General features: G+C 44.1%; 1 protein-coding gene, 1 non-coding gene and 2 pseudogenes across 5 annotated transcripts; 3 read left to right on the plus strand and 1 right to left on the minus strand.

The window, feature by feature from the left end:
- Window positions 1–5,862: 5,862 nt before the first annotated feature.
- On the minus strand, window positions 5,863–50,150 carry ANAPC5 (anaphase promoting complex subunit 5). 2 transcript variants are annotated; one of them, XM_032242174.1, is made up of 17 exons: window positions 49,828–50,150; window positions 44,427–44,506; window positions 43,523–43,632; window positions 42,464–42,656; window positions 37,711–37,777; window positions 33,032–33,133; window positions 31,401–31,591; window positions 27,919–28,000; window positions 27,148–27,237; window positions 24,894–25,075; window positions 23,651–23,786; window positions 17,138–17,212; window positions 16,421–16,542; window positions 15,561–15,668; window positions 15,337–15,484; window positions 6,929–7,091; window positions 5,863–6,198 (listed from the first exon to the last, which is right to left on the minus strand). In XM_032242174.1, exons 1-17 carry the CDS (start codon window positions 50,032–50,034, stop codon window positions 5,987–5,989), a joined length of 2,268 nt encoding a protein of 755 aa, XP_032098065.1. In that variant the 5' UTR covers window positions 50,035–50,150; the 3' UTR covers window positions 5,863–5,986. The 2 variants fall into 2 exon arrangements, with proteins under 2 accessions (XP_032098065.1, XP_032098071.1); XM_032242180.1 differs by having other exon boundaries at window positions 24,894–25,036; window positions 49,828–50,105.
- Window positions 50,151–67,828: 17,678 nt separating this feature from the next.
- LOC116525969 lies at window positions 67,829–69,632 on the plus strand (annotated as a pseudogene). Its single transcript, XR_004257896.1, has one exon. The product of XR_004257896.1 is annotated as a myc-associated zinc finger protein pseudogene (transcript).
- Window positions 69,633–73,179: 3,547 nt separating this feature from the next.
- LOC116528096 lies at window positions 73,180–73,305 on the plus strand. The gene has a single exon (XR_004258854.1). It is a non-coding gene; the product is annotated as a U4atac minor spliceosomal RNA (small nuclear RNA).
- Window positions 73,306–94,156: 20,851 nt separating this feature from the next.
- LOC116525977 lies at window positions 94,157–95,161 on the plus strand (annotated as a pseudogene). The gene has a single exon (XR_004257900.1). The product of XR_004257900.1 is annotated as a ran-specific GTPase-activating protein pseudogene (transcript).
- Window positions 95,162–103,728: the final 8,567 nt, after the last annotated feature.

The following is a 103,728-nucleotide window of genomic DNA, read 5'->3' on the forward strand; positions in this document are numbered from 1 at the left end:
CACCTGAGGTCGGGAGTTCAAAACCAGCCTGACCAACATGGAGAAACCCCATCTCTACTGAAAATACAAAAAATTAGCGGGCCATGGTGGCACCAGCCTGTAATCCCAGCTACTCAGGAGGCTGTGGCAGGAGAATTGCTTAAACCCAGGATGCAGAGGTTGCGGTGAGCTGAAATCTCATCATTGCACTCCAACCTGGGCAACAAGAGTGAAACTCCGTCTCAAAATATTTTTTTAAAAAATGTTTTAATTAAAAAATAATAATATAATAAAAACCAGGTGCAGTGGCTCACGCCTGTAATCCCAGCACTTTAGGAGGCTAAGGCAAGTGGATCACCTGAGATTGGGAGTTCAAGGCTAAGGCAGGAGAATCACTTGAACCCAGGAGGCAGAGATTGCAGTCAGGCAAGATCGCACCACTGCACTCCAGCCTGGGCAACAGGGGCAAACTCCATCTCAAAAAATAACAATAATAACAAAAAATAAAAGTGGTGCATTAGATCTGTGCTAACATAAGGAAATCCCAAAAACATAATGTTGAGTAAAAGAGGAAGTTGCAGAATACAGCACGATGCACAATTTATGTGTATCTTACAGTCCCACACAGTAGATACTGTTCATGGACACATGCTTACATACAAGTTTTTTTAAAGTCAAAGGGAAGAATATACATTAAGTTCATGACAGTCTACCACAAGAAGAAAGTAGGCACAGAACAGGAGAGGGAGCATAAGGCATGTTGTCAAGTTTTATCCCTTTTAGTACTAATAAATTGCTGTGAGGCAAATGGCAAATTGTTAGCAGCAGTCAGTTCTGAATGAGGGATGCAGAGTCCTGTACTTTTCTATATTACTGTATTTTCCCCTCCCCACCTCCCCAAATATGTATCAGAGCTGGTGGAGATTATCTGGGGCGTTTATGACGGTAAGGCAGGGGTCAACAGACTTTGTTAAAAGGCCAGATAGTAAATATTTCAGGCTTTGCAAGCGATAGGCCCTCCAATGTGGCTACTCAACCCTGCCATCCTAGCAGCCACAGTAAATAGTAAATGAATGCATGTGGCAGTGTTTCAATAAAACTTTATTTACAGACACTGAAAGCTGAATTTCATAAAATATTCATAAGTCACAAAATATTACGGTTTGGGTTTTTAACCGTTGAAAAATGTGAAAGGCCAGGGGTGGTGGCTCACCCCTGCATGTGTGATTACAATCTTAGCACTTTGGGAGGCCAAGATGGGATGATCACTTGAGCCTATAAGTTCAAGACCAGCCTGTACAACATAGGAAGACCCATCTTGACAAAAAGAAAAATGTAAAAACTATTCTTAGCAGGCCATAAAAAACAGGTGGCATGACAGATTTGGCCCATGAGCAATAAATAGTTTGGCAACGCTGCTTTACTAAGGTGACCAACGTGGGTTTGCGTGTCCTTTCCTGTTACTGGATGTCTTTTCCTGCTACTCGTCAAACAGTTCTGTATGTTTACATCATGTTACTAAACTGCCTGTGTTTTAGTAGGACACTGTAGCTCACAAAGGCAGAAACGTACATACACATACAGCTGTGTAAACTTGAAAGTTTTTTAAAAACTTAAAAAAAAAAATTTTTTTTAACATTTAATTTTATACACAGCTGTGTAAAATTAAGTAAGAGCCGGGCGCGGTGGCTCAAGCCTGTAATCCCAGCACTTTGGGAGGCCGAGGCGGGTGGATCACGAGGTCAAGAGATCGAGATCATCCTGGTCAACATGGTGAAACCCCGTCTCTACTAAAAATACAAAACATTAGCTGGGCATGGTGACGCATGCCTGTAATCCCAGCTACTCAGGAGGTTGAGGCAGGAGAATTGCCTGAACCCAGGAGGCGGAGGTTGCGGTGAGCCGAGATCACGCCATTGCACTCCAGTAACAAGAGTGAAACTCCGTCTCAAAAAAAAAAAAAAAAAATTAAGTAAGAAAGGTTAGGAAGTGTCCCTACAAATCCAAACCCTAGCTCAAGAGCTGCTTCTTCCTGATACAGTTTCCTGAAATGCTGTGAGCCAGGCCCTCCCTGCCCTCTCCTCTCTCTGATGTCTTAAAGCAAGGGCTGTACCATATATGTGATGCACAGCCACGTTCCTTCCTTCTTTATTCCTTCCTTTTTCACTCTTGTATTTTGACTTGCCAAATCGACCTATATGTTGTTTCTGGCATCTAGGCAGGTACCCTATCTGAAACATTTGTATATGCTCTGCATTGTGGGTGAAAGCAAAGACCCTGAAGTCAGACAGATTTGGTTCAAATCCCAGTTTCACTAGTTACCAGCTGTGCAAATGACTTGATCTCTCCCGATTTGGTTTCATCAGCTGTCAAATGGGGATAATAATAGCATCTAGCTCACAGGTTTCCCATGAGGTTTAAATGTAATGATGCATGCATGTAAAGATACTAGCCCTGTGCTTGGTACGAAAGTCCTCAGTGACGCTAACTTGGCACAGAGCTAAAACCCCCATCAATGTGCATGCCTTTATTATTAAAGTGAATTAGAACAAGGTAGAAACATCACAGTTGCATTTTTTTTTTTTTTTTTTTCTTGAGATGGAGTTTCGCTCTTGTCCAGGCTGGAGTGGAATGGTGCTATCTCGCCTCACTGCAACTTCCACCTCCCGAGTTCAAGCGATTCTCCTGCCTCAGCCTCCCAAGTAGTTGAGATTACAGGCAGGCACCACCATGCCCAGCTAATTTTTTGTATTTTTAGGAGAAATGGGGTTTCCCCATGTTGGCCAAGCTGGTCTTGAACTCCTGACCTCAGTTGATCCGCCGCCTCGGCCTCCCAAAGTGCTGAGATTACAGGCTTGAGCCACGGCACCTAGTCTCACGGTTGCGATTCTTATAAGAATCATCTCACTTAAGGAAACCATTTTCTTCTTAGAAATATGAAAATAAGAATTTGTTGTTTTTTGGATTTTCTCCTCCAGGAACACCAGAAAGTACTATTCTAGGCAAACAGATCTTGTTGTCCTGACAACAGATTGCCAAGAAAATAAGTAAACAAAGCATCTGAATCTTATTTTTACAGAAAACTTGAGCAGTATACAAGGGAGGGGCTGAAAGTAAGGGTTTAAAATTACCTCATCCCCCAGGATGGCACTGTTCTCTCCTGCGGAGGCTTCATCCTTCCTTTCTGAGCCATGTGCCGCTCATGTTGCTCACTGGAATGTTCCACCTCCCCAACCTTGAACACCCAAATGCAGACAGCAGCATTCATCACACCAAGGTACTGTGAAAGGAAAGAAATCTTGGGACCCCAAACTCATTAAGCCAAAGGGAAAAGTCAAGCTGGAAACTGGGTCATGCAAACCTGCCTCTCATTTTGGTTTCTAAGGTGGCTACAAAGATGAAAAGCTTCACCGGGCGTGGTGGCTCACGCCTGTAATCCTAGCACTTTGGGAGGCTGAGGTGGGTGGATCACCTGAGGTCAGGAGTTCAAGACTAGCCTGACCAATATGGTGAAACCCCGTCTTTAAAGAAGAAAGAAAGAAAAGCTTCACACCTCCCTCACATTTTGCCCACAAGAAAATTCCTGGTAGGCTCCAAGATCTTGACCCTAAAGCAGTTCTGTTGAAGTTCTCCGAGGCAATGTAAATTGATAGCTTATCTTCACAGGTGCAGAGGACATGGGACAGAACGCAAAGTCATCCTTCTACTCACCAGAGATAAATATGTATCTGATTCCTTCCTTGCCCTATCTTCTGTTATCTTTTTTTTTTTTTTTTTTTGAGACGGAGTCTCGCTCTGTTGCCCAGGCTGGAGTGCAGTGGCACAACCTCGGCTCACTGCAACCTCCACCTACCTCCCAGGTTCAAGCAATTCTTCTGCCTCAGCCTCCCAAGTACCTGGGATTACAAGCATGCACCACCACACCTGGCTAATTTTGTATTTTTAGTAAAGATGGGGTGCACCCCAGGAGTTGCATAGCTGGTCCTAGTCAGGTGTGATGATGTCAAGCTTTCATGTTGATATCTGTGGGGTCACCTGAACAACCTGACCCCATTTCTTCAACCTTCTGATAGGCAGAGTAGCTAAGGCCACTTCTTAAACTGAAAGGCTCTTGCTTTCAATACATTGATTAAAAAATGACATCAGATGAAAAAATATATTTGAAAGAATAAAAAGGAACTGATAACAGTTACTTTCTACGGGGAAGTATTACTTTTTTTTTTTTCTTGAGACGGAGTTTCACTCGTCACCCATGCTGGAATGCAATGGCCCAATCTCAGCTCACTGCAACCTCCGCCTCCTAGGTACAAGCGATTCTCCTGCCTCAGCCTCCCAAGTAGCTGGGATTACAGGCACCTGCCACCCTGCCCAGCTAATTTTTGTATTTTTAGTAGAGATGCGGTTTTACCATGTTGGCCAGGCTGGTCTTGAACTTCTAACCTCAGGTGAGCCACCCACCTTGGCCACCGAAAGTGCTAGGATTACAGGTGGAAAAATTCCTTTTTACTACATAGCCTTGAATGTTACTCAGTGTTTACCATCTGTATATATAGCCTTTCAAATGAATTATCAAAGGAAAGATTTTCGATCAACATACCAATTAATCTCCATCTCTCCACCAAGTCTTCTGTTTCCAGAGCAGCTGTCTTTGGCCAGTAAATGTACCTGGCCAGCAAATGTACCCTAATGGATACAACTGTTTTACACTGCTTCAAAGAGCTCTGGAAATAAATTACTTCCCATCAGAAAGTTTATATTTAACAAAGAACCAATAACAGGAGCTGCAAAATTTAGTTGGATCCCTGTCGCTTTATCAAGACTATTTGGGCTGGGTGCGGTGGTTCACGCCTGTAATTCCAGCACTTTGGGAGGCCAAGGCAGGTATCTGAGGTCAGGAGTTTGAGACCAACTCGGTCAACATGGTAAAACCCCATCTCTATCAAAAATGCAAAAATTAGCCAGGCATGCATGGTGGTGCACGCCTGTAGTCCCAGCTACTTGGGAGGTAGAGGCAGGAGAATCCCTTAGACACAGGAGGTGGAGGTTGCAGTGAGCCAAAATCATGCCACTGCATTCCAGCCTGGGCAGCAGAGCAAGACTCCATCTTGGAAAAAGAAAACCATAACAATATTTGGGTACAGCTGCTGCTTTGGACTTGAAACAATGGCATTTTTCTGTGAACACTCAAGGATAAGAAATTCATAAACAGAATAAGCCGTTAACTGGCTTCTGCTTAACTGCAGGGTTAAGAAATGTAAATTGTAATACACTGTATATTTGGTGATAGCATCTCACACCTCTGAGCTTTGGACTCTTCCTTAATTTATGATCACCTTACTCTTGATAAATTCCTGGACTTAATTTTTCATTATCCCTCCTTTATAGGGTTAAATATAGAAAGAAAAAGAAAAACTTATCCATGTAGAGTATATAAGAGAGCCAACACCTAGAAAGGGACTGAAAAATGTTTCTGGTCATTGGTCCAAAAACCATGAAAAAATCTTTTCCTTCTTAATCTCAAGAACCAACAAGTCCTCGTGAGCACCCATGGGCACCGCAAGCCCTGGTTCAGTCCAACAAAGCAGGGAGGCCTCAGAAGAAAGTCCAAGCCTCATAATACCTGCACTGACCACCCTGGGGAGATCTATCAATTCTAAGAAGCTCTTATCTGAGAATATGTGCTAAAGGAATTTACATAATGATGGAGTGTATATACAATTTCTAATAAAGATACTGGCAATTTTGCCCAGAGGGAACATAATCTGAGATGCTTGCACTAACTTGCTGGCAAAATACCTGTTTATTAACAAAAAGTTGGCATCCTTTGCTACCAAAAGGCAAGAAAAGGGGAATAAAACAAATACATAGTTACTAGCAACAGAGTAAGACAAACTAATCAGAATGCGGTTTATTGACATGATAAAATACATCATTTATCGGGTGTGAGGGGACAGGAACAAGTCCAAAATCTTATACTCTGCACAGCAGCCCAGCAGGGATGCCCTCTCTAGAGATGGTTTATCAGGGGTACCCCATGAGCAGGCAGCTCCTGATGCAGCTGCCGGAAGAGCATCGCACACCGGTTCCTCTCCTGGGTCTTCCCCAGGCTGTGGTAGAGTCTGGCCTGGAAGTAAAGGACGTCCCTTATTCGCTCTTTGCAGTCAACCTTTGCAAAGTAGTTCTTGGCTTCATTGAGGTTCTCAATGGCAGCCTCCAGAGCTGATGGAAAGCGGAGAAAATAACACACATTTAACTCAACGTTCCACAGTTAGTTTTCAAAGCTTTGATATTTAGTTTTATTTGTTCCACATGTACCAGAAGATGCTTTTATATTCTCTATTCTTTGAGAAAGAAAAAACAAACCATTAGGGTGAGGTTTTCAAAAAGGTCTTTAAGGCTGGGTGTGGTGGCTCATGCCTGTAATCCCAGTACTTTGGGAGGCCAAGGTGGGTGGATCACCTGATGTCAGGAGTTCAAGACCAGCCTGAGCAACATGGTGAAAACTCATCTCTGCTAGAAATACAAAAATTAGCTGGGCATGGTGGCAGGTGCCTATAATCCTATAATACTCAGGAGGTTGAGTCAGGAGAACTGCTTGAACTCGGGAGGCGGAGGTTGCAGTGAGCTGAGATCGTACCACTACATTCCAGCCTGAGTGACAGAGGGAGATTCTTGTCCAAAAAAAAAAAAAAAAAAATGTCTTAAAGTCCTAACTTCTAGCCTGGTACTTGGCTCTACAGGGTTAATATAATCATTCACTTGTCCTCAATCTTCCTGCCAAGCATGCATGTGAAAGCACTTTAAATGCTGCATGAAATTTTAATATATATTTGTGAACACTCAGAACTTAAATACTGTCCTAAATTTAATGTCTTTTCTTCTTCTGGGTCCTAAACTTTTAAAGCTTTCTGGAATAGCATTGCCTTACGATCTTTGTACAGCTGCCTACCTTCTGCTTTCTTCGGCTGATCATAGGAAGCTGCTGACGCCACCTGGCACTTGGCCACTAAGAACATGGCACGGCCTTTGTCCAGGATAGCCCCGTCAGCCAAGATGGGCTCAATGGCCATGTGGAGAAGACTTAAGGCCTGTTCTGGGATTCCAAGAATGAGCTGAAAAAGAAACATCATAGCACTGTACATACCCAAACCCACTGCCCTTCCACTAGGAAGTGCTTCGTTTCTGGCAGTTCTCTCCTGAATGGCTATCTCTGGCTTATCTTTAATCTGACGTGTACTACATTAAAACAGGAACCACACTCCTAGAAAATACAACTTTGGCCGGGCGCGGTGGCTCAAGCCTGTAATCCCAGCACTTTGGGAGGCCGAGGCGGGTGGATCACGAGGTCAAGAGATCGAGACCATCCTGGTCAACATGGTGAAACCCCGTCTCTACTAAAACTACAAAAAATTAGCTGGGCATGGTGGTGCATGCCTGTAATCCCAGCTACTCAGGAGGCTGAGGCAGGAGAATTGCCTGAACCCAGGAGGCGGAGGTTGCGGTGAGCCGAGATCGCGCCATTGCACTCCAGCCTGGGTAACATGAGTGAAACTCCGTCTCAAAAAAAAAAAAAAAAAAAAAAAAAAAATACAACTTTGACAATCTGATTTCAGACTATGACAAATATAGCAGGGAGTCGTTATTCACATTACGGAAAGGTTCCTGTCTTTACAAAAAGATCCAGCATTAATATCCTTAAGTTTGGTGATTCTGAGGGGTTGAACTAGGTGGAAGGAGGATAACAATTCAGAAAATAACTCAAAAGAGTAGAGCAAAACACCCAAGAGATTCCGGTTGGTGTTAGTATGTTTAAAAAAAAAGAGAGAGAAATAAAATGGTACACTTGAGCTGGGCACAGTGGCTCATGCCTATAATCCCGATACTTTGGGAGCATGAGGTAGGAAGATCACTTGAGGCCATGAGTTCAAGACCAGCCTGGGCAACACAGCAAGACCCTGTCTCAAAAACAAATTTAAAACAATTAGCTGGGCATGGCCTGTAGTCTCAGTTACTCAGGAGGCTAAGGCAGGAGAATCACTTGAGCTAAGGAGGTCAAGACTGCAGTGAGCCACAGTCATGCCACTGCACTCCAGCCTGGGCAACAGAGCAAGACTTCGTTTCAAAATAAAACTAGAAAACATCTATTTAACAGACAAGAAAGCAGTAAGAGAGGAATTGAGGGACAAAAAAGATATGACATATAGAAAACAAGGCGGGCATGGTGGCTCATGTCTATAATCCCAGCACTTTGGGAGGTGCAGTTGGGCAGATCACTTGAGGTCGGGAGTTCGAGACCAGCCTGGTCAACATGGTAAAACCCCATCTCTACAAAAATTACAAATATTAGCCAGGCATGGTGGCGCACACCTGTAATCCCAGCAACTTGGGTGGCTGAGGCATGAGAATCACTTGAACCTAGGAAATGGAGGATGCAGTAAGCAGAGATCACACCACTGCTGTATTCCAGCCTGGGTGACAGAGTGAGACTCCATCTCAAAGAAAAAAAAAAAAAAAAAAGAAAAAGAAAAATCAAATTAGAATTAATGACATTAAATGTAAATGAGTTAAATTCTCTAATTAAAAGGCAGAAATTGTCAGAATAATTTTTTTTTAAGTATCCACTGTATGCTGTCTACAAGAGGCTCTCTTTAGATTTAAAGACACAAATAGTATTTAAAAAATTTTCCACTTGCTGGAGTGCAAAAAAAAAAAATTAGGCATAGGCTGGGCACAGTGGCTCACATCTGTAATCTCAGCACTTTGGGAGGCCAAGGCAGGTAGATCGAGACCAGCCTGGCCAATATAGTGAAACCCCATCTCTACTAAAAATACAAAAATTAGCCAGGCGTGGTGGCGCACATCTATAGTCCCAGCTACTCAGGAGGCTGAGGCAGAGAACTGCTTGAGCCTGGGAGGCGGAGGATGCAGTGAGCCGAGATTCTGCCACTGTACTCCAGCCTGAGTGGCAGAGCAAGACTCTGTCTCAAAAAAAAAAAAAAAAATTAGTTAGGCATGACGGTGCTCGCCTGTAGTCCCAGCTGCTTGGGAGGCTGAGGTGGGACAATCCCATCAGCCCAGGAGTCCAAAGTTACAGTGAGCTATGACTGCAGCACTGCACTCCAGCCTGGGTGACTGAGTGAGACCCTGTCTAACATAAAGACACAAATAAGCTGCAAGTAAGAGGATAGAAAAATATTCTGTGCGAGCAATAATCAAAAGAAAGCTGGAGTGCCTATGTGAGTATCATACAAAATAGAGTTTAAATTAAAAACTGTTACAAGAGACAAGGAAAAAGGAGAACATTATATACTCATAAAACAGTCAATTCATCAAGACATAACAATTATAAACAAGCAAAACAACAGCGCTCCAAAATATATGAAGCAAAATCTGACAGAATTGAAGGGAGAAATGGACAATTCAACAATAATAGGCCAGGCACAATGGCTCATGCCTGTTATCCCAGCACTTTGGGAAGCTGACGCAGGCGCACCTCTTGAGTCCAGGAGTCTGAGACGAACCTGGCTAACATGGCAAAACCCTGTCTCTACAAAAATACAACAAAGTAACTGGTTATGGTAGGGGACACCTATAATCCCAGATACTCAGGAGGCTGAGGTGGGAGGATCACTTGAGCTTGGGAGGTTGAGGCTGCAGTGAGCCATGATTGCACCATGGCATTCCAGCCTGGGCAACAGAGTGAGACTCTGTCTCAAACAAAACAAAACAAAACAAAACAAAAACCACAATAGTTGGGGAGCTCAACGTCCCATCTTTCAATCATGGACAGAAAAATTAGACAGAAGATCACCAAGGAAAGAGAAGACTTGAGTGACACTAGAATTAAACTGGCCCTAACAGATATATATAAAGCATGCCATCCAATATACATCAGAATACAAATTAGTCTCAAGTGCATGTGGAACATTTTCCACGACAGACTGTGTTGGGCCACAAAAGAACACTCAATAAATTTAAGAAGAATGAAATCATACAAGGAATCTTCTCTGACCCCATGAAATCAAAAATCAGTAACAGAAGGAAATTTAAAAATTCACAAATATGTAGGAATTAACATACTCCTAAATAACCAATGGGTCAAAGAATAAATCACAAGGGAAATTGGAAAATGCAATGATATGTGCAAAAATACCACAGATTCTGGCCGAGCGCAGCAGCTCATGTCTATAATCGCAGCACTTTGGGAGGCCGAGGCAGGTGGATCACTGGAGGGCAGGAATTCGAGACCAGCCTGGCCAACATAGGAAAACCCCATCTCTACTAAAAATACAAAAATAACCCAGGTAGCAGGATATGGTGACTCATGCCTGTAATCTCAGCAGTTTGGAAGGGTGAGGAAGGCAGATCATGAGGTCAGGAGACGGGAGACCATTCTGGCTAACACGATGAAACCCCATCTCTACTAAAAATAAAAAAAATTAGCCAGGCATGGTAGCATGAGTCTGTAGTCCCAGCTACTTGGGAGGCTGAGGCAGAAGAATCACTTGAACCTGGGAGGTGGAGGTTGCAGTGAGACGAGATCGTACCACTGCACTCCAGCCTGGGCGACTGAGCGAAACTCCGTCTCAAAAAAATAAAAAAGGCTGGGCGTGGTGACTCATGCCTGTAATCTCAGCACTTTGGGAGGCTGAGGCTGGCAGATCACAAGGTCAGATTGAGACCATCCTGGCCAACATAGTGAAAACCTGTCTCTACTAAAAATACAAAAAAATTAGCTGGGCATGGTTTCGCACACCTGTAGTCCCAGCTACTTGGGAGGCTGAGACAGAAGAATCACTTGAACCCAGGAAGTAGGGGTTGCAGTATGCCAAGATTGCACTACTGCACTCCAGCCTGGGCGGCAGAGCAAGACCCTGCCACAACAAAACAAAACAAAACAAAACAGACTCCAATTTATGAAATTTGTGGGATAAAGTAAAAATTTATGAAGTATAGTTCTCAGGGAAATTTATAACTATAAAGGCCTACATTTCAAAAGAAGGGAGATCTCAAATCAATAAGCAAATCTTCCACCTTAAGAAACTAGAGAAAGAATCCAGGTGCGGTGATTCGCACCTGTAATCTTAGCACTTTGGAAGGCTTAAGCAAGTGGATCACCTGAGGTCGGGAGTTCGAGACCTGGCCAACATGGCGAAAGCCCAACTCTACTGAAATTCAAAAATTAGCTGGGCGTGTTGGTGTGTGCCTGTAATCCCAGCTATTCAGGAGGCTGAGGTAGAAGAAATGCTTGAATCCAGGAGCCGGAAGTTGCAGTGAGTTGAGATGGCACCATTACACTCCAGCCTGGGTGACAAGAGCTAAACCCATCTAAAAAAAAAAGAAAAAGAGAGAAAAAGGAAGGGAGGGAGGGAGGAAGGAAGGAAGGAAGGAAAAAAAAACAAAAAGCAAATAAGACCTAAAGCTTAAACAGAACCAAGGAAAAAATAAGGATTAATGTGGAGATAAACAAAATGGAGACTAAGAGAACAACAGAATTAATAAAACTAAAAGTTGGTTCTTTGAAGAGATCAACAAAATTGACAAACTTATACTAACCAAGAAAAAATGAGAAGACTCAAATGACTGAAGTCAGAGATGACAGTGGGGACTTTACTAACAACCTTACAAAAGTAAGATGGATGATACAAGAATACCATGAACAATTATATGCAAGAAATTAGATAAACTACATGAAATGAACAAATTCCTAGAAAGACCAAACTACTAAAACTGACTCAAGAAGAAACAGGAAATCTGAATAGACCTATAACAACTAAAAAGACTGAATTGGTAACCAAAAAAACTTCCAACAAAGAAAAGCCCAGGGCCAGATTGCTTCACTGGTGAATTTTTGTCAAGCTTTTAAAGAATTAACACCAATCCTTCTCAAATTCTTCCCAAAAAAAAGAATAGGAGAGAAAACTTTCTAACTTATTTTGTGGGGCCACTATTACCCTAATACTAAAGCCAAAGAAAGACATCACAAGAAAACTACAGATGAATATCCTTTATGAATACAGATGCAAAAGTTCTGAATAAAATACTTGCAAACCAAATCCAACGGCACGTTAAAAGGATCATACACTATGACCATGTGAAATATAGTCCAGGAATGCAAGGTAGTTCCATACACAAATATAACATATGAATAAAATGAAAGAAAAAATTGGGCTGGGCATTGTGGCTCATGCTTGTAATCCCAGCACTTTGGGAGGCAGAGGTGGGTGGATCATTTGAGGCCAGGAGTTTGAGACCAGCCTGGCCAACATGGCAAAACCCTGTCTTCTAGTAAAATAAAAAATTAGCCAGCTGTGGTGGCACACGCCTGTAATCCCAGCTACCTGGGAGGCTGAGGCAGGAAAATTGCTTGAACCTGGGAGGCAGAAGTTGCAGTGAGCCAAGATTGCATCACTGCACTCCAGCCTGGGCAACACAGTGACACTCTGTCTCAAAAACAAAAACAAAAACTCATATAAAATTAACCAATGCAGAAAAAAATATTTGACAAAATCCAATACCTTTTCATAAAAAAAAAAAACACTAAATAAACTAGGAATAGAGGGAACTTCCTCAACCTCTATAAAAAACACATAGCTAGCATGATACTTAATGATGAAAGACTAAAAGTTTTCCCCTTGCAGGAACAAAATAAGGACACACCCTCTTTTTTTTTTTTTTTTGGGAAAACTTTTAGTCTTTCAAGACAGAGTCTCACTCTGTTGCCCAAGCTGTAGTGCAGTGGCAAAATCTCAGCTCACTGCAACCTCTGCCTCCTGGGTTCAAGAGATTCTCACACCTCAGCCTACCTAGCAGCTAGGATTACAGGCATGCACCACCATACCCAGATAATTTTTGTATTTTTAGTAGAGACGGGGTTTTGCCATGTTGGCCAGACTGGTCTCAAACTCCTGGCCTTAAGTGATCTGCCTTGGCCTCTCAAAGTGCTGGGATTACAGGTGTGAGCCACCAAGCCCAGCCAAGACACATACTCTTGCCACATTTATTCAACATGTATTGGAAGTTTTACTCAAAGCAATTAAGCAAGAAAAAGTAACAAAGGGGATCTAAGTGGGAATGGATGAACTAAAACTAACTCTATTTGTAGATGATCTTATACATACAAAACCATAAAAAAAATCTCCAAAACAGCCGGGTGCAGTGGCTCACACCTGTTCATCCCAGCACTTTGGAAGGCCGAGATGGGTGGATCATGAGGTCAGGAGTTTGAGACCAGCCTGGCCAATGTGGTGAAACCCCGTCACTACTAAAAATACAAAAAAGTAGCTGGGCGTGGTGGCAGGCGCCTGTAATCCCAGCTGCTCAGGAGGCTGGGGAAGGAGAATCGCTTGAAGCCAGGAGGCGGAGGTTGCAGTTGGCCAAGATGGTGCCATTGCACTCCAGCCTGGGTGACATAGAAAGACTCTATCTTGAAGAAAAAAAAAAAAAAAAAAAAAAAAAAATATATATATATATATATATATATGGATAATTTTTACAAGTGAACATCAAAAAGACAACTCAGTTAAAAAACAGGCAAAGGATCTGAATAGACGTTTCTCCAAAGTACATATACAAATGGCCAATAAGCACATGAAAAGGTACTCAACATCATTAGTCATTAGAGAAATGCGTATCAAAACCACAATGAGACACCACTTCATACCCACTCGGAAGGGTATAATAATCACAAATGGAAAATAAGAAGAGTTGGCAAGATTGTAGGGAAACTGGAACGCTTATACATTGCTTGTTGAAACAAAATGGTGCAGCCACTGTGATAATTCCTTAAGAAGTTAAACACAAAATTATGACTCAGCAATTCCATTCTGGCAACAAATAAAAACAGGTATTCAAACAAAAACTTGTACAGAAATGTTAACAGCTGCTATTCATAATAGCCAAAAGGCGGAAACAATTCAAAGTCCATCAGCTGTTGAATGGATAAGCAAAACGTGATCTATCCATACAGTGAAATACTATTCAGCCATGAAAAAGGATGAAGCACTGATACCTATTCCATGGATAAAATCTGAAAACATCAAGCTAAGTAAAAGAAGCCAGTCAAAAAAGGCCACATGTTATATGATTCCAATTATGTGAACTGTCCAGAATAGGCAAACTCACAGAGGCAGAAAGTGTTAGAAGTTACCAGAGGCTGGGGGAAGGGAGGATTGGGGAATGACTGCTTAATGGGTACACTTTCCTTTTCTGTGTCATGAAAATATTGTGAAATTAGACAGCAGTAACGGTTGCATAATGTTGTCAATATTCTCAAAATCACTGAATTGTATACTTTAAAATGGTCAAAATGGTACATATCTCATGTTATGTACCTTTTTTTTTTTTTTTTTTTGAGACAGAGCCTCGCTCTGTTGCCAAGCTGGAGTGCAGCGGCATGATCCCAGCTCACTGCAACCTCTGCCTCCTGGGGTCAAGCAATTCTCCTGCCTGAGCCTCCTGAGTAGCTGAGATTACAGGCATGTACCACCATGCCTGACTAATTTTTCTATTTTTAGTACAGATGGGGTTTCACTATGCTGGCCAGGCTGGTTTTGAACTCCTGACCTAGTGATCTGCCCGCCTCAACCTCCCAATGTGCTGGGATTACTGTGTGAGCCACCACACCCAGCCATGTACATTTTATCTGAAGGAAAAAAAAAGAATGACTGAGGAAGGTGGTAAGGAACAGATTCCTTAGCTCCACCCCTAGAGATTCTGACTCCGCAGGTCTGAGGCAAGGCCTCAGGTATAAAGATATTTTTAAGTCTCCACAATAATTCTAAAGAACAGCCAGTTTGGAGAACCTCCACTTTAATTAATAAAGTCTTCCAGTGAGTTTAACCTTCACGCATCATTGATTAATATTTATTGAAAGCCTTCTATGTGTAGGTCCTATAAGGTGCCAGGGAATATAAATGAAAATGAAGAGTCAGTTCCTTTGTGGCTTTTACTGAGGGAGAAAGAAAACAGACATAAAATACAATTTGATTTCCAAAAGCTTTCAATGAACGAACATCTGTGTTCCTCACTTCTTTATTCACATCCCCTTGTTGCTAAATCAAGCATCACTCTGTGTCAGCTAATCATTAATATGATGCAGGTGTCCTCACTGAAGAGGCAAGTCCTCCTTACTGAATACACAGCTCAGGAATGCCGGTGCCACTGTGAGTTGTCAGCTTGTCACCAGGTTCACACCTCCACAGGCTTCCTTGGAGGGCTTGTACATGAAGACTACCTTTCCAGACTTCAATATGAACAAATGAAAACTCCTTATTACCCTTTCAATACTCAAAAGTAGTCAGAGACTCACCAGCTCTTGAGCACAAATATGTGCTATAAAAACAGAGATGGGCTTACCTGTGCAAAAGCCAAGTTCAGCACCGTTTCAGAGGCCAAGTACTGTAACCGGTACTCCTTGGAGAGGGCCAGAGCCTGCAGGAGCATGGGCAGCGCGATGGTAGGGGAGGAAGATCGCCAGTACAGCTCTGCCACGGACAGCAGGACACTGACCGTAAAGAAGAAAACAAAGGATGAGAATATCCACCACCACATCTCCGTGAGATGCACAAGAGGCCCCTTACCTGATCACCATTTCCGTGTTCTTCAGTTTCTGACAATAAACCAACAATTTTTGTAAAAGTTTATGTGCCTCTGACATTTGGTTCTGAGCTTGTAATACAACCGCTTTCCTGAAACAGGATCAAAATGAACACAAGTGTTTTAACTAGTCACTTTGGGGGTAAGAATCGCTATTTATTCAATTAGACTATAAACCTCTCAAAAGGAAAAACTGAGCCTGATTTAATTTTTGTTGAAAGAAAAAAGTGTATGTGTGTATGAATGTGTAAGAGCATGTTTGAGAGCATGCCGTGTATACACACACTCATATATGCATGCAGGAAAAATCCTGGAATTATAGATAATAGCATGTTAATGATTATCTCCGGGACATACTTATTTTCTTCATTTTGCTTATCTATTTTTCTTTTTTGGGAGACGGAGTCTCACTCTGTTGCCCAGGCTGGAGTGCAGTGGCATGATCTCGGCTCACTGCAACCTCCACCTCATGAATTCAAGCGATTCTCCTGCCTCAGCCTCCTGAGTAGCTGCGATTACAGGCGCCTGCCACCACGCCTGGCTAATTTATTGTAATTTTAGTAGAGATGGGGCTTCACCATGTCGGCCAAGCTGGTCTTGAACTCCTGACCTCAAGTGATCTGCCCACCTCAGCCTCCCAAAGTGCTGGGATTACAGGTGTGAGCCACCGCGCCCCGCTGCTTATCTGTATTTTCTCATTCTCAGTAATAAATAAATAAATAAAGTTTTTTTTCCTAAGCTAAAACAAATAAGTTAATGCACATATAGAACAAAAACAAAACCATTTAACAATTATTTTATTCTGGGGTTAGATTTTTCAAGGTTTTTTTTTTTTTTTTTTTACCTATAAACACCCTCTATGCCATTGAGAGCTGTGATTCCTGTAACAAGTGAATCAGCCAAATGATATTTGCCATCATTCATTGCTCTGTCAAACTGTATTTTTTGATCACACAGCATCCATAACTAATAAGAAAAAAAAAACACACAATTAAGTACAAACTGGCAAATGTTCACCTTATTCAATGAGTATATCAAAGTATTTTGGATTGCTTAACAAATATCCTTACAATAATTCACACACATTCTTTTTTGGGGGTATTTTAAAAATGTTTTAAATATCTCAAGTATGTGAGAATATACACATACACAGAAAATACAATAGCAAACAGATGTATGCCAACCATCAACTTTGTCAACTTACATTTTGCTTTATCTGCTTCATATACTATTAGATACTAATGAAGTCCTTTGCAAATTCTACTTCCCTTTCTCTTTTTTCAAAGTAGGCACTCGATTTGGTATTTATCATTCTCATTCATGTTTTTTATACTTTTATAACATATTCACGATTACCACATATACACTTGTCTTTAAACAACAGACTATGGGCCTGTGTTTTTAAGCTTTGTATAAATAATACCATACTTGTAAGCATCCTTTGACAAGCTCCTTTTTAGCTCAATATTATTTTTCTGAGGGGAGATTATATCCCACTGTATATTATAATAAAAACTATTCTCATCGTAAATAAATCTAATGCCATCAAAAGGCAGATCACCTGGGCGTGCTGACTATTAGGTGGAAATCGTTCCTTCAAGTGCTTTAACACTTCAGAAGCTGCAGCAAAACATCCCTAAAATAGAAAGACACAATTTGATCAGCATAACCTGTGTTGAAGTCACACTTGCTGCATCATGCACAGATCGTGACAGATGCACCTGTTCTTGATGCAGCAACCTGAGAGATACTGGTCAGAGACTCAAATTTCTAAGGGCCATTTTTAAACACTCTAATAAATTTTTTTTTATTTTAAATTACACACATAAGACATATCCATTCTAGAAAAACACTTACGAAACACGTGTAAACAAGAACAGATGAACTACTTCTTTTTTTTTTTTTTTTTTTTTTTTTATCTGAGACACAGTCTTGCTTTGTTTCCTAGGCTGGAGTGCAACGGCTTGATCTCAGCTCACTGCAGCCTCAACTTCCTGGGCTCAATCAATTCTCCCATCTGAGCCTCCCACATAGCTAGGACTATAGACAGTCTTGCTCTGTCACCCAGGCTGGAGTGCAGTGGCGTGATCTTGGCTCACTGTAACCTTCTCCTCCCAAGTTCAAGCAATTCTGATGCCTCTGCCCCCCACCTCCCAAGTAGCTGGAATTACAGGTGCATGGCACCACGCCCAGCTAATTTTTGTATTTTTAGTAGAGGTGGGGTTTCACCACGTTGGCCAGGCTGGTCTCAAACTCCTAGCCTCAAGCAATCCCCTCGTCTAGGCCTCTCAAAGTGCTGGGATTACAGGCCTGAGCCATTGTGCCCAGCTGACAAATTACTTTTAATCCTAGAAAAGATAATCACAGTTAATGTTGTGGTATATCTCCTTCTATATTCCTTTTATGCACATAAATTAAAAATATATACATATTCCAAAAATAAGTGTGTGTGTGTGTGTGTGTGTGTGTGTGTGTGTGTGTACATATATTTTTTTGAGACAGACTCTCACTCTGTTGCCTAGGCTGGAGTGCAGTGGTGCAATCTCAGCTCACTGCAACCTCTGCCTACCAGGTTAAATCAATTCTCCTGCCTCAGCCTCCCAAGTAGCTGGGATTACAGGCTCATGCCACCACGCCCAGCTAATTTTTGTACTTTTAGTAGACATGGGGTTTCACCACGTTGGCCAGGCTGGTCTCAAACTCAGGTGATCTGCCCGCCTCAGCCTCCCAAAGAGCTGGGATTACAGGTGTGAGTCACCGTGCCTGACTTAACACGTATTTTTATAAATTACTTATAATACTGTTTACCCCATGGTAGGCACCCAATGAATATTTGTTGAATGAATAAATCTCTCAATGTCAATAAATACAAATCTACATCATCATAGTATTTATCAGGTAAATCAGTTATGGAACATGAAAATAATCTAGTTTTTGATATTCTGGTTATTTCTAATATTTTCTATTTAAAAAATACTATAATGAATATCTTGGTGCATAGAGCTTTGCATACTTGTCCAATTATTTCCCTAGCATAAAACCTTAGAAGTAGACCAGGCGCCGTGGCTCATACCTGTAAACCCGGCACTTCGAGAGGCCAAGGAAGGCAGGTCACTTGGGGCCAGGAGTTTGAGACCAGCCTGGTCAACATGGTGAAATCCCATCTCTACTAAAAATACAAAAAAATTAGTTGGGCAGGGTGGCACACGTCTATAATCCCAGCTACTCAGTAGGCCAAGGAAGGAGAATCACTTGAACCCAGGAGGCAGAGGTTGCAGTGAGCCGAGATTGTGCCACTGCACTCCAGCCTGGGCCACAGAGGGAGACTCCATCTCAAAACAAACAAACAAAATACAAAAACAACCGTAGAAGTAGAAATGACCGGCACTTTTAAGTTCTTTGAGATGTATTACTTAAATACCCTCTAGAAATGTACCAAGTACTTTCATACCAGAACTCTATTCCCTTTTCTTCCTCTAATGCTGAAGGATCTTTGCCTAATTTGTGAAAGTAGTACCTTAACTACTTTAAATTTAATTTCAATGACTAGATTGAAATGTTTTCATGTTTTTGGGCCATGCTTTTTCTGTGAATATACATTCATGACTTTTTTTTTTTTTTTTGAGACAAAGTCTAGCTCTGTGGCCCAGGCTACAGTGCAGTGGCGTGACCTCGGCTCACTGCAACCTCTGCCTCCAGGGTTCAGGCGATTCTCCTGCCTCAGCCTCCCTAGTAGCTGGGATTACCGGCATATACCACCACGCTCAGCTAATTTTTGTATTTTTAGTAAAGACGGGGGTTTCATTGTGTTGGCCAGACAGGTCTTGAACCCCCAACCTTGTGATCTGCCCACCTCGGCCTCCCAAAGTGCTGGGATTACAACTGTGAGTCACTGGTGGCACCCAACCCATTCATGACTTTTTTACACTCTTACAATGTTGAGATGTTTATCCTTTTTTTTTTGAGACAAGGTTTTGCTCTACTGCCCAGGCTGGAGTGTAGTGGTGCAATCTTGGCTTACTGCAACTTCTGCCTCCTAGGCTCAAGCAATCCTCCCAGCTCAGCCTCCCTAGTAGCTGGAACTACAGGCATGCGCCACAACACACCACACCCAGCTAATTCTTGTATGTTTTGTCAAGACGGGGTTTTGCCATGTTGCATACGCTGGTCTCAAACCCATGAGGCTCAAGCAATCCACCTGGTTCAGCCTCCTAAAGTGCTGGAATTATAGGTATAAAGAGAAACAGTGCCCAGCTGAGAGGTTTATCTTATTGATCCTGAAATCTCTTCAACTTGTCCCAATCATTTCAGGAGGTAATGTACTTTTTGTCTACCTAGAAGCTCAGTTAGTCCACAAGTCAACTTTTTTTTTTTTTTTTTTGAGACGGAGTTTCGCTCTTGTTACCCAGGCTGGAGTGCAATGGCGCGATCTCGGTTCACCGTAACCTCCGCCTCCTGGGTTCAGGCAATTCTCCTGCCTCAGCCTCCTGAGCAGCTGGGACTACAGGCACGCGCCACCATGCCCAGCTAATTTTTTGTATTTTTAGTAGAGACGGGGTTTTACCATGTTGACCAGGATGGTCTCGATCTCTTGACCTCGTGATCCACCCGCCTCGGCCTCCCAAAGTGCTGGGATTACAGGCTTGAGCCACCGCGCCCGGCCTTACAAGTCAACTTTTATTTGAAGTGAATAAGCAGAAATTACATTGAATTACAACAAAAGGTCATATTCCTATGGTTTTAACTGACCAGTGTCGCCAATTATTTTCATGACTGTCACAGGGAGTTGGATATGGGGATATAGATCCTGCAGTGTCCCCTCAAAACAGTCCCATTGTGATCTGCAATTCCTGAGGCTGAGAGAAGAATGATATAAGATGAGCCAGAATTTACACAGAAAGAGCAAAGGAGCATGATTATCTTAGGAAAACAATTCACTCACTTCCTCTGGATCGTAAGAGGAAAGCCGTTCTGAGCCCCATAATGTATTTATAGGCTCACTGAAACCCCAATCACTCCCATACCACAAAACAAAGTGCAGCATCCAGTTTACTTGGAGGAAAGTTTCAGAAGCAGATACAAGAGAAATAAAAGAGTAACTGGAGACTCATGATAAAGCTGCCTTCTCCGCAGCTGGCCAAACTTAATTTCACAGGTGCGAGTCTAACTTGTCCAATTAAAAATGTGACATTCATCAACCCAGGAAGTATATCCACATGACTGATGTTCTAAAACTGGAAAGATCTAAGGTAAGTTAAAGAAAGGGGTAAAGTCAGCAAGAACCAGGGCAGAAAAAAAATAAAAATAATAAATAATAAAAAAAATAAAGGGATAAAGGACGGACTTAAAAAGGCAGCTACCTTCTAGTTGTGTACTAAAAAGCTTCCTAACACACCCTGGCTGATAAGCCCAGAGGTGAAAGGGGGATGCAGATGGCATTATTCATACAGACCCAAAGAGCATGGTTACTTTTTAGGTTCTTACTCCCATGAAAAAGCACAAAATTCTAACAAATGGCCTTGGATAAAGTTACAAGGCTAAAGAATTGAGCCACCAGGCACTATGACACACCTGTAATTCCAACACTGTGGGAGGCCAAAGCAGGAGGATCACTTGAGGCCAGGAGTTCAAGACCACTCCAGGCAACACAAAATAGAAGATTCCATCTCTAAGAAACAAGAATTAAAATAATTAGCGGGGTGAGGTGCTGTGCACCTGCAGTCCCAGTTACTGCGCAGGATAAGGTGGAGTTCAAGGCTGCAGTGAGCCATGATTGTGCCACTGCACTCTAGCCTGGGCAAGAGTGAGACCCCACTTCTTAAAAAAATTAAAAATGGGCTGGGTGTGGTAATCCCAACACTTTGTGAAGCTGAAGCGGGAGGACTGCTTGAGCCCAGAAGTTTGAGACTAGCCTGGGCAACGTAGTAAGATTCCATCTCTATGAAAAGATATTTTAATTAGCCATGGCTGGCAGGCTCCAGTAGTTTCAGCTACTGAGGGGGCTGAGGTGGGAGGATCCCTTGAGCCCAGAAGATTGAGGCTATAGTTGGCTGTGACTACAACACTACACGCCAGCCCTGGTGATAGAGCAAGACCCTGTCTCAAAAAAAATATATTAAAAATTGTCCAGGCACGGTAGCTGATGCCTGTAATCCCAGCACTTTGGGAGGCAGAGGTGGGTGGATCATTTCAGGTCAGGAGTTTGAGTCCAGCTTGGCCAACATGGTGAGACCCCCATCTCTACTAAAAATATGAAAATTAGCTGGGCGTGGTAGCATATGCCTGTTATCCCAGCTACTTGGGAGGCTGAGGTAGGAGAATCGCTCGAACCCAGGAGGTAGAGGTTGCAGTGAGCCGAGATCACACCATTGTACTCCGGCCTGGGTGACAAAGTGAGACTCCCTTTCAAAAAAAAATTTTTTTTAATATAAATTTAAAAAATAAAAAAGAACTGAACCAAGTCTAAGGTTTTTGTAAAGTAGTTGTCCATTCTAACAGTGAAAAAAGTAAGGATTTTGCCTGGTGCAGTGGCTCACACCTGTAATCCTAGCACTTTGGAAGGAAAATAACAATTTCACCGGGCGTAGTGACTCACACCTATAATCCCAGCACTTTGGGAGGCTGAAGCAGGCATATCCCTTCAGGCCAAGAGTTTTAGACCATCCTGGGTAACATGGTGAAACCCCATCTCTACTAAAAATATAAAAATTCACTGGGTATGGTGGCGTATGCCTGTAGTCCCAGCTACTCGGGAGGCTGAGAAACGAGAATTGCTTGAACCCCAGCGATTCTGGGGAGATTGCAGTGAGATCGTGCCACTGCACTCCAGCCTAGGCAACAGAGCGAGACTCTGTCTCAAAAAAGCTAAATACCTCAATATGTTCACTGACTCATTCATTACGAAATGCTCCTCTCATCCATGGCACCAGGAAAGGAAGAGAAGTGATGTTAAGGGGGTGCCAGTGTCACGAACAGGAAGAAACAAGTAAGAGACAGACCTGCAACATTCCCAGGGGAAGGCAACCAGCAAGCCCTTTCGAACTCTGAAAACATGGGTGGTGCTTCCCAGGCACCGGAAGAAAGCAGAGGCAAAGGCGCCGTGGAACCCATCAATCAGGGCCCATCCACCCCTCAGTGTACACAGCCATGTCAAATGCTAACATGTTTGCTACAGAAAAGTACATCTGGACTTCTGAAAGGGGTGGAAACCACCCAAAAATCTTTAGGCTGCAGTTAGGGAATGCTGAGTGTTATGATGCAATCTAACAGTAACACGTATCACAAAGAGGAAGAGAAAAATATCAAGGAAACGTCTGGATTGTCACGGCAGTGTTTAGTGAGAGCGAGGGTTTTAGATAAAATAGCTTTCCCTTACTCGTTCCCATGAAAGAAGACATTTTCAACAAGGGGAAGATAAAGCCTACAGTAGCACAAGCTATACTTTAATTGATCCTTTATAATGAGAATCTCATAAAATTACTTGGGGTGCAAGTCATCAAGATTATGCCCCATTCCCACTGTCCTTCTTTGGAGTCAACCAGATTTGGGTTGGAGACCCGCCTCTGACATTTACAGGTGTTAAGCACAGGATTTAGCTCTCAGGACCTCAGTCTTTTGTTCTGTGAAATGGGGATAACAGCACACTTGACCCATGAAGTGGATTCCGTAAGACAGTACACATACAAGAGGCACAGGGATTGGCACAGAACCAATTTGCAACAAACATTAGTTATTATATTATGATTTTAGTTATGCTTCTATTATACTCTCCTCTCTCCTAAAACACACGAACCTCTACTACCTTAAATGTCAAAGAATCCTTTTTATTTCCTTAGTACATGAAACTAGCTGACCTCTTAGAATTCCCTTCACTGATGCCAAAAAAGACCCTAAATTCAACCAACTTTGCAGACTCCATGCTTGGTCCACTTCCACTGGTGGGATTTCACTGTTTCAGCCACAGCATCGAGCAGATCTGTCCAAGACATGTCCAGTGCTTTTCTCAAGCACTAGAGCAAAGAAATGGTAGAGCCTCCATTGCCCCAGAAGCACATGGACCTGGCCACCTGCCTACCTGCTCCGCATGTAGCTCTGCGAGGTGGCAGAGTGCGACAGCAAAGGACTCTGTGTTGTTCTGCTGCACGCCCGCGTTCACCGCCTCCAGGCTGTTCATGCTCAGCAACATCTGGGCCTGTTGCAGGGCCATGGTGCTGGGTGGGGAGAGGGAACAGGATTTCCTTTCAGCAGCAGGCCTGGCTGCCCCTGGGCCATGCCCGTCAGCTACCTTGAGTGGCATAAAGCCAAACCCCTCGCAGGCTCTGGCTTTCTTGGGAGCAGCTGCCTCCCAGTGCCAGCAACCCTGCCCTCAGGATAAGAAAAGCAGAAGAGCATCCTGGATGTGCAGCCCGAGGAGACACGTCATGGTTAGGGCACAGCTGGGAGTGTGCGCTCCCAGACCCCCCACCCCCACCCCAGGTTCCCTGCAGTCACAGTATGTGAATTAGTTTTCACGGGTAAATTCAGACCCGATGCCATCCTGGCACAGGCTGCTCTGGCAATGTAAGCAGTGGCCAGTGTCTGCAGCTGTTTCAGAGCACACCGTGCCAAAAAATTATCTGAAATACAAAAACAAGACTGGTAAAAAAGGCACTTCCTTTCATTACTGAATTCCTAGAAACAGCCTGTCTAAGTGAGGGGTGAGGCAGCAACAGAACTCCAGGATTAAAATCCGGCAACAATGTTTACTTCCAGGCTCTAAGTGGCTAAATGGGAAAGTATGCAAGAGGCTGAAAATATTCTACAGGAAACACCTGGGTTAACAGAAAAGCAACTTCCTTTACGCGATAGCTTTGGGGTTCAGGGTACCCTCAACTAGAGCAACTATGGACCATGCCTCCTATGAACAGGAAGAAAGGTTCCTGCCACAAAGCAGAGGAGCCTGGTGCTTGGAGTCAGATGACATGGGTTTGAGTCCTTTGTCACTTGTTAACTACGTTTGTGATCTCAGGTAGACCAGATGTGCGAACCTCGGTTTACTCTCCCAGCATGGAGAGCACCCACCCGCTACTTCACAGAGTGTTTGGGAGGAGTAAGAAGGAACATGCACGGGAGACAACTTTTCAGTTTGTGCAAAATACAAAATGTTTTATAGTCTAAAACATTTTGTATTTTATAGTCTAAAACATTTTGTCTAATCCTCTGCAGGAACGTCTACCCAAGCGGGGGAAATCTTGTGTGTATGGCCTTTCACAGAACCAGTTTGCTAGCTCCTGCTTCTTTCTAAAGGATTCACACCCTCAGGGCCTTGGGAGACCTACCTGCGGCCATACAGCCTCCATATGGCCGTTTTCTGTGCAATGCTGATGTCGATGAGCTCTGACAGGCTGTGTTTCCAGTGCAGGAGGTCGGAGTCCTTTAGGGCATCCATCAGCTTGTTTGCCGTCTTCCCAGCAAAAGCTCTCTGTTGAACAAGGGACTGTATTCCCAGGGAGGCGAGGTACTAAGGGGACAGATATACCCACGACCCAAGATAGAGATTACATGACAGAATTTGTTTTGCTCTTCAGAAATGTGGTGGATTTCACATTTCAGCACATGCACAGTGACAGCACTATTTAAAAGGAAAGTACCTATAACCTGGCCTTAACCCTGATCCATACGAGATGTGTTCCTGAAAAACTGGGTCTGGGAGAGAAGCAGAGGGTACACGGGAAAGAGCCAGCAGGGCTTTAGCATTAGATGGACCTGGACTTAAACACTGCCTCTGCTACTTACTGTGTGACTTAGGGCCAGTCACTTAGCTTCTTAGCTAAGCCTCAGCTTCCTCATCTGTAAAATGGGCATCAAACCTATCATAAAGAATTATCGTAAGGATTACAATGAAATAATAGATGTCAAACAGTGCTGCGCACATATGTAATAGGAGATCAAAAAAGGATGCCTATCATGAGCAACAGAATTATCTTGTCATGAACTTTTGGTGTCATCTTCAAGGATGAAAGCTGAACTAAAAAATTCCAGCTTAAATTCACGGCAAAAATTGTAGTTAAGCCTACACTTACTTCAAGGAGCCATTTTTGTCATTATAATCAATTCTGTACATCTAAGCGAATCACATGGACAAGTTATAGATTTTCAAGGTATACATTAAATTACACATAATTACTTTCCATTTCACTGAAGTCTGTCACAAACTTCATGAGACAGAATGCTTAAGCAGTCCTACTCCTATGGTTTCGTTTTCAGTAGGTGTTTCTGAGAGAACAAGGTTCTCCAAGCTTGTCCTTCATTTTTTTTTTTTTTTTTTTTTTTTTAAATGGAGTTTCTCTTGTTGCCCAGGTTAGAGTACAGTGGCACAATCTCAGCTCACTGCAATCTCCACCTCCCAGGTTCAAGTGATTCTCCTGCCTCAGCTTCCTAAGTAGCTGGGATCACAGACATGTGCCACCACACCAGCTAATTTTGTATTTTTAGTAGAGACAGGGTTTCACCATCTTGGCCAGGCTGGTCTCGAACTCCTGACCTCAGGTGATCTACCAGCCTTGGCCTCCCAAAGTGCTGGGATTACAGGTGTGAGCCACCACACCCGGCCAGACATGCCTTTTCAATACCCCTCAGTGTATGTCACTGAGGACTGCAATTCATGGCCTTCCCTGTCAGTCAAAATAAGAAAGGATAAATCTGCCTGTCAGGTTTACTGGTTCCTGGCTTTGTTTATTGTTTAAAACAAGGATCAGCAAACTTGTTCTGTTTATAAAGGGCCAAAGAGTAAATAATTTAGATTTTTTCAGGCCACTTTTGGTTTTGTCACATATTTCTTCTCTGTTGTTGATTTTTTTCTCCCATCACTTAAAAATGTAAAATCCACTCAGCTTGAAGACCCTAAGTAGGCAGAAAGCCAGATTTGGCCCAAGGCCTATAAAGTTCACCAATCCCTGGTTTAAAAATAAGTCTTTGCTGGCCAGGCACCATGGCTCACACCTATAATCCCAGCACTTTGGGAGGCTGAGATGGGTGGATCAAGAGGTCAGGAGTTCAAGACCAGCCTGGCCAAGATGGTGAAACCCTGCCTCTACTAAAAATACAAAAAATTAGCCAGGCGTGGTAGTGGGCGCCTGTAATCCCACCTACTCGGGAGGCTGAGGCAAAGAACTGCTTGAACCAGGGAGGTGGAGACTGCAGTGAGCCAAGATCATGCCACTGCCCTCCAGCCTGGTTGACAGAGCAAGACTCTGTCTAAAAAAAAAAAAAAAAAAAGAAAAAAAAATCCTTTGCTAAAATTTTCTAAGTGAGTATGTGCTAAATTAATGTTGCTCAATAAACTAAACAAAGATCTCTCATCGAATTGATAAAGGGAACTTCCACAGATGTTATTAGAATACAGGGAACAGAGAGAAACCTACCACACAGAATTTAGTGGTTAATAATTAAAGTCATATGAAACTGCCAAGAATAAAACCACACTTTGAAACCCATTCTAAATCTATCGCTGGTTCATGACAGAGGTGGGCAGAAAAAGAGACAAAGGCTCGACCATTTACGGAAACAATCTCACAGAAAGATGAGCCTTACCGGTAACCCAAAATGTACTGCCTTCTTCACAGAATGCTCCAGCAGAACATAGCTATCGGATCTCTTCTGCCCCAGCACATAAAGCCAGCTCTGGCAAGAGAAATCATCAAAATATATCATAACGATGGCAATGGCTGATGTTCTAGTGAAATATCAATGTGCTCATAAGAAATAATTTCAAAGGGACAAAATACTTGATATTTCTTGTATCACAAATACAAGAAATATCAAGAATCTAAATGAGACCTGTCAAACAAATCAATGCCATTAAACCAGACTGAAATAAACGAGTCACTGATCTGCTTCACCTAACAGCCTCGGAATGGCAGGTGTTTCAGAAAAAAAGAATGAAGCCCTTATATGGCCTTTAACTGAGAAGTAAGATTCTCAGCTGCTTGTCAAGTACCTTCTGTGTTCTACTGTGCTTGGCGATTTGGCTATTACAGGACAGTATTTTACCGGTTACTAAGTGTAACATACATGTTTTTGTTAATGCCAGTGCTAAATGTAATAAAGGTTTTCTCTTCTTTCATGGCAAGTTGCATTAAACTTTGTAGACCGGATATATGGCAAAAGCAAAACAGATGTCATGAACTAAGAAAGACAAGTATAGATAGGTTGCACTTTCTGAATTCCCACGAGCACCTAACTAGTTCCCTTTTGCTGCTAGGGATCTTTGTTCCAACTGCAAAACAACCCAATTCAAATAGGGCCTTGTGAAGGCCAACTCAACCCGTGAACAAAACTCCCAAGACCAGAGGATGGCCTCACCAAACAGTGCTGGAGACACACGTGATCGTTGGACTCCTGGGCAATCCTAATTGCCTCCTGCAGGGCGAGCTCTGCCTGTTGACTAATGACAGACTAAACATTAATAATATCCCATTAACAATCACAAACATGCATAAGCAACCGTAGCAGAAAGTCATCTGTACACAGTCATCCAAGTGGAGGTCTCTGGGTTGGAAGCGGTAACTATTTCTGGGCTTATTCTCTCAGAGGCGTGCCCCAACCCCAGAAGCAAAAAACGCCAACAGGGAAATATAGGACATGTCTCTTCTAAGGGGAATTTCTACGAAAAGGGCATAAAGCAAAGGCTTTTATCTCTGCTCCTAAGATGTTTATTTTAAAGGTTCACTGCTGAGGGGAAGGGCAAGGAGAGGACATAATATTTTACTTTTCATAGCATTCCCTTCTGCATTATCTGAACTCTTTTCTCACTATGTGTATTTATTATTTTCATCATTTTTTCAAAACCACTTTTTTAGAGACAGGGTCTCCCTGTCACCCAGGCTGGTGTTCAGTGGCACAATCCTAGCTCACTGCAGCCTTGAATTCCTGGCCTCAGGCAATGAATCTCAGCCTCCTGAGTAGCTGGGACTACAGGAGCTCACCACCATGCTTGGCTAATTTTATTTTAAATAGAGATAGAGTCTCACTATGCTCCCCAGGCTGGTAAACTCCTGGCCTCAAGCAATCCTTCCGCCTCAGCCTCCCAAGTAACTGGGACTACAGGCTCACACCACCATGCCCAGCTGATTTTTTTAAGGAGATAAAGTCTCTCTATGTTCTCCAGGCTGGTCTTGAACTTCTGGCCTCAAGCGATCCTCCTTCTTCGGCCTCCCAAACTGCCGGGATTATAGGCATGAGCCATGGTGCCCAGCCCAAAGCTAGTTTTAAAAAGTATTTTGAGGAGTCCCACTTCTGTAATTTTTTTTCCTTTAAATCTCTATTCAAATATTAAGTTGGCAAAGATCAAGGAGGGCTGACCTGCTACCTTTATATTTAAACAGAGATTTACAAATTAAAGGAGTAGGTGATCTATGCATGTACCTGGAGTAACAATGTTACTTAGGAAAACAAGAGCACTTCACTATCACTTTCTAACCCCTTATCCTGGTCTATCACCACAAGACATATTACAACTATGCTTAGGATTGTTTTTTCCCTATCTCCCCTGATATAAGCTCTATAACAGGGTTTTGTTTTGTTTTTTTCCCTTTTTCACTGCTGTATCCATGGTAACTATCCCTAGTGCCTAGTACACAGTAAATGCTCAATAAAGTGCTACAAGGATTTTCAAAAAATCCTTTTAGCTAAGTGACAAAGATTTACACAGGCCCATAGATCCAGGATCAGAAACAAAGAAGCCTGGCCTGAGTAAATCACGAATTAAGGAAAATGTACATATTAATAAAAATCTACCTTTCCTCATTATTCTGTGCAATTAGCTGTCTATCCATTGATAATACTGTAAACATAAACAAATTCTGAGCTGGGTGCAGTAGCTTACACCTGTAATCCCAGCACTCTGGGAGGCCAAGGTGGGAGGCTCACTTGAGGCCAGGTGTTCAAGAACGACCTGGGCAACATAGCGAGACCTCGTCTCTATATTTTTAAAAATAAAAAGAAGAAATTCTGTTCATCAAAAGATTATTTGTATACAGAAGGCTGTATACAAATTTCTAACCCTCAGGGGAAGCAGTTCCTAACTAAGTTAAACAGTTTGCTGGCAAATATTAAAAATGGCATTGCTATTATTTTTGAGTACATAAAAAAATGAAAGGCTCTGATCAAGAGGTTATTAAATCTGGGAAGACCAAAAGAAGTTAATTATTACAGGATATCATGGACTCTCACAAAAATCACAGTTTTGAGGAGCCTTAAACATTTTTGGATACAACTATCAATCTGATGTTTGAATGCCCTTAATGACACCTTTGGTCTAGGCCTGAGCACCCCACTGATGCCTTCCTCAGAGGGTTATATAAAGGGAAACTGTTGCCTTACAATGAGCAGAAATACTTTGTCCTCTGACTTACGCTTATTTACCACCTCTCAATCTTGTCCAGTAGCCAGACCCTCGATCAATCTAAGCTCTTTTCACGTGACATTTTACTACATGAAGACGTCAAATACATGCTTGGATAAGACATTTTTCTCCAGGATGAACATCTCACCTCCCTCCCACCTTATTTATATGATACAGCTTTGAATGTCTCAACACCCTGAGACGGTTCCCCACACAAACTTCAGTTTGTCTATGTCCCTTTTAAAACCTGACAACTGGGTGGGCCCAGTGCTTCACACTTGTAATCCCGGCACTTTGGAAGGCCAAGGTGGGAGAACTGCTTGAAGCCAGGAGTTTGAGACCAGCCTGGGCATTGTGGTGCATGCCTGAGTCATAGCTACTCAGGAGGCTGAGATGGACTGCTTGCTTGAGCCCAGGAGTTCGAGGTTACACTTAGCTATGATCATATCACTGCACTCCACCCTGGGTGACAGAGTGAGGCCTTGTCTCTTAAAAACAAAAACCTGACAACCAGAAATAAAAAGAATTCCCTAGGTGTTGCCTGACACACAGAGAAAGGGATAGAAGTCTCAATTATTGAACTGTGGACACTATACTCCCACTAATACACGCTATATGGTCTGTATTCAAAGATGCCTATAGCAGAGACCACACTTCTCTCAACTGGTAAAAAGCCACAGGGCAGGAGGGGGGTAAAGGGATCTTTCAATTAGTAATTTCCCACCTTTCACCATTATTCACATTATTTCATTATTTCCAGGATAGTCTCCACGTTCTGAAAGTTGTTTTATCTACTTAATTCTATTTACTAAAAAATAACCAATCAATTTTCCTATTTCTAGTCATTAAAAACACAGGCATATGGAGGTAGCAGTATAAACCAGTGTCACCTGACTGAGCTGCCTGAATTCTATCCAAAAGCAAACGTGACTTTTAGTAAGCCTATGTAGTCTTTCAGTAAAGGCACTGGATGAAAACTTCTGCAACTGCCTTTTGGCTTTTTGAAATACTAAAAATAGCTTCTGCATCCCCATTTTTTACCTCCAAAAAATCCTTTAGGGACTCTCTGGCCTAATGACCTAATTTCCTTTTCGCTGAATGGCCTGTTGTTCTTAGAAGTAATCGAAGAGGCCAGGCACTAAGACAGCAATGTTAAATGATGACACCAGGGGGCAGACTATTTAGGCAGAAGGTTTTCATTAACTTCGCTCCAGTGCAAAAAAAGTTCCCTCTATGGAAGTTATCAACTAGTTCAGGTTGATGAGTTTCTTTCTTTTCTTCTTTTTAAAAAATACATTATTTTTTAAAATGCATCGCAATTAACATTTGAGAGTTCATTTCTTCCATTTCTTTTCCCTTTTTTTCTCCACAAAATAGCAGATCTTTTATTGTCATCAGTTAATTCAATTTGTGCATGGACAAAAGTCTATTATAAACTTACTAGTGACCGAATCGGCAGTGCAGGGCGGCAAGATTCAGAGCGGCGTATCTCAAGCTCCGGCCATAGCCCTCTTCCCCGTTACTTTTGCTTTCGGCTCCAGTAAGAATCAGACGATCAAAATAATGAAGGAGGCTGTGTGTTGAACTGAAAACATCTTGGACACGGAGGTTGTTTAAGTAGCTGAGATAATGCTAAAACAAGAAATAATCGATGTATTTTAAATGCTGTAACTATCTCTTGGGTAAGACAACTGCCGAGAGTTTCACTGGCTACAAACACTAGTGTATCCCATGCCCTTCTAATAAGATGGTCATAATTTAGCTTAATCTTTTCTCTAGAGGCAGAATAAAACAGCTTCAAGACACATTCCCCTAGTGGGAATCCACAAATTAAAAATGGAAGTTCCATTAGTATTTGTGTCAGTTTTTTGTTTTGTTTTGTTTTTTTTTGAGACGGAGTTTCGCTCTTGTTACCCAGGCTGGAGTGCAATGGCGCGGTCTCGGCTCACGGCAACCTCCGCCTCCTGGATTCAGGCAATTCTCCTGCCTCAGCCTCCTGAGTAGCTGGGGCTACAGGCTGCGCCACCATGCCCAGCTAATTTTTTTTTTTGTATTTTTAGTAGAGACGGGGTTTCACCAAGTTGACCAGGATGGTCTCAATCTCTTGACCTCGCGATCCACCCGCCTCGGCCTCCCAAAGTGCTGGGATTACAGGCGTGAGCCACTGCGCCCGGCTTGTGTCAGTTTTACCTTAAATATACTCCACTCTGCCACTGGTTACGCGGGCGATAGAGGAGAATAGTGGGGCTTACCGAGTTCAAATATCAAGGAAAACTGAGTATTCAAAATTAAAGATTCTAAAACCTGAATTAATTTACAAATTATAAAATTTTTATTAATGTACAAGTTAAAACACATTGAGATTTACTAGTTTCCTAAGTTAATTATTTTCATTTTTTTTGAGTCACTGAAACTTCCCTAACAGGCAGATCTCAGTTACTAGGAAGCACAATAGATACATTTCTATATTCAAATATTATCAAGAAAATTTTCCGAGTAAAAAATCCATTAAGGAATGGTATTACTGTAACTTTAAAAATAAATAAACACTGACAAAAGAGATAAAGGGAAAGAGTTTTTCAGCCTCAAAGCTGTCGTTTGGGCTGGGCGTGATGGCTCATGTCTGTTATTCTAGCACTTTGGGAGGCTGAGGCAGGGAATCACCCGAGATCAGGAGACCAGCCTGGCCAACACGATGAAACCCTGTCTCTACTAAAAGTACAAAAGTTAGCTGGGCATGGTGGCTCATACCTGTATTCCCAGCACTTTGGGAGGCCGAGGCGGGCAGATGACGAGGTCAGGAGATCGAGGCCATTCTGGCCAACATGGCAAAACCCCGTCTCTACTAAAAGTACAAAAATTAGCTGGGTGTGGTGACAGGTGCCTGTAATCCCAGCTACTAGGGAGGCTGAAGCAGGAGGGTTGCTTGAACCCGGGAGTTGGAGGTTGCAGTGAGCTGAGATTGCCCCACTGTACTTCAACCTGGCGACAAAGCAAGACTGTCTCCAAAAAAAAAAAAAGTAGCCTTGTCATTCCTTTCCAACACAGCAACAAATTCTGGGAAAGACTTACCGCTTCAGCAAAATCAGGATTAAATTTCAATAAATTGTTTAATTCCTTCTGCAAGGAAGCTGGAGTGAGGGCCTTAGTCTCATCATTCTTTAGCAAAGAGGCCTGAAATTTAAAAATGGTAACTTAGTAGAAAGAAATGGTCAAGAAACTTATGAAAAGATATACTAACTAGCATCACCTGATTATTTTCTTTTCTACAAAGGTCCTTCAGGCTCTGGCCCCTCATCTCGCCAGCCTTAGCTGGCCTTCCCTCATTCCAGGTACGCTGAAGGTGGACCCTGCCACATGCTCTCCTCTTGACCATACACAACACTGTTTCCTCTTTCAGAAACATGAAGCCTCCCGCCCATTACTCCCCAGCCACATGCTACCCCAGGCTGAGCAAACCCATACCCACGTCTAGCTCATCCTCCGGGCCACCTGCTTCTGTCACCTTCTAGATGAGGTGAGATCCTATAAGCCCTCTGCACTTACGCTTCCTGTAGCACTATCAAACTATAGTAAAATTGCTAGTCTGACCCCAGCCCAGACTGTAAGCTCCTTTCAGGCAGGTAACGTCTTTACTTCTTGCTGTATTTCCAGTGCCTGCATAGGGCCTTATGGGAGCCAGGTGCCTTGTCCTACCCCTACATATTTGTTTCATACAAATAATATCAGCAACAATTATATGAAATATATAGAAAATTAGCTGCAAATTAAATGTTTATATTTAACTGGGTTATAGATACTTTACTCCAATTTTACCTTAATGAGTATTTCTATAAGTAAAATAATTTCTAAGGGCAGGGTATAGTGATTGATGCATGTAACCCCAACACTTTGGGAGGCAGAGGCTGAGGCAGGCAGAGGCTGAGGCAGGAGTACTGTCTGAGCCCAGGAGTTCAAGGACAATCTGGGCAATATACTGAGACCTCATCTCTATTTAAAGACAGTAATTTATTAAAAAAAAAAATTTCTTTAAGTAAAAATAATTTCTAATTCTATTGTTAATTTATATCATTATAGAAAATTATTGGCCAGGCTCGGTAGCTCATGCCTGGAATCCCAACACTTTGGTAGGCTGAGGTGGGTGGATCACCTGAGGTCAGGAAATTGAGACCATCGTGGATAACACAGTGAAACCCCATCTCTACTAAAAATATAAAAAATTAGCTGGGCATGGTGGCAAGTGTCTGTAATCCCAGCTACTCGGGAGGCTGAGGCAGGAGAACTGCTTGAACCCAGGAGGCAGAGGTTACAGTGAGCCGAGATCATAGCATAGCACCCCAACAGAGCAAGGTTCCATCTCAAAAGAAAAATAAAATTATTATGTAGATGTAGTATGGAGAAAAATAACTCCAAAAATACAGAAAAGCTACAGAAGAAAACAAAAATGTTCCGCAATCACACCACCAGAAACAACATTATTAATATTTTACTGTATATTATCTTTGTTCTGTATGTGTGTGTATATACATGTTACATGTCATATTCTAATTTTGTTAAAAATATAATGTGTATACACATTAAATTTATAATACAGCCTTATTGTAAACTTACATTGTGTATACACATTATATATATATATATATATATATATTTTTTTTTTTGAGATGGAGTTTCGCTCTTGTTACCCAGGCTGGAGTGCAATGGCGCGATCTCGGCTCACCGCAACCTCCGCCTCCTGGGTTCAGGCAATTCTCCTGCCTCAGCCTCCTGAGTAGCTGGGATTACAGGCACGCACCACCATGCCCAGCTAATTTTTTGTATTTTTTAGTAGAGACGGGGTTTCACCCGTCTCGATCTCTCGACCTCGTGATCCACCCGCCTCGGCCTCCCAAAGTGCTGGGATTACAGGCTTGAGCCACCGTGCCCGGCCACACATTATATTTTTAACACGTTTTTGTTTTTCTTGAGACGGAGTCTCGCTCGGTCACCAGGCTGGAGTGCAGTGGTGTGATCTTGGCTCACTGCAACTTCCGCCTCCCTGGTTCAAGTGATTCTCCTGCCTCAGCCTCCCAGGTAGCTGGAACTACAGGCATACCCAGCTAATTTTTGCATTTTTAGGAGAGAGAGAGTTTCACCATGTTGGCCAGGATGTTCTCAATCTCTTGACATCATGATCCACCTACTTCAGCCTCCCAGGGTGCTGGGATTACAGGTGTGAGCCATCTTGCCCAGCCAACACATTATATTTTTAACAAAATCAGAATATGATATGTAACTTTACTGCCTATTATTTTAATACCATAAACTTTGTCTCATCATCAAATAGTCTCAGAAAATATGATTTCTTATTTTTTCTTTTTTTAGAGACAGAGTCTTGCTCTGTTGCCCAGGCTGGAGTACAGTGGCACAATCTTAGTTCACTGCAACCTCCACTTGCCGGATTCAAGAGATTCTCCTGCCTCAGCTTCCCAAATAGCTGGTATTACAGGCGTCTACCATTACACCTAGCTAATTTTTTGTATTTTTAATAGACAGCGCTTCACCATGTTGGACAGGCTGGTCTCGAACTCCTGACCTCAGGTGATCCACCTGCCTCAGCCTCCCAAAGTGCTGAGAATACAGGCGTAGGCCACTGCACCCATCCTGAAAATATGATTTCTAAAGCAAAAATATTAACCTTTCACTGTCAAATTTACTGTAAATACTTTTTCCCACTTTCTTGCTTGACTTTTAATTTTTTCAACTTTTACTTACTTATTTATTTAATTACTTATATATGTATTTATTTTGAGAGGCAGTCTTGCTCTGTCGCCCAGGCTGGAGTACAGTGGCGAAATCTTGGCTCAACCCAGCCTCTGCCTTGTGGGTTCAAGCAGTTTGCCTGCCTCAGCCTCCCAAGTAGCTGGAACTACAGGCACGCGCCACCATGCCCAGCTAATTTTTTGTATTTTAATAGAGGCAGGGTTTCACCATGTTGGTCAGGCTGGTCTCAAACTGCTGACCTCAAATGTTCTGCCCACCTGGGCCTCCCAAAGTGCTTGGATTATAGGCGTGGGCCACCAAGCCCGTCCTGTTTGCCTATTATGTTAAAACAAGTCTTGACATGGAGATGCTTTTAATTTTTATCTGAAAATCAAATTATCTTCTCTTACATGTTTTCTTCCACAGCTTTCTTTTTTTCTTTTTTTTTAAGATGGAGTTTTGTTCTTGTTGCCCAGGGTGGAGTGCAGTGGTGTGATCTCGGCTAACTGCAACCGCTGCTTCCCAGGTTCAAGAGATTCTCCTGCCTCTGCAGTATTCCACAGCTTTTATGTTAGAAAGTTTGGCAGGGCACAGCAGCCCACGCCTGTAATCCCGGCCTTTTAAGAGGCCAAGGTGGGTGGATCACCTGAGGTCACAAGTTCAAGACCAGCCTGGCCAACATGGCAAAACCCCATCTCTACTAAAAATACAAAAATTACCTGGATGTGGTGGTACACACCTGTAATCCCAGCTACTCAGGAGGCTGAGGCAGGAGAATCACTTAAACCCGGGTGGCAGAGGCTGCAATGAGCTGAGATCATGCCACTGCACACCAGCCTAGGTGACAGAGTGAGACTCTGTCTCAAAAAGATAAAAATAAAAAAATAAGCTTTGGCTGTGGCCAGGCACAATGGCTCACATGTGTAATCCAAACATTTTGGTAGGCCGAGGCAGGCAGATCACTTGAGGTCAAGAGTTCGAGACCAGTCTGGCCAACATGGTGAAACCCCATCTCTACTAAAAATACATGAATTAACTGGGTATGGAGGCGTGCACCTGTAGTCCCAGCTACTCCAGAGGCTGAAGCACAAGAATCGCTTGAACCCGAGAGACAGAGGTTGCAGCGAGGTGAGATCACACCACTGCACTCCAGCCTGGGCAACAACATAGCGAGATGCAGTTGCAAAGAAAAAGAAAAGAAAAAAACAGTTTTGGCTGGGCGCCATGGCTCACGCCTGTAATTCCAGAACTTTGGGAGGCTGAGGTAGGAAGATCACCTGAGGTCGGGAGTTGGAGACCAGCCTGGCCAATGTGGTGAAACCCCATCTCTACTAAAAATACAAAAATTAGCTGAGTGTGATGGTGCACGCCTGTAATCCCAGCTACTTGGGAAGCTGAGGTACGAGAATAGCTTGAACCCGGGAGGCAGAGGTTGCAGTGAGCCGAGATTGTGCCACTGCACTCCAGCCTGGGCAACGCTCTAGATTGGGCGAGAGTGAGATTTCTGTCTCAAAGAAAAAAAAAAAAAGAAAGAAATGTTTGGAGCAAAGTATATTACTATCTGCAACGGGAATTATTTATTTTTAAAAAGACGAAATGGTGGCTGGATAGAGGGTGGTTATATAAGTAATAAATAGGACAATAATATTAATTGTAGAATCGAAGTAATAGGTACCATACATTGCTTTTCAGGCTGTCTTTATGTTTGAAAATGTTTACAATAAAATGTTGAGAGAAGAGAAGCAAGTCTTTTAAGTCACACGGTTTTAGGCTGTTAGTCATATATCATTACTAAATGAACCTGGATTATAATTTTAATAGAAAAATAAAATCACACACAAAATAGGAAGGGGCACAAAGCTACAAGTGCATCGTCAGTGAGGCAGAAAGGACCAAGAGTAAAGGCTGACACAGATTCCCTAAGAAACCTTCGCACATAACAGGCCTATGCCACGACCGCGTCACAGGACCAGAAGAGAAGGTCATGATAAATTACAGAATTAACGTACCTGTTGAGAAAGAAAAAATTCTGCTTGTTTTTGGGACAGAGGCCCACTGCAGGATACCTCCTCTTCTCTGGAAAAAAAAAAAAAAAAAATAGTAAAGAATTACACAAAAGTGAAAATGACATTTATAAAATCAAGCGGATTCTTATATCTAAAGAGTGCAAAAAATTTAATTCTCTCCTCAGAAATAGAAAAGAAAAACTTCAAAAGTGATGTTGAGATCAATACACAGAGCCCAGAAAGAAGCCCTGGCATGCACGGTCAAATGATTTTTGGGAACAGCACCAAGACCATCTGATAGGAAAAGGCCAGCCTTTCCAACCAGTGATGCTGGGGAAACTGCACATCCACATGCAAAAGAATGAAGTTGGACCCTTATCTAATACCATATACAAAAATTAACTCACAAGGAATCAAAGATGTAAATGTGAGGCCGAAAAAATAAGATCTTACTTCCACCTGCTAGTAATAAAAAATAATAATAATAAATTTTTAAATAAAAAAATTGTAAAACTCTCAGAAGAAACATAGAGTGAAAGCTTCACAACACTAGATGTGGCAATGCTGCCTTGGATATGACACTAATGGCACATGCACACTGGGTGTGATGGCTCACACCTATAATCCAATCACTGTAGGAGGCTGAGGCGAGAGGCTCACTTGAGCCCAGGAGTTCAAGACTAGCCCCAGAAACATAGCAAGACCCTATCTCTATTAAAAATTTTAAAAATTAAAATTTAAAAAGAGCTAAAGGCACAGGTAATAACAACAAAAAATAGACAAACTGAACTTCATAAAATTTAAAAATGTTGTGCATCAAAAGACAATCTAAACAGAAAAGGTAAAATATTTGCAAACATGTGAACTTATAATAGCAACACTGCACTCTAGCCTGGATGACACAGTGAGACCCTGTTTTAAAAAGAAAATGCTTCTCCAGCACTTTGGGAGGCCGAGGTGTCAGGATCACTTGAGTCCAGGAATTCAAGATCAGCCTAGGCAGCATAGTGAGACCCTGGCTCTACCAAAAAAAAAAAGAAAAAAGGAAAGAAAAAAGAAACACAATAGCCGAGTGTGGTAGTGCACACCTGTAGTCCCAGTTACTTGAGAGGCTGAAGCAGGAGGATCTCTTGAGCCCAAGGGCTGAAAGAAGGATGCAGTGAGCTATGACCACAGCACTGCACAGAAGCCCAGGCAACAGAGCGAGACTATGTCTCAAATTAAAAAAAAAAAAAAAAGGCCGGGCGCGGTGGCTCAAGCCTATAATCCCAGCACTTTGGGAGGCCGAGGCTGGTGGATCACGAGGTCAAGAGATCGAAACCATCCTGGTCAACACGGTGAAACCCCGTCTCTACTAAAAATACAAAAACTTAGCTGGGCATGGTGGCGCGTGCCTGTAATCCCAGCTACTCAGGAGGCTGAGGCAGGAGAATTGCCTGAACCCAGGAGGCGGAGGTTGTGGTGAGCCGAGACCGTGTCATTGCACTCCAGCCTGGGTAACAAGAGCGAAACTCCGTCCCAAAAAAAAAAAAAAAAAAAGAAAGAAAGAAAGAAATATACCTCCTGCAAAATAAAAATGTTCTCTAACAAAGTAATTTCTTTTCAGACAAATAATTATACATTTCTTCAATTTTCATGATGAAATTCAGTTTACTAAATGTGCACGATTTTCTGAAACCATATACTTTTACAGTAAATATACTGGATTATACATAAATGACTTCTTAGAATAAAATAAAAACAAAAAGATGGAATTAGACCTAAATAAATCAAGTTAAGAGAAAACCAACCCAAATAAGAAAGTCTGAATTTAACATTTCTTAGAAGTAGTACTTTGCTACTGTAAGCATATAAAGTAGCTAGTAAGAAGATTACACTATAGCCTAGAAGCATTTCTTAGGAGAAAACTAAAAGAGAAAGTAGAGAATAATAATAGTTAACATTTCTAGGCACAGTTCTCAATACTTTATATGAATTTATCACTTAATTCTCACAACCCTCTGGGGAAGTGGTATGAGCCTCATCTTGCAGATAAAGAGCTCAAAGCACAGAACGGGTGACTGACTTGCCCAAGGTCTCACAGACCAAAGGCAGAGGAACAGCGGGCAAACCTGGGGGTCTGGCTGCAGAGTCAAACTCTTAACCCCACACTATATTGCCTTTCCACCAGACAAGAAGCATTTGTAAGGAAATGAGTTTTGGGGACCACTTAATGGTACTATTATCTTCTTGCTCCCAATACATGCTGAACAAATCACGTAACAGTAAAAAAGCTACTCATAGAAAGTGCAAGAAGCATTCCCCATCTATACACAATGTGACCCCCCGCCACCCCAGGGATTACAGTAGCCTAACAGCCTGCAGTGCAGTAAATTATAAGCTCCCAGTAAATAATAAGGTGTCCGCCCTAGCCACCTCCTTAGGGTAGGTGAGGTTTATTTCCCTCAGAGCTCTGAAGAGTGTATCTGTTTACTTGTCAGTCTTCCTCACCAGACCAAAGGCTCTTTGACAGCAGGGAATGAATATATATATATATATATATATCTTTTTGCCTGCAAGTACAAGTAGTTTATTTGGAAGCAATTCCAGATAACAGTAGTTGAGGAAGTGAAAGTGAAACAGCAAAAGGAAGGACAGTTAATACAAAGTATGTTACCGGGCCAGTTCCAGTATGGGTGATAGACTATATATTGATTCTCTGCATACAATTCATCCAATATTCAGTTACAGAACATATTCTATGAGTCAGGCACTCTACTAAGCATTGGGGAAAGGTGATGAAACAAGACAGAGAAGGGTCTTAGCTCTCAAAGGGTGAAAAGGAAGAGGAAACAGATAAGCAAGTAAATTAAGATGGTTACTTAGTGGTGAGAGGTATGGAAGAATAAAGAAATAGAAAGTATCTCGGGCTGGGCGCAGTGGCTCATGCCTATAATCCCAGCACTTTGAGAGTCCAAAGCAAGTGGATCACCTGAGGTCGGGAGTTCGAGACCAGCCGGGCCAACATGGTGAAACCCCATCTCTACTAAAAACACAAAAAAATTAGCTAGGTGTCGTGGTGGGCGCCTGTAATCCCGGCTACTTGGGAGGTGGAGTCAGGAGAATTGCTTGAACACGGGAGGCAGAGGTTGCAATGAGCCGAGATTACACCATTGCACTCCAGGCTAGGCGACAGCAGGACTCCATCTCAAAAAAAAAAAAAAAAAAAAAAAAAGAAATTATTTGGGATAGGAGCTACCTCATGGTCAGGGAGGCCTGTCTGAGGAAACCTGAGCTGAGATCTGAATGGTGAAAGGGAGCACACGAGGTCAAAAGCCAGGGAAGGGCATTCCAGGCAACCTGAGGCAGAAAATGATTGCATTAGTCAAGAAACTGAAGGAAAGCCAGAGTAGTCACGATGCTGAGAGTGAAGGGGGAAGTAAAGAGAAAGAGGTCAGAGAAGATCCTTGGGCCAGGTTATACAGGCACTGAGGCCATGGTGAGCTCAGACTCCTCTCTATGTTCCAAAGGTTTGGGCGGAAGAGTGCTGGGATCTGATTAATATTCTTAGGGGCTTCCCCAGAGGCTGTCTGAAGAACAGACGTAGGGAGACAGGAGTTCAGTCAAGGAGAAAGTTAGGCTAGTGCAGATTTGGTGAGTGTATTTGGTACAGCTCTGGTGCTTAGACTGCAGGGGGAGCAGTGGCCACGAGAGAAGTGAACAAGTTCCAAATATAGCAGGGAGGAAAGACTGACCGGATCTGCTGGGGCACTGGGGTGAAGGACAGGGAGGAATCAAGGACACTACTGGGTTTTAGGCTTGACCAACTAGGTGAGCAACTTCCTCACAGCAACTTCCTTAGAGGTTAGACCTCAGAGGGCGTTCAATAAATTTTCACTGAATTCATCAACTGTTACTTCACTCTGATGTAACCAACTGTGCCAGTCAGGGACCCAGCAGAAAACAAAGAACACTTTTTTTTTTTTTTTTGGAGACGGAGTTTCACTCTTGTTACCCAGGCTGGAGTGCAATGGCGCGATCTCGGCTCACCGCCATCTCCGCCTCCCGGGTTCAGGCAATTCTCCTGCCTCAACCTCCTGAGTAGCTGGGATTACAGGCACGCGCCACCATGCCCAGCTAATTTTTTGTATTTTTAGTAGAGACGGGGTTTCACCATGTTGACCAGGATGGTCTCGATCTCTTGACCTCGTGATCCACCCGCCTCGGCCTCCCACAGTGCTGGGATTACAGGCTTGAGCCACCGCGCCCGGCCCCAAAGAACACTTTTAAATTGAGTAGTCTGAGAAGAGCTTAAAAAAGGATCAATTTACAAACGCAAGGGAAAGGACAGAGAAGTCATAAGAGACAATACAGTCCCCAGGACTGATAACAGTGGGGTACCTTTCACCTCGGGCCTGTAAACACTTACTTGCTCCTAGTTACCAAACCCCCTGAAGGAGTATAGAGAGGGTGACCTGACAGAAGCTGTGACCCTACAGCCAGTCCCCCAGGACCCCCCCCAAGGAAGGGAGCCAATGAATCAACACTCCGACCTCATCCTCCCTGGCCCTGGGGATTACCCACCGGTGCCTCCCATTGGCCAATCAGAAGTCAGAGGGCAAGGGACCCACCCGTGCAGCCCTTATCAGTTAACTTCCCAGACCTGGAGAGGAAAGGGCATAGCCAGCACATGAACTCTAAATGAATAAGGACTTACTGTACTTGAAATTATACTATTTCACAGGAAAAGGATCCCTGTCAGAAAAACCCAAATTACCTTACGGATACATCAAGTTCCTCTTTTTCCATTTTTCTTTCACCCTCATCTCTACCGGTCAGTTCCATATCAGCATCCTCCACTGTCTTCTTCTCACCATTCTGGAAGTACTGCTGAAGGGCCGTGTACAGTTTAAACACTTGGCTGAAAGAAAGCTTACTGTAGGCCAAGATCATGTGACGCAGAAACAAACCTACAAAATAAGACCAGAGACAAGGGGAAGGCATGAACTGACATCCAGGCTCCACAATGGCAGCTCCACAAGGGCAAAGACTGTTTGCTGCAATCCTTCCTTCACAAGAGTAAGAAAGAGACACTTGCAGCTGCCGTTCCCTCTTCCTGGAATGTTCTTCCCCAGTCCTTTACAAAGCTGGTTTCTTCTTATTCAGGGCTCAATCCGCCCACCCCTCCTCCACCTGAAGGCTTCCACTTTACTTTCTTCACGGCTGTTATACTATCTGAAATGATCTTATATATGTGTTTACTTTTACCATCTGACTCCCCCCACCAGAGGTGATCTCCGGAAGAGGAAATTCCATGTCTATCTTACACGTACAGAGCCTGGCACATAGGAAGAGACAGAGAAATAGCTCATGCCGAACAACATAAAAATTACCACACAAAAAAGCCAGAGGGATAGAGCATGGGATAAAGCTAATAGAAAAGCATCAAAGAAACACCATGTATGCCCTCACTTTGCATACTGTATCAATAATGTATTTTTACTTACCTCTCTTCATAAGTCTGGGCTGGTGACCCTCACTTACAGATGGACCATGCAGTCAAGTGATCCAGAGGACTGTGAGAAAGAGCTGGGAACCCCTAAAAACCCCAGGACCAGGCTCTGACTCTTACTATTGTAGACAAAACAGAAGGTGCTTTTCCACAGTTAATTATTTAAATATAGATCAAAACAGCAAGGCAATAAATACAAACTGCAACACCTCCAACATCCCCACTGCGTCTGTTCACAGATATAGCAGAGTAATGACAGACATGACTTAGAAAGCTGCTCACTTCAATGAAAATACTCTCTCTCTTCTTAGAAGAGTTTCATACCTACTACACTTGTTTTGTGAACCTCTGGTTCAGTTCCAGAGAAAGAATCTGAAAGGTCATCAAAAAATTGTTCCATATCCTTCAACTCGCCTTCAGCCATCAGTTTGATTCTGAATGAGAAAATTGAGGTGCATATTTTAGAAAGGCCCTTTGAACAACTCCCCATGTTTCATATTCCTCGATTATCTCAAATAATGCAATTGTAAAGAATAAGATGGATCCATAAAAAAATAATAAAATTTGGGGAAAAAAGCTATAGAACAGTATGTTGAATGCTATCCATTTTTCAGTCAGGCACGGTGGCTCACACTTATAATCCCAGCACTTTGGGAGGCAGAGGCGGATGGATCACTTGAGCCCAGGAGTTCAAGGCCAGCCTAGGCAACACAGCAAAACCCCACCTCTACTAAAAACACAAAAAATTAGCCGGGTTTCGTGGTGTATACTTGCAGTTCAGCTACTCGGGAGTCTGAGATGGGAAGATCACCTGAGCTCGGAAAGTCCAGGCTGCAGTGAGCCCTGATTGCACCTCTGCACTCCAGCCTGGGCAAAAGAGTGTGACCTTGTCTCCAAAAAAAAAAAAAAAGAAGTTATCCATTTTTCAACAACAAAACTAAGTAAAGGTTCTTGGGAAAACAACCTAGAATAATAAAGGTATATATATATATATATACACTTTTTTTAAAATTTATTTTTAATTTTTTAGAGATGGGGTTTCACCATGTTGGTCAGGCTGGTCTTGAGCTCCTGACCTCGTGATCCGCCTGCCTTGGCCTCCCAAAGTGCAGGGATTACAGGTGTGAGCCACCGTGCCCGGCCCTGAAGAATTAATTACCACATACCCTTTTGTAATTTTGATCTACCTCGACACCTTTTCATATATAAAGAAGAAAGTGAAGTTTACCTGATCTGCACTGAATTTGCCAGCTGTGGACAAGATTCTTCAATTAACTTGTATAGTTTTGACAGTGTAATATCTGGGCCCTGTATAAAGGAGAGAGAGGGAGGTACAGGTACATTTTAAAGAGCTGTAGACTGATAAAGAACTGCAAACGTAAATTCATTTATCAACCCCTCTGCTTTAATAATCACTCCAAATAAGCACATAAGGATTTTTCTATCTACCTAAAACGGTAAAGTAATATTTCACATTTGCATACCATTTTTGTCTAGTCAGTCTAAAATAGAAAAAAAGCATAGGATTTATAGTCTGAGGATCCACTGATCCTTCCTTCTTAGCTTTGTAATCATGGCAAAATTGTGACCTCTGAGTCCTAGTTTCCTTCATCAGTAAAATAACAGTATCTCCCTTGTTTTGGGCCAAGATTAAATAAGATAATACAAAGTGCTTTGTACACTGGAAAACACTATACAGTAAGTGCTCTACTTTTCACAAACATAATCTCATTTGATTTTGTCCCAAACCTTGTAAGGCAGGCAGACATACTATGTGCTGAAGTCCATAAAGAGTACCACAAGAGGCCAGGCATGGTAACTCACACCATAATCCCAACACTTTGGGAGGCTGAGGCGGGCAGATCACCTGAGGTCAGGAGTTCGAGATCAACCTGGTCAACATGGCAAAACCCCGTCTGTACTAAAAACACAAAAATTAGCCAGATGTGGTAGCACACGCCTGTAGTCCCAGCTACTTGGGAGGCTGGGAGGCAGAGGCTGCAGTGAGCCAACATCGCACCACTGCACTCCAACCTGGGCAACAGAGCAAGACTCCGTCTCAAAGAAAAAAAAAAAGAGTACCACAAAGAGCATGCAACCTCAGCTACTTAAAGTCTAGTTGAGATGTAAAATTAAATACTGAATCTTTTTTGGAGAATAAGGTGACTACATATATGCCAACGTTAGATGTGGATAACCCAGCAATTGTACTTCTAGGGAAGTTATTTTGGCATGAAAATTGGTTTGAAATTAAGAAGAACTGAAAAGAGCCTGTCAGTCCCATAACGACTTAATTTATAATACAGAGTTAAATTATGTTGCTTTTCTTACTGTGAAGTATAATGCAGCCATTAAAAAGACTATTCAGGGCTGGCCGCAGTGGCTCACGCCTATAATACCAGCACTTTGAGAGGCCAAGACAGGCGGATCACTTGAGGTCAGGTGTTCAAGACCAGCCTGGTCAACATGGTAAACCCGTCTCTCCTGAAAATATCAGAATTAGCCGGGCGTGGTGAGATTGTGCTATTGTACTCCAGCCAGGGTGACAGAGTAAAACTCTGTCTCAAAAAAAAAAAAAAAAAATGTGCTGACACACACCTGTAATCCCAGCACTTTGGGAGGCTGAGGCGGATGGATCACTTGAGGCCAGGAGTTCAAGACCAGCCTGGCCAACATGGCAAAACCATGTCTCTACTAAAAATACCCAAAAATGGATCTGGGTGTTATGACACACTACTGTAATCCCAGCTAACTGGGAGGCTGAGGCACAAAAATCATTTGAACCCAGGAGGTGGAGGTTGCAATGAATTGAGATCAAGTCACTGAACTCCAGCCTGGGAGAGACAGTGACACTGTCTCAAAAAAAACGTGCTGACACAGAAAGATCTTTAACACTTGTTAAGTTTAAAGAGCAAGCTGTAGAACAAAAGAAGCGTTTACATAAAAAAAGCAAGATGAAATTAAAAGTGTACATATATATAGACACACACACACCTATAATCATATGCATCTAGAAAGATACATTCCAAACTGGCACTCAATAAACACTTAAATAAATTCATGGTAACCATAATCTCTAAGAGAGAACAGGATTGGAAGGCATGCAGAATTATAACTTTTCTTTTTTGTTGTTGTTGTTGTTGTTTTGGAGACAGAGTCTTGCTCTGTTGCCCAGGCTACAGTACAGTGGCACAATCTCGGCTCACTGCAACTCTGACTCCCAGGTTCAAGCGATTCTCCTGCCTCAGCCTCCCAAGTAGCTGGGATTACAGGTGTCCGCCACCACGCCCAACTAGTTTTTTATATTTTAGTACAGATGGAGTTTCACCGTGTTGCCCAGGCTGGTCTGAAACTCCTGACCTCGTAATCTACCAACCTTGGCCTCCCAAAGTGCTGGGATTACGGGAGTGAGCCACCACGCCTGGCCAGAACTATAACTTTTCACTCCATCAAGTTCTATATTCCTGTATTTGAAGTTTTTACAACAAAACTTTATATATAAGCACACACCACCATGCTCAACTAATTATTATTATTATTATTATTATTACTTTTGGGGTTGGAGTTTTGCTCTTATTGCGCAGGCTAGAGTGCAATGGCATGATCTTGGCTCACTGCAACCTCCACCTCCCAGGTTCAAGTGATTCTCCTGCCTCAGCCTCTGGAGTAGCTGGGATTACAGGTGCCCACTACCACACCTGGCTAATTTTTTGTATTTTTAGTAAAGACAGGGTTTCACCATGTTGGTCAGGCTAGTCTCGAACCCCTGACCTCAAGTGATCCACCTGCCTCAGCCTCCCGATGTGTTGGGATTACAGGCGTGAGCCACTGTGCCTGGCCCAGCTAATTAAAAAAAAATTTTTGTAGACACAGGGTGTCCCTATGTTGCCCAGACTGTTCTTGAACTCCTAAGCTCAAGTGATCCTCCCATCTCGGTCTCCCAAGTCTAGGCACCCAGCCAAATATTAACTAATTTAAGAAGTCAAACAGTTAGTAAAGGAGTTGAGGTCTGGTTGGAATGCTACCAGATCAATTCTACATATATTTTGATTAGAAGTATACAGTAAGGGGGCCAGGTGTGGTGGCTCATGCCTGTAATCCCAGAACCTTGGGAGGCTGAGGCAGGTGGATCCCTTGAACCCAAGAGTTCAAGATTAGTCTGAGCAACATAGGGAGACCTCATCTCTACTAAAATTTAAAAATTAGCTAGGCGTGTTGGCAGGTGCCTGTAGTACCAGATACTCAGAAAACTGAGATAGGAGGACAGCCTGAACCCAGGAAGTAGAGGCTGTTGTAAGCTATGATCACGCCATGGCACTCCAGCCCAGATGACTGAGCGAGCAAGATCCCTTTGCTCTAAAAAATAATAATAAATTTAAAAATAAGAAATGAAATAACTAGTAATTAGCCAGGTAAAAACCTAAAAAGGAGAATTCCAAACAGCATGAGCAGGAAGGTGAAAGTTAAGAAACCAGAATCATTGTCTCTTTATTTTTTATTTATTTATTTTGAGACCAATGCCCAGGCTGGAGTGCAGTGATGTGGTCTCGGCTCACTGCAACCTCCACATCCTGGGTTCACACGATTCTCCTGCCTCGGCCTCCATAGTAGCAGGGACTAAAGGCGCACACCACAATGCCCAGCTAATTTTTTTTGTATTTTTAGTAGAGATGGGGTTTTACCATGTTGGCCAGGTCAAATGCCTGACCTCAAGTGATCTGCCCACCTCGGCCTCCCAAAGTGCTGGGATTATAGGTGTGAGCCACTGTACCAGGCCTCTCTATTTACCAAAATTTTAGTATTATAACTTTTTTTAATAATGAAGGGAAATGCATTTATAATAGTAGCAAACATGACTAACACTTGGAGCTACAAGTTATAAAGACACCGCTTTTATTTAACTGGGTAAGTCTCTTAACCATGGTGTCCTCAGTTCTCCCCTCCTCCCATTCACATATACAAGTGATAATTTTTTAAAACCCTTTATAAGCTATACTAAGGAATATAAACGCAACTCTAGATATCCATTTTATTAGGTTTACCTATTAAGATTTCATAATATGGAGGCCCAGGACCCCAGATCTGTTTCTGCCATCACTACTCAACAGACAATGCTTACCCATCAAGGCACAGCTTGACACTTTCTGTAAGAAATCGTCTCAATTCACCCAAGTGCACTCATCCACCTCTACGGCATTTCATTCATTTTACACATAACTACTCAGGCATTCTAAGAGGCTTTGGGGATGTACAAGTAAACAAAAACAGGACTAAGTACTAAGCTCATGGACATTACCATCTAATGGGGGGAGAAGGACATCTATCACATAATCATGAATATAAATGGAAAAACCACACCTGACATAGGGGAAGGTATATGCCCTCATAAGAACACACTAAAAGGAAAATACTAGTAACATTGAGCATTTACTATATGCTACTAACAGTTTCTCAGGCCGGGCACGGTGGCTCACGCCTGTAATCCCAGCACTTTGGGAGGCCAAGGCGGGCGGATCACCTGAGGTTGGAAGTTCGAGACCAGCCTTACCAACATGGAGAAACCCCATCTCTACTAAAAATACAAAAATTAGCCAGGTGTGGTGGTGCATGCCTGTAATCCCAATACTCTGGGACAACCAGGCTGGCAGATCGCTTGAGTCCAGGAGCTCAAGACCCAACCTGGTTAACATGGAGAAACCCCGCCTCTACAAAAAACACACAAAAAATTAGCCGGGCATGATGGTCCGCGCCTGTACTCCCAGCTACTTGGGAGGCTGAGGTGGGAGGATCGCTTGAGCCTGGGAGGTCGAGGCTGCAGTGAGCCGAGATCATACCACTGCACTCCAGCCTGGGCGACAGAACAAGGCCCTGTCTCAAAAAAATAATAAGAATGTTTTTAAAAAGTTTTTAAGTTAAGTGCTTAGCACACAGTAAGTATTGAGTCAGTGCTCCTCCTTGGCTTTATGCTTTTTTTTTTTTTTTTTTTTTTTGAGACGGAGTCTCGCTCTGTCACCTAGGCGACAGTGGTGCGATCTTAGCTCACTGCAACCTCTGCCTCCCGGGTTCAAGCAATTCTCCTGCCTCAGCCTCCCAAGTGGCTGAGATTACAGGCGCCTGCCACCACACTCGGCTAATTTTTTGTATTTTTAATAGAGACGAGATTTCATTGTTGGTCAGGCCGGTCTCAAACTTCTGACCTCGTGATCTGCCCGCCTAGGCCTCCCAAAGTGCTGGATGATAGGCGTGAGCCACCGTGCCTGGCCCGGTTTTATGCCATTTTTACTATTGATTAGGGTCCTCTAGGATAGGGATCCTGTATAACTTATCCCTGTGTCTCCAACGCTATATTGTATAGCCCCATTTTACAGAAGACACAGGATCCGAGACTATAACTATCAGCTAATAAATACCAGAGCCAGACATGAACCTGCAAAAAAACAAATGCATGTAAAGCGTCTGGCCCACCGTAAACGCTTAGTAATTGTTAGCTGGCGGTAGTAACTATCTTTATTTCTTCACATTCCTCCAGACAAAGAGAGTATCTGATGGACCCGCGTGTTCCCAAGCCCAATGTTCCGCACGGAACAGATGCTCAGTAAAAGTTCGCTGCACGAGCGGGCGCCTCTCACCTGCAGCAGGGGCAGGAGCAGCTGGTTGAGCCTCCGCCGCTCCAAGAGGCTGACGGCGCCCTCGCCTGTGCGACTCATCTCATTCAGCAGCACCAGCACCGCAATCTTATACGGCGTCACCCAGTCCTTGATGCCGAACACATTAGCGTGCACCACCCCGTTGGTCATCATGGGATTGAAGTAGAGGCTCTCGTGGACACTGGCCATGGCGGCCCGAGACTAAGTCCCGGGCCCGCGGCGCGCGGCCGCCAGTTTTCACTCCAGGGCACAACACTACCAGGTGCACAACTCCGACCGCCCGCCTAGTATTCCAGGAAACAGTATCCGCGCGCTCGCGGCTCGCCGTTAGCCAATGAAAGCAGTCTGTCAGACCACATGGGAGGGCCACAGCCAATCAGAATGTCCAGGAGTGCGGCGTGGGGTGCACCAAAAGACTGATTCCCTACAGAAACTCTTGCCGAGTGGGAGCCGGTTCCCAGGCGACGTGGACAGGAACCAGATGGAAGAGAAAGTCCATGCTTGCGGTCGGGGCTGAAGGGACTGAGGAGTTCCTCGTGTGGTTTTGTTGTTGTTTTTTGTTGGTGGTAGTGGTGGTTGTCGGTGGTTTTTGTTGTTTGAGACGATATCTTGCTCTGTTACCAAGGCTGGCGGGCAGTGGTTATTAGTAGGCGCCATCAAAGAGCACTGCACCCTCCGAAATCCTTGGCTCAAGCGATCCTCCTGCCTCAGCCTCCCGAGAAGCTGGGGCTACACGCAGCGCGCCTTGCTTATTCATGTAATTTGAATTGGAGTTAAAATTGAATGTTTAAATGATTGTGTTTAAAAGTAAATTAAATTTGCACCGTTAAAGTATGTATTTAATTCACTATGTTACTTTTAAACTCAAATGTTTAGGAGTTTCATTTAACTCTGCCTTTTTAAGGATAGGAACATGAGATTTTTCTTCAGTGTTTCACAAATGCCATTTGCAGACAGCCAGATCAGGTTGCCAGTGATCAAGTATCCTTATGTGAAAAAGAAGATAAACAATATCACCTCCCTGTGTTGAGTTGTTTTCCTACCTAATAAACTATAAAATCTATACTCTGCATTTCAGAGCCCTCCAAAATCAATCCCCAGCCAATATTTTCAACCTGATTTTTCACAATTCTCCTTCCGTTCATCTGTACTTCTCCCAAAAAACTTAGTTCTCTATACCCTGAATTATTATTAGTGATCTGGTATCCCTATTAGCCTTTATATCGCTTGAAAGAAAAGCCACTTATCATTCAACTTTGGTTACCCACATGAACACACTGTGTCTTGTGCCCGTTTTTATGTTTGTTTCAGTTATACTTTCTCTCATTCTGTCACCCACACTGGACTGCAGTGGCGCACTCACAGCTCACTGCAACCTCAACCTCAACCTCCAGTCACAATAGGTAATTAGAAATGAGCAGGGAAGGAGAATCCCTGGCCCCCAGGAATGCCATGCTCCAGCAATCCTCCCACCTCAGCCTCATGAGTAGCTGAGACTAAAGGCTTAGCCACTATGCATGGCTTTTTTTTTTTTTTTTTTTTTTTTTTTTTTTTTTTTTTTTTTTTTTTAAGACGGGGTTTCACCATATTGGTCAGGCTGGTCTTGAACTCCTGACCTCAGGTGATCCGTCCGCCTTGGCCTCCAAAGTGCTTGGATGTCAGGCGTGAGCCACCGCACCCGGCCAAGCTTTTTTTTTTTTTTTAATCTGAGACGGAGTCCAAGCTGGAGTGCTGTGGCGCCATCTCGGCTAACTACAACCTCTGCCTCCTAGGTTCAAGCAATTCTCCTGCCTCAGCCTCCTGCGTATCTGGGATTACAGGCGCGCGCCACCACACCTGGCTAATTTTTGTATTTTTAGTAGAGATGGGGTTTCACTGTGTTGCCAGAACTGGCTGGTCCAGAACTCCTGACCTCAGGTGATCTGCCCACGTTGGCCTCCCAAAGTGCTGAGATTACAGGCATGAGCCACTGCGCCTGGCCACATGGCTAATTTTTAATTTTTTGTAGACATGAGGTCTCACTGTGTTGTCCAGGCTGGTCTCGAACTCCTAGATTCAAGCAATCCTCCTGCCTCAGCCTCCCAAATTGCTAAGATTAAAGGTATGGGCCACTGCATCCAGCCTTATACCTGGTTTTTGTTTTCTCAGCCGCTATTTGTTAGTGAATAATGAATGAATATGCAGTGTTAGTTCACAAAAACAAAAAGAAGGCATTGATCTCTTGAAATACAAGCTAACTTTTCTAGCTTGAGAACTCTGTATTTTTTAGTTATCATACAAATTATTATGTAACTGTCTTTTATTTGTGACAGGAGAAGCTGGTTTTTGTCAGGAATTTAATACTTAGCCTCTTTCTTTTCCTTGGTTTGTTTATTTTTTGAGGCGGAGTCTCGCATTGTCGCCTGGGCTGGAGTACAATGACACAATCTCGGCTCACTGCAACCTATGTCTCCCAGGTTTAAGCGATTCTCCTGCCTCAGCCTCCTGAATAGCTGGGATTACAGGCGCCCACCACCACACCTGGCTAATTTTTTTGTAATTTTAGTAAAGACAGGGTTTCACTATGTTGGCCAGGCTGGTCTCGAACTCCTGACCTCATGATCCGCACGCATCAGCCTCCCAAGTGCTGGGATTACAGGCATGAGCCACTGCACCCAGCCATGCCTTGGTTTATTTTTATGCATCACTTAATTAATGAAAGAGCATCCTTACAATCTCACAGCTCTCAGGATATTTTTGCATATGAGTATACCACAAATAAGATTTGACAAAAGGTCTTTATGGAATAAACTACTATTCAACCTTAAAATCCTGAGTAGGAACACTTAATGGAAAGAAGAAAGTAATTTTACAAAATTCTAAGTAACAATTTTACTGTAAATTGGTAAGACTTTCAAGCCATTGATTCATTTATTTAATAACTCTGTGCTAAGCTCCTACTATACTTAAGGCACTGTTCTAGATGCTGGGGACTAAAAGGGATGAATTTCTAGACCAGAAGTTGCAAACTGAAGTTGTCAGAACTAAATGTGGCTCATTAGATACATTTTATGTGCCATGTGCCTTGCATAGTGTTTACCAACACTTAAAAATCAGGATATTGCCAACAAAGAACTACATTTCCAGCTTCACTTGAAAAATTAGAAAATTTGTTAACTTGATTTATTCCTAGATGGTAACAACTGACTGGATATGCACAGCCTAAGCCACTTTGCAGGCGCAGTGGTATGCACCTGTAATCCCTACGTGTGCACACCTGTAATCCCTACGCTTTGGGAGGCCAAGATGGGCAGATGATGAGGTCAGGAGTTCAAGAATAGCCTGGCTATCATGGTAAAACTCTGTCTCTACTAAAAATATAAAAATTAGCCAGGCATGGTGGCGGGCGCCTGTAATTCCAGCTACTCAGTCAGCTGAGGCAGGAGAATCATTTGATCCTGGGTGGCGGAAGTTGTGGTGAACCGAGATCGTGCCACTGCACTGCAGCCTGAGTGACGGGGCAAGACTCCGTCTCAAAAAAAAAAAAGAAAAAGAAACTACCCAAGGCTATGCACAGCGGCGTATGCCTCTAGTCCCAGCATTTAGGAGGCCAAGGAGGGGAGGATTGCTTGAACCCGGAAGTTTAAGACCAGCCTGGACAACATGGTAAGACCCTGTGTCTACAAGAAAAAGAAAAATAGCTGGGCATGGTGGTATGTGCTTGTAGTCCCAGTTACTTAGGAGCTGAGGTGGGAGAATCACTTGAGTCCAGGAGGTCAAGGCTGCAGTGAGCTGTGAGCATGCCACTGTACTCCAGCCTGGGTGACGGTGAGATACTGTATCAAAATGAAAGAAAGAGAGAAAGAAGGAAGGCAGCAGGGAGGAAAAGGGAGAGAGAAGGAAAGAGAGGAAGAAAAGAAAGAGGGAGGGAGGGAGGAAGAAAGGAAGGGAAGAGAAAAGAAAGGGAAGGAAAGGAAGAAAGAAAAGAAAGAAACTAGCCAAAAGTCCCTTTGATGAGCCAGTCTCTGTCTCTAGGAGACTAAGGAGGACCTGGTGTTACAGATCGGTGATCGGTTGCTATAAATGGTGTTCCTTACACCAGCATTTCAAAGCAGCACTCCAAGGTAACAAAGGAAGCAGGGCTTTGTAACTTGCAGTGGACTTTGATTTATCCATTTTTACTTATTTTGTTTGCCCAGCATACTCTACTGTCCTCCCCACAAATGTGTTGTTTTTAATTTGCACAAAGTTGTAGAAAATGTCCCTCTGGATGTGGGAATGTGCATGGGCCCTAGCAGAACTAATCAACCCTTCTCAGGATTGCAGTATGCACTCTAGAGAAAAAGAGCTCAGGCCAGGCGCGGTGGCTCACACCTGTAATCCCAGCACTTTGGGAGGCTGAAGTGGGTGGATTACTGGGGTCAGGAGTTTGAGGCCAGCCTGACCAACATGGTGAAACCTCGTCTCTACTAAAAATATAAAAATTAGCCAGCATGGTGGCGGGTGCCTGTAATCCCAGCTACTCGAGAGGCTGAGGCAGAAGAATTGCTTGCACCCAGGAGGTGGAGGTTGCAGTGAGCCAAGATGGAGCCACTGCACTGCGACCTGGGCAACAGAGTGAGACCCTGTCTGAAAAAATATATATGTAATTAAATTAAAATTAAAAATAAATAAAGAGCTCTCTTTCTCCTGAGGTTGCTAAGCAAGGCTGTAGATGGCATATTCTTTGCTGTCTGTAGGGAAAGAGAACAAGGCCAGTCTGCAAAGAGAAACAGAATCAAGCCATGATTCAAGTATATTTGTGATCGATGAGACAAGAGAGCCACCCTGGGAATCAGAACCCCTAGGTTCTAGTCTTGGTCTTGAAACCAGCACTGTAATTCAAGCAACATCCTAGTTTTCTCCCTTGGATTAATTGCATTAGCAATGAAAGGTCTGCACTAGATGATATAAGTCATCTGCAGTCCTAATATTATATGACTTGTTACTCTTTACTTTTATTTTTAAAACTTTAAAAAAAACTTTTTTGAGACAGAGTTTGGCTCTTGTTGCCCAGGCTGAAGTGCAGTGGTGCGATCTCAGCTCACCACAGCCTTCATCTCCCAGGTTCAAGCGATTCTTCTGTCTCAGCCTCCTGAACAGCTGGGATTATAGGCATGCGCCACCACACCCGGCTAATTCTTAGTAGAGACGGGGTTTCTCCATGTTGGTCAAGCTGGTTTCGAACTCCTGACCTCCGGTGATCTGCCCACCTTGGCCTTCCAAAGTGCTGGGATTACAGGCATGAGCCACCGTACCTGGCCTTTTTTTTTTTTTGAGATGGAGTCTCTCATTGTCACCAGGCTGAAGTGAGTGCAGTGGCACGATCTCCGCTCACTGCAACCTCTGCCTCCCGAGTTCAAGTGATTCTCCTGCCTCAGCCTCCTGAGTAGCTGGGACTACAGGTGTGCGCCACCACGCCCAGCTAATTTTTGTATTCTTAGTAGAGACTGGGTTTCACCACGTTGGTCAGGATGGTCTCGATCTCTTGACCTCGTGGTCTGCCCACCTCAGCCTCCCAAAACGCTGGGATTACAGGCATGAGCCACTGCTCCCGGCTAAAAAAATTATTTTAATTAAAAAGTCAGCCAGTGGCAGGACACAGTGGCTCATACCTGTAATCCCAACAGTTTGGGAGGCCAAGGAAGGTAGATCACCTGAGCTCAGGAGTTAGAGACTAGCCTGGGTAACATGGTAAGATCCTGTCTCTACTAAAAAAAAAAAAAAAAAAAATTAGTCGGGTATGGTGGCACACCTGTAGTCCCAGCTACTCGGGAGGCTGAGGTGAGAGGAGCCCAGGAGGCGGAAGTTGCAGTGAGTCCAGATCGTACCCCTGCACCCCAGCGTGGGTGACAGAGTGAGAGCTCATCTCAAAAAAAAAAAATTTAATGTCAACCAAGCACAGTGGCTCATACCTATAGTCCCAACATTTTGGGAGGCCGAGGCAAGAGGATCAGTTTAAGCTAGGAGTTTGACACCAGCCTGGGCAACATAGTGATGGTGAAACCCCATCTTTACAAAATGTATAAAAAACAAGCAAAAAAGCTGGGCATCTGTAGTCCCAGGTACTCAGGAGGCTGAGATGAGAGGATCACTTGATCCCCAGAGATGGAGGTTACAGTGAGTTGAGATCACGCCACTGTACTCCAGCCTGGGCGACAGAGCAAGACCCTGTCTCAAAAATAAATAAATAATAACGTTTTGAGCAGCTGAATTTCAGCAAGCTTGAGCAGGGACCTCTGGGTACCCCTCAGACCACCCTGCTTCTGGCATGACAAATGAGTACATGGTTTTGGTTTTTTGTTTTTGAGATGGTGGTCTCACTCTGTCACCCAAGCCACAGTGTAGTGGGGCAATCACAGTTGACTGAAGCCTCCATCTCCCAGGTTCAATGATCCTCTTACCTCAGCCTCCCAAGTAGCTGGGACTGCAGCCATATGCCACCTAATTTTCTTGATGCCCAACTAATTTTCTTGATTTTTAGTAAAGACAGGGTCTCACTATGTTGCCCAGGCTGGTCTCAAATTCCTGGGCTCAGTGATCCTCCTGCCTCGGCCTCCCAAAGTCCTGGGATTACCCGTGTGAGCCACCGCTCCCGGCCTCCAATACGTGTTAGTTAATGGAAGGACATTGACTCTGCTGCCACCTGACTAATTATTTTTTATTTGCTCACCTCTATCTTTTCCTCTTTGTTAAAGACTCCTGACCGCTTCCTTCCCCATAAACTCCAGCACCTGTATCTCCCTGGTAATTATTTCCTTGATCAGCCATAAAACTTCCCTTTTTGTCTTTTTATTTTATTTTATTTTATTTTATTTTATTTTATTTTATTTATTTTACAAATGTAGCATTCCTATGTTGCCCAGGTTGGATGTGAACTCCTGGGCTCAAGTGATCCTCCTGCCTCAACCTCTCTAGTAGCTGGGACTACAGGCAGGTGCTACTGTGTCTGGTTTAAAACTTAATTCTGCTGGGTACAGTGGCTCATGCTTATAATCCCAGCACTTTGGGAGGCCAAGGCAGGTGGATCACCTGAGGTCAGGAGTTCAAGGCCAGCCTGGCCAACATGGAGAAGCCTCGTTTCTATTAAAAATACAAAATTAGCCAAGCATGGTGGTGCATGCCTGTAACCCCAGCTACTTGGGAGCCTGAAGCAGGAGAATTGCTTGAACCCAGGAGGCAGAGTTTGTGGTGAGCCTAGATAGCACCATTGCACTCCAGCCTGGACAACAAGAGCAAAACTCCATCTCAAAAAAAAAAAAAAATCAATCCTTTTTTGTGCATGAGTGTTTTTTAAAATGCCTAACGAAAAACAATATTCATTTGCTATGGCTGCCAAGACAAAGTACCACACGCTGGGTGGCTTAATCTACAGGAATGTGTTTCCTCCTAATTCTGGAGGCTAGAAGTCCAAGATCAAGGTGTTGACAGGATCCATTCCTTCTGCAGGGCGTGAATGAAGGATGTGTTCCAAGCCTCTCTCCTCGGCTTGTAGATGGTCATTTTCATACAGCCTGGACGCACACCTGTGTTCATACTTCGCCCTTTTATAAAGATACCAGTAATATTGAATTAGAGCCCACCCTAATTTATTAGGATCCCATATTTTAACTAATCTACACCTGCAGTGGCTTTATTTACAAATAAGGTCACCTTCTGAGTCATTTAGAGTTAGGGCTTTAACATATAAATTTGGGGGGACACAATTTCCCACAATGATAATATGCAATAAGGTTTGGAGGAAACGACAGTTTCACACAGTTCTGGAGGGAATACAAATTGACACACCCCTTAGAAGGGTTTATCCATCAGAGTCCACGTAGGAAACAGAAGCCACAAACAAGAAACTTAATACAGAAAATTAGTCCCACAAGTAATGAAAGATCTAAGAAGCCAAACCAGGGATACAGATTCGCAATAAAGCTGGGTGCAGTGACTCACACCTGTAACACCAGCACTTTGGCAGGTCAAGAAGGGAGAATTACTTGAGCCCAGGAGTTCAAGACCAGTCTGGGCAACACAGCAAGACTTCATCTCTATAGAAAAATTTAAAAATTGTTGGGTGTGGGCCGGGCTCAGTGGCTCAAGCCTATAATCCCAGCACTTTGGGAGGCTAAGGTGGGCAGATCACCTGAGGTCAGGAGTTTCAGACCTGGCCCGACCAACATGGCAAAACCTGGTCTCTACTAAAAATGCAAAAATTAACCGGGTGTCCTGGTGCATGCCTGTAATCCCAGCTACTCAGGAGGCTGACAGGAGAATCACTTGAATCCAGGAGGCAGAGGTTGTAGTGAACTGAGATCCCGCCACTGTACTCCAGCCTGGGCAACAGAGTAAGACTCTGTCTCAAAAAAAAAAAAAAAAAAAAATTGCTGGGTGTGGTAGCACACACCTATACCCAAATACTTGGGAGGCTGAGCGGGGAGACTCTTAGGAGCCCAGGAGGTCAAGGTTGCAGTGAGGCACAATTGCGCACTGCACTCCAGCCTGCGCAACAGAGCAGAGAGAGAGAGAGAATAGCAATAACAAGATTCTTCCACTCCCAGGTCCAAATGGACAAAGAAACAAAGCGGTGACCAGCTACAGCCACTGAGTAGGAGTTGGTGATACAGAGTAAAATACAGCCACTGCTGGAGGATGTTGCCTGAGGCAGAGAGAAAGGGCAAGAAATTGTGAAGCTTCTCCTTTTCCCTTGCCCTCCAATCTCCCTGCAGGGTCTCCTATTAGTTCAACCCATCAGGGTGACACAGGAGCCAGGAAAAGAAGCCTGTGATTATCACCACTATCTAATTCCAGAACATTTCCATCACCCTAAAAAGAAAACCCATACCCAGTAGCAGTGACCCCCCCATTCTCGCTCCCCTAACTCCTGGCAATCATGAATTCACTTTCTATCTCTATAGATTTGCCTATTCTGGAAATTTCATTCTGATGGATTTATACAATATGTGGTCTTTTGTGTCTGGCTTCTTTCTTTTTTTTTTTTTTTTGTTTTTTTTGTTTTTTGAGACAGAGTTTCACTCTTGTTACCCAGGCTGGAGTGCAATGGCGCGATCTCGGCTCACCGCAACCTCCGCCTCCTGCGTTCAGGCAATTCTCCTGCCTCAGCCTCCCGAGTAGCTGGGATTACAGGCATGCACCACCATGCCCAGCTAATTTTTTGTATTTTTAGTAGAGACGGGGTTTCACTATGTTGACCAGGATGGTCTCGATCTCTTGACCTCGTGATCCACCCGCCTCGGCCTCCCAAAGTGCTGGGATTACAGGCGTGAGCCACCGCGCCCAGCCTGTCTGGCTTCTTTCATTTAGCTTCATGTTTCTGAGGTTCATCCACATTGTAGCATGGATCAGGACTTTATCCCTTTATATACCTGAATAGTATCCCATTGTATGGATAGACCACGTTTTGTTGACCCATTCATCAGCTGATGGACACTGGAGCTGTTTCCACCTTTTGGCTATTGTGAATAGTGATGGTATGAATATTCACATACATGTTTTCGCATGAACATATGTTTTCAATTCTTTGGGTTACATACCTAGGAGTAGAATTTCTGGGTTGTATGCTAATTATAGTCCTTGAGGACCTGCCAGACTGTTTTCCAAAGTGGCTGCACCATTTTACACCCACCAGCAATGACTCTACATTTTAATGAGGATCAGAACCCTAGCTTGCTTTTTAACGGTGAATCATGTTCAGCGATGTGATGATTTTGAAAGAACTAAATAATTATCAAAGATTTTAAAGTTATTCTGAGTAATGGATGATTATATTCCTGATTTCTTGTATCTCTGAACACTGTACACCCCGAGTGGAATTGTGCCAACTACAGCCAATTTTTCTCCTTTGTTCATTAGACAGAAATTCACCAGCAGCTAAGTGCTGACACATCATTCTTAGCGCCCACCCCAGATGGGAAAGCCAGCAGTGTCACTGAACGCATGCTGTATCTGCTGCTTCACAGATCTAAAACTTCTGAAAATGACAAACCTAACCCTACATTCAGAGACATGATGTTAGAGGGAATAGATAATTTTTCTCATTCCTTTCCGCAAGAAAAATTTAATCTGTGAACGGGTTCTCCTGTGTGCATGCATAAACACTGTCTTTTGATAATCCAAGAAAATCCAGCTGAGCCCAGGCGCGGTGGCTCACGCCTGTAATCCCAGCACTTTGGGAGGCCGAGACGGGTGGATCACGAGGTCAAGAGATCGAGACCATCCTGGTCAACATGGTGAAACCCCGTCTCTACTAAAACTACAAAAAATTAGCTGGGCATGGTGGCGCATGCCTGTAATCTCAGCTACTCAGGAGGCTGAGGCAGGAGAATTGCCTGAACCCAGGAGGTGGAGGTTGCGGTGAGCCGAGATCGCGCCATTGCGCTCCAGCCTGGGTAACAAGAGCGAAACTCCGTCTCAAAAAAAAAAAAAAAGAAAAGAAAAGAAAGAAAATCCAGCTGAAAGGGGGAAAAATGTCTCCTATTGAATAAAATGAGACCTGACTTTGAGAGAGTCACGCAGAGTCTCAGGACTCACTCAATACAGAAAGTTCTGGGTAATTAACTGAGCTGCTGGGGAAACTTGATCGCCAGCCTGACAAGCACCGCCAAGTATTTCCAGATCCAAGGTAACATTTCAGCTTCTCAAAGCTCATGAACTGAATTGGCATCCCTCCCTGGGGAAAGGAACTCTCATTGTTGTCCCTGGACCTCTTATTTCATCCAGAGTAGACATCACCATCTGCTGCTGAAAGATCAATGGACAAATTAATTAATTGGGGTTGAGTTTACATTTTTATTGTCAACTCCCATCATCTGCTTGCTTAAACCCACTTCCCATATCTCTTAGTGCTAATCAGAGAAAGATTACATAACTTTACACTCACTTTTTTCATTTCCTTGGGGACACCCTGACTTACTCTCAATATTTAACTGGCAGTTGCCAGTAGCACTGGCTACTTTCAGTAATAGAAGTAGAAACTACATTTGCTCATTGCTTTTTCTTCTTTTCAGGATGTCAATTCCTTGGTTTTAAAAAAATGTATACATTTGGCCAGGTGTGGTGGCTCAAACCTATAATCCCAGCACTTTGGGACACCGAGGCAGGTGGATCACTTGAGGCCAGGAGTTCAAGACCAGCCTGGTCGACATGTGAAACCCCATCTCTACTAAAAATACAAAAATTAGCTGGATCTGGTGGCACACACCTGTAATCCCAGCTACTCGGGAGGTTGAGGCAGGAGAATCACTTGAACCGGGGAGGTGGAGGTTGCAGTGAGCCAAGATGGCGCCACTGCACTCCATCCTGGGTGACAGAGTGAGACTCCAGCTCAAAAAAAAAAAAAGCACACATTTTAGTGTAAGTTTCTGGACCTGTAATGTTTGATGAATACATATAATGTATTGTGGCAGTAGGGAACTGATGCATTGCCAAAAAATGGGATAATGGATTATTTGGCAATGCAATGCCAAATAACAGCAATGCATCAGTTCTCTACTGCTGCAATAATGGTGTGTCACAACTACAAAACAGTGGCATAACAATAAGTATAATTGTTGTTAGAAGTAGGCTGAGCATGGTGGCTCATGCCTGTAATCCCAGTGCTTTGGGAGGCTGAGGCAGGCGGATCACCTGAGATCAGGAGTTCCAGATCAGCCTGACCAACCTGGAGAAACCCCTTCTCTACTAAAAATACAAAATTAGCCGGGCATGGTAACGCATGCCTGTAATCCCAGCTACTTGGGAGCCTGAGGCAGGAGAATCACTCGAATCCAGGAGGTGAAGGTTGTGGCGAGCCAAAGATCACACCATTGCATTCCAGCCTGGGCAACAAGAGTGAAACTCCATCTCAAAAAAAAAAAAAAAAAAAAAAAAAAGAAGTAAAGGTTTGGAGTTGTGAAGAAAACGAACTCTTAAACAAAGAAGTTCTCAGCAAGACAATTTTTACTTCTGCAGAAGGGTGCCACTCATGAGCCTGCTCACCATGACAGCACACCAAACAAAGGAGAGGAGGGCTTTTTATCCCTAACACATGAGGTTTCTACCACTGTGTCCAGTCTCCATTGGCTGGAGCTGGACCACACAGCCTAAGCTAAACCCAATTGGCTAAAAGCATAAAACTTTCCTAACTAGGTAAAAGCAATGGAAAACAAAGGAAGGGAGGAAGTGACTTGTGTGGTTTGCAAAAAGGCTAGGCTAGGAATGTCCAAATAAGGAAAGGAGTATACGCTACAAACTAAGACATGCCTGGGCATCTCTAGACATACGCTGGTACATCAGGAACCAGGGGGTTAGGCCTTTTAAAAAAGAACAGGGAGACAGAGTATGCTTTATTTGAGGAAGAACATCACTGTATCTGTCAATTGTTCATGCATCTGTGGTTGGCTGGGGAGCTCTGCTGATCTTGTTGGGTATGCTGGATCACAGATGAGAGGGCTGGCTCAGCGGCTGATCTGGAATCGATCTGACCAGAGTGTTTCTGTGTCTCTTCTCCATCAGGCTACCCCAGAGAATGTTCTTGTGGTGAAGGCAGAGGTACAAGAGAGCAAGGAGAGACACCTGGGTCTCCTGAGTCCTAAGCTCAGTGGTGGCACACAACACTTGTGCCACATTTTTTTGGCTAAAGCATAAGTACAGCCCAGATTCAAGGGTCAGGAAATAAGCTCTGCCTCTTTAGCCAGAAGAGCTACAGAGTCACATAGCAAAACACCTGGACATAGGGAAAGGTGAAGAATACCCCAAAAGACAATCTTCTCGAGGCAATCCATTCTCATCCCCTTTGCAGTCCATTTTTTTGATCTAATTTTTATTTATTCATTTATTTATTTATTTTGAGGTGGAGTCTCACTCTGTCACCCAGGCTAGGATTGCAGTGGCATGATCTCAGCTCACTGCAACCTCCGCCTCCTGGGTTCAAGCAATTCTCCTGCCTCAGCCTCCCCAGTAACTGGGATTACAGGTACCCACCACCATGCCTGGCTAATTTTTGTATTTTTAGTAGAGACGAGGTTTCACTGTGTTAGTCAGGCTGGTCTCGAACTCCTGACCTCAGGTTATCCACCTGCCTTAACCTCCCAAAGTACTGGGATTACAGGTGTGAGCCACTGTGCCCAGCCTGTTTATTTTTATTTATTGATACATAGTCTCACTCTGTCTGCCAGGCTGGGGTACAGTGGTGCAATCTCGGCTCACTGCAACCTCTGCTTCCTGGGCTCAAGCCATCCCCCATCTCAGCCTCCCAAGTAGCTAGTACTACAGGTGCCTGCCACCACACCTGGTTAATTTTTGTATTTTTAGTAGAGACAAGGGTTCCAACATGTTGGTCAGCCTGGTGTCAAACTCCTCATCTCAAGTGATTCACCCACCTAGGCCTCCTAAAGTGCTGGGATTACAGGCATGAGTCACCACGCCCAGCCCATTATATATTTCAAAATAGCTAAAAGAACTTGAAAATTTCCCAACACATAGAAATGATAAATACTTGAGGTGATGAATACCGTAAATACCCTGACTTGATCATTATACATTCTATGTACATAACAAAATATCACATGTGCCCCATAAATATGTACAAATATTATGCATCAGCCGGGCGCAGTGGCTCACGCCTGTCATCCCAGCACTTTGGGAGGCCAAGGGGGGCAGATCACCTGAGGTCAGGAGCTTGAGACCAGCCTGACCAATACAGTGAAACTCTGTCTCTACTAAAAATGCAATAATTAGCCAGGCATGGTGGTGTGCACCTGTAGTCCCAACTACTTGGTAGGCTGAGACAGGAAAATTGCTTGAACCTGGGAGGCAGAGGTTGCAATAAGCCGACATTGCGCCACTGCACTCCAGCCTGGGCGACAGCGGGAGACTCCCTCTAAAAAACAAACAAACAAATATTATGCATCAATTTAAAAAGTTAGTTTATGGCCGGGTCTAGTGGCTCATACCTGTAATCCCAGTACTTTGGGAGGCCGAGGCAGGTGGATCACTTGAGATGCGGAGTTTGAGACCAGCCTGGCCAACACAGTGAAACCCCATTTCTACTTAAAAAATGCAAAATTAGCCGGGCATGGTGGTGTGCGCCTGTAATCCCAGCTACTCAGGAGACTGAGGCATGAGAATCTCTTGAACCTGGGAGGCAAAGATTGCAGTAAGCCAAGATTGTGTCCCTGCACTATAGCCTGGGTGACAGAGCGAGACTCCATCTCAAAAATCAATTTTTAAAAATTAGTTTATAAAAACTTCCTAATATTAGAAATCAAAGCCAGAACTTAGGAAAGTCTGAGATTGATGAGAACAAATTTGTTATTTAGTCCTTAAAAACAGGCCAGGTAGCTGGGCACGATGGCTCACGCCTGTAATCCCAGCACTTTGGGAGGCTGAAGCGGGTGGATCACAAGGTCAAGAGATAAAGACCATCTTCACCAACATGGTGAAACCCCGTCTTTACTAAAAATACAAAAATTAGCTGGGCGTAGTGGTGCGTGTCTGTAGTCCCAGCTACTTGGGAGGCTGAGGCAGAAGAATCGCTTAAACCCAGGAGGTGGAGGTTGCAGTGAGCCGAAATCATACCACTGCACTCCAGCCTGGTGACGGCAAGACTGTATCTCAAAAAAAAAAAAAAAATAGGCCAGGTTCCATAGGGAAGGGAACAACACTCACTGGGCTAGGTGGGGAGGTAGAGGGGAGGGGAGGGACAGCAGGGGGCGGGGGGCAGATGGGGAGGGATAACACAGGGATAAATGCCTGATGTAGGCGAGGTGGGGGCGGATGTAGCATGTATGTACTTATGCAACAATTCTGCAGGATGCAGGATGTGCACATGTACCCCAAAGCCCAAAGTACAATTTAAAAACAAAAACAAAAAACAGACCAGGTTCTGGGTGCGGTGGCTCATGCCTATAGTCCCGGCACTTTGGGAGGCCGAGGCAGGTAGCTCACCTGAGGTCAGGAGTTCAAGACCAGCCTGGCCAACATGGTCAAAGCCTTGTCTCTACTAAAAATACCAAATTAGCCAGGCATGATGGTGCATGCCGGTAATCCCAGCTACTCAGGATGCAAGGCTGGAGAATCACTTAAACCCGGGAAGCAGAGGTTGCAGTGAGCTGAGGTTGTGCCATTGTACTCCAGCCTATGTGACAAGAGCAAAACTCCATCTCAAAAAAAGAAATAAATAAAAATTAAAAACAGGCATGGTGGCTCTTGCCTGTAGTCCCAACACTTTGAGCGGCTAAGGCAGGAGGATCGCTTGAGTACAGGAGTTGGAGAGCAGCCTGGGCAACATAGTGAGACTACATCTCTAATATACAAAATAAAATAAATTCCTATTTCTACAAGAGTTCCAGGGATATAATATATATTCGCTCTAAAGCCTAGTTAATTTTGAGGGAATGATTAACAAGTCGTTGCTAAGCCAGATTTATCGGAAAATTCAAAGTGGTTTCATGTTTCCCAGCCAGAGCATTGGAGCTCATGTTTCCCATAAGCTTCTGGAACTGCTGAGCATTCTCTCTTTTCAGGGTCTTAATGGTCTTGAATCATAAAGGCAATTAAGTGGCCTGAGAACTTCCCTAGTCTTCTGGTCATTTTGAGTTCTTTGAATAAGCATTTTATTCACTGCATGTGCACGGGATGAAGGAAGGAAACACTTCTTTATGGTCTTAATTTGTGCCAATTAATGAATAAAAGAATGGACATTTTTTTAGAGGACATAAAGCTTTCAGAGAATGAATCCATTATCCCAGATAAAAGAAGAGATTAATTTGTCTAGAGAGTACATTAAATATGGGCTGGACACAGTGGCTCATGCCTGTAATCCCACCACTTTGGGAGGCTGAGGCAGGTAGATCATGAGGTCAGGAGTTCAAGACCAGTCTGGCTAACATAGTGAAACCTGGTCTCTACTAAAAAAACAAAAAATTAGCCAGGTGTGGTAGTGTGCACCTGTAAAAGAAATTTTGAAATTTTTTCCATAACCAATATTGATATCACAAATTAGCCAGGTATGGTGCCTCATGCCTATAATCCTAGCTACTCAGGAGGCTGAGGTAGGAGGACTGCTTGAGTCCAAGAGGTCAAGGCTGCAGTAAGCAGTGATCACACCACTGCACTCCAGTTTGGGTGACAGGAAGACACTCTGTCTCAAAAAAATAAAATTAATATCACTGTGTATGAGGAATTTACAAAATAAAAACTGGATCCGGGCTGGGCGCAGTGGCTTATGCCTGTAATCCCAGCACTTTGGGAGGCTGAGGAGGGAGGATCACTTGAGGCCAGGAGTTGAAGATCAGCCTGGCCAACATGGTGAAACCCCATCTCTACTAAAAATACAAAAATTGGCTGGGTGTGGTGGCCCACACCTGTAATCCCAGCACTTTGGAAGGCCGAGGTGGGTGAATCACTTGAGGTCAGGAGTTCAAGACCAGCCTGGTCAACATGGTGAAACCCCATCTCTACTAAAAATATAAAAATTAGCTGGGCGCAGTGGCATGTGCCAATAATCCCAGCTACTCGGGAGGCTGGGGCAGGAGAAATGTTTGAACCTGGGAGGCAGAGGTTGCAGTGAGCCAAGATCATACCACTGCACTCCAGCCTGGGTGACAGAGTGAGACTCCGTCTCAAAAAAAAAAAAAAAAGCTGGGCATGTGGCACATGCCTGTAGTCCCAGCTCTTCAGGAGGCTGAGGCATAAAAATGACTTGAACTCGGCCGAGATCACCCCACTGCACTCCAGCTTGGATGACAGAGTGAGACTATATCTCGAAAAAAAAAAAAAAATTAGCTGGGCATGGTGACTCGTGCCTGTAGTCCCAGTTAATTGGGAGGCTAAGGCAGGAAGATGGCTTGAGCCTGTGAGGCTGAGGCTGCAGTGAGTTGTGATTGCACCACTGCACTCTAGTCCAGCAACAGAACAAGACCCTGTCTCAAAAAAAACAAAAAACTGGATCCAGCAACTTTAATGTCAACATTTATTCCTTTTTGTCAACTGCTTTATGTTTAAAGGTGTTTCTGACTAGACCTGGAAAAGGTTGCATGTGTCAGAGAAAATGTCTGGGAAGATTACACAAAAAATAACAGTGGCTAGGAACGCTTTTGTTCACCAAATGTTATGACCTTATATGTACTAAGCATTTAGCTAGACACTAGTAAATAGTGGAGACAAGTTCAGCTCAGGCTCTCACTGAAGTCTCAGTCTAGTTCAGACACGGAGAAGTCATAAACAGGAACAAGCAGTGAGATGCCACTCCACACACATTAGGATAGCTCAAATTAAAAAGTGGACATTAACAAGTGTTGTCGAAGATGTGGAGAGACGGGAAAACTCATATGTTTTTGGCCGGAATGAAACAGCACTGTGGTAAAATGAAATAGCACTGTGGAAAAGCGTGTTTGTTTCTCAAAAAGCTAAACATAGAATTTAGAATGTAAATTCCGGACTGACACAGCGATTTCACACCTAGGTGTATAGCCAAAAGAGAATTGAAATATATGTCCACACAACCCTTGCACACACATGTTCACAGCAGCACTAATCACAACAGCCAAAGAGTGAAAACAACTCAAACGTACATCACCTGATGAATAAACAAAATGTGCTATTTTCAAGCAGTGTAACATTACTCAGGAATAAAAAGGAAATGAAGTTCTGATGCCTGCTACAACCCGCATGAACTTCAGAAACGGTGTGCCAAAGAAAGAAGCCAGACACAAAAGGCCACAAATGTTCAGACAGGCAAGTCCATCGAGACAGAAAGCAGGCTGGTGGCTTCCAAGGAATGGAGGAAGATGAACGAGGAAACAACTACTTAATGGGGATAGAGTTTTCTCTGGGTCAAGGAAAATGTCCTGGAAGTTCGATTACTGTGAATGTGCTAAATGCCACTGAACTGTACATTTTAAAATCATAAATTTTATGTCAATTCTACCTCAACTGTAAAAAGTAATTAAGCTGTACACTTAAGATTTGTACACTTGAGTCCCGCTTCTTTACCTCCCAGGGCTACGCCCAGAGTCCATTCCAGGCTGCGCCGGCGCCCCCACCCACCGCCAAGGCCCCGGTGGCCGAGCCCCTCCAGGGGGACTTGCTCCACGTGCTCGCCGCTGCCCAGGAGTCCCCCGCTGCCGCCGCCGTCGCTGCCGCTCCCCCGGCTCCGGCCGCCGCCTCCACGGTGGACACAGCGGCCCTGAAGCAGCCCCCGGTGCCCCCTTCGTCACCCCCACCCCCGCCTCCGCCGCCACCATCGCCGCGGCGGCGGCCACCGCCGTCGTAGCCCCAACCTCGACGGTCGCCGTGGCCCCAGTAGCGTCTGTCTTGAAGAAGAAGACAAAGAGCAAGGGGCCCTACATCTGCGCTCTGTGCGCCAAGGCGTTCAAGAACGGCTGCAACCTCCGGAGGCACGAAGCCATCCACGCGGGAGCCAAGGCCGGCCGGGTCCCCTCGGATGCTATGAAGATGCCCACCATGGTGGCCCTGAGCCTCCTGAGCGTGCCCCAGCTGAGCGGAGCCGGCGGGGGAGTGGGAGAAGCGGGTGTCGGCTGCGGCGCGGCCGCAGTGGCTGCCGGCGGCGTGGTGACCACGACCGCCTCGGGGAAGCGCGTCCGAAGAACCACGGCTGAGAGATGTGCCGCAAGGCCTCCCGCGACGGCCACCACCTGAGCCGACACAAGCTGTCTCACTCGGACGAGAAGCCCTCCCAGTGCCCGGTGTGCCAGCAGCGCAAGGACCGCATGAGCTACCACGTGCGCTCACTTGACGGCGCTGTACACAAGCCCTGCAGCTGCTCCCACTGTGGCCAGAGCTTCTCCCGGCCGGATCACCCCAACAGTCACGTCCGACCAGTGCACTCAACAGAACGGCCCTTCAAATGTGAAAATGTGAGGCAGCTTTCGCCACGAAGGATCGGCTGCGGGCGCACATGGTACGACACGAGGAGAAGGAGCCATGTCACATGTGTGGCAAGACGCTGAGCTTGGCTTATATTTCGGACCACATGAAAGTGCACAGCCAGGGCCCTCACCGTGTCTGTGAGCTCTGCAACAAAGGTACTGGTGAGGTTTGTCCAATGGCGGCGGCAGCAGCAGCTCCTCCCACATCTGTGGGCTCCCTCTCGGGGTAGAGGGGGTGCCTGTGAGCTCTCAGCCACTTCCCTCCCAGCCGTGGTGAGCTCCGAGTTGGTTGGGGGGAGAGGAGAGAATGGAGTAGCGTCAGTTGGTACAGGCTCCTCTCCCCCCACTTTTCCCACCAACTCCTCACTGCTTCCCCACCAACCAAGGAGCCTCCGGAGGGAAAGGAGGAAGAAATGTTTTAGGGGAATTCGCTAGGTTTTAACGATTTGTTTCTCCCGCTCCTCTCTTCTATCAGACCTGACCCCACACAAACCTGTCCCGTCGGTTGTGTCGAAGTCCCCTGGACAGTGGGCAGGGGTGGCAGAGGACAGGAGCAGCCACTGCCCATACCCCCTCTCCTCTCTGTAAGCCCTTGCCCTGTCCTCCCAGGGACTTATGAGCCTCTTCCCTCAATAGTTCTCTCACTCTCCTTCCAATCCTCTCCCCCTGCTGTCTGTTGCCCCTCCCTGGGGAGTTGGTGCTGTCTTTTCCTTTTTCTTTTTTTCCAGGGGGAGGGAGGAGAGGAAGTAGGGAGATCAGAGCTTCTGTCCCAGAGAGGGAGAGCCGTGAGGTCTGAGGAGGGGCAGAAGCAGGGCCAGCAAAAGTTGTACCATCATAAGGTGGTGGGGGGTTTGGGGTCAGGCCCTGAACATCGTCCTACTTGAGAATCTGTCAGGGGAAAAGTTCAGGGGAGCAGAAGGAGAAGCCAGGAGGGCCAGAGGCAGAGGAGAGATGGAATTTTAGGGGCCAGGATGAGCGAGGGGTCCAGGGCCTAGAGGTGCTTCCTGGGGGTGGGGGAAATGCAGCCAGTGTCCCCCCTCCCCTCTTCCACCCCAGCTCCAGCCCTGGTCTTGTCTTCCCCACGACAGAAGAAGCTGTGGCCCTGGCCATGTCATCGTGTTCCTGTGTCCCCTGCATGTACCCCACCCTCCACCCCCTCCTTTTGCGCAGACCCCATTACAATAAATGTTAAATAAAATCCTGTCGAGAGAGATCCAAGATAGCTGATCACTAGCAGCTGGGGATTGTAGCTCCCAGTGAAAGCGCAGAGAACGAGAGGACGCCACACTTTCAGACGAATTTTTGTTGCTCACGCACCAGGAGACTCCAGCGGACGAGCCCCACGGGTCGCCAGCGCGACTCTTGTGGCCCGCAAGGTGGTTCTTGGTGCAGAGTCAGAAAAGCACCATCAGTCTGTTTTGGCCGGCGCAGTGGGTTGCTCAGATTTTAGCACCGGTTGGACGTCCATTCAGAAACCCAACTATAAAGACAGTAATTATAAAGACCACAGATGGATAAATCTATAACGAAGGGAAGAAACCAGCCTAAAAAGGCTGAGAATACCCAAAATCAGAACGCCTCTCCCTCTACAGGGGATCACAGTTCCTCATCAGCAACGGAACAAGGCCTGATGGAGAAAGACTGTGTTCCATTAGCAGAAGCAGGCTTCATAAGGTGGATGATAAGAAACTTCTGGGAATTAAAAGAACTTGTTCTAACTAAACTAACTTAGTTTCTAATGCAAAGCAGCTAAGAACTTTGAAGAAAGGCTTGATGAAATGTTAACAATAATACACAATTTAGAGAGGAATATAAGTGAATTAATGGAGCTGAAAAACAGAAGAGAACTTCGCGAACTATGCACAAGTTTTAGCAGCCGAATTGATCAAGCAGAAGAAAGGATATCAGAGGTTGAAGACCAACTTAATGAAATAAAATGTGAAGACAAGATTAGAGAAAAAAGGATAAAAAGAAATGAGCAAAGTCTCCAAGAAATATGGGACTATGTGAAAAGACCTAATCTACTTTTGATAGGTGTACCTGAATGTGACGAAGAGAATCAATCCAAGCTGGAAAATACGCTTCAGGATATCACTCAGGAAAACTTTCCCAACCTAGCAAGGCAGGACGATATTCAACTCCAGGTAATACAGAGAACACCACAAAGATATTCCTCAAGAAGACCAACCTTAAGAACATAATCGCCAGATTCACCAGGGTTGAAATGAAGAAGAAAATACTGAGGGCAGCCAGAGAGAAAGGTCAGGTTACTCATAAAGGGAAGCCTATAGGACTCACAGCAGATCTCTCAGCAGAAACTCTGCAAGCCAGAAGAGAGTGGGGGCCAATATTCAACATCCTTAAAGAAAAGAACTTTCAACCCACAATTTTACATCCAGCCAAACTAAGTTTCATAAGCGAAGGAAAAATAAAATCTTTTGTGAACAAGCAAGCACTCAGAGATTTCATCACCACCAGGCCTGCTTTACAAGAACTTCTGAAAGAACCACCACAAATAGAAAGGAACAACCAGTATCAGCCTTTCTAAAAAATACCAAAAAATGAAGAACATCAACATAATTAAGAACTTGTATAACTAATGGGCAAAACAGCCAGCTAACATTAAACGGCAATATCAAACTCACATATATTATTATTAATTCTAAATTTAAATCGACTAAATCCCCCAATCCAAAGTCACAGACAGGCAAAAAAAAGCCAAGACCAATTGGTATGCTACATCCAGACCCATCTCACATGCAAGGATACATAAAGACTCAAAACAAACGGATGGAGAAAAATTTACCAACCAAATGGAGAGCAAAAATAATAAATAGAAAGCAGGAGTTGCAATTTTTGCTGATAAAATAGACTTTAAAGCAAGAAGGATCAAAAGAAGCAAAGAAGGATGTTACATAGTGATAAAAGGATCAATGTAACAAGAAGAGCTAAAGATCCTAAATGTATACGCACCCAATACAGGAATATCCAGATATATATGACTTATAAAGAGACTTGGACTCCCACACAATAATAGTGGGAGACTTCAACATCAATATCAGACAGATCAATGAGACAGAAAGTTAACATCCATATCCAGGACTTGAACTCAGGTCGGGAACATGTAGACTTAATTAACATTTATAGAACTCTCCACTTTAAATACACAAAATATACACTTTTATCAGCACCACATCACACCTATTTACAGGTTTAAATGAAATATTGGCTGGCTGCTTGTTATTTTCTTCCCTCATTTTTTTTTCCATGTCTCTATTATTAAACACAATTACAGGCATACCCATTTTTAGACTGCATTCTAGCCCAGGCAATAAAGCAACACCCCCGTTCTCTCTCCCTCCCCCTCTTCCTCATCCTTCCTCTCCTTCATTTTTTCTTTTTCTTTCTTTTTATTCTTTCTCTTTCTTCCTTTCTTTCTTTAAAAAAAAAAAAAAAGAAAAAAGAAAAAAAGGAAAGGTGAAGTTTCCCTCTCTGGCTTTGATATGGTTTGGATATTTGGCTCCTCCAAATCTCATATTGAAATGTGATCTCCAGTGATGAAGGTGGGACCTAGTGGAAGGTGTTTGGGTCATGGGGGTGGATTTCTTATGAATGGCTTGGTGCCCTCCCCATGGTAATGAGTCCTCACTCTGAATTTCCAGAAGATCTGATTGCTTAAGAGAATGTGGCACCCACCACACACCTTGCTCCCTCTCTCACCTGCTCCCTCTAAAAAAAGTAAAAATAAAAAAAAAAATAAAAATAAATCCTGTTTCTGGGCCAGGCGCGGTGGCTCACGCCTATAATCACAGCACTTTGGGAGGCCAAGGCGGGTGGATCACGAGGTCAAGAAATCGAGACCATACTGGTCAATATGGTGAAACCCCATCTCTACTAAAAATACAAAAAAATTAGCTGGGCATGGTGGCGTAGGCCTGTAGTCCCAGCTACTCAGGAGGCTGGGGCAGAAGAATTGCTTGAACCCAGGAGGCAGAGGTTGCAGTGAGCCGAGATCGCGCCATTACAGTCCAGCCTGGGTAACAAGAGCAAAACTCCGTCTCAAAAAAAAAAAAAAAGAAAAAAAAATCCTGTTTCTGGCTCTGAAAACAAAACAAAACAAAACAAAACAAAACAAAAAAAAAAAAGATTTGTACACTTGGCTGGGTGCAGTGGCTCACGCCTGTAATCCCAGCACTTTGGGAGGCCAGGGTGGGCAGATCACCTGAGGTCGGGTGTTCGAGACCAGCCTGACCAACACAGAGAAACTCCGTCTCTACTAAATAGACAAAATTAGCCGGGCATGGTGGCGCATGGCTGTAATCCCAGCTACTGGGGAGGCTGAGGCAGGAGAATTGCTTGAAGCCGGAGGCGAAGGTTGTGGTTAGCTGAGATCGAGCCATTGTACTCCAGTCTGGGCAACAAGAGCAAAATTCCTTCTCTAACCATCCTTTTCTGGGGGTTGCGCTACTGTCCAATGAGCGCACAGTGAGGGCAGTACTGCTAATGCCTAAACAATACACCCGAATCAGCTAGAGCTTTGCTTTACCTTGGTGCAATTTTTGGAAAGATGAAAACCTGCTTTTCCAAGGTAGAATCAAAATATTAAAAAAAAAAAACTCCATCTCAAAATAAATAAATAAATAAAAATAAATGTGTAAGTTTTTAAATTTTGGTAAATGAAAGTTAAACCAAGCAAATTTTACCATAAAATTAGGAAGAATATGGATATGGTAGTGTTAGCTTTGTATCTTTTTTTTTTTTCTTGAGACGGAGTTTCGCTCTTGTTACCCAGGCTGGAGTGCAATGGCACGATCTCGGCTCACCGCAACCTCCACCTCCTGGGTTCAGGCAATTCTCCTGCCTCAGCCTCCTGAGTAGCTGGGATTACAGGCACACACCACCATGCCCAGCTAATTTTTTGTATTTTTAGTAGAGACGGGGTTTCACCATGTTGACCAGGATGGTCTCGATCTCTTGACCTCGTGATCCACCCGCCTCAGCCTCCCAAAGTGCTGGGATTACAGGCTTGAGCCACCGCGCCCGGCAGCTTTGTATCTTTTGATTTTCAAGTTTGGGATACTGAGGAAGTACTGAAGACAGGATCAAAGCACAGAGAAAAGGTGGGGTATCCCAGGCTGAAGGGAGCAGCCTCTTTAAAATTATCCAATTAGAATCATGTTCACTGCCAGGTGAAGTGGTTCCTACCTGTAATCCCAGCAATCTGGGAGGGTGAGGCTGTTCCTACCTGTAATCCCAGCAATTTGGGGGGGTGAGGCTGGTGGATCCCTTGAGCCTGGGAGTTCAAGACCAGCCTTGGTAACATAGCGATACCACTTCTCTACTTAAAAACAATAGATAAGTTAGGCTGGGTTTGGTGGCTCATGCCTATAATCCCAGCACTTTGGGAGGCCAAGGCAGGTGGATCACCAGGTCAAGAGAGCAAGACCATCCTGGCCAACACCGTGAAACCCCGTCTCTACTAAAAATACAAAAATTAGCTGGGCGTGATTGCTGGCACCTGTAGTCCCAGCTACTTGGGAGGCTGAGGCAGGAGAATTGCTAGAACCCAGGAGACAGAGGTTGCAGTGAGCCAAGATCGTGCCACTGCACTCCAGCCCGGCGACACAGTGAGACTCCTCTCAAAAAAAAAACATTAGGCATGGTGGCACACACCTGTATCCCAGCTATTCAGGAGGCTGAGGTAGGAGGATTACTTGAGCCTGGGAATTTGAGGCTGCAGTGAGCCATGATTGTACCACTGCACTCCAGCCTGGGTGACAGAGGAAGACCCTGTCTCAAAAAAAGAAAGAAGAAAAAAAAAGAATTCTTCTGAGCATGGTAGCTTACGCCTGTAATCCCAGCACTTTGGGAGGCCGAGGTGGGCAGATCACTTGAGGTCAGAAGTTCAAGACCAGTCTGGCCAACATGGTCAAACTCCATCTCTACTAAAAATACAAAAATTAGCCCCGTGTAGTGGTGGGAGCGTATAATCCCCGCTACTCAGGAGGCTGAGGGAGAATTGCTAGAACCCGGGAGGCAGAGGCAGCGGTGAGCTGAGATTTTGCCACTGCACTCCAGCCTGGGCAACAGAGTGAGACCCTGTCTCAAAAAAAAAAAAATTCCCATTCAGAGATTTACTCTAAAACATTTAATTTTTCTCTCTTTTTTTCTTTTGAGATGGAGTCTGGCTCTGTTGCCCAGACTTGAGTGCAGTGGCACAATCTCAGTTCACTGCAACCTCCGCCTCCCAGGTTCAAGAAATTCTCCAGCCCCAAGTCTCCTGAGTACCTAAGATTATAGGAATACTCCACCACGCTCGGCTAATTTTTGTATTTTTAGTAGAGACAGGGTTTCTCCATGTTGGCCACGCTGGTCTCAAACTCCTGACCTCAGGTGATCCGCCTGCCTCGGCCTCCCAAAGTGCTGGGATTACAGGCATGAGCCATGGCACCTGGCCTCTTTTTTCTTTTTTTTAGTTTGTTTTCTCAGATCGTCTGACTCTGTTGCCCAGGCTGGAATGCAGTGGCATGACTGATTCTGGCTCACTGCAGCCTTGACCTCCCAGGCTCAAGTGATCCTTTCGCTTCAGCCTCCCAAGTAACTGGGACCACAGGCACGTGTCACCATGCCCGGCTAATGTTTTTTTTTGTTTTTTTTTTTTTGAGATGGAGTTTCGCTCTTGTTACCCAGGCTGGAGTGCAATGGCGCGATCTCGGCTCACCGCAACCTCCGCCTCCTGGGTTCAGGCAATTCTCCTGCCTCAACCTCCTGAGTAGCTGGGATTACATGCACGTGCCACCATGCCCAGCTAATTTTTTTTTGTATTTTTAGTAGAGACGGGGTTTCACCATGTTGACCAGGATGGCCTCGATCTCTTGACCTCGTGATCCACCCGCCTCGGCCTCCCAAAGTGCTGGGATTACAGGCTTGAGCCACCGCGCCCGGCCTCCAGCTAATGTTTTTTAACATCTTCTGTAGTGATGGGTCTTCCTATCTTACCCAGGCTGCTCTCAAACTCCTGGGCTCAAGTGATCCTCTTGCCTCGGCCTCCCAAAGTGCTGGAATTACAGGCACATTACCCCTTAAATAAACTGCAACATCTCACATAAGAATGCAATTTCTCTTGCTTACCTGGAAGCTTATGTTAACATTTTTTGGCCTCTGGTTTGTGTTTTGAATTGTAAAGACTTTCATCTTCTCAAAAGCTGAGTTCCTTGAAAATCATGGGTAAATCTTTTGATGGTGGTTAAATTTTCCAATGCCTTAAGGGAGACAGCAAATTAAAGACCGATGGGAACCTGTTAAGCAAGCAAGCAATCATGCCGTAATGCATCTTCTGTAAAAACTGAAATTATGGCCATGCGCAGTGACTTAAGCCTGTAATCCCAGCACTCTGGGAGGCCAAAGCCAGCGGATCACTTGAGGTTGGGAGTTTGAGACCACTCTGGCCAACATGGAAAACCCTGTCTCTACTTAAAAAAAAAAAAAAAAAATACAAAAAAATTAGCGGATAGTGGTGGTACACGCCTATAATCCCAACTACTCGGGAGGCTGAGGCAGGAGAATTGCTTGAACCTGGGAGGCAGAGGTTGCAGTCAACTGAGTTCGTGCCACTGTGCTCCAGCCTGGGTGACAGGGTAAGACTCCGTCTCAAAAAAAAAAAAAAAAAAAAAAAAAAAAACTGAAATTATATTAATATATATTGTGTTGCCTTAAATGGGATAAGCTTGTACCACTTCAATGTTCCTATAACTGTGATTTTCCAAACTTTAACGTGCAAGTGAGTCACCTGGAAAGCTTGCTAAATAAATATATATTCTGTGTTGGGAGCAGTGGCTGACACCCAACACTTTAGGAGGCTGAGGCAGGCGGATCACCTGAGGTCAGGAGTTTGAGACCAGCCTGGCCAACATGGCGAAATGCCATTTCTACTGAAAATACAAAAATTAGCCAGGTGTAGTGGCATGCATTGTAATCCCAGCTACTTGGGAGGCTGAGGCAGGAGAATCACTTGGGCCCAGGAGGCAGAGGTTGCAGTGAGTTGAGACTGCACCACTGCACTCCAGCCTGGGCGACAGAGGGAGACTCCTTCAGTCTCAAAAATAAGATAAAGATAAAAAAGTACCGATTGTCGTCCAGTTGGTCCAGGGCAGCCTGGGGTTGTGAATGTCTAACAAGCTCCCAGGTGATGTTGAGGCTACGAGTCCTCTGACCGTACTTTGAGATGTAAAAGCTTGTCAATAGCCTAACTGGTCTCCACTATTAAAATCTCAGGAGAGGCCGGGCGCGGTGGCTCACGCCTGTAATCCCAGCACTTTGGGAGGCCGAGGCGGGTGGATCACGAGGTCAAGAGATCGAGACCATCCTGCTCAACATGGTGAAACCCCGTCTCTACTAAAAATACAAAAAATTAGCTGGGCATGGTGGCGCATGCCTGTAATCCCAGCGACTCAGGAGGCTGGGGCAGGAGAATTGCCTGAACCCAGGAGGCGGAGGTTGCGGTGAGCCGAGATCGTGCCATTGCACTCCAGCCTGGGTAACAAGAGCGAAACTCCGTCTCAAAAAAAAAAAAAAAAAAAATCTCAGGAGACAGTGTTGCAGATGTAATGGGGGTATTGGGCTGGGTCTCGCTGAGTTAGCCCGTGAACTAATCTAAATTATCTCTCTCTACAGCTGAAGTGCTTAATTAATTAATAAACAAAGCTGTATCTTTTTCCCCCCTTCTCTTTTTAAATTGAGGTAAAATTAACCAGTTTGCAGTGAGCAAGTCAGTCACAGTGCATTTACAATGTTGAGCAATTATCACCTCCATCTAGTTCCAAAATATTTTCATGACCCCCAAACGAAACTCTGTACGCACTAAGCAATCACTACCCATTTCCCCCTCTCCCCAGACCCGGGCAACCACCTATCTGCCTCCTGTCTCTATGGATTCACCTATTCCGGATAGTCCATATGCAGATGATAATGTTTTGGAACAGGTGGTGGTGATGCTTGTGCAACGCTGTGAAGGTACTAAATGCCACCGAATTGGACACTTTAAAATGGTTAAGGCAGGGTGCAGTGGCTCATGCCTGTAATCCCAGTACTTTGGGAGGCTGAGGCAGGCAGATCACGAGGTCAGGAGTTCAAGACCAGCATGGCCAAAATGGTAAGATCTCGTCTTTACTAAAAATACAAAAATTAGCTGGATGTGGTGGTATGCACCTGTAATCCCAGCTACTCGGGAGGCTGAGGCAAGAGAGTCACTTGAATCCTGGGGGCGAAGGTTGCAGTGAGCTGAGATCGCGCCATTACACTCCAGCCTGGGCGACAGAGTGAGACTTTGTCTCAAAAAAAAAAAAATGCTAACAGTGAATTTTATTTTATGGGAATTTTACCACAATAGAAAAAATATGAACATCTGCATTTTATAATCAAAGTTAGTGACCTCAAAAGTAATTTGAGTCCTTTATGGTGAGGAAACTGAGGCCTTGGTGGCCACTCAGCCCTTTGGTGGCAGAATACGAACCAGATTTCTTTTCTTTTTTTTTTTTTTTTTTTGAGATAGAGTCTTGCTCTGTCACACAGCAGGCTGGAGTGCAGTGGTGTGATCTCAGATCTATGCAACCTCCACCTCCCAGGTTCAGGTGACTCTCCTGCCTCAGCCTCCTGAATAACTGGGATCACAGATGTGCACCACCACACCCAGCTAATTTTTGTATTTTTAGTAGAAACAGGGTTTCACCATGTTGGCCAGACTGGTCTCGAACTCCTGGCCTCAGTGATCCACCCTCTTCAGCCTCCCAAAGTGCTGGGACTACAGGATTGAGCCACTGCGCCCAGCCAACAACTAATTTTTGACACAGAACTGTATTGGAGAGCAAAGAAACCAGAGATTAATATCCACCCCTTAGTCTAATTGGAGAAGTAGAATCATCACATGAGAGCAAGTGGCCTAGCAGCAAATGCAGAATGATACATACAAATTGAGCACAGGTAAACCTCATTAACATACACTCATGAATCTTACCTGTACAAAGATTTGGATGGCCAGCTCTGAGAATTCTTTTCTTACTGCATGGGAAGCAATTCTAAGGATATGAGCCATGCAAACCAGGTCATAATAGACACCACTTTAACCTATTTGAAATACAACACCTCTGTTCTTCTGAACCAGGTAGTGAGACTACTACTTACATGTTGTTATAATTAAAAGTGTGGCCCATGTAATCAGACTGCCTGGGCCTCAGCCTGGCCCCACCGCTTACTGTCATGGGACTTTGGGCAATTAGTTCATCCCTGTGCCTCGGTTTTTTTCATCTAGAAAATGGGAATATTAACAGTACAAACTTCGGGGGCTATAAAGAGCTTTAAATGAGAAATACATGTAGAGTGCTAAGAATTGTGTCTGGGACTTAGTAAATCACAATAAATGTCAGCTGTTATTACTATTATTTTTAGACAGAGTCTCGCTTTGTCACCCAGGCTGGAGTGCCATGGTGCAATCTCTGCTCACTGAAACCTCCATCTCCTGGGTTCAAGTGCTTCTCTTGCCTCAGCCTCTGGAGTAGGTGGGACTACAGGTGCGCGCCACCACATCCGGCTAATTTTTGTATTTTTAGTAGAGACAGGGTTTCACCATCTTGGCCAGGCTGGTCTTGAACTCCTAATCTCAGGTGATCTGCCTGCGTTGGCCTCCCAAAATTCCGGGACTACAGGCATGAACCACCACACCTGGCCAGCTGTTATTATTAATATATCCAAAAACGAAAACAAAAACTGGGCTGGACACAGTGGCTCATGTCTGTAATCCAGGCACTTCAGAAGGCCAAGATGAGAGGATCATTTTCCTTTAGGAGTTCAAGACCAGCCTGGGCAACATAGTGAGACCCCATCTCTATTCTTTTTTTTTTAAATCTCTTTTAATTTAATTTTCTTTATTTATTTTTTTACTTTTTAGACCTACTTCTGGAGACCCATCTCTATTCTTGTAAAGACTAAATTTATATAAATATTTTTAAAAACTGATAAGCTGGGTAATTTTTGACCCATTTCGGGTAAGTCACTGGCTTGCTCTTTTTTTCCTTCCTTCCTTCCTTCCTTCCTTCCTTCCTTCTTTTCTTTCTTTCTTTCTTTCTCTCTCTCTCTCTTTCTTTCTTTCTTTCTTTCTTTCTTTCTTTCTTTCTTCCTTTCTTTCTTTCTTCTTTTTCTTTCTCTTTCTCTTTCTCTCTCTCTCTCCTTCTTTCTCTCTCCTTTCTCTTTTCCTTCCTTCCTTTCTTTCTTCCTTCCTTTCCTTCTTTCTTTCGTTTCTTTTTTCTTTCTGACAGGGTCTCTCTCTGTTACCCAGGCTGGAATGCAGTACTGCAGTGACACAATTACAGCTCACTGCAGCCTTGACCTCCTGGGCTCAGGTGGTCCTCCTACCTCAGACTTCCAAGTAGCTGGGATTACAGGAGTGCATCACTATGCTCAGCTAATTTTTGTATTTTAGGTTGGTGCTAAATAATTGTGTGTGTGTCTGTGTGTCTGTGTGTTTTTTACCATTGACAGTAATGGCAAAAGCTGCACTTGCTTTTGCACCAAGCTAATTTTTTTTTTCTTTCTTTTTTTTCTTTTTTGGTAGAGACCATGTTTCACCATATTGCCCAGGCTAGTCCCAAACTCCTGGGCTGAAATGATCCTCCACATCTCCCTCCTTTGCCCTCCCAAAGTACTGGGATTACAGGTGCAAACCACTGAGCCTGGCCATGTCACTAGCTTTCATATTGCCTCTGAAATTGCAAATATAACACTTGCCTTCTCTACTTCAAAATAAATACTATAAAGAAAGTGTTTGAAAACTATAAAGCGTTGTACAAACATAAATTTTTAGGCCGGGCGTGGTGGCTCACACCTGTAATCCAAGCACTTTGGAGACCAAGGAGGGCGGATCACCTGAGGTCGGGAGTTCAAGACCAGCCTGACCAACATGGTAAAACCCTGTCTTAAAAAAATAAATAAATAAAAAGAAAAAGAAAAATAAATTTTTTATTGAATGCAGGGTAAATCATAATTATCTATTCATAAAAGCAGATTTCTAAGAATTTCAATTTTCTTAAATTGTATTTGATCTATTCAGCATTATTGCACACACTTGAATGTGCTAAAATCATATCTCTTTCAAAATTATTATAATTCAGAATTTTCACTAATTCAGACAGACATTTTCCCAACCCACACAAATTGTTGAGATTTTATTTTATCAAAAGATACAGACCAGGCACGGTGGCTCATGCTTGTAATCCCAACACTTTGGGAGGCTGAGGTGGGTGGATCACTTGAGGTCAAGAGTTCGAGACCAGCCTGGCCAACATGGTGAAACCTCTCTCTCTACTAAAAATACAAAAATTAGCTGGGCGTGGTGGCGTGTGCCTGTAGTCTTAGCTCCTTGGGAGGCAGAGGTGAGAGAATTGCTTGAACCCGGGAGGCAGAGTTTGCAGAGAGCTGAGATTGTGCCATTGCACTCCAGCCTGAGCGACAAAGCGAGACTCTGTCTCAAAAATAAAAAATAAAAAGATAAAAGTGTGGATTCATACACTTGCAGGCATTTGAGTAAGAAGATTCTAAAGTCTCTTCCAACCTCATGTTGAAAGAATTCAGATAAAAAAAAGGCCTTAAGGTAAGCAGACTAGGGTGAATTTAATCAGGAAAAATGTTAAGCAAAAGCTGTATTTTGGGAAGAAGAGGAACGCATGAGCGGGCAAGTGCCAAGACTAGAAAGACAGTTGTTAAATGAGAAAGAAAACTAAAATCTGGAGGAGGTGGTAGTAACAGCAATTATCTTCTTAGGCCAAAGATTCTGGAACAAACCAGGCACAGTACCTCCTGCCTGCAGTCCCAACATTTTGGGAGGCCAAAGCAGGTGGATCACTTGAGCCCAGGAGCTCAAGAGCAGCCTGAGCAACATGGAGAAATTGTCTCTACAAAAGTTACAAAAATTAGCCTGGGATGGGCACGGTGGCTCATGCCTATAATCCCATCACTCCGGGAGGCCGAGGCGGGCAGATCACCTGAGGTCAGGAGTTCAAGACCAGCCTGACCAACATGGTGAAACCCCGTCTCTACTAAAAATACAAAAAATTAGCCCGGTGTAGTGGGGGGCACCTGTAATCCCAGCTACTCCAGAGGCTGAGGCAGGAGAATCGCTTGGACCCAGGAGGTGGAGGTTGCAGTGAGCCAAGATGGCGCCATTGCACTCCAGCCTGGGCGACAAAGGTGAAACTCCTCAAAAAGAAAAAAAAAAAAGTTAACCAGGTGTAGTGGTGCATGTCTATAGTTGCAGCTACTTTGGAGGCTGAGGTAAGAGGATCATTTGAGCTTGGGAGGTGGAGGGGGATTGCAGTGAGCCAAGATCTTGCCATTGCACTCCAGCCTGGGCAACAGAGCCTGAGACTCCATCTCAAAAATAGAAAGAAAGAAAGAGAAGGAAAGAGAGAGAGAAAAGGAAAGAAAGAAGGAAAATATTTTGGAATGAATGCTGATGTAATGGGAGGAAAAAAATCATTCCATGAGGGATGATGGTCTGGGAAGGTTTCAAGTAGAGTAAATCTCAGTCTCTGGAGGAGATGCTGATGTAACTTGACCCATCCAGTGTCTCCAGCCTGTTCTAACACTTGTCGGCATGGCTTGTCCTACGGACACTTGGGACTTAATCACACTTCCGGTAAAACTAAAGAAGTTTATTACCTTATCCTTCAGACTGACTCTGATTCCTGATTTGTACATCACAGTTGGTAAAAGGGCTCCCTGACCCCTAGGCTTGTATTTAGGGAGTAATTTCACATTCTTAATCATCACTAACTCCTTTGTAATATCTTCCTTCAAAATACATCTATCTTCCCTTTCCCCATTCCATGTCAATATTTTATTTTATTTAATTAGTTAATTAATTTTTTTTTAAGATGGAGTCTCGCTCTGTCACCCAAGCTGGAGTGCAGTGGTGCAATCTTGGCTCACTGCAACGTCTGCCTCCTGGATTGAAGTGATTCTTCTCCCTCAGCCTCTTAAGTAGCTGGGATTACAGGCGCATGCCACTACGCCCAGCTAATTTTTGTATTTTTAGTAGACACAGGGTTTCGCCACGTTGGTCAGGCTGGTCTCAAACTCCTGACCTTGTGATCCGCCTACCTCGGCCTCCCAAAGTGCTGAGACTACAGGCGTGAGTCACCGTGCCTGGCCTTATTTATCTATTTTTTGAGAGGGGATCTCATTTTGTTGCTCAAGGGGGATTGCAGTAGCATGATCTTGGCTCGCTTCCACCTCTGCCTCCTGGGTTCAAGAGATTCTCCTGCCTCAGCCTCCTGAATAGCTGGGATTACAGGCACCCACAATCACGTCCAGCTAATTTTTGTATTTTTAGTAGAGATGGGGTTTCATCATCTTGGCCAGGCTGGACTCGAACTCCTGACCTCAAGTGATCTGCCCAACTCGGCCTCCCAAAGTGCAGGGATTACAGGCATGAACCACTGTGCCCAGCCAAATTTTTGCATTTCTTATAGAGATGGGGTTTCACCATGCTGCCCAGGCTGGTCTCGAACTCCTGGGCTCAAGCAATCCACCCACCTTGGCCTTTCAAAGTGCTGGGTCTGCAGGTGCAAACTACTGCACTCAGCCCAAGATATTTCTTTTGTTTATATTTATTTTTATATTTTATGTTATAGAGACAGGATCTCACTATGTTACCCAGGTTAGTCTTAAACTCCTGGGCTGAAGTGATCCTCCTGCCTTGACCTCCCAACTTGCTGGGATTACAGGCATGAGCCCATTCCAAAATATTTTCTGAACACCCTTTATTCAGTAACACCAAGGGTGAATAAGCACTTGGAGAATAGGCAGGAAGTGGGGAGGATGGGGAGGGGGTGGAGATTAATACCCAAACCCTGGGACGTCCCCCTGACAAATTTTAGACACCTTTAAAATATTTACTTAATTCCCAATCTCTCTTGCACAAATGATAAATATTCCTACATGCCAAAAAAAAAAAAAAAAAAACCCTCAATATAAATCTAAAGATAAAAAGCACATTTGGCAAGTAAGTGCCAAGCAACAGTCTTGAACACACGATTGAACATTTCATTTGTTTCTCTGTTAATAATGAATCCATTTGGAGTGTAAATTTCCAACCAATCTTTTAGTAATAGGAAAAGGATGGTAAAAGATTCTGGATTTGATTCTTTCTAAGTACAAATTATCCTAAGAACATAAATTACATGACTTTTTTTTCTTCAGGAAAAAGCATTCAGGAGTAATTAAGTCAACCAACATCTTGTCCATAATTTTCCACTTTTAAGAGATGGGGTTTTGCTCTGTCACCCAGGCTAAAGTTAGTGGTATAAAGTCAAGGCTATAGCTCATTGCAGCCTTGACCTCCTCGCCTCAAGCCATCCTCCCACCTTAGCCTCCTAAAGTGTTGGGATCACAAGTGTGAACCACTGCCCCGGTCTACTTTCAACATGTTAATACTAGTGGTTAAATAAAGATTGAAAGTAGAAACATGCTAGGGAAAAAGTACTTTGAATGTTATCTATGGCTCCACTATATTGAAGAATTTATCGACCAGGGGCAGTGGCTCACGCCTGTAATCCCAGCACTTTCGGAGGCCGAAGCAGGCGGATCACTAGGTGAGGAGTTGAAGATCAGCCTGGCTAAGATGGTGAAACCCCATCTCTACTAAAAATATAAAAATTAGACAGATGTGGTGGTACATGCCTGTATTCCCAGCTACTCAGGAGGCTGAGGCAAAGAATCGCTTGAACCCGGGAGACAGAGGCTGCAGTGAGCCAAGATCATGCCACTGCACTCCAGCCTGGGTGACAGAGTAATAATCCGTCTCAAAAATAATAATAATAATAATAACATCAAACTTTTCACAAAATCAAAATTTTTAAAAAGACAATTTTTTTTTTTAGACAGGGTCGTACTCTGTCACGCAGGCTGGAGTGCAATGGGGCAGTCACCACTGTAGCCTGCACCGTGCGGGCTCAGCCACCCTCTCCACCTCAGCCTCCTCAGTAGCTGGGACCACAGGCAAGCACCACCATGCCTGGCTAATTTTTTTTTATTTTTTGTAGAGACAGGGTCTTGCTATGTTGCCCAAGCTGGTCTCAAATTCCTGGGCTCAGGCAATTCTCCTGCCTCACCCTCCAGAAGTGCTGGGATTACAGGCATGAACCACTATGCCCAGTGGAAAGGCTAATTCTTTATTTTGTTTAGCTTGCTAAAAATTGAGATGACACCAAGGGAAACTAATGGAACAGCAGAGTAAAGAAAAGAAAAAAGGGGCCGGGCGCGGTGGCTCACGCCTGTAATCGCAGCACTTTGGGAGGCCGAGGCGGGTGGATCACGAGGTCAAGAGATCGAGACCATCCCGGTCAACATGGTGAAACCCCGTCTCTACTAAAAATACAAAAAATTAGCTGGGCATGGTGGCGCGTGCCTGTAATCCCAGCTACTCGGGAGGCTGAGGCAGGAGAATTGCCTGAACTCAGGAGGCGGAGGTTGCGGTGAGCTGAGATTGCGCCATTGCACTCCAGCCTGGGTAACAAGAGCGAAACTCCGTCTCAAAAAAATAAAAATAAATAAATAAATAAATAAAATAAAAAAAAAAGAAAATAAAAAAGTAAAAGAAAAAAATTGAGATGAAATTCATATGACCTCCAGTTAACCATTTTAAAGTGAATAATTCAGCCAGGCATGGAGGCTCTTGCCTGTAATCTCAGCAGTTTGGGAGGCTGAGGTGGGCAGATCACCTGAGGTCAGGAGTTAGAGACCAGATGGCCAGCATGGCAAAACTCTGTCTCTACTAAAAATGAAAAAAAAAAAACCAAAAAAATTAGCCAGGCGTGGTGGTGCATGCCTATAATCCCAGCTACTCAGGAGGCTGAGGCAGGAGAAACAAAAAAAAGGAGTGGGCGGGCGCGATACAATAAGTGATTTTTTGTGTCTGGCTTCTTTGACTTAGTACAATGTTTTCCAGATTCATTCACATTGTAACATGTATCAGTACTTCATTCATTCCTTCTTATGGCTGAATAATATTCTGTTGTGTATATATACCACAATGTTTTAATCCATTCATCAGTTGATAGACATTTGGGTTATATCCTTCTTTTGATTCTTTTTTTTTTTTTTTTTTTTTTTTTTTGAAACAGAGTCTCGACCAAACATTGTGGTTCATACCTATAATCCCAGTATTTTGGGAGGCCAAGGCAGGTGGATTACTTGAGGTCAGAAGTTCGAAACCAGTCTGGCTAATGTGGTGAAACCTTGGCTCTACTAAAAATACAAAAATCCAGGCGTGGTGGTGCACACCTATAATCCCAGCTAGTGGGGAGGCTGAGGCAGGAGAATCGCTTAAAACCCAGGAAGCAGAGGTTGCAGTAAGCCGAGATTGTGCACTGTCCTCCAGACTGAGTGACAGAGCTAGACTCTGTCTCAAAAAAAAAAAAAAAAAAAAAAAGAAAGAGAAAAAGAAACTGAGTCTCGCTCTGTCGCCCAGGCTGGAGTGCAGGGGTGTGATCTCTGCTCACTACAACGTCTGCCTCACAGGTTCCAGTGGTTCTCCTGCCTCAGTCTCCCAAGTAGCTGGGATTACAGGTGCATACCAACACATCTGGCTAGTTTTTTCTTTTTGCATTTTCAGTAGAGACAGAATTTCACCATGTTGGGCAGGCTGGTCTTGAACTACTGACATCAAGTGATCTGCCCTCCTTGGCCTCCCAAAGTGCTGGGATTATAGGTGTGAGCCACTGCAACCAGCCTAGAATTGCTAATTCTTTTTTTTAATTGCATTTTAGGTTTTGGGGTACATGTAAAGAACATGCAACATTGTTGCATAGGTACACACATGGCAGCGTGATTTGCTGCCTTCCTCCCCATCACCTATATCTGGCATTTCTCCCCATGCTATCTCTCCCCAACTCCCCATCCCCTGCTGTCCCTCCCCTATTTCCCCGCAACAGACCCCAGTGTGTAGTTCTCCCCTCCCTGTGTCCATGTGTTCTCTTTGTTCAACACCCGCCTATGAGTGAGAACATGCGGTGTTTGATTTTCTGTTCTTGTGTCACTTTGCTGAGAATGATGGTTTCCAGGTTCATCCATGCCCCTACAAAGGACACGAACTCATTGTTTTTGATGGCTGGATAATATTCTATGGTGTATATGTGCCACATTTTCCCTGTCCAGTCTAACATCGATGGGCATTTGGGTTGGTTCCAGGTGTTTGCTATTGTAAACAGTGCTGCAATGAACATTCGTATGCACGTGTCCTTATAGTAGAACGATTTATAATCCTTTGGATATATACCCAGTAATGGGATTGCTGGGTCAAATGGAATTTCTATTTCTAGGTCCTTGAAGAATCGCCACACTGTCTTCCACAATGGTTGAACTAATTTGCACTCCCACCAACAGTGTAAAAGTGTTCCTATTTCTCCACATCCTCTCCAGCATCTGTTGTCTCCAGATTTTGTAATGATCGCCGTTCTAACTGGCATGAGATGGTATCTGAATGTAGTTTTGATTTGCATTTCTCTAATGACCAGAGATGATGAGCATTTTTTCATATGTTTATTGGCCTCATGTATGTCTTTTGTAAAGTGTCTGTTCATATCCTTTGCCCACTTTTGAATGGGCTTGTTTGGGTTTTTCTTGTAAATCTGCTTTAGTTCTTTGTAAATTCTGGATATCAGCCCTTTGTCATATGGGTAGACTGCAAAAATTTTTTCCCATTCTGTTGGTTGCCAATTCACTCTAATGAGTGTTTCTTTTTTTTTTTTTTTTTTTTTTTTTTTTTTTTGAGTGTTTCTTTTGCCGTGCAGAAGCTGTGAAGTTTGATTAGGTCCCATTTGTCTATTTTGGCTTTTGTTGCCAATGCTTTTGGTGTTTTGGTCATGATGTCCTTGCCTAAGCCTATGTCCTGAATGGTTTTGCCTAGATTTTCTTCTAGGGTTTTTATGGTGTTAGGTCTTATGTTTAAGTCTTTAATCCATCTGGAGTTAATTTTAGTGTAAGGTGTCAGGAAGGGGTCCAGTTTCTGCTTTCTGCACATGGCTAGCCAGTTTTCCCAACACCATTTATTAAGCAGGGAATCCTTTCCCCATTGCTTGTTTTTGTCAGGTTTGTCAAAGATCGGATGGTTGTAGATATATTGTGTTGCCTCCGAGGCCTCTGTTCTGTTCCATTGGTCTATATCTCTGTTTTGGTACCAGTACCATGCTGTTTTGATTACTGTAGCCTTGTAGTATAATTTGAAGTCCAGCAGTGTGATGCTTCCCGCTTTGTTCTTTTTGCTTAGAATTGACTTGGCTATGTGGGCTCTCTTTTGGTTCCATATGAAGTTTAAGGTGTTTTTTTCCAGTTCTGTGAAGAAGGTCATTGGTAGCCTGATGTGGATAACATTGAATCCGTAAATTACTTTGGGCAGTATGGCCATTTTCACGAATTGCTAATTCTTTCAACTTTTCCCACTGCCCTTGAAATCCAGCATGGCCCAGCCCTGAGCTGGCTTGTAGAGATTAACTGTTTTCTGGGTAAAGCATATTATATTAGTAGGATAGAAGAATTCTGTATATCAAGAACTAGGATCTGATAGAGTCATCAAATGGTTAAAAACAAACAAACAAAAAAAAAAAACAAGAGAAAGAGAGAGAAAGGGGGAAAAGAAAACAATTCCTAAGAAATCTACATTTATTTAAGATTTGACCTTTGTACGAACTACCTTTTCTTTTCTTTTTATTCTTTCTTTCTTTTTTTTGAGACAGAGTCTCGCTCTGTCACCGGGCTAGAGGGCAGTGGTGTGATCTTGGCTCATCTCAGTCTCCTCCTCCCAGGTTCAAGCGATTCTCCTGCCTCAGCCTCCCAAATAGCTGGGATTATAAGCAGGTGCCGCTACACTCAGCTAATTCTTTTTTTTTTAAGACGAGGTTTCACCACGTTGGTCAGGCTGGTCTTGAACTCCCGAACTCAGGTGATCCGCCCACCTTAGCCTCCAAAGTGCTTGGATTACAGGCGTGAGCCACTACACCCAGCCAACCCAGCTAATTTTTGTATATTTAGTAGAAACAGAGTTTCGCCATGTTGGCCAGGTTGGTCTTAATCTCCTGACCTCAAGTGTTTCGCCTGCCTCAGCCTCCCAAGTGCTCGGATTACAGGCGTGAGCCACAGTGCCTGGCCAGGAACTACCTTTTCATGTTCAAAAGTTAGTTCAAACCAGTCAATGCTGAAGACCTATTTATCCATTACAAGTCTCATTTGCTTCTAAAATACGTACAGACACTAAAACATTTGACTTGATAGAAAAATAGTTCAACTCAAGATAAACACTGCATGATCTCATTATGTGTGGTATCTAAAGAAGAAGTCAAACTCATAGAAACGAAAGTAGAAGGTTGGTTGACAAGAGCCATAGGGAGGGAGAAATGGGAGAATTTTGGTCAAAGAAAAGTTTCAATTATAAGATGAATAAATTCTAGAGATCAAACATATAGCATACGGTAACTAATTAACAATAACGTGTTGTATACTTGAAATTTTCTAACAGAGTAGAGCTTAAGTGTTCTTGCCACCAAAAAATGGTAATTATATGAAGTGATAGATATGTTAATTAGACTGATTGTGGTGATCATTTTACAGTGTATAAATATATCAAAACATCATATTGTACACCTTGAATATATAGTTTTTAATATGTCAATTACGCTTCAATAAAGATGGGAGAAAAAGAAAAAGAAAAAAATGTGTAACTACCAAAAATAAAAGAAATGCATGGCCGGGCGCGGTGGCTCAAGCCTGTAATCCCAGCACTGTGGGAGGCCGAGGCGGGTGGATCACAAGGTCAAGAGATCGAGACCATCCTGGTCAACATGGTAAAACCCCGTCTCTACTAAAAATACAAAAATTAGCTGGGCATGGTGGCGTGTGCCTGTAATCCCAGCTACTCAGGAGGCTGAGGCAGAATTGCCTGAACCCAGGAGGCGGAGGTTGCGGTGAGCCGAGATCACGCCATTGCACTCCAGTCTGGGTAACAAGAGCGAAACTCCGTCTCAAAAAAAAAAAAAAATGCAAATCAAAATAAGAAAAATGTCATTATTTAGACTCAATAAGCCAGGTGTGGCGGTTCATACCTGAAATCCCAACACTTTGGGAGGCTGAGGCAGGAGGGTCTCTTGAGGTCAGAAGTTCAAGACCAGCCTGGACAACATAGTGAGACTCTACCTCCACAAAAAACATATTTTTGGCCAGGCACAGTGGCTAACACCTGTAATCCCAGCACTTTGGGAGGCTGAGGCAGGTGAATCACTTGAGGCCAGGCCAACATGATGAAACCCCATCTCTACTAAAATACAAAAATTAGCTGGGCGTGGTGACGAACACCTGTAATCCCAGCTACTGGGGAGGCTGAGGCATGAGCATCGATTGAACCCGGGAGGTGGAGGTTGCAGTGAGCCGAGATGGCACCACTGTACTCAAGCCTGGGCAACAGAGTGATACTCTGTCTCAAAAAAAAATTTTTTTTTTAATTTGCCGGGTATGGTGGCATGCACCTATAGACTCAGCTACTCAGGAAGCTGAGATGGGAGGATTGCTTGCCTCCAAAGTAGCTGCGATTACAGGTGCCCACCACCATGCCAGGCTAACTTTTGTATTTTTAGTAGAGGCAGGGTTTCAACATGTTGGCCAGACTGGACTCAAACTCCTCACCTCAGGTGATCCACCCGCCTTGGCCACCCAAAGTGCTGGGATTTCAGGTGTGAGCCACCGCGCCCAGCCTGCAAACATCTGTGTTCTAATGCATAGTTCTTAGCTTTTATTTTTTTTGGATGCAGAATCTAGCTTCGTTTCCCAGGCTTGAGTGCAGTGGTGTGATCTCAGTTCACTACAACCTCTACCTCCAAGGCTCAAGCAATTCACCGGCCTCAGCCTCCGGAGTAGCTGGGATAATAGGCTCATACCACCACGTCTGGCTAATTTTTGTATCTTAGTAGCGAGGGGGTTTCACCGTGTTGGCCAGGCTGGTCTCGAACTCCTGACCTCAAGTGGTCCTCCTGCCTTGGCCTCCCGGTGAGCCACCTTGCCTGGCCACCATATATTTTAAAAATTAGAAGACTTGGTAAATGTTAAGTTTGGCTATTGTAATTGTCAGATATGCATCAAAATTCTAGTGCTGGTTATCTTTAGGTAGTGGAATTATAATTTTAATTTTCTTTTGTACACATTTCCATATTTCTCACAATAATGCATTTTCCTTTTGTAATCAGAAAAAAACATTTAAAGAAAAAAAATTAAGATTTCAGTCCTTAGACCCAGCTTTATAGTCAACTCTCTAAGCAAGATAACTCTGCTCAAGGTAATGCTCACTGCTGTGGGAGAGTGATTCCACAGCGGATAAAGGCTTCGATATTTTTGGAAAGGCCTCCTAATCTTTGCTACCCTCTCTTCTACTAAAAGTCGAGGTGAATAGCATTATCAAACAACTAAAAAATACTTGTATCAGGTCAGCTCTTCAGGATATTTCTATTCTTAGACATCATAAGATTTGGAGAGCAGTGCTTTAGAGAAATTTTAGAAAGCTAAGGATTGTAACAGATCTGGACATTTCTCCCCTACCCCCTTAACTATCACAAACTGAAAATTTCAGTGATGGGTCACTCATTTACAGGAAAAAAAAACATATAAGAAATTTGGAGCCGGGCGCGGTGGCTCAAGCCTGTAATCCCAGCACTTTGGGAGGCCGAGGCGGGTGGATCACCAGGTCAAGAGATCGAGACCATCCTGGTCAACATGGTGAAACCCCGTCTCTACTAAAAATACAAAACATTAGCTGGGCATGGTGGTGCGTGCCTGTAATCCCAGCTACTCAGGAGGCCGAGGCAGGAGAATTGCCTGAACCCAGGAGGCGGAGGTTGCGGTGAGCCGAGATCGCGCCATTGCACTCCAGCCTGGGTAACAAGAGCGAAACTCCGTCTCAAAAAAAAAAAAAAAGAAAGAAAGAAAGAAATTTGGATTACATCATTCATCTAACATTTTTGATGGCACTTCTGTCTGTGCCTATGCTAGTAACTATACATTAGTCAGCCAGGCAACTGAGATCATTTTAAAGATAATTTTCAGGCTGGGTGCAGTAGCTCATGACTGTAATTCCAGCATTTTGGGAGGCTGAGGTGGGAGAATTGCCTGAGCCCAGGAGTTCGAGACCACTTTGGGCAAGAAGGCAAAACCCTGTCTCGACAAAAAATACAAAAGTTAGCTGGGCGTGGTGGCGCCCACTGGTGGTTCCAGCCACTTGGGAGGCTGAGGCAGGAGGATTGCTTGAGCCCAGGGGTGGAGGCTATAGTGAGCTGTGATTGTGCCATTGCACTCCAGCCTGGACAACAGAACAAGACCCTGTCTCAAAAAAAAATAGTGATAATCAGAGTGACTTGAAACATGGATCTGAATCTACTGGAGTTTCCACTTTCAGCTTCGGGACTATTGGTTCACACCCAGATATAAACATATCAAGAGCAAATGCCAAGAACTTTTCTCTGGATGTGACGTCAGTGTCTGCACCTGTGTGTATATTGCCGAGCCACTGTGCCTGGCCCAAAATATTTTTTTTCAAATGTCAAATGACGTAATAATTAGCCATTCAAATTAAAGGGGCCATTCTAAAGAATTAACTTGGGCAGGTGTGGCAGCTCATCCCTGTAATCCCAGCACTTTGGGAGGCCCAGGAGGGTGGATCACCTGAGGTCAGGAGTTCTGAGACCAGCCTGGCCAACATGGTGAAACCCCATCTCCACTAAAGAAATTAGCCAGGCATGATGGCACCCACTGGCGGTTCCAGCTACCCAGGAGGCTGGAGCAGGAGGACCGCTCGAACCCGGGCGGCAGAGATTGCAGTGAGCTGAGATCTCGTTATTGTACCTCAGCCTGGCAACAAGAGTGAAACTCCAGCTCAAAAAAAAAAAAGTTAACTTTGCAGTAGGGGAGATAAGAATTAAATAGAACTGAGTCAGTTGAAACAAAAAAATTTTCAATGCAAGATCAAAAGAGCTGTTTTGGAAATATTGCCAGCAGTGTTGAAAAGAAAAGCCTATTTTTAAATATTTTAGCAAAGACATAGTCAGATGTTTATTCAAGAATACCATTTGAAATTATGGTTTATTACAAAATTACTACAAGGAGCCAGGCATGGTGGCTCATGCCTGTAATCCCACCATTTTGGGAGGCCAAGGCAGGAGGATTGCTTGAGGCCAAGAGTCTGAGACCAGCCTGGGCAGCATAGCAAGCCTTGTCTCTAACTGGGTGCAGTGGCTCATGCCTATAATCCCAGCACTTTGGGAGGCTGAGGCAGGCAGATCACGAAGTCAGGAGTTTGAGACCAGCCTGACCAACATGGTGAAACCCTGTCTCTACTAAAAATGCGAAAAAAAAAAAAAAAAAAAAAAAAAATTAGCCAGGCATGGTGGCATGCTCCTGTAATCCCAGCTACTCAGGAGGCAGGAGAATCTCTTGAACCTGAGAGGCGGAGGTTGCAGTGAGCCAAGATCATGTCATTGCCCTCCAGCCTGGGCGACAGAAAAAAAAAAAACAAAAAAAAAAACATTGTCTCTACAAACAAAAACAAAAATTGGCCAGGCATGGTAGTGCATGCCTGTAGTCCCAGCTACTCAGGAGGCTGAGGGAAGAGGATCACTTGAGCCAGGAAGATCAATGCTGCAGTAAGCCATGGTCATGCCACCGCACTCTAGTTTGGGTGACAGAGCAAGACCCTATCTCAAAAAGAAAAAAAAAAAAGAAGAAATTACTACAAGTGTTGTGACCCTAGAAGGTGTAAGGGTTTCAGAATGAGGATGGACAAAAGGTTGACATTTTGGGGAACAATTATTAGGCACATGTATATTCATATGTGATTGTAAATGAAGGTTGTGATGGGTAAGAGTACTGTCCTTTTTGTCCCGCATAGGTTGAAATTGGAATTTTCAAGGCAACCATCTGAATATCTCCATCTCTGAATGTCTATTTTGTTCATTTATCAGCTGACAATGTTTAATTTCATTGTATCTGTCTAATTTGGCTGTAAATGTGCAAGAGCGTCACCCTGTCTGCCTTGGATTGTAAACTGTTAGAGGAGAGAGGCAAGGTTTGGCTAATTCTCTGTGTGAATCATTTAGCCTGGCATAGCACCACACACAATTAAGGTTTTAATAAATGTGTTAATTATGATCTTTGAAATGAGGCTTAGTCCCATTGATTTTCTTCTTTTTAAAAATTATTTATTGTCTTCTTGATACTGCCAGCACTTCTCAAAAGGATGGGGAGAGTTGACTTAATCTCCTTTTTTTTTTTTGAGACGGAGTGGGACTTTGTCTCAAAAAGAAAAGATTAAGTCAACTTAAAGATTGTACTTAAGGGCCAGACGCGGAGGGAAGGAGCTCCGAGTGGCCGCCGAGAGGCCGCGGAGCCAGCGACGACCGACCCAGCTGAGCCGCCGCCGCCGCGCCCCCATGGCGGCCGCCAAGGACACTCATGAGGACCATGATACTTCCACTGAGAATGCAGATAAGTCCAACCATGATCCTCAGTTTGAGCCAACAGTTTCTCTTCCTGAGCAAGAAATTAAAACGCTGGAAGAAGATGAAGAGGAACTTTTTAAAATGCGGGCGAAACTGCTCCGTTTTGCCTCCGCGAACGACCTCCCAGAATGGAAGGAGCGAGGCACCGGCGATGTCAAGCTCCTGAAGCACAAGGAGAAGGGGACCATCCGCCTCCTCATGCGGCGGGACAAGACCCTGAAGATCTGTGCCAACCACTATATCACGCCGATGGTGGAGCTGAAGCCCAACGCGGTAGCGACCGTGCCCGGGTCTGGAACACCCATGCTGACTTCGCCGATGAGTGCCCCAAGCCAGAGTTGCTGGCCATCCGCTTCCTGAATGCTGAGAATGCACAGAAATTCTAAACAAAGTTTGAAGAATGCAGGAAAGAGATCGAAGAGAGAGAAAAGAAAGGATCAGGCAAAAATGATCATGCTGGAAAAGTCGTGGAAAAGCGGCGGAAAAGCTAGAAACTCCCTCGGTGAAGGAGGAGACCAAGGAGGATGCAGAGGAGAAGCAATAAATCGTCTTATTTTATTTCCTTTTCCTCTTTCCTTTCCTTTTTTTTTTTTTTTTTTTTTTAATTTACCCTGCCCCTCTTTTTCGGTTTGTTTTTATTCTGTTTCGTTTTTACAAGGGACGTTATATAAAGAACTGAATTCAACATTCAGGGTTTTTTTTCCTAAGTTTTTTCCCTATTGAAGATGACTTCAGAAAATCCAATCCCCAGTCATGAAAATGTACTGTGCTAACTTTCTTTTCCATAGTGGAAACACTTATTTATAGTCATCAAAAATAGTGAATAAAAAACACGTTTGGAACCTGGAAAAAAAAAAGATTGTACTTAAGTACAATCTCAGCTCACTGCAGCCTCTGCCTCCCCAGGTTTAAGCGATTCTTTTGCCTCAGCCTCCCAAGTAGTTGAGATTATAGGTATGTATCACCATGCCTGGCTAATTTTTGTATTTTTAGTATAGACGGGGTTTCGCCATGTTGGTCAGGCTGATCTCGAACTCCTGACTGGAAGTAATCTGCCCACCTTGGCCTCCCAAAGTGCTGGGATTACAGGTGTGAACCACTGCAGGCAGCCTACTTTTGATACCTGAAGCTCATACTAAATATGATAACTGCAACCTATCAGCATGTCTCTTGGTGAATGTCTGAAATGTCATATTTTGACATTTCTGTAGCTGTTTGAGATGATATTATTACGTATATAGTACTCAGACGCTTGACTTGAGGTAAATATGTTTTAAAATTGAATCACTTCAGTGTGAAATTCAAATTTTGTGGAATCCAAAAAGGTTTATTTTGATTTGTGTTGACTGTTATTGGGGATGGAATGCCTAACTCCTGAATTGTAACTTCTACAGAAGGCTCTCACTACCAGCACAGGGGTGAACAGAGGCTCAAGGATACTTCTATATTTTGTTCCTTAGCTATTTTTATTATAGTCGGTGATGTTTATTCTCAAAATATCCAAATAAATTAATGTCATCACTGCAGTTGTTTTTTTTTTTTTTTTTTCTTGAGATGGAGTTTCGCTCTTGTTGTCCAGGCTGGAGTGAAAAGGCACAATCTCAACTCACTGCAACCTCCGCCTCCCAGGTTCAAGCGATTCTCCTGCCTCAGCCTCCCAAGTAGCTGGGATTACAGGTGTGCACCACCACACCCACTAATTTTGTATTTTTAGTAGAGATGGGGTTTCTCCATGTTGGTCAGGCTAGTCTCAAACTCCTGACCTCAGGTGATCTACCTGCCTCAGCCTCCCAAAGTGCTGGGATTACAGGTGTGAGCCACCTCATCCGGCCATCACAGCAGTTTTCTATCCATTCTATCAATATTCCATGCCTTCGTTCATATTTATTAGTTGTCTATTATGTGCTGTTTTGAAATGTATAAAGAAAATGGAGGCTAGGTGTGATGGCTCACACCTGTAGTCCCAGCACTTTGGGAGGCTGAGGTGGGAGGAACGCTTGAGCCAAAGGGTTCGAGATGAGCTTGGGCTGCATAGTGAGAACCTATCTCTACAAAACTTTTTTCAATAGTTCACTGGGTGTGGTGGCATGTGCCTATGATCCCTGCTACTCAGGAGGCTGAGGCGGGAGGATTGCTTGAGCCTAGGAGGTTGAGGCTGTGATGAGTCATGTTCATGCCACTGCACTCCAGCTTGGGCAACAAAAAGAAGGTAGACATGGTAACTGCCCTCATGGAGTGTACAGTCTATCCAGACAAGTAACCAGTTACACTGTGGGCTGCCGTTATGGGTGTGAGGAGATGTTGACTAGAGAGGAACATACAGACACACACACACATTTCTGGGATGCCAGAAATGTTCTTATTTTGTTCTGGATGAGTACATGAATGTATTTGGTCATCAAAACTCATTGAAGGGGCCAGGTGCAGTGGTCATGCCTGTAATCCCAGGGAGGCCAAGGCGGGTGGATCACCTGAGATTGAGACCAGCCTGACCAAAATGGTGAAATGATGACTCTCCTAAAAATACAAAGAAAAAAAAATTAGTCAGATGTGGTGGCGCGCACCTGTAATCCCAGCTACTCTGGAGGCTGAGGCAGGAGAATTGCTTGAACCCGAGAGGCGGAGGTTGCGGTGAGCTGAGATCGTGCCATTGCTCTCCAACCTGGGCAACAATAGTGAAAATCTGTCTCAAAAAAAAAGAAAAACCAAAAACAAACAAACAAAAAATCTCACTGAAGTGGCCGGGCACAGTGGCTCGTGCCTGTAATCCCAGCGCAGGCGGGAGATCACATCAGGTCAGGAGTTCTAGACCAGCCTGGCCAAGATGGTGAAACCCCAACTCTACTAAAAATACAAAAATTAGCCAGGCATGGTGGCATATACCTCTAATCCCAGCTACTCAGGAGGCTAAGGCAGGAGAATTGCTTGAACCTGGGAGGTGGAGGTTGCAGTGAGTTGAGATCGTGCCACTGAACTTCAGCCTGGGTGACAGGGAGACTCTGTTTCAAAACAAAAACAAAAAAACTCACTGAACTGAACACTGAAGATCTATGCATTTTATTATCCCTTAATTACACTTCAATTTAAAAAAACCCAAAGTAGCAAAATAGCGATTATAATTCAGTATGACAGTGAGTAGTGGGTATGATATGCGCGTGTGTCAGTGTGCCTGACAACTTTAGGAGTTCAGAATACCGCTCCTTGAGAAAGTGTTCAGAGCTGGTAGCTAGAGATAGCCAGGCGAGGAAGCCAGTGAAGAGCTTCCTCTGAACTTGCAAGAGATGGAGAATTTACACCTCAAGAGAACTTGCCTGTACAAAGGCCCAGAGGGAGGAGAGAGTATGACCCACTGGGACAGTGCAAGTAGTTCAGATGGTTACAGTGGAGGTTGTGAGGTGAGGTTGGAGGGATGTAGGACTGGAGGGATGAGCAGGGAATAGAAGATAAATGAACCCTATTACACTATTACGGATTTTATCATGAGGCCGTTGGGAAATCCTAAAGGAAACTTGTTGTTTTTTTTTGAGACAGAGTCTTGCTCTGTTGCCCAGTTGGAGTGCAGCGGCACGATCTCAGCTCACTGCAATCTCTGCCTCCAGGTTCAAGCGATTTTCCCACCTTAGCCTTCAGAGTAGCTGGGATTACAGGCTTGCATCACCACACCTGGCTAATTTCTATATTTCATATTTTAGGTAGAGACAGAGTTTCACCATGTTGGCCAGGCTGGTCTTGAACTCCTGGCCCGCCTCGGCCTCCCAACGTGCTGGGATTACAGGCAAGAGCCGCCGCGCCCGCTGCCCCAAAGGAATTTAAACGGGAAAAGACAAAGTCATACTTATGGTGTAAAGAGGCTATTTGTCCTCAGGATAGAGGAAGTAGGGATGACTAAGAGGGGTGGGGTGCAGATCGGAGCTCAGGCTCCTGCAGCTGCAATGAAGCAAGAGAAGCTGAGGCCTGACGAAGGGCCCTGGGCCCAGGGTACAGAGAAGTGGATGGATGTGAGTGGTACACAGGAGCTGGAGTTGCTGGAAGACAAAGTCAAGGATGACTTGCCGTTCTCCAGAATGGTGCCATAGAGCAAGGTAGGGAACCCAGGAGCAGGGCAGGGGTGGGAAGCAAGTGGGTAGTGAGCTGACAGATCTGATAGGCAGGGAAGAGAAGGATGGGCAAAGGCTCAGGACACCCACATACAGACCTAGACATGGAATTCCTAAGAATGGTTACAGTATCTGGAGTTACGGGTGAGATCATCCAGGAGAATCTGTTGAGTGAGAAGTAGAAAGACCTGCAGTACTTGTACGAACACCAAAATTTGAAGGGTGGGCAGGGGAGATGGAGAAGAAACTGCTCAGAGAGACGGAAGGAAAACCAAGAGAGTAGAGTGGGTGGCCTGGCGATGTGGCTCACGCCTCTAATCGTAACACGTTAGGAGGCTGAGGCAGAAGGATTGCTTGAGCCCAGGAGTTCGAGACCATCCTGGGCATCACAGGAAGACCCATCTCTACAAAAAATAATAATAAATTAGCTGGATGTGATAGTGCACATCTGCAATCCCAGCTCCTCAGGAGGCTCAGGCAGAAGGACTGCTTAAGCCCAGGAGGTCAAGGCTGCAGTGAGTCACGACAGAGCAAGATCCTGACTCAGAATTTTTTTTTTTCTTGAGATGGAGTTTTGCTCTTGTTGTCCAGGCTGGAGTGCAAATGGCGTGATCTTGGCTCACCGCAACCTCTGCCTCCTGGATCCAAAAGATTCTCCTGACTCAGCCTCTCAAGTAGCTGGGATTACAGGCATGCGCCACCATGCTCAGCTAATTTTGTATTTTCACTAGAGATGGGGTTTCTCCATGTTGGTCAGGCTGATCTCGAACTCCCAACCTCAGGTGATCCACCCGACATGGTCTCCCAAAGTGCTGGGATTACAGGCATGAGCCACCGCACCCAGCCAAAAAAAATTTTTAAGAAGAAAAGAAGGCCGGGCGTGGTGGCTCAAGCCTGTAATCCCAGCACTTTGGGAGGCCGAGGCGGGTGGATCACCAGGTCAAGAGATCGAGACCATCCTGGTCAACATGGTGAAACCCCGTCTCTACTAAAAATACAAAAAATTAGCTGGGCATGGTGGTGCGTGCCTGTAATCCCAGCTACTCAGGAGGCTGAGGCAGGAGAATTGCCTGAACCCAGGAGGCGGAGGTTGCGGTGAGCCGAGATCGCGCCATTGCACTCCAGCCTGGGTAACAAGAGTGAAACTCCATCTCAAAAAAAAAAAAAAAAAAAAAAAGAAGAAGAAGAAAAGAAATCCTCCGAAACCTATTTTATGTTATATCTGCAATATACATAATATGCTTTCTCTTAGTTTTCTAAAATATATATATATATATATGTTTAAATCTTTTTCTGGTTTAGAATTTACTGTAGTTTGGAGTATAAGATTTGTCCAGGTAAATTCCCAACATCCTTGCCAAGCAGTCATCAGATAATTTCGGTAATTTCGGTCTTTGAAGCCTGGGTTGTCTTTGAATGTAGAGCAAAGAATGGTTGGATTTTTTCCAAAGTTGCCAGCAAAAAGCACGAGCTTAAGAGGTCAGACTTGGCTTCCAGTCCTGTCTTTGCCTGTAGCTAGATGTGTGATCCTGAGCACATCTGACTCTTCTGGGAGACAGCTTTTTCAACTGTAAATTGAGAAAGTACATAAGGTAACTTTGAAGGGCCCTTCTAGTTCAAACTTTATAGCAAATGCTGAAGAACTTTTTTTTTTTTTTTTTTGAGACAGGGTCTTGCTCTGTCACCCAGGCTGGAGTGCAGTGACAAGACCTCTGCTTACTGCAACCTCTGCCTCCCAGGTTCAAGCAATTCTCCTGCCTCAGTATCCAGAGTAGCTGGGATTACAGGTGGCTGCCACCACACCCGGCTAATTTTTTGTATTTTTATTAGAGACAGGGTTTCACCATGTTGGTCAGGCTGGTCTCGAACTCCTGACCTCAGGTGATCTGCCTGCCTCAGCCTCAAAAATTACAGGGATTACAGGCGTAAGCCAGTGTGCCTGGCTAGGTCTCATTATTAAGTTCAGAATCTCTAGATCTTAGTGAGACTCTGTTCAAGCTAAACCATACTATGATACAATTATTAAAGAAATTGGGGGGAAAAAAAGAAATTGGGACCTGGCTATGTTTTAAATTTTATTTATTTTTTATTTTTTAGATCCAGGATCTCTCTCTGTTGTCCAGGCTGAACTTCAGTTCCTGAGCTTACATGAGCCTCTGGCCTCAGCCTCCCAAGCAGCGAGAACTACAGGTATGCGCCATCACCCTCAGCTAACCACCCCTGTTTAACCGGAGTTTGCAAATGCCAAAGTTGTAGATAGGTAATAAAATCTACTCAGCTGGGTGCGGTGGCTCACACCTGTAATCCCAGAACTTTGGGAGGCTGAGGTAGGAGAATTGCTTGAACTGGGACCCGGGAGGCAGAGGTTGCAGTGAGCCGAGACTGCGCCGCTGCACGCCAGCCTGGGCTACAGAGTGAGACTCCATCTCAAAAAAAAAAAAAAAAAATCTACTCACTGGTAGATTTTACAGACCTGATCTTGCTCTGTTGCCCAGGCTGGTCTATAACACCTGGGCTCAAGTGATCCTCCCATTTGAGTCTCTCAAAGTGGCATCAGCCACCACCCCCAGCCCTGCAAATAAACTTCTTTTCTTTTTAAATTACCCAGTTTCAAGTGTTCCTTTATAGCGACACCAGTGGACTAAGATGTACATGAATTCAGACTTACTATAGAAGAACGAACTTGTTTTGGAAAGTCTGTCTTTTTATTGGAAGAATGTGATACTGGTGAGCATTACGCTGGACTGGGGATAGGAGAGCTGGCAGCTCTTCTTTCATCACTCCCTCACTTAGCCTCAGGCAAGAAAGCTTAATTTCCCAAGCCATGAAAAGAAGAAAACCCTTTCCACTTTCTGCTTGCTAAGGAGGATTATCGGAGAAAAAGTCTGTAAAGTGCTCTAACTTCAGAGAAGTATCAAATGGCCCTGTGTTATTTGTCTTACTCTCTGGAAACCACTTTATTTATTTATTTTATTTGTATTTATTTTTTTTCGAGACAGAGTCTTGCTCTGTCACCCAGGCTGGAGTGCAGTGGTGCTATCTCGGCTCACTGCAACCTCCCTCCAGCTCACTGCAACCTCTGCCTCCTAGGTTCAAGCGATTCTCCTGTCTCAGTCTCCCGAGTGGCTGGGATTACAGGTGACTGCTTCCACACAGGGCTAATTTTTGTACTTTTGGTGGAGACAAGGATTCACCATGTTGGCCAGGCTGGTCTTAAACTCCTGACCTCGTGATCTGCCCGCCCTGGCCTCCCAAAGTGCTGGGGTTACAGGCATGAGCCACCATGCCTGGCCTATTTATTTATTTTATTATTATCATTTTTTTAGACCGAGTCTTGCTCCGTCGCCCAGGCTGGAGTGCAGTGGCGCGATCTCGGCTCACTGCCAACCTCTGCCTCCTGGGTTCAAGCAATTCTCCTGCCTCAGCCTCCCAAGTAGCTGGGATTGCAGGGATGTGCCACCACACCTGGCTAATTTTTTTGTATTTTTAGTAGAGGTGGGGTTTCACTATATTGGCCAGGCTGGTCTCGAACTCCTGACCTCCTTGGCTTCCCAAAGTGTTGGGATTAGAAGCATGAGCCACGGCGCCTGGCCTTTTTTTTTTTTTTTTGGACAGAGTCTCTGTCGCCCAGGCTGGTGGTGTGCAGTTGAACAATCTTAGCTCACTGCAACCTCCACCTCCTAGATTCAAGTGAGTCTCACGCCTCAACCTCCCAAGTAGCTGGGATTACAGGCTCGTGCCACCACGCTGGGCTGATTTTTATGTTTTTAGTAGAGATAGGCTTTCACCATGTTGGCCAGGCTGATCTGACACTCCTGACCTATAGTGATCTGCCCCGCCTTGGTCTTGCAAAGTGTTGGGATTACGGGCATGAGCCACCACAGCTGGCCTGGAAACCACTTTAAAGTTCTGTTTGTTTCACTTTCAGGATTCTTCAGCTATTTGGCAAAGTTGAAGACATAAGCTCCCGGTTCATAACCATTTTTTCCACTTTACGAAGATTACATGTACGAGTTGACAGCATAATTCACTGGCAGAATTCCAAAAAGACTGTATGAGTCCAAAACAAAATGATTGTGGGAGCCATCTGTTCTCCAGCTGCAGAGATGTTTCTCTAAAGTGCACTAAGTATTGTTGAAACCATTTTTACTGTAGCGGAAGTCAATCAGACAGTCCGGATTCAGATGGGAGCCGGCTTAAGCATTCAGATGAAGAGATGCTTTGTCATTTCCATCACTGAGTCCATTTTATGACCTATCTACAACTTTGGCATCTGCAAACTCAGGTTAAGCAGGGATGGCTAGAGAGTCCCTTTGATCTTTTAAATTATGAAACTTATGCTATGACTACAAAGAAGATAGATTACCTTGAGTAGGTAAAATAGTTATATTTGTGAAAGTGACCAAGGACAAATAAACAGATAGCAAACTAGATCCAATTCTCAAATACTTTGATCTGGCTCCTCTCTAGGCAACCAGAGTTTGGGCACTCATCTAATGATGCAGTTGAACTTAGATGGGAGGGTGGTAGGGAGTGGGTAGAGAGGTACAAGTGCTGGAGATGAGACATGAATGGCAGAATGTAGAGAATTATTAAAACTGGGTGGTGGGTACACGAGGCTTCAATGTATTATTCTATTTACTTCATATGTTTGAAATTTTCCAAAATAAGAAATGGTTTAATATAGCAAGTTGCTAACCAACTTTGTAAAAGGCTCATATAATCTTCCTTCTATGACTTGTTATCATTGGGTGATTCCATTGTTAGGATAATAATCACCTTCTATCCTATTGTCTTATAAGCACACATGATGTTGAAATAGATTATTCAGTAACTTACAAAAATTTATTTATTTATTTATTTATTTATTTTGAGACAGAGTCTGGCTCTTGTTACCCACGCTGGAGTGCAGTGCCGCGATCTCGGCTCACTGAAACCTCCACCTCCTGAGTTCAAACAATTCTCCTGCCTCAGCCTCCCGATAGCTGGGACTACAGCCGTGCACCACCATGCCCAGCTAATTTTGGTATTTTTAGTAGAGACGGAGTTTCACCATGTTGACCAGGATGGTCTCAATTTCTTGACCTCGTGATCCACCCGCCTTGGCCCCCCAAAGTGCTGGGATTATAGGCGTGAGCCACCTCGCCCGGCCTATTATTATGTTTTTTTTTGTTTTTATTTTTTGAGACGGAGTTTCACTCATGTTACCCAGGCTGGAGTGCAATGGCGTGGTCTCGGCTCACCGCAGCCTCCGCCTCCTGGGTTCAGGCAATTATCCTGCCTCAGCCTCCCGAGTAGCTGGGATTACAGGCACGC

This window comes from Sapajus apella, unplaced genomic scaffold, assembly GCF_009761245.1.
Source record: "Sapajus apella isolate SASKATOON/1434 unplaced genomic scaffold, GSC_monkey_1.0 scaffold2, whole genome shotgun sequence".
Taxonomy (NCBI): domain Eukaryota; kingdom Metazoa; phylum Chordata; class Mammalia; order Primates; family Cebidae; genus Sapajus; species Sapajus apella.

What these genes read in the sequence shown, in the direction of transcription:
- ANAPC5 (XM_032242174.1), bottom strand. Translation starts at nt 50,034, where the DNA reads ATGGCCAGTGTCCACGAGAGCCTCTACTTCAATCCCATGATGACCAAC. An exon ending in TGCTCCTGCCCCTGCTGCAG is followed by an intron (nt 44,507 to 49,827) that starts GTGAGAGGCGCC and finishes TCCTTTATACAG; the next exon opens with GGCCCAGATATTACACTGTC. An exon ending in GAACTTGATGTATCCGTAAG is followed by an intron (nt 37,778 to 42,463) that starts GTAATTTGGGTT and finishes TTTTTTTTCCAG; the next exon opens with AGAAGAGGAGGTATCCTGCA.